The following is a 142,768-nucleotide window of genomic DNA, read 5'->3' on the forward strand; positions in this document are numbered from 1 at the left end:
TATAAGGGACAGAGGCACTGTGCCAGGTGGGAAAGTCCTCCCAAACCCCAGAATCCCTACGAAGGCTTGCACTTCTTTCACCTTCTTAGGGGTTAGACAGGCTTGCACCTTATCAATCATAGCTTATGGGATACTGTGGGTCTTGCCCAACTCAACGACTCCCAAAAACTTTACAGTGGTGCCTGGGCCTTGAGTTTTCTGTGGGTTTGCCACCCATCCTCTCCCTTACAGATGTTCCAGTAAAGTCTGCAGAAGGTCCTGCAGCAGAGGCAAGACTTCATATGTTAACATTATATCATCAATGTAACAGGCCATTTTTCTGATGTGGGAAGGAAGAACAGGGCCAGATCTTGGGCTACCATCCCATGACATACATGGGATGTCAGGTAGCCTTGGGGAAGCACTTGTTGCCCCTCCCACACGAAAGCAAATGGATCTTATGACTAGGTGGCCAGCGGTGTACTGAAAAAAGCACTTGCTAAGTCTAGTACAGCATGGTACATTCCTAGGACAGCAGCCAAGATATCTAAGACGGTGGCAACGTTGAGCACAGCCCCATGGGTGGGAGCATTACCTTGCTCAGTTCTCAGTGGTCCACGATCATCTGCCATGAGCCATCTGGCTTTTTTACCAGCCATACTAGGCTGTTGAGAGCACTAAGGGCAGGACATGAAATACCCAGTTCTTGGATGGTTTCTTTTATTTCCTTATGCCCCCAGGCAGTTAACATCGACAATTACCACTCTTCCCCAGGGGCAGTAGATTTACTGGTTCCCAGTTGGCATACCCCTCAGCACTGGTTTGATTACCCTAGCCTGGAGGCAGAATTCACTGACAGAGGTTTGCAGAGTTTGATTTTGTAGAATATCAGTGCCCAATCTGTTCTCTGGTATTGGAGACATAAAAACCTCATATTCTCGTGGGGGAGAACACGCAACTTGCAGTGTCAAAGGGACCTTTGCCCTCCATAACCATTGATGGCACTAAAGGGACCAGAAAACTTCAAAGGGTGACCATGTATTAGAGTACATTTGGCTCCAGTCAACCAGAACTGTCACCTTTTGTTTATTTCTGGGGGAGTCCGTGAATAGTGAACTCAACAGGATGCCTCCGATAGCCTCCAACGGCCCTCACCTGGAGGTGATCTTGGCCTGCATCCTATACCCGGGGCATGGTGGCAGGGGGCACCTTGAATAGGACTGTTATCCCTGAGGCCTCTGCTGGAGCAGGCAGGGCATTGGGGATGGTAGGGGCAGATGGGCAGGTCTGCACTGTTCAGGTTTTAAGGGTTTCCACAGGAGACCAACACTGTGTTTCAGGTGGGTCCTGGCAGCAATGAGGTCAAACCACATTTGCTTCCGCGTTACTTTTACGAGATTCTTTACAGCCGTTTGGGATAGCCTTTTGGGTTTTTGAGCTCCCTTTCTATCTTGGGTCTCTCCCGTAGCCCGTACCTGTTCCAAGGATTTGTCAGCTTCCCCCCAGATCAGCGGTGGATTGCCTAGCATCACAGATGTCTTGCCCACCAAGGGGCTCAGCATGGATATCAGTGTCCAAGCTGGGTGCTGGTGGCGGACTGGAGTATTTTAGCCTTCATTCCTGCAGTGAATGTGGCCTGATCGGGGCTTTCAAAAACAGGGGTGTGGTTGGTCTGTCTCATTCCCAGCTCCCTAAGAACTTATTGCACCTCCTCTATAGATTTCCAGGGTCCCACGTGCCTAGCGAGGCCCCGCTCATTGGGCCAAGCCTCCCCACAGGCTAGAATAATCCGACCTGTAACGGAGTGAGGACATACTGTGACCCCGCCCAGGGGACCACGCAGGCACCACCGAAGGGCAGGGTGTGTGGCTATGTTGCTCATTTTCTCTGTCTCTTACCCAGTCATGAAAATGCCACTGTTCCCACAGCTACACTAACTTTGCCTGTTTACTTTCCCTCCCTTTCGCTGGAACTTGGCAGCTATACCAATAAGCTCAGTGGGAGAAACTTTTCTCATCATGGACGTGTCCTGACTTGGGGGCTGCCCTGTTGACTGGGGTTGTCGCTGTGCTTTTGCTTTCCTTTCTATCGGGGTCCCATGGCACCTGTGTCTTAGGGGGCATTTCATCCGTTTCACTGTCAGTCACAGCATCCTCCCCTTCACTCTCCTCACTTTTCCAGGGATTCCAGCTCTTAGCCTCCCGATCAGCCTCTGTCACCAGCTCTCGGACCTTCATCCGTGGCAGGTTGCACCCTCCTAAGGTTTTAAAACCACACCTAAGGTCTCCAACCTCGCATCCTGCTCTCCACCATGCCTGCCTGCCCTGAGCTAGTCCTTCTCTAACCTCAGCTCTTCTTCCCGCTTTCTAACTCCAGCTTCAGCCTCTAGTTGGGCATCGATGGCCACCCAGCAGTCCAGCAGAAGCCTCCCGCCGTGCAGCCATTCGCTTCCTTCCAGCCCGCGGGGCGCCCTGCGCAGCCCCTCAAACCAGCGCGGGAAGCCAGCCGGCGCTCTCGGCTTCCCCAGACGCGCGCGGTGGTCCACGGGCATCTAAACCCAGGCTACCCCTCCCCACACGGAGGTCAACGGCCAACCTGGGATTTTCCCTACAGATGCCTCTTTCCCAAGATCCATTTCTTCGGTCTCCTGGCTGGTTCACCAACTGCGGAATCGCAAACTCCGGAGCTTCCCAGATGAAATCTAAAACTAGCCCCCATACCCAGAGGGCAAGGAGAAGCCAAAGAAAGAGGCAGCCCACTCCGGATTGGTAGGTGGCAGTTTTAACAAGCAAGGGAATTTACTTACAAGGCTTGACTTGGCGGCCGCAAGACAAGTAGCTGTCCGCCCCTGCCCGCCAGCATCTTAACAGTGTGTATAGAATCCTTAACGGGGTTTAGTCAGGTATGCATCTGAATAAGCTCAACACCACATTGTTCTCAAGCCTGCATCCTTGAAAACTGCTCCCACTGTGTGAAGAGTGGGTGAAATATACACTCAAAGGACAGGGGAGGGTGTGAAGAGCCTCCAATTGCCCTGGTCCAGCTATTGGGTCAACCAGCGGTCACAACCTCTCAGTGACCTCCTCCAACGCCAGATACATCATGTAAGTGAATGATACAGTATTTGTTTTGTGTGTGTCTGGCTTACTTCACTTAACATAATGTTTCCAAGTTTCATCCATGCTGTAGCATATGTTAGAATTTTATTCATTTTTAAAGCTGAATAATATTCTATTGTATGTATAGACCACATTTTGTTTGTCCACTCATCCATGGATGGACACTGGATTCCTTCCACCTTTGGCTGTTGTGAATAATGCAGCTATGCACTTGGGTGTCCCTGCTTCCAGGTCTTTGGGGTATATACCCAGAAATGGAATTGCACTACATGGTGGGTCACTGGGATCCCTTTCTCAGAGTTTATCTCAATTCCCCTGCGTCTTCAATCTTTGCTCAAAGCCTCCCAAGCAAAACCCCATCCTGGGATGCATGCTGCCTTCACTGTCCTTGCTGCAGGTGGCTGGGCTGCTGGAACAACTCGTACAGCCACACAGATTGGCTGGAGTACGGGGCCCACAACACTGCCCATCAATTCTTCCATTGCTCTAGAACTCCATAGCCCATCCCCGCAGTGGCTATTCCAAGCCTTTACCACACTCCTCCAGCCCCACACCATCCTGGGTTCTCTCCGCTCAACACCTTACTTCACCTCTTAAAGCAAGGTTCCCCAACCTCCTTCATTCACATTGCACCTTTGTGAGTTTTGCTCTAATCATTTACCCTGGAACTATCATTTAGTATGTCTCTTTAAATCATTTAATTTTTAATTATTTATTTATTGGCAATAACAGCTGGAAGGGTCCCAGTTGTGCTATACAAGATTTTTTTTTTTTTTTTTTGGCTGCGTTGGGTCTTTGTTGCTGCGCAGGCTTTTCTCTAGTTGCGGCGAGCAGGGGCTACTCTTCGTTGAGATGCACGGGCTTCTCATTGCAGTGGCTTCTCTTGTTGCGGAGCACGGGCTCTAGGCACATGGGCTTCAGTAGTTATAGTGCGTGGGCTCAACAGTTGTAGCTCGCGGGCCCCAGAGCGCAGGCTCAGTAGTTGTGGCACACGGGCTTTGTTGCTCCGCTGCATGTGGGATCTTCCCGGACCAGGGCTCGAACCCGTGTCCCCTGCATTGGCAGGCGGATTCTTAACCACTGTGCCACCAGAGAAGTTCCCAAGATATTTTTTCTATAACACAGCTATTCAAATTGTTCATTCAGACACCACTTACAATTATTACCATCAGTAAGTATACCGTAATTTGGAAAACTGTCTTCTGTGAATGAGATGAATGGCATTGAGAGCCTACCTGTTCACCCTCTACAAGCTTTCCTACATCCACACCCAGGAGATCCCACCATCTGGAATCTTAACTCCATCACCCCTTGTCCTATTAGGAAACTTGATCCATCAGGAGCCTCCTCTCTCCTCCCATATTTTGACCTCTTTCAGCTCTTCTGGTTCCCATCTCTTGTGCTAGGACTTCATCACCTGGCCCACTTAAGTCTTCACGCTCTTCTTTCATCACACCCTACCTCTCACTTCTTGCACAGAAACACTAAACTGCTTGAGTTTTTAGCACATATTGTTTTCTCTCACCTTCTTACCATTGCCCAGGGTCTTTTCTCGGTCTATAATTCCTTTCTCTACCTCCCCTCCTCATTTGAAAAAAAGATAAGAATCTATAGACTGAAAGAGGATAAGAGGTTTGATTTCTTTCTTTTTATGATCTCTACTTTTAAATGGACACAGCATATGGACAAGTAATATACGTTTGCTCAGTTTTACCACCATCCCTCATTCCCAGCCACCATTCTTTTATAAAACTCTATTGTAAAATTTTTAATATTTTTTCCATTCTTTACTCTGGCATCAAAAGACCTTGTGGATGTATAATACTGACAATAACCCTACCAAGTCCACAAGTTCAGCTCTGAGTACAAAGTAAAAGAAATGTGTCCAAAATGTCTTTTGCCACAATATAAAGTCACTCTCAACAGATATAACATATTTTTCTATGTAACATAAATTAAATCTTTAAACCATATCTTGTTGCTAAAATAAAAGTGCTCTCTAATTTTATCTAGATATCAGACAATATAAATATTTAGAAAGTTTGTTATACTTAATATAATGATCTTTCTATTACCAATTAATAATTATAGAATTACTGTATATAATATAATGCTTTTGATTTGTTCAAATTATTTGACCAAGGTAATCTTTCCTAAAAGACTTCAAATGGATGAATTTTGTCATCAAGATTTTTGTTCATGTTAATATTTGTAGGAAAAAAAAAATCTAAAGTCAAATTTTTAAAATAATTCGACAGTCTTTATAGGAAAAATACTCCCTTATAGAGAGAGACCTAAGCCTCTTGAAGATCTTACGAAATTTCTTCCTAAGTTTTATTTTTCCAAGGTCACAGGAGGAACAGAAATTTTAGTTTGCCACCTCAGTTTTCAAGTCTAATACCTGCAACTTTTTATTGCAACAGTAAAGCAGCAGAAATTACAAGAACTTTCTTTCTCACTACAGACTCCCCATAAATCCTACATTCCACTGGATTCTGGACAGTGGGTACTGGATGAGGCAAATTTCAAATGCCAGTTTTTTATAGAACATATCTACAAAAAGATTAATCCTTTTAATGTTGTTCATAGTTATCCTTGAAACCTGGTACGCTAGCAGTTAGAAAATATCCTATACTTTACGTTTCAAAGTTCTCAACCTATAAGAACATTTTTTGTTCTTTCACATATCTCACATCATTTCATCTCAACCATAATCTTGGTTGTGTGGCAAGTGCCCTCTTTTCTTATTCCACTTCCTTCTGAGAGAGAATTGCCTTAGTCTGCATTTGGGGAAGCCATATGCTTCAGGGGAAGCTGGGTAATTCTGCCTCTGCTGTGATAATGAGATTGCCTTTGTCAGTGACTGGTTTGCGAATGACAAAGAAATGTGAGGGCAAATCTCTGAGGGACCTCTAGAGAGGTTTTAAAGCACGCCAGGGGAACCCCTTCCTTTTCCTGCCTCTGGAAGCTGAAGCCACAGAGGAAGAAAGTGAGCCCATGAGAGGCTGTAGGCCGAAGGCCCAGGCATTAAAGGGAGTGGATGGGAGGAGACAGAGGGCAAAATACTTATAAACAATAGACAATATATATAAACGTAAAATAAATATATATAAAATATAGAAAAGTGTACAATGGCACGCTGACATAGATCCTTAATGCAACCGAAACTCCAAAGCAGTAGCACACCTCAACAAAAGAGAGACTGATGCAAAAATCATCAAGGAATGAACTACAACTACATGTATCCCCTCACCATGCATCCTCTCTTATCGACTCTCTTCAACCCCCCCAACTGTAGCAACTTTATCTAGTCTTGGGGCTGGGGCGTTACCTGGATCTGTCCAATACTCTTCTATGCCTCTTGTTTGTGTCACAGGGTTATTTATTATACTTGGGTCCTTCAGAGTTCTGATTTTTGACACTGATTTTCTTACAACTCAAAATCTTTTTTTCTTCAACTACTGTCCCTGCCATGAATGTCATATGTGCATTTGAGAACATGAAACTAAAATTGACTTTTTTTTTATTAGTCAAGACCCTTACTTGATAGTCCTGGCATTGCTGTTCCAATAAGCAGGCGCTGAGAACACTTAGTACTACCTTCCCTGCTGCCTGGCTAGAGAACGCATGGTATGACTCACAGGCAGATCAAGGAAAGAAGTATAGGTTAATATTTTAGGTTATCATCTCATTACACTAAGGAAAAGTTTGCAATTATTTTGATATCTTATTTCAAAATATGTATGGCAAAATGTAAGACATTTTCCTTTAACTTATCCTAAATAAGTGAAATAGAACGTTTATTGATGATGTATTGATGAACAGCAAACCTATTCGTGAAAACCCTGATTCATTTTTATTTTCAGTTTAATTTTGACATATTGTGAGGGTTCTTTGTTAAAGATATGATGTTAAGTTAAAACATTTCTTAAGTATATTTCCAATGGGACAACCTTATCCAACAAAAATCCAAAGTTCCAATTTGCCCAGCCAATTTGATGTAGTCCTGATGTGGAGGTAGATCAGGACTGCAACAGTATCACGGGCATCGGTCACAACCTTGGCTCTTTCTGCTGAAGAACATTTCCAGTTTGCACTGGGAGCTGAATATTTTGCTCTATATGGGAACAGCCCTACCCGGGCTGCCTGCATCCAGGGTTTCAATGCAGTTTAATCCAGTCCCTCCACACAGTGTCTTTTCCTATCAGGTTATTTTCTCCTATCCTGGATTTCAGAGCCAGGTGACCTAGGTCAGCTCAGCACAATAGTGCTTCCTTATATAAGAGCTTGATGGGAAAGAATAAAGTCTACAACTTGTCAACTCATTTCTGCTTGTAGCACTGCCAAATTTGGGGGCGAATTTCGCTTCTGTTTTGCTCTACAGGCCAATGAATGGTTGGGCCATCCTTGGGGCTCCCTTATTCGTTAGTCTTCTCCTCCCAGTCTGTCTGTCAAGTGAAGTTCTTTGTTCGAGACATAACACAGAAGGCACTGCCGTAAGATTACTCAGCCTGCTGTGACAGTCAGCTTGACCATTAGGGTCCCTGGAGCTGACCAAAGAACCATGATCAGAATCTTCATCCTTTTGGCTACTGTTGGAAAAAGCACTGATGTCATATTCCATACAGTTTATCGGCTGTGATTTACCACTGCCGGACAATGATTGTATTCATCGTTTAATTATTACATATAAAGCTGTCATGAACGTCTTTATAAAGAATTTTTTCTTCAGTTGAATTTTTGCCACGTGATAAATTCCCATAAATGAGATTATTAAAACTATTACAAATGATAATTATGACAATTGTATAGAAATAAAATTTAGGGTAAAACCTTTTTTAGGAAAAAAGAGAACACGACTTGCCTGAAAATTCGTGGCAACTCTGCGTGGAGTCAAGACCTGGGAGCAAAGTGTCAAAATGAAAATTGTATTAAGGTCATGAGATTAGGAGTGATTTTTTTTTCCAAAAATTTATAAAATGATGTTAAATTTTGCTGGAAATTTTTTAAAAGAGCACTGAAGTTTTCTAATTATAGGGGACATGAGTTTCTCATTGAAAAAGTATTTATTCTTATTCTCTAAAGAGTATGTGGGAAAAGAGTGGGTTTTCTTCAGAACATTACAGCTTTTAATGACATAGTCAAACTAAACTGGTATTGTTTGCTGGGGTTTCAATAGTTGAAAAGTATCTAAACAACAGTAACAACAACAAAAAGAATCTCAAAAAGTACCCTGTTTTTATTGTGCTGCTCTCTCTCATAAACATGCACATTTGGGGAGTTGTAATAATGACTGATCTACTAATTCAACATAATTGAATAATCATTTTTTCATATTTTAGTCTTCATTCATTCAGATTTGAATTTAGTTTACATCTTGTATGTAGATTCCAGAGGAAAGACAAAGCAAACAATGAGAAGGAAAAAACACTGAGGGTTGGGTGGATTTGCTTTGTGTGAACAAGTAATAAAACATTTCCTCTATCTGTAAAATTGTCTTAAAAGATGGAGAGTAGCATTGATGCATTCTAGTAGCTTACTTTAAATAAACATTTAAACTTAAGTCTTTATTCCTTTTGCTTCTAAGTATCATTATGTATCACTTTGTCCTTACTTGGACAATTAGGTGATCTCTAGCATTTAATAGGAAACTTTTGTTTTATGTCTAGAATGCCCACGTTCACTAAAGTAGATACTATTTTTAAAAATTAATGTGCCTCATTCATTTCATTCTGAAATCACAGTACAAAAGTGCTGTAGACTGCTGCTGTGAATGCTGGGTGGTTTTTTTTTTTTTTTGGAGGGGGGAGGTTGTGTGTTTTGGTTTTGGTTTGGTTTGGCTTTTTGCTTAAGATTTTATGCTGTATGGTGCGTGTGTGTGTGTGTGTGTGTGTGTGTGTGTGTGTGATTCCCACCTTGGTAAGGTTCAGCAGGGGAAATACAAGGAAAAAGAAGTTTCAAGAAGAAAGTTTCTATCAACTCATATTTGCCCATCTGGAAGAGAGTTTTGCAAATAGGTCACTCATTAAAAGTTTATATGGTAAATTCAGGAAGGCTCATCTCGGGGAGAACAAGCGTGAAGGTTTGATAGAGCGTTCTGGGTGGGCAGAAGCGTCTGCAGAAACCACAGCTTGCGTAAACCATTGCTCTTTCAAATACCCCTCTATAGAGCCCCTCCATGAACATTCAGCTACTCCTTACCCTTAAGTAAACACACTCAGGAATCAAAGGAAGACAAACTCGGCTACACAATTAAACAAACTATTCATTCCTCATGCCCCTTTTACAGATATGTGAATGCTAAAGAATGCTGGACCTGCAGGAGAAGAGGGATGTACAATAAATTACTTAAGGAATTAGCAGTACTTTTTATTTTCTTTACTTAAGAATGTCATCTTTTCCATTTTTAAAGATTTTCAAAAGTCACCCCCAACTCTGTGGCATAATCAACAACAATATACACTAGAGATGGAAACATCTAAGATCTTTTAAAGCATTTTTAATTTTTATGGACATGGGCAACTAAATAGACGATCTGCTTCTTTAGGAAAGCATAAAACACTTCTCCAGTAAAAGCTAAACATGATTCCTACCTCCAAGAATCTTGCTAGCTTTATTTCCCAGGTATTTTTAGAAAAATTTCAGTTTACGGGCTCCATTGTACCTCTAGACTCTTTAGTCTCATAATTCAAGGTCACTACTTCATAGTTCTCTGGGTAACCTTGTTCCTAGAATTCTCCTTCCAAGCTCCCATCACCAGGGCTCTGGCTCTTATACTTTCCACACAGCATCAAGTTCAGGGCTTAATAATCATAAGGCTTTATCTACTTCTATTAGCATTCTTGAGATACATTAAAATAAATAGCCAATGACTAAAATTGCTTGGATTTTTCTCCACTCTAAATGACTTATAAGATTACATACTTACTTGAACAGTCACATGAGAATTTCTTGACATTACTTTTCCTGGTTTAGATTTTTAGTAACTACACAATTGAAATCCCTGTTATATGACAAGAGATTTTTGAATGAAACCTGGACGTTTCACATTATGTTTTGAGACTGGATCTTAATGAATACCTTCTGTTTTAGAGGGCTTTCTCTGGCCAGGAAAAGGAGTTGCTGCCTTGTTACTGCAGGCAGAGTAGAAGCCCAGGTCTCCCACTCGGCCTGCACTGACACCCAAGGAGGGGGCCCCCTCATTACTGCTGAGGAGGGAAGGGTGTTCCAGCTCCTCACATGGTGTCCACTAACCCTGAGGAGGGGTGGCCTTGTTATCACTGGATGGCGAAAGTCCTGACTCCCCTCTAGGCCTCTTCTGACACTCAAGTGCAAGCTCCCTACTTGGCCTTCTCAGCCCAGTGGAGGGAGGGTGCCTCGTTACAGCCTGGCAAGCATGGAAGTCTAGGCTCCCCACTTTGTTGGTGAAGGTAGCAATGAAACCATGTTTATTTTCTGTGTGTTTGGCTGCAGCAGAGTGGCTATTGTCTAACAGTTTTCTGTCTTGTTAGGTTGGCCCTTTCCTGGTCCTTTTTAGAGAGATCAGAGTTTTGCTGGGGGCTGTTTGTGTCTGTGGCCTTTAGTGTTTCCGGGTTGCTGGCTTCTTTGGCTCAATGTCTGGGATATACAAAGCAAGGAAAACTCAGGGAACTCACCCCCATGTTGTCTCCTTGGTCCCAAGGTTCCTAGCTGGTCTGCCTTCTTCCCTCCACCTAGATACAAGTCTAGCAAAATATGTGCAAGATCTATTTGTGAAAAATTACAAAACTCTGACTAATGAAATCAAAGAAGAACTGAATAAATGGAGAGAGTTTCCATGTTCATGGATAGGTAGACTCAATATTATCAAGATGTCAGTTCTTCCCAACTAGATCTATATAGATTTAATGCAATCCTACCTAGGATAGACTTTCACATATTTGGTCAGAACTGTTTTGAAATCAAAATATTTGGGCTTTGAAGTTAAATGGAATTTGAGTGTAAATTGTGGTCATCTCATAATGGTACAGTTTCTTCAGATTTTGTTCTAGATAAAATAAAACTGGCTAAAAGATTTCAGCTGAGGATTCCAGCTTCTAGGAAGATGGAGTAAACATACTTTCCCTATTCCTCCCACTAAATACAACTAAAAATCCTGCTTTCACTACATCTGCATCAGAATTTTGCTACAAATTTTGATAACTTGTGTTTTCATTTTCATTTAATTCAAAATATTTTTAAATTTCTCCTGAGATTTCTTCTTTGACCCCCCCATGTGTTATTTAGACATGTGTTGTTTAATCTCTACATAGTTTAGGATTTTCCTGTTATCTTTCTGTTATTGATTTCTGGTTTAATTCCACTGTGGTCTGAGAACAAACATGGTATGATTTTTATCCTTTTAGATTTTTGAGGTGTACTTTGTGGCCCAGAATGTGGTCTATCTTGGTGAATGTTCCATGTGAACTTGAGAAGAATGTGTGTATTCTGCTGTTGTGGATGAAGTAGTCTATGATATCAATCATATCCAGTTGATTGGTGGTGGTGCTGAGTTCAGCTCTGTTCTTACTGATTTTCTGCCTGCTGGATCTGTCCAAAAATCCTGCCCTAAAAGACTTCAAATATAAGAATTCAGATAGTCTTGCGTTTGAGGCATGTGTATTGAAGACAGCTAATGGGACATCTAGTCAACAGCAGATCTAATGGGATGTATATTGTGAGTTTCTGAGGAACCCCAGATTTGGGCAGAATTGGGCAGAGGTACTCTCCCCAGGTAGTACTGGGCCGTGGCTGGCTTCCCTGGGCAGGGGCGGAGCAGAGCATCCCTGGAGAACAGAGCACAACTGGAACTCCTGTGAACCACTAGCTGCAGAGAGGAAGAAGACAAGTTGAGCAGAGCATACCCAGGTATTTACATTTCAAATTTACCCATGAAATAAATTATTCCCCTAGGGAAGAGCTAATAAAGAGGTGGAAGAGGTCAGGAGTTACACCAATTACATTCCTTCCACACAGATGAAACATCAAAAGTGGTGACCTCCCACCCCTTCCAAGAGTACACATTAAATCTTAAAAAACAAAAAAAACAAAAAAAAAAACCTCACAAACATGGAAGATATTAGCATTATTGGAAACATTTTCCCAGAATTTGAGGACCCAGAGATTTGCCACCTGTAGATGAATGGCTGAAGTTAATACACAGGATGAAGCTCACATGACAAGTAATTTCTCTTGCAGAATATTTTATATTCAGCCTTTACTCTTGCCTTCAGACAATGATAAACTAGGTTTGTGTTAGCCAAGAAATGGTGAGAGAGAGAGGAGGGGGAAAGGAAGAAAGGGCAGGAAGTCAGGGAGGTAAGAACAAAGAAGAGACAGGGGGAGGGAAAGGAAGGGAAGAGGTCATCACTGTTAACAAGGAGGTGTGAACAGTCCCAGGGTTTTTCTACCCAGAGTTGAGAGTGTGGTCAGTTTCAGAATCTGGACCCTGAGCAGGCAACAGGTGTCTATCTCTGTAGGGCTTCTTTATATCTTATTGCTTTAACTTTTCTCTGGTAAAAATTATTTTTGTCTGGGGAAGAGAATTTGGGGTGGGGAAAAATGTATTTCTGATTAATATTAAGGGGGAGCATGAGGCAGCACTCAAAGCCGCAGTAATCACTGCAAACCCACTATGGGGAGGCATCTGTGCAAGGCTTTCCTGGTGTGGAGAACCCGTGAAGCTCAGGGTCCTTCACCTCGCACGAGACCGGAGGGCAGAACCAGGGCAGGTGAGAGTGGAGACTGTGGGTTTTCTTTAGGTCCGTATGAGCAGCAGGGTCTTTACCTAGAACCCTCCTGACTCAAAAGAAGAATCAGACTTAGTTTCATTTCTAAAAATAAAAACCAAGATCACGCATTTGGGAGCTGGATCACTGTAAAGGGGAGTGCCTATTTCAGCTGGCCATTTCCATTTGTTGTTTTACCAAGCAGAGATTTGAAAATGGCACCTGCTTCCCCTGGCAAGGTTTTGTTGATGGACAGTGTGGGTAGCATTGAATGATCTTTGAGACAGTGGTTAAATTGTTGCTGTTGACATTTCCACTAAGCCCAGCTCTAGAAGCAATTGTTGAGAAGTTCGTCACTCTGTGGGGCTCCCAACTGGAAAATGAAGAGAATGAAGGGGCAGAGTAAAGCAGATGTAAACCCACTGCTTTCACACTGCTGTTGCAATGACTTGATTGACAATCAATAAACCAGGTGCAAGGAGCTTGGATGGTCAGTAACCCTGTGGGCATGCAAGACTTGTAACTTCTTTTTCACGTTGGTGGCTTCTGATGGCCTGAGCAGTTCTCCTGTCAATTTTGGGGAAACAGATAGTTATGCCTGTGTATCAGTTTGAATTGCTCTTAAGTATCAGTAGTAAAAAACTTGACTAATAACAACCAAGCAAATAATTTATTTTTCTCATTGAGCAAAAAGTTGGAAGGTAGGTAGGTCCAGGGCTGGTGCAATGCTCGATGATGTCAGGGAACCTCACGGCTCCTCCTTCCTTACCATTCTTCATACTTAGTCTACCAACTGTTGCCTCAATGGCACAAGATAGCTGCTTAAGCTCCAGATGTCACACCTGAGCCCAAGGCAGGAAAAATTTGGGAAAAGGAAAGGAGGGGCTTTAAATATCTGTTGCTTTAGCCAGAGAACCCTGGGACACAATTTTGGTACTGAAGCAAGGAAAATTAACTTTAAACCCAGAATCATTTTGTTCTCCTCTAAACCTACCCAGGCTGGTTATCCACATCAACCCCAACCCCCTTCCACCTAATAACCTGGTTCCACAGAATTTCTCACCAAAACAGCTGTAAGAGATCAGAAGACAGGACATTTAAATGCTGCAAATACCTGATCCTGGAGCAGCCCAGCTCCCAAAGGCCTTGAAGCCACAAGTCACCCTTCATCTAGAGACTAAAGGACCACGGAAATAAGCCTTGGTTTCTCAGGAATAAACTACATTCACAGGAAGAAATAATACTCTCCCCCGAGAGCTGCCTCCTGGAATACAGAGAAAAAGGCATGTTCTCTCCAACACTGTGCCCGGTAACATCTCACCTTGATGAAACTAGAAGTCATGCTGACATCACAGAACACAGGGCCATTCTAGTAAAATAATGTATGTGGAAAACATCTGTGAGAGTATATGATAGTTAACAGTGGTTACTTCTGGAGAGGGAGAGGGAGTTGGGAGATATGTGAAAAGGAGATATCACAATTGATTCCATATATTTCTTGTACTCGTATATTTGGAGAAGAGGGTGCTTATACTATTGCTGGCTTCTGAAGTTAGTAATATGTCAAGTGGTAAAGTGAATGGCTCCAACGACAGGTGGAGAATCTCGGACTTGATTTTTTAAAGGTGTAACTGTGTGCTGGGCACACTGGACTATGAAGTCACACTGGGCCTGGATCCTACCCTCAGCGGAAGTGGCCAGGCGTGACTGCAAATTACTCCGACCTAGAGTAGAAGAGGTTCAGGTGCAGTATCATGGGAACTGGAAAGAGAATTAGTTCCTTTTGAGAAGTAGCAAAGAAGGAAGGGCATCATGTAAGAGATGGTAAAATATGAAATGTTTAAACATACTTGCACACTTCCATCTTTTCAAGATCTAGTTCCAGTGTCACCTCTGCAGTGAAGGGTGCCCTGGTTCTCTCAGAGATCAATTACTCAGACCCATGATGTTTGTTCCTATCTATCTCACGTTAGCACCTTTTTCTGTTTATAAATCTGCTTCCATTAGACTCTGAGCTAAAGGGCAGAAAGCATCTTACATATCCAGGGACACACACAGATCCCGGCCCTAGCAGCTATGCCATCCATCCATTCATTCAATTTGTCAAGATCTGTGCTAGGTGCTGGGGAGGCAAGCAAAGCTGAATAAGATAAAATATCCACTGCTGGGGACAGAAACACAAAAATCAACAGTGACGGCGCAGTGTCATAAATGCCTTGACGGGAATCATAGAGGGGTCTAAGAACCAGGAGGACCAGAGTCAGGGCAGGACGATGAGAAAGGCTTCCCCAAAGAGAGAGAATTTAAGCTCGTTTTGAAGAAGTTGGGAAGAGGAATAAGGTAGGAGACGGATTTCATGTGGCGCCAACAGCGTCATCCCTTCAAGAACCATGAACCGGCACTCAAAAATATCTGACCCCAATTACCATCACGGTGGAGTCCAAGGGACTTAACTCCAGTCTACGTGTTTCCCTTTCAAAGTCATAGACAAAAGAATAAATAAATCCAAGACTAAGAACCCATCATTCATAAGAGAAAGCTGGTGAAGTAATTTATCCTAGAATCAGAAACCACCTGCCCACCAACCTATTTTCTGTTCACTTCCCAACCAGGATTTCAGTGCACTGGCTCCCTGAGCGAAAGCAATGAGTCACCAGTGATAGAGTGACAGCATCTCATCAACTCACAGCGGAACTCCGAGGGACTGGCCTGCAGGCTTCCGAGCTTCAGCCCGGAGACCGTGTGTGCACTTCCTCTGCCCCACCAGCTGGAGCGCTTCCACTCTTTGCATAACTGGGCCCCTTAAAATCAATGGTCATCTAGGCAACGGTCGCTTTCATTCCACTTGCCACAGAGGAGATACAGGGAGCCAGCACTCGATCAATGTGATGCTACTATAATCACCCTTTCCAAAGGGACTGGCAGATAAAATGCCCACGTCAGGCAAGGGCTTACTTCAGGTCCTGGAGGCATCTGCTAACACCAACTGGCAGCCCAGTCAGCACACACACTGAGCCGAAAGATGTAATAATAATGTCTACCTTTTTCTTTGGCATAAATCTCACCTAATCCTCAGGTACATATTGTGTTTCCCAACAGATGGGGAAACTGAGGTGTGTCGGTTAAGCAAATTGCCTGAGCTTGCATGAGAGCTGATATTTGAGTCCGGGGGTAATCTGGCTCCAAAACCCAGTCTTTCTGTTACACGAAGCCCCCTCTCTTAATCATCCACAGGTTCCTCAAGGACAGAGAAGGGACGAGACTAGTGGAAAAAATTATATTTTTTTGAGGCGAGAAAAATCGACTATATGGTAATTAATCCAATTCTGCTCGCTTTACGGGATTATGGAGAAAGTAACTGCCTTCTCAGCACAAGCAGTTCTGTTCTGTCCCAACGCTCCTACGCTGCCCTGCAGATACAGCCCTGCGGAGAGCCATGCTGTGTGTTTAAAGGCAGGAAGACCAGAAGGCTCTCAGTGAGAGAGGTCATGAAGCAAGAACTCCAGAAATGCTCATTAACCGTTTGAGATCTGTATTACGTGCCTTTTCCTTGCCCTGCGAAGTCTGACTTACGTGTTGATCCTAACACTTGTAACTTTCTATCACTTGTACACAAGGAGATAGATATAGAGGGAAACACATGATAAGAGAGGGATCACCGGGACTACTAGACCAAAATCCCACAACTTCAAACTATGGGAAGGAAATGTGCTGTCACGGGGCAGATGTATTGCACTGGAACCTCTGGAAATTGAGGCTGGGATGTTAATTTCCCCCAAATTCCCAGTTGACTATAATGCGCCGTATTGAATAACAATCACAGCTCTAGAGAGGTATTCAAAGAATCATTCAATCAAAATTTCATCTCTGGAGATCCTGTAGAATTAGAGAAATGTACGACCCAGCTGTCTCGTAAAAGTTCATAACTCTTCAGCTGAAAATGATATTTAAGGTGAGGGTTTCAGCCATTTTGGCGAGTTACTCAGTTTTTCTGGGTCTTTCCCACGTATACCTGTTATTAAACTTTTGTTTGATTTTATCCCGTTTGAAAAAAAAAAGGTTCATAAATCTCAGTGAACTGACGCTTTCCATAGTCTCATCATTTAAAAAATCTGGATTTAGGAAGTGATGTTTCACACTTTACTATATTAGGATGAGTGGTCACCAATGCTTGCTAGCAATTAAGGGTCTTTAGGTCTTCTCTCTGAATGAATAAAATGGGAATTAAAGGTTTACGGCCCAAATGCCATAGTTAGTCAAACCAAATCACTATGCAGGAATTTACATGGCTGAGAAAACTAAGTTTGATGGAAAAGAAATAACATATTTTCACACTAGGGATTTATGCACAAGTACAGTTCTTATACCTCTGAAGAGTTCATCTTTCCAACAAGGTTATTTGTTACTTTTCACATTCTGAGTCCTCCAGATTTCTTCTGAGCTTTGGGCAAACTTTTGTTGTACTTGCTGATCTCACTATGCTTCTGGTAAAGCTAAAAGAAGAAAAGAAACTGCTTTAAGGAAGGATGGCCTGTGGCCCTTCTCGCTGTCACTAAAGGTAAAGCACTGATTTAATTAAAACAAACACGAAGGAGTAGGAAAGTAATAAAGTGGGTTTGTTTGTTCTTTTTGTTTTGCAAGCTTGAGAGGAAAACCACCTCCAAGACTATGTGAACCAGTGTGTGATCTGGGCTTGCTATAACCTCAGCTGTTAAAGGGGCAATAACCCTATCTCTTCCCTATTTAGCTGTTAAATTTTTTTTTAATGGTTTCCATGAAAACGAAGTGGGTTTTTTAGAAGCAGGTAGCTTAATCTCTCAAAACAAAAACAAACAAAAAAAGAAAGCTAAGTTGAAAACATCAAGAAAGAAAAGTGAAAACAAGCAAACATGTTGAGTTCAAAATAAACATTTTCTTTTTAACTGCTTAACTTTTATGAAGTATGGAATGAGCTTTTTCTGTTTTTCTAAATAACTTTAGGGAAGGTTGCATTTTAGGTCATATGTCCCAAATAAGAATACACACCCGGGCTTCCCTGGTGGCGCAGTGGTTGAGAATCTGCCTGCCAATGCAGGGGACACGGGTTCGAGCCCTGGTCCGGGAAGATCCCACATGCCGCGGAGCAACTACGCCTGTGCTCCACAACTACTGAGCCTGTGCTCTAGAACCCGTGAGCCACAACTACTGAGCCTGCACGTCTGGGGCCTGTGCTCCGCAACAAGAGAGGCCGCGATAGTGAGAGGCCCGCGCACCGCGATGAAGAGTGGCCCCCGCTCGCCGCAACTAGAGAAAGCCCTCGCACAGAAACGAAGACCCAACACAGCCAAAAATAAATTAATTAATTAATTAATTAAAAAAAAAAAAAGAATACACACCCATAAGCAGGTCTGATCTATGGTGACGACTAATCTTTTGCAAAGTAGAAAGAAACATAAATTATCTTCATAAAGCTGATGCTTTTGCATTTATTAAAATGAAACTGCAATCTATCTCCCAACATACAAATTACTGTGACAAGTTAAATGATGTTCCCACACTCCAACCTAATTCCATGCCAGTTGTTTTCATGTAACGTAAGTTTGATCATATAAACATTTTGTGAGGCCAAGGTGGTGATAATAGATTGTATCAAACTGATTTTCAAAAACATGCATGACAGGTTCACATTTCCACATTTACTGAACTTTATTAACACATATAAAACATGTTTTATATATGGGCAAGGACATTCAATAATAAATGGCACATTATCATCTAACAGTTGAACTTTATCAAGAATGAGGTTTTAGAACATAATACACTAATATTTCATGACTATTTGAAGAATTAAATAGCAAACAATTAAAATAACAATTAACAGCAGTTTAAACGTACAAAAAGCTCACTGTTTACTATTTACCGTAAGCAGAATCACTCCAATACAACTTCTATTTAAAAAAAAAAAAAAAGGAAAAAAAATATAGTACTATGTGTGTTCTACAGGCCAAAAAAAACGGGTGTCTAGGCAGGGCTGACTAGGCGACTAGGTGACTCCTGCCCTAATACTGCAGTTCCTTCTCTCAAAGGGCAGTGGGTTTAGGCAGTCACTTCTCAGCACAGTGTACAGTTATACACAGGGTGATCATACAATTTCTCCTCCAAATTAGGACACTTATGAGAGAGGAGGCACTATATAAGGTGAGGAAATAGGAATAACCAGATCTGTTATGAGCAAACTCAGGATATATATGTCACTCTAGTTACACACAGTATCAGATGCACTATCATTACCTTTGTGCTTTTGGGGACAGTATAGACCAGTTGAAAAAAATTATATTAAATTAAGAAACCCTGAATTTTTCTCCAACTGGACTTTCTGAACTCCACTTTTCCTGTCATCAGAGGTTTTGCTGGAAATATTAGTGATTATTGTCTTAACAGGTTAAAATTTATGAACTTCAAAGGCATGGGATATAGCTTATAGACTCAATAAAAGGCTAGAGATTAGTATTTTTTTCTATTAAAAAGAGATTTTCATTTTAACCAACCATAATAGAATTTGTCTTTTCATTTTTAATTCCTAAGATGTATCCTGAACACACTATATAGAAAATGTATTTTTACCTTAAATTCAGTTTATTTCATAAAAACATAAAAATGGATTTTTCTGGCCATAACTAGCTTATTCAAACATAATAGAAATAATATATTTTTTGTAGTTAACTTCCGAGCTCCAGTTCACACTCATTCAAAAATTGTTTATAGATACCCTAACAAGGATTTTGATTTTCAATCTTTAAGGCAGAGTGCCAAGGCAATTAAGTATCTCCAAAACACAACAGCAGCTATTCTGTCCAAGCTCACAGGAAATGAAGGGAAGTATATAGGATCTGATAAATCCAGAAGAGAATGTTGTTTTTTAAAATAATATTCTGATTCTCCTGATTGGATGATGAGATTTAAGACTACCAATGAATTGTACCAATTAAAGAGGATCAGGTAACATCACACTTGAATCTTACAGATTTGGGGGGAAAAAAATCAAAACAAAAAGTGAAGTTTTGACATTGGGTCAACATCCACATGCAGAAACTAAGTATTAACGCCACAGAAACAAAAATAAAATTTTAATAAATTGACGTATGATAGATGATCTAGATATTTTAACTTACTATGTATCATAGCTTAATTTCATTAAAAACTATTACAAAGAACAAAGTACAGGTCTACAGGAAAATTAATGTGCAATAAAGAGATCTAGCACGAGTTCACATTTCTTCTAAGTAAATTTTAACTTTAATTAATTTCCAAATCAGGCAACTAAATCAAATATTTTGTTTCTTTACCCCAGGCTACTGTTTTACTTCAATGGGAGTAACAGGTACTTTAACCAACAATAAAAATTCTAGCAGGGGAGGAGAATAAATGAGGGAAAACAAGAAAATAGGAGGCTCAATTAGCAAAACAAAACATGTTTTATTTATCAAAGACAATGAAATAAATCAGAAAATACAGAGAAATACAAAAAAAGTTATAAAGCATAATAAATTTTATTTTTTTCAGAAATGGAAAAATGACCCTGAATAGTTTTAGATGTATCTTTTAGTAGTCAGTGTCTAATAATAAACAAGCAATCAATTTTATATGTTCTATATAGCTGTATCAACTGATTTTTAAGTTTAAAAGATAATTCCCATCATTTTTAATGTTGCATTTCAAAAGCAAAGATATAACTGAAGAGAAAACAGATGAGACATAAAATGATTTGTAAAATGTAGTAGCTTATGGATGTAAAATAGATTCCAGTTGTGATAATATTCACACACACTCTCGCAACACACTCACACCCCATATTCCACAGACACATTTCCATAACTTGAAAACAGATATTTCACATATCTCAATTCAGGAAATGATTTTTACAAGTTAATCCTACAACCGGAAAGCAAGAAGCTATTAAAAGCACAAGTTTTTATTTGCTAAATTAAACTAAACATCTAAAGGAAAAAATATTTCAATGATATTGAAAGATACTGTTTATTGACTTTTTAAAAGACAAAATGCAAATGAGAGTATCTTATTCAGAAAATTAATTTTCAAAAATGTCTTAAATGAAATAAATATAATATCTAATACAATCTCTTCCTGCAAGAATCTCTAAGATGAACAATGCTAAAACCAAGCTTCTCATTTGAGAAACCCTAAAACTGTCATGTCCCTTTAAAAAAAAAAAAAAAGATTTTCTTATAAAGGACATGTGGCATACCCACATTTTCTTAAAATTTGTCCTAAAACTATCTTTAACACCCAAATTTTCTATATATATTAAGTTCACTTAATTTAAAATTAATGAAGAGATAGCTAGACACAATTTCTAATAAAACAATGCAGAAAGTAATTTATGCATGGTTATTTACAGAAAGTTTTGCTAAATAATGATGTAAATATTGGTTCAACAATCTGACAAAGCCTAATAATCAGCACTGCAGATTTCAAAAAACTTTATATATAACAAAGGATGTTTCATGTGTAGAGTTACTAGATAAATCTAAGAGCCAGAAACTAAAGTATTTGACATGGTTAATAATTTCATTTTTATTACATTAAATGTCAGGTCAGAAGTCAATGGCATTTACATGCTGGAAGACTGTTTATCACTCAACTCTTTCAATTATATCAAACACTGATTAATCAAATGTGCCTGCACTTTACTGCTACAACTTTACGGTTTCTTTCAAGTATACTCAAATCTTTTAAATGGGCACATATGCAACTGTGCAAAACAAATGAAATATAAATATTTAAGAGAATGAACAGAAACGGCTTTTAAGCATAAACCACTCTGCCATTCAGTTTTGAAGCTCTACCTTTTCTTCACTAATTTGTCTTCTGTTTTTAGTAGTCTTCTATCTTATTAAAGTTGCAGGTTTACAGACGATCTGGAAATTTCACATTGATATAAGAAAGGAATGTCTGGTCGATGCAGTCTAGGGACAAAAAGAATTAGCCTTAAAATGTATTAAGTTGCAATTATCTAAACGACAGCATAATGAAAACCCATCTTATAGTAGTATTACATCAAGTATATAATATCCTTTTGGTAAGAATGACATAAGGTAGCATATATCAAAATATATTCTAAAGTTCAGGTTTCTAACCATCTAGAAAATATTTACATTATAGTTTAAACTCTTGAAAATGCAAACAAGGTAATCACACTGAATATTCACAGAATATCATTTAAATCAGTAAAATTACTTTGCCTTTTATCTTACAGGTAATACCGACAAACTCTTAACGTCACTGCTTGTAAAGACATTTTACCAGTTAAAGAGTAAATGTGACATCTTCTAGGGGGAAGAAGAAACCTTAGTGGAACATTTAAAGTGATATTTAAATATAATCCAGAAATGCAATTGTAATCATTTTTCTCTTTAGCAGAAATAAGTAAATCATGTTCGCTTACGTAAAACTCATATAAGCATAAAATTTAAGCAACCAAATCACAAACCATACAATTTATTTATACTTAAGTCATAGCAACTTGAAACATTTTGTACTTAAAGATACATCCAGAAGTTAAGTGTTTTAGTAGACATTTTGCTTATGCAGTTCAACTACTTTAAAAGTTCAAATCAATGAAGTGTATGATACTTGCTTTAAAAGTATCAATAGTATAGGAGTAGAGATATGAGGTCTCTTCATGTAAAGATCTACTAGCTGCACAATAAATAAATGCCTTTACTATAGACACAGCCTCCAGAAACTCACTGGATAACCAGTAAGACAACCTCTGCTCATTTCTTTATATTCCCATTTATTCAAGTTGCAGCCTTCGTTGTTGATACAAACTGGCACACATTAAGAAAATAGTAACAAAGCTCCTATTTTCTTCACACAACTTTTATTCATTGATTCAGTTTGTTAAGATCAGTGCATGGCAAATTGCTTTTCAATCACAGATTTGTTTTTTTGTTTGTTTGTTTTATCCACCAGATATCTATGTGAATTTCACACTGTTTTATGCAAAATGCCCATTCTCTCTGTGTAAGTGCTTTGTCATATTTTGTTTTCCAAGCTTTCAAATGCTGTGCTGGTGGTTACTTCATATACATCCTGTGGTCAAGCTTTAAAAAGAAATTTAAAAGCCTGATTTAAAGTTTCAGTTTACTCATAATACATTTTTAAAAATTAAAATGTATGAAATTCAATTTTAAAAATGGAAGTTATCTTAAAAGTTCACAACTTCTTAAATTTCAGTAAGTGACTGTTAACAGTATAAAAATCTATTAAATATGTTAAATTTGAGTAAACAAAACATGAGTACACATTAAGCATTTAATATGCATCTGGTGAATTTGAATACAAAAGGAATAAACAGTTAATATATTAATATTTCTTACCTCTATAATAAGAAGAAATATCTTGTTCTATGAGCAGCTGCCATGCTTTCAGACATGTTTCTGACTTTTAGATAATTAACAAATCCTCTGAAGAAAAGAAGCAGGCCTGAGAAGGTTGAAATAATACAGATATGTTATGTTCTTACACAGAAAGGGGACACAATAAATTTTAGATAGACAATTATAAACAAGATCCTCTTGGTCTAAGGAATTTAACATGTAGGATTACGGTCATTCCATTATATATTTTACATTATAATGACAACTCTATTGTAAGGAAATATAATAAAATTTTACTGCCACCCCCAAATTCTTTCAATTTGTTACACCTAGATGTATCTAAAGTAAAGTAAATCCAGCCATGAAAATCCAAAATTACACAAAAATACACACTTACTAAATTATTTCTTAAAAAGCAAAGCTACCTAATGCATTTAAATTGATTCAACTCATAGAAATCCCATTTTATACCAAACTTTTTAATTACTATAACTACTAAGCAAACTAAGACATATTTACTGATATAAAGTATTCAAGAGAGAACATATGCACGTAATTGCTAACAATTGTGGGATAAAACCAACAATAAGCCTGTCTAGCAAGATCAGGTGCCTGTCATCTGCAAGATCTGTATTTAGCGATATGTGCATTATGTAAATAATTTACTTATTAGCTATTATTTTCAAGTAATAATAAAAGACTAATTTATAATAAAAATTAACTTGAGAAAAATCAAGAAAGAAGACTTTGGAAGCAGCCACTCTAGTGATTTCTTAAATGATTTGAGATCTATCTTCTATCTATCTCAGTGTTCTCCTCTGTAAAACAGTATTTTTAAATAATAAACATTTACATTAATAATCATTTATAATAATCACAGGTATCTTTAGTAATCAATAAAACAAAGCCTGTGAAATGCTTCAAAGTTTCAGATGAAAAATATTAGCTAAGTATAAAAAGCATCACCATTATTAGTAGAGTTAAGTCTTTGATATACTTAAGCATACAATTCTAAGGGCAACATTTATTAACTCCAGTAAATTTTTAACTAGGTAATGGTGGGCGGGAGGGCGGGGACCAAAAGATATGTACGCATGCAACTTTCCTCACCAGGAGGAAGAGTCTGTCAATTTAAAATGTAAAGTCTCAACTGAAATTTGTAACCCAATTCTAAGACAATAATCGAAGCACTAAAATAAGAAGCATGGTTATAATAAATTAGAAAGGAAAGACAGAAGAGATATACAAATAATGACTTAAACAAGTGGTATAAGTTTCACCTAAATCTGATCCCATCTGCTTCCCATATCCTCTTTCTACTTGTGACTCCCACACTGAATTCTACCCTCATGCCCTTCCAGATGCTGTTCAAAGATAATGATATTGTGATCCAAACGTAAAAGTATTACTGAAAAATGTAAACCAAAATTATTTGTGAAATCCCTTCTTTTGTCTATGAAGCTGCTGATTCTAAGACATATTTTGTTCTGCTCAGGCATTTTCCAAAATAAGCCAATTCACATCTAGAAACCGATCACTCAGCAGCTATTGTTTCTCAGCATTCTACGATGTGCTCAACACTCTTCTGAGTATTATGTGAGAGCAACATTTTGATCATGAATTAAGTTTTCACATTCCCCTAAATGCCAGATTATGGCTCTGATATGGAACTGGGGCTGTCCTCTGCATTCTACTCTGTCTCAGTTGCCTTCCGAAGACTCCTCAATCCGCTAATAATATTTATAAGCAAGTATCTCATTCAGTGTGCTTAAATACCTAAAAGACTTCATCAATTTTTTCAGTTTTAAGGAAGAAACTCAATAATGAGCACAGAATCAGTGAGAAAACAATTAACAATACAAAAAACTGGCTAAACTTTTGTACAAGTCTGACTCCCCAACAAAATCACAACTTTAGAATAATTTCATTGTAATTATTAGAGAAACAATCTAGGATTTTTAGTGACCTTAACCGACCACTAAGATTTTGTTTCCCCAAAGATCCAAAAGATGCAACAGCAGGACTGAATAAAAACTCAAGGAGAACACTGCCACCTACTGAAATGCTATTTTCCGGTATCATTTATGTTACTAGAGAAATGTGGGCTCTTAAACCTAAATAGAAACAAAATGTATTCTTCATGTCAGTAAATAAACTTGAAATGTGGATTAAAGGTATAATGTGATTTTAAGATTAACTTAATTATCATATATCTAAAGAGGAAAACACAAGGGATCAAAAATCAGAAATCCATAAAATTCATCAATATTAATAAAAGACATGCCTTGTAAGAAGAAAACTCAACAGAAGTACTGTGATCATTAGGCATGAAGCCCTTCCTTATGCCTGACTGATTAATGATTAATGCAGGGTACACTTCAAAAGTGTAAAGAATGTTTCAATGATCCAAAAATAAAAGAATGAACAGAATATCCAACTATCCTCCTCTCAACACCTCCTACGATCATTAAAAGAAAATTATGCATGTATATTTTCCAAAATAAATGCTGAAGGCAACTATTTTTTAATCATTTTAGGATTTTCAAGTTTTGTAGGATTGACTTATCATTCAACCACTGATTCTGTAAATTGACAGGCTCTGAATTTTAAATCAGAAATCCAGAGTGCTACATAGAATTATCTGAATAGCCAAGATGATATAAGTGTTTGGATATGAGAATTTTACAACAGGAAAAATTTTTTCCACATAAATTACAAAACAGTATATTTACATCTCACATTTTTAGGAAACATCAAAGTTAAACTAAATGCAAATTAGTCATACTGAAATGCATTAAGAATAAACTTACCAAGTACAAGAAATATCCACCAAAGCCAATACTGTCCATTGAAATATCCAGTAAAATAATCAGAAAACTGTGGAATGAACATAAATATATTAACCGTATTTGTGTACCTAAATTTGAAAATCATAAGTCTTAGTTTCAGAATGATTTACCTCAAATAATCTTTAGCACTTAAAACAGCACAAAAAGAGAAACAGAAAAGAAAAAAAATCCTTAATGACATACACATATAATTATTTGAGAAAAAATAACAGCAAACAAACTTATGCAAAATATTTTAGGAACAAAAAATAGTTTCAAACTGCTTGTAAAGAAGAAAGATAAGTGCTATATATCTGAATCCAACATTTTCTCATTAAGGAGTTCACATGTCAGTTCTTTTTTCATAATCTCTCAAAGCCACAACTACCATCCCAAACACACTACAGCAACCTGCTGCTTTAGATATTAACACCAAAAGCCACATTAGTTTAATCTTATCAGATGGGGATGTTCTGCTGACCTCTAAAAAGAAGAGCTTTTGACCTTCTGTACACCCCCTACTGTTAATCACTGCCAAGAATACTAGGCACATAAAGACCCCCAACTCATTAGAGTCTTTTTATTTTCAAACTAGATGCTCCAGCATTCATTTCCCAACAGTGAGCTGAGAACAGCTAAATGAACCTTGAAGCGGCATTTCAACAGTTCCTATTAGTGGCCGTGGTAGACAGTTTATATTCTCTGTGAAGTGAGGACATGAACAGGCAGATGGAAGGCAGGGTTTGATGATACTGGACACAGGTATCTTTTCCTCGATTAGACTCGGGACATGATGATTTATTATCTTTGAAAAGTTTTCTTTTTAAATCAGTCTAATTTTCCTGCTTATTTAATCTACTCTGTTTCCATTGGTCTCTGAACCGAATCTGATTTAACTAAAAATGAGTTTGTTAAATGCAGATTTGTCCTCAGATGTATCTATCTCCAACTTTATAGGTAATTATTTCCAACTATTCATTGGTAATTTCCATAAAAGCTTAAAAATCTTACAGGTTTGGTAATAACAAAAATGCTTACAAATTGTAATGTTACTAGTGAGGAAGCATATCCACTAAAGGTTATCTACATCTGTTTTTAAAAGCTTTTAAATTATTCTCACAGGAAGTATTTACAATATATGAACCATGATCTAAGTTCTCAGCTTAGAGTTTTAGAAATTACAAAGATTAGAGATTTCAAAGTGCCATCATAGATGCAAATCCCACATACTCCTACACCTTTAAAATATGTACAATAAAGGGAGAACTAGAAAATTGTGGAAATATAGCTTGTAAAGTAGGAAAGCACTACACTACTTTTTAATCAAATGATTAATAATTAGAAATAAAAGGTTTTCATACAGGTTTTAGAGATTATAAGAACAAAAGGAATAAAGAACCAAAGCAATACATTTTTAACTTTCTAATTTTTAAATATATTTAAAAATACATATTTCTAATATTTAAAATATATTTAATACATAATATTACCCGACAAGAGGCAACCAGAAAAGAACAATGTCATTCTTCACCAAAAGTACTAACCTGCAGCTATTCTTTATTTATTCCCAAGTGAAGAATAGAATTACCTTCACTTTGAAGTCAAAGAGAAAAACTCACCATGTAAAAAGGATAAACTAATAAGCTTTGGGGCTCATTACTAAGTTATCAAGTGTTTCAAAATACTAAAAGTCATAGGGCTGAGCCAAGGTGTGTTTTTGGTTTTTTTTAAATAAGTAAATAACTCATGTTGACTGGTCAACCGCAGGCTGCAGAAATCAAATTTTGGAAAATAAATTAACCAACAATAAGAATTTACCTGATTTAAATTTGAAAAAAAAGAATTCATCTGATTTTATTTTATTAATATGACACCAGTATTTTATTGTTTACATACTGCCTACTTTCTAAAAGACTTGTCAGTTTTTAATAAAATATATATGCCTTTTAAAACAAATAATAGAAACATCAAAAGCCTTAGAAATAATATCAGAATCTTGGGCTAAAGATATTTACACTAAATATGAGGTTCACAGCAGCTCAGAAACAAAAAGAAAAGCAGCAGTTAATTTATAAATTGCTTATTATGTAATAAAAGGAAACACCAGGCTTTCAGGAGAAAACCTTTCTCTCAGCACTGAACTACAAGGGAAATTTATTGCCTTGAGCATTATAATAAAAGTCAAAGTACAGTGTTACAGAGGCAGTACAGAATTAGGAGAACAGGCACTGAACTGAAATCAAGCTAGATTTAAATCCACGTGCAAACTGTGGGACACTGAGCAAGTTATTAGACTTTTTATTCTTAGTTTCATCATCAGTAAAATGGCTGGCTTGTCTCCAGCATCACTGATACAGACAGGCTTAAAGAATATAGTGCCTGGAATGAATTATGCCTGGAACATAGTAAGTACTCACTGAATGGTGGCTATTGTTATTTTATAACAAAAGATTTTTAAAAATCCTTCTCTTATATCAATTCTCAATATACAATACAGGTATAATATTAACCTTAACTCAGTAAAGGTATTTTAAAAGGAAATTAAACAGTCCCGGTGATTAAACTTGACGCTCTTATATACCTTACAAAACTTTGAGAAACTCCAGTCTTTGAATTTAAGGTCCCCATCTTTATCACACTGACTGGAGTTGATTACTAGACAATCTAACCCCTTCTCAACCTGGGATTCTAAGAGAGAATTAGGCCCTAATATCCTAGAGGCAAAGGTTGCATATAATGCACTTATTTCTTTTTTATGAATGTAGAATGATACTAGCAATTCAATAACTTTAGGAGAATTGAGAAAATCAAATCATTTTCTGTGTTCTGTGACTTAGACAAGAAATCTCATTTGAATAATAGTAATTAATTCTATTACTAACATAACCAATGTTGGACATTACCTAGTTCTAACTCTTTTGAGATTTTCTAGCAATAACTTCTGCAAAGGCAGGGACTGTCTCTCTATCTCTGCATGCCCCATAACACCTAACAGATTTATGCTAATGGTGGGAACCCACTCTACATTTTTTAAATGAAATTAAAACAAGTAATTGCCAGGGGGGCAGTTCTTACAATGGCTCAGGTTTTAATCACCTTAGAAGAAGCCAGTCCACAGGTCCCACCAAGAATCAACTGTTTAATAACCAAATCCTATAATCTAGTCTGAACAGAGACAGGGTCTGAGAAGATTACTGAAACCCTGGGAAGTAATAAAATAAGTTTTAAAATAATGAAGAAACACATAAAATTCAAAGTTTTAATATTTTTTATAATGGGTAATTTTTTAATCTATTTGACAATGTAGGTGCATAATTGAAGTGTCTGAAGCACTTAATAAAAGCCGACATATTAGTATATGATTCTACTGCAAATTCCTCAGGAGGACTTGACTCATTCAACTAGAAATCAATGTTTAAATATATATGATTTGTAGAAAGTATATATTTTATTAGTTGTATATAGCATTTAAATGTGTGGGGAACTTTTAAGAAGAGTTATTAATTAACAAAGCCACTTTCCTAGCCTTACCTAAAGAAATCAGGAGAAAAGCTTTGTAAAAAGGAGCCAAAAGGGGCCTTCAAGAGGCAAAGGAAAAGAGCTGGGGGAAGATTATGTTAACAATACTACTGCCTGTACAATACGTACAAAAAATTATTCGGGGGCTAGAAAAGCTGTTGAGATAGGAGAAAGAAAAGGACTTCTTGTTATCTCCCTACATACTACCTTGTAAACGATACGAGATAGACAGAGGGTGATTTCCAGGAACAACAGGAAAATGAGAAGAAAGGCTTAGAAAGAATGTAAAGGAAAAAAAGATGAGTTCTCATAACCACCTCAAAGGCCTGTACTGTAATTTTTAGCTCTTAATGTTACCAAAAACGAAAAAAAGAAGAAGAAAAAGAAAAAAGAAACAGTGAGAAGACATTTAAGTCCATGATAATTTCACTAACCAATGGAAATTTTTATGTTTTAAAACTGATTTTAGGCAGACCTACGCTATATCACAATAGTGGCAGCCATGATTTACTGAGCACATATACTTGTGCAGCAACTGAGCAAGGTACTCTAAATGTGTCATGTTCATGCTTCACAAAAATACTGAATGGCAGCTATGATCAGCTTACCATGAAGAAACTAATGCTCAGAACAATTTAAAAACTTAAAGTTAGAACACTGATGTACAAAAAGATGAGATTCAAACTAAGATTTAGCTGATTTCAAAGTTCTTTCCACTTACTGAGACTTCCCTGGTGGTGCAGTGGTTAAGAATCCGCCTGCCAATGCAGGGGACGCGGGTTCGAGCCCTGGTCCGGGAAGATCCCACATGCCGCAGAGCAACTAAGCCCGTGCACCACAACTGCTGAGCCTGCTCTCTCTAGAGCCCGCGAGCCACAACTACTGAAGCCGGTGCGCCTAGAGCCCGTGTTCTGCCACAAGAGAAGCCACCGCAAGGAGAAGCCCGCGCACCGCAACTAGAGAAAGCCCTCAGGCAGCAACGAAGACACAACACAGCCAAAAATAAATTAACTAATTAATTAAAAACAAACAAACAAAAAGTTCTTTCCACATACTAACAAGCTCTCATATAATACAGTCATAAAATGTCCACACCACAGAGATCACTATGATAGTTAAGTATAGAAGTTAGAATGAGTCTCAAAATAATTGAGCTCATATACACAAAATGAACATTTGTGAACTACATAGGAAATTTTATGTATTTTAATTTTAGAGACAAAAGTGATAGAGGCTATCAAGACACTCACCCTGGGGAGGGGTAAGATGTGACAGGGTGAGAGAGTGGCATGGACATATATACACTACCAAATGTAAAATAGATAGCTAGTGGGAAGCAGCCGCATAGCACAGGGAGATCAGCTCGGTGCTTTGTGACCACCTAGAGGGGTGGGATAGGGAGGGTGGGAGGGAGGGAGACGCAAGAGGGAAGAGATATGGGGACATATGTATGTGTATAACTGATTCACTTTGTTATAAAGCAGAAACTAACACACCATTGTAAAGCAATTATACTCCAATAAAGATGTTTAAAAAAAAAAAAAAGACACTCACCCTGACAATGAGGATCCACTTGATCAAGGAAAGGCCAAATCCACAGATGGCGCCGTACCTTCCCGCTATGGTATTGGTGATACAGAAGGATAAACAAAATCCAAGCCAGTTGAAAATAAACGCCACTGAAAGCAAGAGAAATAATTCTTTAAAAGACCACACTTAGGAAACAAATCAACAGAGACATAATATAAACATCAATAATACTTCATGACTCAATGGAAATAGCAGTTCTTTCTCTTAATTCTGTACTAATTAAGTCTTCTTTAGAGACTATAGTTTACCTTTTGCAAATGTATTAGTTATTTACTATACATTAACAAGTGGGTAAGCTTGATTTCTTGTCAGTTTGGTCAACAAGAATCAATACCTTACAGCTTATTACCAAAAGGTGAAACTGCATTTTTTTTTCTTTTATACATACATTTGTTATTGAAACTGCATTTTTAAACCGGTTAAAAATTAGGTCACAATGTAGCTCCCATGTGATCCTACCCAAAAAGTCTAGTCTAAGCCATCATCAGCCAGCCAAATTAAAAAGCAATATTAAAGATGAGCCAAATAAATTATAAATTACTGTTCCCAGAGCAGATACTGTTCATTGCCTTCTCTTCTTACCTAACAAAACCTGTTGTTCCCCTTCCCAGGAACCCACCAACCTCTAGAGCCTGTATTTTTAGGAAAGGCTGGACCCCATACTTAGCCCCCAAAGGTGAGTCCTGTCTGGGAAAATCACAGAAGGCCCAAATCCCTTGCCAGTGAATTTTTTTTTAAATAGGACTTCTGAAAAACATTCTTAAAAACACAGCAAGGAGGGCTTCCCTGGTGGCGCAGTGGTTGAGAATCTGCCTGCCAATGCAGGGGACACGGGTTCAAGCCCTGGTCTGGGAAGATTCCCACATGCCGCGGAGCAATTGGGCCCGTGAGCCACAATTACTGAGCCTGCGCGTCTGGAGCCAGTGCTCCGCAACAAGAGAGGCCGCGACAGAGAGGCCCGCGCACCGCGATGAAGAGTGGTCCCCACTTGCCGCAACTAGAGAAAGCCCTCGCACAGAAACGAAGACCCAACACAGCCATAAATAAATAAATAAAAAATAAAACTACGTTAAAAAAAAAAAAAAAAAAGAGTGGAAGAGCCTCCTGGGATGCCAGTTCATTCTCTATGACTCCACACTTTCTTTAAAAAAACAAAAAACAAAAAAAACACAGCAAGGAGAGGGAAGATGGAATATAGGTAAAACAACAGTGGTTTTAAATTGATCATTGTTGAAGCTGGGTGATGGATACACACATGTTTATTACACTCTTGTCTAGTTTGAGAATTTCTACAACGAAAGTTTTTTAAAAAGAAAAGAAGAAAAGGTCCTCCTTCCACTGGGTATCACGTTTAACTGTAATACCTGGAACTGCTGCAGGGAGCCTGCTATCAGCCTGAGGATTCAACCATCACTCCAAATAGTGGGGGAGTGAAGAAAACCGAAGCAAAGCAAAGCAGAGCCACAGCACTGATACGGTCTGTGCCTGAGGTCTGCTCATCCAGGGACTTCTTGTTTTGTGAGATAATCTCCTAACTACTTAAAACAGTTGAGTAAGGGTTTTCTATTTCTCACAGCAGAAACCATTCTGACATAGGTCCTTGAGATATAATCAGAGTACCTTATTTACGTCCAAGATAGCAACATCACCAAAATAATAATAGTAATAATAATAAAACTAAAGATCAATTTGAACCTAAATCTTGTTCAGTGCCCAGCCTCTTACCCTAAATATCTCCAACCAAGCCTCAGGGAGAATAAAGCAAATTACCTAGAGAAATTCTAGTTTTTCAGAATTCTAAAGACAAAGAGGAAACATTTTAGGATAAGTTTAAATGAAATGGCTATTTCTTCGAAGTAATGCCCCTACTTCTGTAATTTCTTCCTTCCTAACACTTTCTAGTTGCAGCTTTTTTGATCACTTATGGGAAACTGTACTATATGGTGTGACAGTCAGAAAAATCAATTTGAAATAAGACACTCGTGTTTGAGTCACACCGTACTCACTCACTAGATATATGACCTTGGACTCACTGCTGACTTCTGTTGAGCCACAGTCCTCTGATCTTTAAGTACCTACTTCACAAGATTGATAAGAGGATTAAGTGAGAATGTAAAGAGCTTAAGCGTAGGACAGAACCTGGCACGTGGTGACTGCTAAAAAAACGCTAGCCGTCATCACTACCCATGCAAAATGATCTCTTCACATTACAGACTAGGTCCCATCTTTCCTGCAAAAAAAGTTCAAGAGACACTACTATAAATAAAGCTTGTTTACTCTCTACTGTACTGTACAACAGAGATAGGATATTTCCATCACTGTAGAATAATCTATTGCACATAGCCACTCTGTATCAAACTGGCTAATATTTGTGTTAGTTGTAGGGAAATCACATAACAAAAAATAATTTTATATCTATTTAAAGTAAAGAATTTATATTACCAAACAGCAGTAGAGATTCCCAACTGGTTGCTACCTATGTGTTAATGACAGGCTGAGATATTTCTCTCCTCAGCCCTTAGGGCGGGCAGGTGAGGTCTGGGGCAGAGGACAGACCGCCACCAGTCCTGAGCACCTCACTCCTTTATCTCAGTGTGCTATAAACATTCTATCATTTTGCCAGCATGTCATGTTGTTGAAACATAGGACGCACTGATGGAGAAAATCCAAAACAGCAAAACATTCCAAAAGTGTATTTTCACCTTTGAGTATGTGTAGGTTTAGCTTTGGGGAAAAAATAATTTAAACACTGTCCAATTTCTTCAAAATCAGATTTACCGATATCTATTATATGTATCATTGCACCCAAACGAGAAATAAGATTCAGAAGAACAAAAAAGTAGTTAATGAGCCACCATGTTTTCTTTATGCTCTCCGCCAGCGGTATGAATTCCTATAAATTGTGCTCATGTGATATAATTTGTTATAGATTGAACTCTGTCCCCTCAAAATTCATAGATTAAAGCCCTGACCTCCAGTGTGACTGTGTTTAGAGATAGTGCCTTTAGGCAGGTAGCTAAAATTAAATAAGGTTATAAGGGTGAAGCCCTAATACAATAGGATTGGTGTCCTTATAGGAAGAGGAATAGACACGAGAAAGCTCTCTCTCTCTGCACACACGTAGAGAAGAGGCCATGTGAGGACACCACAAGAAGACAGCCAACTGCAGGTCCAAAGAGAGCCTCACCAGAAACCAAACTTTCTGGAACCTTAATCTTGGATTTCTACCCTCCAGAACTGTGAGAAAATAAATTCTCATTGTTTAAGCCACCCAGACCGTGGTTTCTCGTTATGGCAGCCTGAACAGACAAATGCATAACTTAATCATCTTTAATTGGTTTAAGCACTAGGAAAACAGAGAAGTTGTGACTACTGAAGCATAAACAGATTCACTTTTTATGGCCCTTGGCCTATAAAACAGAAGTAAAGCTGAATAGGTCTTTAAGGTACAGAAAGAGCAAAGCATTCAATTCTGGATCCTCTGTGACATGTCTGTCTCAGTTGTCAAAAAAGAGCATTTAATAAATTGTACACTAAACCTTAAGTATGTAAAATCCATAAAAGAAATAATGTGTAGTAGAGGCAGGTGAACATATACATGCCTAAGAAAGAAGACAAGAACAGGACAAGTTAAGACTTAGAACAGTTGGGCTCCACACAAAGTCACAAGGCAAGTAAGAAGCATAGCTGGGACTGGAGTATCCAAGTCTTTTATGCCTATATCCAGTGATCTTTTTATTATATATACCTCCCACCTACCCAAGGAGGTTAGCAGAATAATCTAGAAAGCAATATTGTACACTGTAGTTTATCCATTAACTACTAAGGCTACACTTTAAAATTTTCAATAGCCACAAGATACTTACTAATAATAAAGGGGAAAAGAGTAACTTCATAGTGAAGAAAGCTGGCGGACACTACCTTAACCTGATGAGAGTTAACATCACTAGCAATAAGACATATCTAGATCACTGCTTCTAATTTGATGTACTGGAAAGAACACATCATTTCTGTGGTATTCTTGAGGGGGAAAAAGAAAAAAAGGAAAGAAATGCAAAACTTGAATCTAATCATGAGGAAACATGAGCTAAATCCAAATTGAAAGACATTCTACAAAATAACTGACCAGTATTCTTCAGAAGAATCCAAGTTGTTATGAAACAAAGAAAGACTAAGAAGCTGTTCCAGGTTGAGGCAGACTAAGGAAACACAGAAACTAATATAATGTGTAATCCTGAAACAGATGCTAGATCAAGAAAAGGACATCAGTGGGACAACTGGCAAAATTTGAATAAGGTCTACAAACTAGTTTGTAGTCTTTCGTAATGTTAATTTCCTAATGTTGATGATTGGACTGAAGTTACATACATTAACACTTGGAAAAGCTGGATGAAAGTTATATGGCAATTGTACTATTTTTGCAATGATTTCCTAAATTTAAAATTATTTCAAAATGAAAAGTTTAAAAAGTTTTAAATTAAAAAAATTTTGACACTTGCTTTGAAAATAAACAAATGAATATCATAAATGAATGAATACCAATATACTAACATTAAGCACTTATTAATTTTTTTATCACAGAAAAATCCTCATTATATATAAATGCACCAGGTTTCAAACACAGTAAGTTCCCAGACAAAGAATAATCGGTTTCACTATACTTGATTCTGAACGGCATAAAGGCAAATTCCTGTCTTATCCTCATGCAATTCTCTTTGTTTAAACTATCAGCCATTGAGAAAAACATGAAGCTAACAATTTATTAATTTTAAGACATTTCCACTAAATTATAAGCAATGAAATGACAAAATTATTTTTCTTATAAACAGAACAAATTCAATAAAATGTTCACAAATATTATGAGTTTCTTAAGGTGTAGTTATAATTCTTAGATGTCCCCCCTTTCTGGATTCACTTATAATATGTGACCTCATCTAAAAGCTATAGGAAAACAGAGCTTTACATGAACAGAATAAGTCATCAATGCATTGTTTTTCAATGTGTAGTGCCCAGATAACCCCTTTAAGAACTGTCACTTTTATGACTCATCCATGGTAGGTACTTGAAAGAATTTACTGAATAAAGATGCTCAATATCACTAATCGTTGGGGAAATGTAAATTAAACCACAAAGAGATACTACCACACAACTATTAGATTTCTAAAATTTTTAAAACTGTTAATACTAAATGCTGATGAGGATCAGAGCATTCACTGCTGGTAGGAATGCAGAACGGAACTGAAAGACAGTTTGGCAATTTCTTACAAATCAGAATTCACGTTTCAAAACACCTTTCTAATTCTTTTTAAAGTTACGTACAGGTAACTTAATATCTTTTTAATTATGTTTCCCTCAAGTCTAAAATGGGAATAATGCCGGTGATTAATTATTACTATAGCATGCTGACGTGAAGAGTCACACACAGTACGAAAGGCTAAACCTTAGAAAAGTTTTCTAAACAGAATCCATTACATTTTTAAGCATTAGAGTTCAAGGTCATTTCCACAGAATGTCAATTATCCAACGAACCAAACCTTAATTTCTAGCTTTTAACTAACATATAACTGACTTCTATTCCATTCTTTTAGAGACAAAATCTCTTAAAAGTATGCTCAGATACAAGCACATAAGGCACATATAAGGCATTTTTCAGTGACATTTCAAGGGATTAGGAGAAGCAAAACATTATCAGGGGATACACACATTTCGTTCTTTACATTTTCTGAACATGGGCAAGCAATTACCTTACCAAATTTACGCGTAAACTTTTTTTAGGGTTACATGTGGTAAGAGACTGAATTGTAGACACTGAAAACAGAGAAGGAAAGAATTAAACCAACAAAAGGTTTTAATTGAAATATTCTTATTGATAATCGCTGCAGTTTTATTTGCACAACTTGTATAACCTGAAATGCTTAAATTATAAACCACGTTAAAGAAAATCTATTTCCAGACCTTAGAAATAGACAATAGAACAGAACCTAGACAATAGCTACTGGATAGTTTAGAGTTTGGAATATAGCAAGTTGCAATTTGTAGAATAGCCACTAGATGGTAGTGACTACAAATAAATCTATGCTCATTAAAGCAAATAAACTGAAGTACTGGCCCACAGCCTACCCAAAGAAATGTTATCAGGAAATGAAGGTGAAAAATAATTTATAATCTTACTCTTATAATACTGGTGCAGTATTTGTAGAATAGGAAGCATAAAGATATAAACTGTAGAAACATAATTTAGTAAAAATTAATAAAAGGCAGGTAATTTACATTAATATATTAAATGTAAATATTTATATTCATATTAATTAATGTACCACCAGTGGCCAAAAATAAGGTCAACCAAGTGCCTAGGTTACTGTGCACTTACAACACTGGTGTATCAGTGAAATGTTGTCAGATCTAAAAAATAAAGATTGATAAGAAGATAGCATGGTTAAGTGAAATACAGAAATGGAGAGATAATAACTAAGCTCTGAGTCAAGTAATTAGATGGTGTCAAATAACATGTTTTTATTCCTAAGAAACAGGTATTTATACTAACTACAAATAACCACAATAAATTTAAATTCTTTCTTTTTCCAATGAAGATTTCTTAAAAGACATAACCATGAAAGGAATTAATGTTTACGCTACTCTTTTTGTAAAGAAAATATGTGGGAAGCCTGTTATTAATGTAAAGGGTTACCAGGTTGAACTTAAACTAAGAAAAAAATTAAAGTTCACTAGACTAACAGTACAAAACAGAGTTATCTGTAGCCAAAGTGTTCATTTCCTTTTCATCATACTTAACCTTAACATCATATCTAACTACAAATTATAACTAAAACCACAAGACATAAATATTGCATATACATTAGCTGATTGCCGACCTGAATATAATTTAGTAAATCTGAAGAGAAAAATGTAACTGCCTGCCCATCCACCCACGCATTTCTGAGCGGTTTAACTACTTCTATTCTTCAGTAAATGAAATGAAATAAAGAAAGGAAGCAAGAACCATTTCAAAATGCACGAAAAGGTAAGGGAATTTTCAGACTCAAAAGTAACTCAACTTAGGAAGTATGTATTTTCTATTTTGTCTATTATTAAAGTTGAATGTGGTACTTTACATAGGTAAAACATTCTTCAGTTCTATCATCAAAATTAACTCCACAGCTGAAATAAATTAAGTCAGCATTCTATCAAAGAAGGTATGAAAGCTTGGTCATTGAACCAGGTTGAGGGCAGAAATTAACCCTATCATAATCTAATAAATGTACTTAGTTGAATACTGGATTTCCAAAAATTATTTTATCAATTTAAACAGTTTGAGTGTCATAATATTATTTACTGAATGTACTATGTGCCATTCCTGAGATAGAAACTGAAATAATGAAGGCTATAATGAATTCTTTCCACAAGTAGCTTAAGTCTACTTTATAAAGTCAAATGTTAAATTAAGAATGTTGCAAAAGGTTAAAAATTTACGGTTTCTGGTCTTCTAATTACTCGCCATTCCGCACAAATAAGACAAACCTTCATACTCCTGTGTCTCAAATCACATTGTTCCAGTTCCCCAGAATATCTCCTTTTCCAACCCTTCCTCCTGTTTAAAGACACTCAAGTGGAAGTCCTCTGCTCCAAAAGCAGAATTTATCATTTCATTATACACGCTCCTATAGCCCCAAATGGACATGCAGCATTTCACATATAAAAACATATTTAGCTTTAAATATGCTTATACATATATATCTCTATACAGTCAGCACCTAGCATAATAACTGCAACACAAAGTTACCTGATAAGTGTTTAACAAATTCTAGGATTTGTATCATGTGATCACAGTTAGTTAAATGTCAGGAGCAATTTACATTTTAAACAAGGTAAGACACACACTGACAGTATCTGCCTTCCCTCACTGTCTATGTTACTTTAAATACATACACAACCAATATATGCAAAAAAATAGTTTGGAAATAGTTTCAGTTTTCACTTACTGAAAAACGCCAGCATGAAAATCCCATCATTACCCACTCTGAGCTGGTCTGCATCACTGAAGTCATCTCTTGTTGGACACTCTTCCTCTTGAATCTGTAAAACATAAACTATTAGAATAGCTCACTAAACTGCTGATAATTACAACTTTATTATCTTAAGTGTAAAGATAAAAATTTAAATAAAATCTAATGTCCTCAATGTATTGTATAGGCAAAATGAGATAATGAGTACAGTATCTGATACATAATAAGTACTCAAAAAACATTAGCAAGTATTAATTTTTCATGGACACCCCTGAAAAGAGTAACTTTAAAAGTAAACACAAAAAAGATAAAAATTGAATAACATCGAATTAATGAAAATGACATCACAAAAGATCGATGTGACACTGCTGCATCACTGTCAAATGGAAGGAGGATTTTTCATCATCAGTGGTGAACTCTAAATTGGTACAAACTCTATGGTTGGCAATTTGGCAATATTCATCAAAAATGAAAACGTATGCATCCTTTGACACAGTAATTCCAGCTCATGAAATATAAGAAATTATGTATTACAGATAGTTCACTGCAGCAATGTTAAAAAGGGCAAAAAATTAGACACAATCTAAATGCCCATCAATAGTGGGCAACTGTCAGGAGATAATTCTCTGTGAGTCTTTCATGTTTCTACATGTCTCCCAGGTAGAGGCATTGGCTACCTTTTTCCTTTATTATCTTTTCAAGGATGTTTATATAGTAGATGGCTCTGGGAGAGAGAAATAGTATCTCTCTCCAGAGCAGAGATGTAGGCACGCTTATCGGCCATTAGAAAATACTGGGTTCCCCTGAACTCAGGGTTCCACACTGCGAGCAGAGGCATCGCTCGGCCCCCTCTGAGTTGCCCTGCAGGACCTGAGGCTCAGGAAACTGCCGTGGGAAAATGCTAATACCCTGGCTACTGCTACTGCTGCGAATAATAAAGCTTCTGTCTCTGACCCAGCAGTTCTGTGTCTTCTGGGAGCATCCACAAAACTGTGACAAGCTAATCAGTTAGCTTACAAGTAGGCTAAAATCTCAGACCGTTTATAATTCTTGAGATTAATGAAACAAATTATTGTATATCTAAAACAATGAAATTCAAAAAGCAATGTAAAGATTTAGAAATAAAGTATAATCTCCAAAATATATTAAGTGAAAATCATTTATATAGTACAATACTTCTGTGTACAAAAATAATACACAAACACATTCCTGTAGTTGCTTATAAATGTCGAGAAACTTCTCTGAAAGCACGTAAAAAGTCTGTTATCACTAATTGCCTCCAATATTCAACAAATGTTGATAGCATACCCATTCTACATAAGACTTTGCTTCCTGGTACTTGGGATATATGAATGTACGTAAAACAAAGATGCTTGCCTTTCTGAGGCCTATAACAAAGATGCTTGCCTTTCTGAGTGAGGGGAGCCAGATAATAAATAAGTTACTTATACAAAAGGTATAAATGCTCTGCAAAAAAAACAAAAAAAAGTAAGGAAAGGATGTTTAGGAAAAAAAAAATGGAAGGATGTTTAGAATGTTTAGTAAGGGCTACAGTTTTCAATATGGTGGTCGCATAAGCCTCATTAAGGTGACACTGAGCAAAGAATTTAAAGGAGAGGTAAGAGAGTCAGCCATGCAGACGTCTCATAGAGGAGTGTTTTAGGCAGAGGGATAAGCCAGTGCCAAGTTCCTAAGAGAGAATCAGACCTGGCATGTTACAGAAATAGCAAGGAGGCTAACATGGTTGAAACCACAGTGAATAAGAGAGAAAACAGGAAGAAATAAAGCCAGAGTCCACTAAAGGACCCTGGATTTTACTGAGTGAACTGGGAGGTCTTACAGAGTTTTGATCAAATGATTGACATGACCTGATTTACAAACTCACTATCTCCATGCTACATATACATAACCTCAGTTGGGTGTTAATTTTCAATTTTGTGTTAGTACACACAGAGGCTCAGAGAAGCTCAGTGCCTTGCCCAAGATCACATAATTAGTTAGGTCAAGGCAAGACTTAAATCCAGGATACCAATGTTCTTTCCATGCAGTCATGGTAGTCTCACTACATATACTGCTTTTCTGAAAGAAAAAGACTTTCAAAACCATATTGCTCATTATTTAGGCAAAAAGATCCCTTAAACTCTGCAATCATATATCCTTATGGTCTTATGGTCAATTTAATAATTGGCAATGATTAAATACATATTAATGAATTTTTATATCATTTCAAGCTAATTCAAGAAATAAACATTAAAGCACAGTAGAAGGCCAAAAAAACACTGTCAATATGATGGCAAGAATATAAAATTTCATACTCTTTTTGAAACACCAGTCCAAGAGATTTTATCATAGGACATCATTTTTTTTTCTTTTTTTAAAAATTTATTTATTTATTTATTTATTTTTGGCTGCATTGGGTCTTTGTTGCTGTGCGCGGGCTTTTCTCTAGTTGCGGCGAGCAGGGCTACTCTTTGTTGCGGTGCGCGGGCTTCTCATTGGGTGGCTTCTCTTGTTGCAGAGCACGGGCTCTAGGTGCGCAGGCTTCAGTAGTTGTGGCACTCGGGCTCAGTAGTTGTGACTCGTGGGCTCTAGAGCACAGGCTCAGGAGTTGTGGCGCACAGGCTTAGTTGCTCCATGGCATGTGGGATCTTCCTGGACCGGGGCTCAAACCCGTGTCTCCTGCACTGGCAGGCAGACTCCCAACCACTGTGCCACCAGGGAAGCCCAGGACATAATTTTTAAAAAGATAGAAGACATATGCACAAAGATGTCCTTTACAACATTAACACTGGAAAACACAAACACTCTTGAAAAGAATCTAATTGTTCACTAGAGAGGAATGGCCACTATATTATAGTATATTGATTCCATGGAATTTCACTCAACCATTAACATAACAGAAAAATATTTACATAAAATGCTTAAAAAATAAAAGATAGTAGCTATGCAATAATTTCAATTACATTAAACATTGACTTATAAACCCTAAAATTGGTTAAAAAAAAAAAATTAAAATGAAGAGTTGTAATAGGACAACAGTTGTATTTTTCTTTCTGATTTCCCACATTGGCTAATTTAAAGAAAGCATTCATTAACTTAATTAACTGTTATTTATTAAACACCAAGGATGTGCCAGATAATAGCTAGGTGCTAGAAATGTAAACACAAGGTCGTCCTGGAGTTGTTCACAATTTATCAAGTGCTAGCTTTTACATCAAAAGACAAGTTACTGACACACAATTTTAAACAAGGTACAAAAAAATGAACCCTATCCACTATATATGGTCATAATATGAGACTAAGTGACAAGCCATGTTCTAAAAGTTTTATCACGTGAATCATGTGAAACAAATATTTTTCAGAGAAATATTAAAAATGGGCAATACACTTCAGTAAATCAATGAGTCATCACATAATCATACCTGCAACCCTACTCATGAGAAATAAGAAATAGTAGAAAACAGTATTGTTTCCAAGTCTCCAGGCTACCTACATTCCCCCAATGAGACTGGATTTAAGAAATAAACTTTCAGCTCATCCAGCTGAGATTCATTTACAACTGAATGTACTCAAGTGCTAATCAGACCAGTTTTTTATCTGAATCAGGTATAGAAATCCATACTGAATGATACTTTGCAGAAAGAGGGTGCTGGAGCACTGGGATAGAAACTGACGAATTTGAAAGATTTTTTTTACAAGGACCTAAGTTATAAGTTAGTCTCTTTGTACAACTCTGTTTTTGCTTTCCATAAAATTTTCCACAATTCTCACAAGCTAGAGTTACAATGGTATCGGAAATGGGTAAAAACAGAAAACTTTTCTTTATGGACATATTCCAGTTCAGGCTGGGAATCACATTACTTTCTAAAAACAAGACACTGGAAATGATGAAGGGTATTTAATAGTAACACTTCAGAGTTTTCTTTCCAAAAGGTTTAATCACCTTCATGCTTACTTCAAAGCACAGAGAACAAGACTTAATGCTTCCTACTTTCTCTTTAGAGTTCTATCCAACTGTGTAGAAGTTAGGGCAATAGAGGACCCAAGGTCCTAAGCATCCTTTAAGGACCTTTACCATTTCCAAAGTCCCTAGGAAAACACTCCCTGAGAAAAGGAGTTACTGTCCTACTTCACTGAGAGTGTGTGCATGTAAATATAAATGCATGTACAAACACACATGCACTAATAAAAACTCCACACCTTAATAGATCTATCCTCCTTCTCTATAGTTCTCCCCTCCCAACATCAAAAATCCTTATTGACTGAGCTATATTTATGCCACGGTCTTAACAGAAACTTACTTCCCCCTCAGAAGGAAAAGAAATCAATAATAGGGGCTTCCCTGGTGGTGCAGTGGTTAAGAATCCGCCTGCCAATGCAGGAGACACGGGTTCGAGCCCTGGTCCGGGAAGATCCCACATGCCGCGGAGCCACTAAGCCCGTGTGCCACAACTACTGAACCTGAGCTCTAGAGCCCGCGAGCCACAACTACTGAGCCCGTGTGCCACAACTACTGAAACCCACACATCTAGAGCCCGTGCTCCGCAACAAGAGAAGCCGGCGCACCGCAATGAAGAGTGGCCCCCGCTCGCCACAACTAGGGAGAAGCCCACGTGCAGCAACAAAGACCCAACACAGCCAAAAGTAAAACAATTAATTAATTAATTAATTTTTAAAAAATCAATAATAAATTTGAGGTTTACTATCTTTACTTATGTGCCCAAAACTATTTATGATGACGTTTAACTCTGTGTGTGTTGGAGGATGCGAGTGGGAGCAGGTCTGAAGAGGGTTGTGGCTGATGAAAGAAACCTGTCCAGGAAAAATGCTTACCCATCAAATAATCTACGCGCTGGGCTCTGGCCTGATGGCAGCAGGACAAGAATGCTATACATACAAGCACCTTCTTCTCCCTTTTCCCCTCACCTAATTCTAGCTTTCCTGTGTCATGTGATATTTCTGTGTCTTTTTCCTGAACAAAATGGGGTTAACCCAGAATTTGACATCTCTAAAGACTAAAGCAAGAAATAAAGGTAACAAACTCTAGTCCTGCTTGCAGCCACATTAAAATGTAAATAATTTCTACCTTTTACCTGACTGAAGAATAGCATACATACATCTCATTGATTCTCCATTACTGAGACAGCCACTCCTTTTACCAGAACAGGAAATAACACACATGTATATCACTGACTCTATTACTAAGACAGGGAGATGAGGGAGAAAAAAGGGCGGTGGACTCTTTGACCATCATTCTCAAATTCTAGGGTGGCATGTGTTCAAAGGACAAAAAAAAAAAAAAAAAAAAAAGTGAATTGACAAACATAATTTTGTAGGCCTGGTAACTTCTTTCTTTGTGTCTTTAACCTACCTTGAGTTCATTCATAGAGTCACGAAACTGGCTATGCTAATATATAAAAAATGAAGTTGAGACACAGATGTAGAGAACAAACGTATGGACACCAAGGGGGGAAAACTGCGGTGGGGTGGGGATGGTGGTGTGCTGAATTGGGCGATTGGGATTGACATGTATACAGTGATGTGTGTAAAATTGATGACTGATTAAAAAAAAAAAATGAATAGAAAAAAACGATCTATAATTATAGTTATGGACCAGAGAATCTAAACTATATACGAAGGGAAATAAGGACACTAAAGACACTTCATTGACAGTGAAGAGGTCAATGGGGTGGGGGTAACTTGAATGAGGGAGTTGGAAGTATGGGGGGGGGAAGGTTAGTGCATGAGATGCCTGAAATCAAGACTTAGGAAATGATAAATTATTGGTAAAGATTCCACCTAGGATGACCACAAGCGAAGACAGGGTGCAGGAGAAGACCAACAGAAATCGAAATCGAAATGAGAAGGTCAAGGAATGCAGAAGGTAAATTTAAATAGGAGAGTGCCAAAAAATGATGACACAAATAAGTAGTAGTAAATACTAACAAAACTACAAGCACAAAGAACTATTTTTGATATTACTGAATATACATATCAATGAACACAAATAATATTCTCAGAAGGAAATGGTAACATTGTCTTACTCTTTGAGATGTTTCTGCTGCTGCAGCTGCCATTGCAGCCGCTTTGGCCTTCTCAGCTTCATCATACGTAGGAAGAGAGGTAGCAACACTGTAAGGAGGTGGCACAGGATAAAACTCACTGTAAACGTCTGTATCTGAAGAAAAGGATTTTTAAAAAAGATAACCATTAAAACAAACTAATATTATGTTTATAGCCAGAACGTAATTTAATAAGTTACAGAATGCCACTAAAGACTATCACTGCTATTTGTAGTCCTATGTTATAAGCTATATAACATATAAATTACTACTACATCGTATATATTATTTTAGTCCTATATTTATTATCAAGAGAAAGAACTGATAAATATCATCTAACGGCTGATATACCAAACAAGAACATCAAGAATGAGACTCTGAAAATGTGGGCAACACAAGGAGGTAAGAAACTCACCATATATGAGCATCCTCTATGTTCCTACTGCTATGCTCAAAGACTTTATTTGCCCATAATCTCACAGCCAAAAAGTAAAACTATCAGGAATAATGGTAACAAACACTGAAACAGCACTAGCCATTTACTATAACACTGCTAAATACATTAACCTTAGCAACTCTGAGGTTCAGTTAAGTGATTTGCCCAGTATCACACAATCAAGAAGTGGCAGAAGCCAGGGATTTCCTGACTCCAAATACTTTATTATTTATTATTATTTATTATTTATTTATTCTCATATTTACTTGATAATATATAAGACATTAATTTTTCTACACAGGTCAATTTTAACAACTCCTAAGAAAACTCAGTATTTCTCTTTGCTAAAAGATTGATGATTTTTAACTCTTTTTTTACTCTTGTCCCTTCTCCCATTTTCCCCCCATCTACCTAGTTCTTTAGGTTTCCTTTTTTAGAAGAATTTCTCCCTCCCCAATTTTTAAGCTATTTTTGAAATATGATCTCCAGAACTATATTACAATATTAAATATAGACTGCTAATTTTTTTTAAAAACTGCATCATTTATTGCCAACTTTGGTATAAGTAAAATCATACACACAGGTCAATCAATTGATTAGACTTATGCTAGAATCACTGACATAAAAAACAGGTAGATTCTAAAAGTAGTACATACCACAATGTTTGACATCACCTCTGTGGTCTCCTCTATCATAACTACAGCATTTTTACGTCTTCTACATTGTTTACAATTTTACCTATCTTTATCAGATTTTCTTGCATTTTCCACATGAAAAAACACTGCACTCCAGCAATATTTTTCCTGTTGTGTTTTAATGTACATAGGTTTTAAAATAAGTATTTTTAATGCTATCAATAAGAGCTAAGGATCTGAAGTTAGGCAATTTTCAATCTAATAACAGGAAGTGGTTAGTGGGAGTATAATACTGAATGTTATCCACCAAAAGTCACAAGAGTCATAAATTCTTAGAAAAGACTTATCATTGGGATGTAAAAACACCATACACCGTCAGGTAAATAGATTTCTTTAATTCTGAAGACTAGAGTAGAAGCAAAATTTAAGTAAAAACCATGATTATGAATTTAAGCAATAACATTAAAACTATACATTTTTAAAACTGGAACAATGGCATATATTATCCAAGGACATTAAAAATAGATATGTAAGTTTCTGAAAAGTTTTAAAACCCAAGATAGAAAAAATATCTCCACCAATAACAAGTGAAAGTTGGGAAGGAGCACCTTTAATTTTCACTTGTTAATTTTACTTACTTTTCTTCTACCCTTTAAGGCAGTGGTTGGTTCTCAACCACAGAATTTAAAGTCTGGGGAGCTCCAATCCCAGCTCCTCTTCTTAGAAGTTATGTGACCTCAAGCAAATCACTTAAGCACTGTGAAGTTCCACTTTCTCATCCATAAAACTGACCCAGCGAGGCTATTACTGGCTATTATGGGATGAAACAGAAGAGTATTCAAGAGGACTCTGTACACTGTGAAGCAATATGCAAATGTCACCTTTTATAACTCATGTTGCTCAGATCTACAAAAGCAGCCATAAAGCGACCTACTGAAGAACATAATCTCCACAGAAAACTGGTACTGCCCATGCCTATAATATAACAACACTGACTAAGAAGCTGAAGAAAAATAATATCAACAGTTTTCATTAAACAGAAACCCAAAATTCTAGAATTACTCAGTTCTTGTGCTCAATTATAGTCAGGAATGGCCTTTTAGCACAGGTGAAAAAATTAAAAAGACCAGAAATCACAGAGGAGACTGTGAGAATAACTGAACTTCTAGGTACCAGGCTCCACTTGTTTCACAGTTGAAATTTATCTAACCTTTAAAAATGTCATGCTACATTATCAAAACTATTCCAGATCATAGAAAAATGAGAAGCTTCGCAATTCACTTTATGTTGCTTCCATAATATTAATACCCAAACCAAAAAGACAGCACATAAAGTTTTAAGTCACACTAATAAAGCCGCAAAAACTCTAAATAAAATATTAACAAATTTAAATCCAGGAAAGATTAGAACATGATGACAAAAAGAATTTATTCTAAGAATATAGGGATGGATTAGCTTAAAGAAGAAATCTGTTAATAATACATTTCATTACAACAAAAATTGAAGGAGAAAACCCATGTAATTTTACAATAAGGTACCAAAAAGATGACTCCCAGGTTTCTGGCCTGCTGGAGCCATTTACTGAAATGGGGAAGACTGTCAAAGGAGAAGCTCTGGTGGTAGAGGGAAGAGGCTGTACACAGTTGTGGTGGCGATACTCCTTGAAACTCTTCCCATGAAGAGGTGGAGACTAATTCCTCAATAATCTTTAATAGAGACTAAGTGACTCACTTCTAACAGCCGGAATGTGGCAGATGTGACACTGTGACTTTTGAGGCAATGTCACAGATTCCATTTGGCTTTCTCTCAGAATGCTTGTTCTTAGAAGCCAGCCTCCATTCAGTGAAGAGCCCAGGCCACAACAAGAGGCCACAAACAGTTGTTCTGGCCAACAGCCTCAGCTGAGGCCCTAGGATCAGCCAGCAAACGTGTGAGTAAGGAAGCCTGCAATTACCTCCAGTCCCAGAGTCACCATCAGACACAATCACATGAGACCCTGGAAGAGAACTTCATAATGGAGCCCAGTTCCCCCCAGACCATGAGAATTAACAAGAATAAATGGTTGTTATTTTACTCCATTAGGTTTGATGTAGTCTGTTAAACAGCAATAGCAACAGTAGCCACAACAAAGGGACTGCAATTTCACTCTCAGCATCTTCCATCATAGAATGATTAACTTAGCATTACTGGGAAACAAACTGTGACCAGAGAAATAGATGAGGGTAGTTCTTGAGAATGACCTGCAAGGATGAGAGGAACAGTAGCAAGCAGTAATCACTGCCTTGTATTCAGGAAATATTACCATGTGTGGGGGGACATTATGTGTACGCTTCACCTCCATTCACATGTACTTACCACATTCTCACTCACATTCATCATTAATAATACCTTGTTTATGACTATATAAGTAAACACACACACATATGGGTACGTTTATATATTCATGTGTGTATGCATCATATGTGTGCATGAATATATATGTATATATGGTTATTTCTTCCAAAAGTTATATGGCTAGTCCACTGGGAAGGGATTCTAGTAAGCATAAGAAAGTTTAACAAGCTACACTTTTAAATTAATTTTTAAAACAATGAGACAGGTAATCTATGAAATATTTTATAAACTATCTTTAGAAAAACCTTTTTTAAAAAAAATCATAAAACTGAAGAAGCCCATTAACAGACTTGATAATTACACAAAACCATACTGGTAAAAACAAAACAAAAAATCGAGCTATTAAAAACATTACTAGTTGTTTCATACTGAAAACAACAATACCTGAAGTTGTAGGTACTTCCACAGTAACACTGCTGTAAGGTGGAGGAGAAGAGTCAGTCTCAAGTCCAGATGCTGAAGGAGCAGCCTGCACATGCTGTGGTGTTGGGTTTGAAGTTGACGGCTGCTCTACAGCAGATGATTCTGAATTATCCTCTTCATTGTGAAGCTAAGAGAACAAAGGAAAATGAAAACATTAATGTGCATCAAATTAAAAAAAAAAAAATTTTAAAGATCGTTTCAGGCAAAGAATCATTTTTTAGCTAAAAACAAGGTAAAATAGCATTTAAAAAGATGAACAAAATCTTTAAGAGACATAATCAGTCATTAAGAAGTTTAGAATTTTTATAGTTTCTTTACAATAAGGATGAAGTTCAAATTGTTAGGATTTATAGAGGAAAAAAGTCATGATTACAAATAGATTCAAGTTCTCTCAGTCCTACAATAAATATTGTCTACCACGTATCAATCACCGTGTACTGCAAAGAAAACTCCTAACACAACCACAATACCATATCTATTACACTAGCATCTAAAATAACTGGAAATGTAAAATGTATTAATGAAACAGAATAACAATATATATACATTCCAAAAATGTAGAATACTGTGAGAAGGTTTTCCCAAGTACCAAAAGAATTACTAATAAAGCAAAATAAGTCAGTGTGCACATAAAATTCTGAAAAACGTCCATTACAACAAATTTATTGAAAGTTCAATAAATGCTAGATAATATATTGAGATCTCTATCACTTAACTCATTCAATCCTCACAACAAGCCTGTAAGATAGAGACTATTAGACTGTTATCCCCATCTGACAGATTAAAAGAAAAAAAGAAAAAAAAACCAAACCAAACCAAACCAAAACCACCCCAGACGTGTAGAGACTTAGAGTAACTTGCCAAACATCACAACAGCTAGGAAGGGTAAAGCCACGAATCACACCCAAGCAGTAGGGCTGCACACCTCTTACTTCATTTATATGGAAGGAAGGAAGGAAGGAAGGAAGGAAGGGAGGGAGGGAGGAAGGAAGGAAGGAAGGAAGGAAGGAAGGAAGGAAGGAAGGAAGGAAGGAAGGAAGGAAGGAAGGAAGGAAGGAAGGAAGGAAGGAAGGAAGGAAGGAAAGGAGGGAGGGAGGGAGGGAGGGAAAGAAATTTTGTCACAGAGCAAATCTGTGTGTTGTGATATAATGCATTTTTGGATTTTAGAAAGAATAGGTGAATTATTACTCCACTTTCTAGGAGCTTTGATAAACTTATTTTCTCTGTACCTCAGTGTCTCCATAGGTAAGTTCTGAATGCAACCAAAATCCTCAAAGAATTGTAAAATAATATTTGAAAATCATCTAGCATAATGCCTCACACACAGAAGGCATTTAACAAATACTAGTTCCACCCTTCTTCCCTTTTATTTAATATACTTTATTTTATAAACTCAAAAACAGAAATTATGTGGTACTCTGTCAGTCCAATAAGTAGTCACTCACTCACCTCTAAAGAACTTTTCTAAATATGCCAAGTAAAACAGGAGGTCAATTTACTTCACTGCTGTTTGCATGTGTCTTGGTAAGCGATCACGCTAGCAAAACACTTTTGGGGGTTCATAAAGGTATTATAACTTTTAACAAAACAGTATAAACAAACCTAAAATCATCTCAAGTTTAAGAAGACAACTTTTTCCATAACACTACGGACAAAAAATGTTGCCTGCCATTCCAGTAAACAATGAATGTTGCCCACCATCAAATCATCAGCCACTGCAGCCAACCCCACACAGTGCACCCTGAGGGGAACTCAGGATGGAGAAAAACAGGATACTGGCCCTAGATAGTTAAGAAGCATATCTAAAGAACAATTTCAATAAGCCCAGACTCTTGCCTCTCCGCATACATAGAAAAGCCCTGAAATCATTAACTTAAGATGTCTGTTTTGTGTGATCAGCAGTAATCTTCTCATGTCCTACTACTTCCCCCTACCACCCCAGCAAAAACTCCAGTGTATCCCTGTCCTCTTTGCAACAGCACCTCAGAGCTTATCTGAGAGGCTGTCTCCTGGGCTATAATCCTCAGTACGGTCCTCAAATAAAACATGTCGCAATTTTTAGGTGATGCGTTTTTCTTCCGTCGACAGCACCAAAGTTTATACAATGACATCCACTCACAGAAACTGAATTCTAAGGTCAAATAAGCATACAGTCAACTCTGTATGAGCTTTTACATTTATTTACTTGCAGCACTTTTCCAAGTAGGCACTAAACGAGCACCCTCTTGACCAGCAGCACTCTGCCCTGGTGTCACAGAGCAGCGCCCATGTTTCCCATTACAAGGCACCCAGGAGCATTCCCAGTGCAGTCATCTTTGGCCACACTTCTGGGAGCAAAAATGTCAGATGAACAAGTTAAGGCAAATAAAGTACAGATAAGTACTTAGTATATACTTAGTAATTTAGAATATACTAGTATATTTAGTATATATAGTAATTAGTATTACTAAACAAATAATAATGAAGGTGTCAAAAAAGAGGAAGCCACTTTTCCATATTTACTATCAATACCGCAAATGTAGATGGAATGTACTGAAGAGAAAATCCTACGTGACAAACAACTCTCCTCTAGTTCCTCACAAGAAACACCCCTACCACATCAAATATACAAATATGCTCCCCAGAATGACCAACTCTCTTCTTAAACCTGTCAAAATATATTCAAATAACTACAATAAAAAGAATAACTACAGATACTTTTACATATGATCTCAGAAGTAAAGCTTTGGAACTTATAAAACACACCAATTTATTTCAACTGCCTTACCTAACACCTCCAGTTTTGTTTTTACAAAATTATAATATAGGGGACTTCCCTGACAGTCCAGTGGTTAAGACTCCGTGCTCCCAACACAGGGGTACGGGTTCGATCCCTGGTCAGGGAACTAAGATCGGGCATGCCACACAGCACAGCCAAAACATATATATATATATATTACAGTGAACAGTTGCTCTGTGTTAACAGTAAAACCCAATAACTCAGTCAACAATCTCTACCCACTGTAGCATAGAACTTCCAATTTACTTTAAATGCAACACTGTATTTTGATATCTTTGGTGTCTCCATAAATTAACTGACTGTGTGATGAGACAAAATTATTTTTAAGGAAGCACAAGAAAAATTTTAATATAAAAATTTTTCTGCCATTTGAGGCACTACCCCCTCCCCTTTAGTGTGCATTGTGCATCTGCACTATACGTTAACTAGATCCCCTTAGAAGACGCAGGAATGCCTGCTCACTCAAAAAAATTAATTTCCATCTGGTGCCAGCAAGGTAACTCCTTAGGAGATAACATTCCTTTCTCAATTCTGTAACGAGTCACAGTGACCCCACTACTCACCTTGTTGGAGTATGTAAACTGTCAATATGTTACTTTGTCTCAAAAACTTATATAACTGTGCTTTGACCTCTAACCGGCAACAGCCCTAGGAGCTTTCTGAAAGACTGTCTCCCGGTTATAATCCTCAGACTGGCTCCAATAAAAATTTCCATTTTGTTCTTAGATTGACTATTGTTTAATTTTTTCGACATTTGATTGCCTTTTAACTAAGTTCTTACAAGGGTTCAAATTAAGTTACATGTTTATCAAATTAGACAATGCCAATTTGTAGAAATTTTTCCTTAATCATGCTGCTATGTTGTTAAATGGTTCTATTTTACATTCTATAACAATTACTTAAACAGCAAAAAAAAAAGGGGGGCGGGGAGGAGTGGGGTGGGACCTACATATATTCAGTAATGAACCAGGCTCTGTGTCCCATCCACACATCACCTCAAAAGTTATCTTCCCAGGGAATTGCCTGGCGGTTTCACTGCAGCGGGAGCAGGGTTCCATCCCTGGTCGGGGAACTAGGATCCCAAAAGCCAAAAAAAAAAAAAAGAAAGTTATCCTCCCAGCTTGTCCTATCTACGAGCCTCCTGGAAAAAAATGTGGGCAATAGCATGTGAAAATTAAAATATCTTTCATCTAGTGACCAGGGTGATGAAAAGTTGCACACTAAACCATAGTTTTTTAGTCCGAAGGGTAAAAGGATGACAAGAGGGCTTTGTTAAATGTATCTAGCTATCTCTAGTTTTTATAGATGTATATTAAGTATTTTTAATGATAAGGAAACTGTAATCATTATGATTAGCTAGCTGGAGGTCTAGCCTTCCTGTATATAAACTATAGTTTCTTTTACTTTAATTGGCGTGTTTCCTATACATATCCCTTTATTCTATTTTAAGGTGATAAAATATTAATGTAATAACTAGAAACTTTATTTTTGAGAAGCTAGAGATCTCACTGAATGTTTTCTAAACATACCAAGATGGGAATTACGGACGTGCAATCAAGTGTTGTTTAGTGAACAGTGCCCTGTACCAGGGCCTGGTAGGTTAGCCAGTTGTATGGTCTTTTTTTCACCTTTCTTCTCATTTCTTTTCTCTTCTTTTCTGTTTCAATTTGGGCACAGAAATTGAACTACAGGGCAGAACTGTAAGATTTTGGGGAAATAAAAAACGAGCTATCTCTAAAGTTGTTTTTTTAAAAAAGTTTCTAAAGAACTAATATATGTTGTATACTGCCATATTCTGACTACATTTATTACCAAAGGGCAAAACTGGGGAGAAGAGTTAGTAGTTGCAAGGAGATAAATTTTAGCTCAATAAAAAAAGTTAAAAATTTTTAGTTAGAACTTTTTAATTTTGCTTTTCTGTGGGGCAACAAATCCTTTCAGGCAGATTTTGGATGACTATCTGGCAAGGCTGTTTTATAACTAGGATGACCATATAGCTGTTTTCCCCAGGACAGTCCCACTTTACACCTGTTGTGTCACAGCCCCATTCAATTTAGCATTTTCTCCACCCCGTTCATTCTCAAAAAAATTGTACGGTCGGTCAACTGACATATAATGGGATTCTTGCCCTTTGTACAAAATCAGTAGATGACAAAGGTTCCTTCTGACTCTAAGATAACACGATTCTAGAAAAAAACCTCTGGTAGCCTCTATCATTCAATGTTGCCTTATCTAACACCTGATTTAGAGAAGCAAACAGATATGTGTAGCAGTAAAATCAATCTGTAGAGTCAAGTTACTCATTTTAGTCACCCAAGAAGAAAGTAAGCTACCTTATCTATGCTCCTAGGGATAAGGTGCTAAGAAATTTCTACAAACAGCCCAAGTGTTAAAACCAATAGCTCAGAAGATAGAGTTCCACAAAACAGTGCTGCTTAGCAAAGGGAGCTAGATTTTCTACCAACAACACTGAATTACAGCAGTCGTCCTCATACACACACATACCATTAAGCAAATGAACAGGATCTTCTTAATTTGAGGTTTACTCCCCACCAAATTTTTTCCACTAAACTTTTGCTGTCTCTGGATACCTTTCTTCTAATGAGAACTAGCCTATGATAAAGCAATGATTAGCAAATGATTCGAAAATGATACAAATGATTAGGAAAGAGTGCATAAGCAACAAGTAAACATTAAAGGAAAAATATTTACCGTGCCTAATTTTCAGCTTCTTCTTTTGAAAGTACAGAAGTTTGGTTACAGTTTTATATTTCATAATATAATACAGGCATATTTCTGCTGGCAAAAACCTTTCTTGTTAGTATGAGAGAATATCATTATTTCATGGTGTTCTACAAAGAGCACAGTGGGCTTCAGATGCTCTGTCACCTGAACAAGTCTGCAAAACAACTGTTAAAAACCAAGTATCATCAGATATTTTATCAAGACACAACGAAGTGTCTTTTAAACAAAAAGGATTCTTACTTCATTTTTAAACTGTTACTGTCTGCTCATGATATGCCAACTGAAAGAAAGGTGTAAAAGACTATGTACAGTATAACTGAGTTTTTTTAAATAATAAGAGAGAGATAAACACAACACTGTAGATCAACTATACTTCAATAAAACTTTCTTTTAAAAAAGCTATTTCCTACAAATTCCAAAAAAAATAAATAAATAAGAGATTATTTGTGTAGTACATATATAGGCAATCAAAATTTCTGGAAGGATACACTAGAAACAGCAAAGAGCTGCAGGTGGGGAAGAGATTTCATCATTCTCTACTATTTGATTTTTCACCCTAAACATAAATCACTTTGAATTTTTAAATTTTTAATAAATAAAACCAAAATGCAAAAGTCCTCTAATTTCTGGTTTGGCATGTCTCACAGGCAACAATGTTAAGGTAAACACTATATCCTATGATAAAAAAGCTTTTTCCACATAAAATGTAATATCATTATAATAGCTTCCCTGGGTTTATGTATATACAACTTTCTATTAAAAATGACACAATCTGAAACTGTAACCACAGGAAAAATATATGTGAAGAACGCAAATGAGGAACTGTATCTGTTTTTTTAAAGGAAAAATTGAGAGGGATAATTAATGGGGCAACAAAGTGATTAAAGAACAGAAGACCAAATTTATATTGGCACACTAGACAGTTCTTCTGAGCTTCTGACCTAGATATGCACTCATTAATTCATTTCTTAAAACAACATTAAACATAGTCACATAGTAAAAAGGGTCTCTAGGCTCTTTATGTACAATTCTTTTCCTCCCATACTGCACTGCCTAGTTGACTTCTACACACAGTTCAGGTCTTAGCTTAAAATCAAGTTCTCGGACTTCCCTGGTGGCGCAGTGATTAAGAATCTGCCTGTCAACGCAGGGGACACAGGTTCGAGCCCTGGTCTGGGAAGATCCCACAGGCCACGGAGCAACTAAGCCTGTGCACCACAACTACTGAGCCTGAGCTCTAGAGCCCGCGAGCCACAACTACTGAGCCCGTGTGCCACAACTACTGAAATCCGCACGTCTAGAGCCCGAGCTCCGCAACAAGAGAAGCCCCCGCTCGCCGCGACTAGAGAAAGCCCGCGCAGCAACGAAGACCCAACGCAGACATACATACATACATACATTTTTTTTAAAAAATCAAGTTCTCAAGAAAATCTTGCCTATCTCTCAAAAGTAGATTAGGATACAATCTTAAAGCACCCTGTTCTTTAGCACACTTATTACAATAGCAATTATTTATGTGACCATTCATTTACAATCTGTTTTCCCAGCTAAAGTAAGAGCTCTACAAAACTGGAGGTTATGTCTGTCTTGTTGAACACTACAAAAATAAGCTCCAAAGTATTTGGAATCAACTTTGGTTAAAATTAAAAGAACATGCAATATAGGTCACCAGTCACAACAGTATAAAATGGAAAGACTGGAGAAATAACCTAGCTATAACCCAAGTACTTTGAAGTCTCTAACAGCTAGTTATTTCCTTAGTAAGTTAAAGGAGAAAGAGTTAGAGTATATTTACGTCCCAATGACCTCCAAGGAACAAAGAAACCAAACAGATGGGATAAAGATCTTATATAAATTGCTATTTTCAGAAGAATTCAGCCTCCAGTTAAATTCCTTTTTATATGCTAAAACTGCAATGTAAATCGGCTAGATCCTAAGATTCTCTCTTTGAATACAAAGTGCTCTATATGGTACACTCATTAGTCGTGTTCATAGTCCTTTAATTAAATGACAAATACTTGATCTTATTCTTAAATGTTTATATCAACAGAAAGATTCACTTTTCAAAATTCTATTTAGCTTACTCAGATCTTACCTAAGAAAATACATATTTACAAATCTGCCCTCTAATTATGCCTCTTTAGCAATAGGTCAATAAGATCTTAACACAGATTATCATAGTCCAAGGGAAAAAATGAGAGAAAAGAAAAAAAAGAAAGGAGAAAAAAATATTTGAGTGCTGGGCTGGCAGTTTCTCATACTTTCGTTCATCTAAGGCTGTCTGTCTACAGGGCACTGCTCCCTGTCAGCCCCCATTTACCTCCTCGGTCTCCCCCTAATTTCTCAATCTAGCACACATGAATTGAGCATGAAAAGACCATCATGTATGCCATAACTGTTTATATATTTCATCATAGGAAGATGTTCTGCTTCAGTCTCACCTTTCGTGGTTTTATACCAAAATATGTGTGTTGCATAACATATTTTACGTTTACTTTTAAAAGACTGCATTCTTCAAATCTGGCCAGTACTTGGGTTTTTGTCCTCTACAACTCAAGCAGCTTTTTGAGGTGTATTTATTGATGATTACGCTGTGGTCTTAAGCAATTAAGTTATCTGTGGCAGACATGTGATTGTCTCCCTCAAATCCCGTCCATCCCTCTTTCATTACAGATTCACAGTACTGTGGGTGGGACTGCACCCACCCTGCTATCTACGCTGGTCAGGATCATTTTCTCCTTTGGCACTGCAACTGCTTCCCAGCCAGCCTGGCCCTCCTCCTGGGCTGGGTGCCTATGTCAAAGGCGGGCAATAAAATAAGCTAAGACTGTCCACTTAGAGGACATAGAACACTGCTGTGGAAATAATGATACAGAGCAATTCCAGGGTTTAAGATTTCCTTAATTGGTTTGGGGACCATAATTTAGAAACCCCAATGGAGAAGGTGCCCCCACGCATTTTTTATAAGCAGAAGAAAATTTTAATGATAATGTTTGAATCTACAAAACTATTCAAACCCTGAGTTTTCAAAATAGCTCAATGTTCTGATTTTTATAAGCTAACATACTGGTATTTGTAAAGAAATAAATGTTCCCTGCCATTCCAGTTCTACAAGGATAAAGCCATTAGCTACTGCCGTGGCCCAGGGACAGCGCACCCTGAGGGGGAATTCAGGATGGTGAAAAACAGGAAACATTCTGTGCTTTGGATATACTGGCCCTTAGATAGTTAAGATGTGTATCTAAGAAAACATTTCAAATGACCTCAGATTCTTGCATCTTCCCATACACAGAAAAGCACCAAAATCATTCACTTCAGATGTCTTCTTTGTGCTTAGCAGTAATCTTTTTATCTTGACTACATGGTTTTCCCAGCAAACAAAGTTCACAGGCATCCTGGCTCCTCCCTTACCTCTTCGGAGCAGTTCCTCGGAGCTGAGAGGCTAGCTCTCAGGCTATAGTCCTCAGTAAGGTCCCTGAATAAAACTGAACTCACAACATTTATGTCGTGTGTGTTTATTTCAGTCAACATATCCTATCCAACATAAGCAATGATAAATATAATGACAATGGCAACTTGTAACGAAAGGTTCTTTTCTGTTTCCATAATCAAATCAAATAAGAACCCTTTGACAGATTCTCCAGAAAGTTTTTTACCTGCATGCACCAAAATAAGTCAGGAAAGGTCATAACTGGTAAAGTTTAAAAAGCAAAATTGGCTGAAGAGTATACTTCATAATAGAGAAGTGAATCTCAGATATTAAAGTATAGTAATAATATTAAAATAAGCCCCCTTCTAGCAATCAAAATCTGAACATTCAAGAGGTTTTAAAAGCAAAACTATTCAGGCACCAGAATAAAAAACAAGAACTAGTAAACTCTAATTGCAACCATCTCCTTCCAGGAAACTATCAGTTCCAAGTTTGTGCTGTACTTCATGAGGCCCTAGAAGCTTAGAGACCCTTTAATTAGATCTGGGAATATTATTACCTTCCTAGTCAGATCATATGCATGTGAAATTTAGGAAGTATGCTTTATTCATCGTGGTATCCCCTAAAACAGGTAGCAGAGTTTAGGACACAGAATAAGCTTCACATTAAATATGCAGTCCCCTAAGCCTCCCAGGGTTTTTCTTCTACCAAAAGGCAAGGGACAGCTTGGTCAAGTAATGGATGCACTGAACATCTCAAGATCAATAATCACAACTCATATATTCTATGATTCCCATGGTGTTTTTACACATAGTAGAAACCTAAAATATTTAATCATTCAACTTTTGCAGGCAATCACCGTAACTTAGTAAGTAAATATTTGTCCCCCAAAGCTTACTGAATTAAACTAACGGTGTTTTCCAAAAACCACAGATAACTGAATTAATACATGCTAAAGAAGAATATAAATTCCATCCCCACATCACCCAAGTTTTTAGAGTAACTACTCTAGAGACATTCTTACCACAGCTAGACAAGACAGTCAATAGTAAAGAAAGTCACAAAAATCACAAAGAGCTGTCCCCTCCTATCACAAAATCAAAGAGCTGGCAAGTCTAGGTCAATGCATAAACTACCTGAGACTCTTTACACACTGAAGAAAGAAGCATCAGTGACTTTGAGCACAGAACAGTAATAAATGTTCATACAAAGGACTTTTATCCGTCAAAAAGTAGTTTACTATTAAAGAATATAGATACAAAAACCAAAAACAGGTCACAACAGGGGTAACCTTTTGATATAAGTTAATAATAATGAAGACTCTAGGAAAAACAGATTTTATTAGACAAAAGAAATGAAACAACAGCACACAGGAAGAACATAAATTATTAATTTAAAAAGTAAATATTTCTAATAATTAAAGAAGCAAAAACGGTGTGTTAGAAGCCGAACTACTGCTAGTAAGAATGTATATTCATTCAACCACCTTGAAGAGCAATTTGGCAATTCCTAGTAAGGCTGAAGGTGTGTAGGACCCAATAATTCCACTTGCAAACGTCAATACTAGAAAACACTTGCACATAAAGAGGCACATACAAGAATGCTCATGGTAGTACTATTTGCAATAGCGAGACACTGATAACAACTGTCTGGTCAGCACAAAATGAATAAATATTATTCCACGATTGCAACACAATTCATTTTAAACTTATGAATTAGACCTACATGAGTCATCATAGATAAATCTTTAAAACACGGTAAGTGAATAAAGCAAGCTGAAAAAGTATAAAATAGTAAAATACTGTAACAAATACATGCTAACGTCTGTTCTCTCCACAGTGGATATAGAACTATCTTTTACATCATTTTCTATACTTTCCTTTACGCTTGAAATGTTTCATAGTTTTAATATTTACATTTTAAAAAAAAAAGCTGGCTAGCCAAGTTGTCTTCCACGTATAAAGTATACATAGCATCCATGAGTCCTCGGGAAAAACTACTCCATGATGAAAACCAGGCAATCAGAAAATTAAGCAAATAAAAAGTAAATAAGGAAAAAAGCAATGAGAAAAGATATGGTGGTTAGCACTGAGTCTTTTCAAAGACAGAACTAATGCTAAACATTGAGCTAAAGACTAAATAAATAGCCGCTGGCAAACAGACAGCAAACCTGAAAAAGCAAAAATATAAGCAACATAAAAATCAGGAACTGGGGAAAGAAAGCATGAGAGAAAGTATTAGTACCACTCACCTCATCTTTCATAGCAGGGATTTAATCTCTAATATCTAAAATCAAAACATGAGGTCTTAAAAATTACTCCAATTTCTTACTGATTTTTATACTCTTAATTTTAGTGAAATCCTACAGAACCTAACAACTCTGTGGTAAAGAAAGCTTTATCTAGAATTCAGCAGTTCTTTAAGGATTTTTTCCTTGCTGTTAAATTCAAACAAAATCGTATTTTGTATTCTCATTAAAAAAAATAGAATAGTGGGACTTCCCTGGCAGTCCAGTGGTTAAGACTCCACGCTTCCACTGCAGGGGGCATGGGCTCAATCCCTGGTCTGGGATCTGATCCCGTATGCCATGTAGTGCAGACAAAAAAAAAAAAGAGAGAGAGAAAAAAAAACGAGTATTATCCCTTTCTTATTATATTATTCCTGTCCATAAGCACAAATGGAAATGTGTTCACCAAATGTCAACATAATTTATTTCTGGTTGGTAAGATTTGGGTGCCTAGATTGCTTCTTTTTGTACTTACACTGCCTGTATTTAAAAAAATAAGTATATACCACTTTTTATAAAAATATACTTTAGCCTAGTAATTCTCATTTTAAGACTACATCCAAAGAAACTAATCAGAAGCTTAAAATAGGATTTCTTTGTAAAGCTGTTCATCATAGTGTTATAAAAATGGAAAACTGGAAACAATCTATTCATCCAAAATAAAATAAACACACTGTATCAATATAATAGAATCCTATACAGCCATTTAAGATGGTGTTTCCAAAGGATACTTAATGAAATAGGAAATGCTCATGATACAGTGTTAAAGAAGTAACAAAATTGTGTGTGTGTGTAAATCATATATTATTCATATTATTTTAAATAAGATGAACTGTTAGCAGTTTCAAAATGACTGTTAACAGACAAATGGGTAGCATGGGTGCTTGAAAACTGTATTTTGTTGGGGTTTTTTTTTAACTTTTCTGTATTTTTTCTAAGTTCTCTAGAACAGAGATGAAAGAAAGTACGAAACAATCTTTTTTTGTTCTTAATGTAGGACATGTGATAAAGAGATTTCCATCTATGTTTATAGGAATAAGTTTCTACAAGTTAGAAAACTGATATTTATAAAATTGCTCAATGACACTAAAAATGAAAGAAAATCACCACAGACTTTATATCCATTCAATAACCTTTTATAATCATTCTTGTCTTTACAAGAAAAGAAAGGTACATAAACCCAGATAGATGATGCTTGTTATTTTCCATCAACCAGTTAACAGTACTAACACATAAAGTAATACCAGCATGTAACCATTTGAGTGTGATGATATTCTAGTGAAACCCATTTGGAGGTCAAAATGATTCATAAAGGCTTTTTCTTTGTCTCTTTCCCACCTATAACAAGAGTTTTCTTCATGGTGCCCTTCTGTCTTAACTAGTTGTTAATCACATTATATATGTGTCTACATAATCTATTTTCACAGTCAGTAATATTATCTATTCCTTAGAACTTCAATGAGGATGGCACACCAACATTGTGAGCAACACACCACCAATGTTCCAACTGCTTTATTCTATGCCCAGCTGATAAAAAACCTCCACAAACTTTCCACAAACAACTCTGAGAAAATGCTCATTAAGCACTCAGCAGAGCAGCAGTAAGCTACTGTGGCAGTAACTGTTGTATCGGTCACCATTCTTCCACTGCAGCCCTACATATAAAGCATAGACAGTGCTTCCTCTATCCAAACTAAACTTCAGAAAGCAGATACATTCACATTATCTAACTGCTATATGGTAGGAAAGTGCAAAAATGATAGGGACTTGTCACAAGGACATACGAGCAGAGAGTCAAACCTGGGATGATGTGAGCCTCAAAATGATGATAGTATGAGATTATAATCAATAGAATAAAATTAAAATCCATGAATTCATACTAATATAAATGAATAAATAAACTGGAGGCTACAGGAGTTCTTCCTTATAGAATCCTACATAATAAATGCAGAAGAAATGACAGAATTAGGAAATCACCATTTGACAACCATCGTTATAACCCTTTCAGGTAATCATAAACAGTGAGTTCTAAAACCAATGGGTGAAAGTATAATTTTTTAAAGGACCTTTGTGGGGTATACTATAAAATAACTGATATGAATCTTTCCAAAACATTAATATAATCCATGACAAATAAGATTAAAGAATTGTTCCAGATTAAGGGAGACAAAAAGACACTAACTAAGCACAATAGCTAATCATGGACTAGATCCTAATCTAAAAATAAGTTTTTTCTTTTGCTATAAAAGACACTAGTAGGGAAACTGGTAAAATATGTTTATAGATTACAGTATTGCATAAATGTCATTGATTTTGATAACTGCACAATAGTTTGTAAAAGTATGTCGTTTTTAGAAAATATACACTGAAATATTTAGATGTAAAGGGATAACATGTCTGCCACTCATTTTCAAATGCTTCAGAAAAAAATATAGCGTATGTGTATATATACACATATAAACAAAGAAAATATCACAAAGCATATGTGATAAAACGTCAACATTTGAGGAAACTGGGTGAATGGTGTACAGGAAATCTTTGTACTATTTTTTCCACACTTTTCTGTAAGTCTAAAATTAAAATTATTTTAAAATAAAGTTAAAAAAACAAAATGCTATATGGCAAGAAAATAGAAAAAAAATGTTGTATTAACAAACAGATTAACTTAAAACTCTACAATCCCAGCTTCTAACTTCCACTCTATCACTAGAGACCTATATGATCATTAAAACCCTCTACACCTTCAGTCAGTTTACAGAATGATTTCTCTACATTCAGTCAAAATCCTAGTTTCCCTGGATGGCACTATGTCCCTCAAAAGCCTCTCAAACGCGAAATGTTAATCCTCACACCATCCCCCCTTATCTGGAAACAAGAAGACAAAGAGAATGTTCTTGGATACAGCCAATGCTAGATCAAGAGACGTTCTTGAAATTCACACTGTCTATACAGCCTGCCAGACTTTCTCTCATCCTGTTCTTAGTATTTACAAGGTCTAAATCATTCCCCAGTGAGTAAAACTTACAAGCCAGCCACCTACCTCCAATATCATCTCCTCTACCTTAATTCCTACTATAATACAAGACAGCTAAACCAACTTAACACTTCAGCTATGAAACAGGAAGCAATAATATGCGAAGTTGAATGGTCTAGTAACTCCATCGGTTCTCTACTTCTCTGACCTGAGAGTCATCTAGAACTGCTTCTACTAGAAACTATTAGATTTCTACCTCTTAATTCCTGGTCACAACCTCCTGGCCTTTTTCACTCCTTTACTTCCACTAAGTCTATTCGTTGGGCCCCCCATTTGCTGCCACCTGGTTTACTTTCTATCCTACGTAGCCTGGACTATAAAGTGAAAAACTTGCATGACACTCACCCTCAATTTCCTAGTTCATATCCTCTGCCACAGCTACCCCACCGACACCCAATTTGGGATGAGTCTAACTGTCTACTATCTCCTGGTAGAAGGAGAGAAGCAAATCCCGTAACTGTATACACGGGCGCCAAGTACAAATTTAGTTTCCAATTCCAGCAGGGCCATTAGAACTAGTCATCACCATGGCAGGCGCTTCAGCTCCACCACTCTTCTAGCCCCCGCTTCCAACCATGGAACTCTCAGTCCAAATCTTTGCCTCCTACTTCTCAGAGGAAAACAGGATTTCAAGCAAAAACTCCTTCAGTTTCTCTCCCCTGGAGCTCTAAATTTAGCGTACGGCTTCCATTTATATTCTTCACTCCTAAATGCCAGATAACTGTACAGAGAAGATCCTGCCTCCCAAAGGATTATTTGTTTGTTTTTTCTTTATGATATGTCTCTCCTTTCTTTTCTCCACTAACTTCTTTCTCTCTGCCCACATGTATACTTTATTCACACCATACTTAGAAAAAACCTGCCCCCAGCTAAAATTTAAATTTTTATCTTGTGCTTTTTGAACTATTTCCATCTCGTCCTTCTTTTCCTTCAATGACAAACATCCTAGAAGAAGAAAAAAAAAAAATCTGTGCACTTCTAATTCCCATTTCCTACCCAATCCATTACCATCTGGCTTTCACTCAAACAGCTCTTACTAAGAAAAATGACCTTCTTTCTAATTGTTAGATCCAAAAACCTATTCATCCTATCAAAAATCTTGAATACAGTCATCCCCAGATATCCTGGTATTTATTCCAGGACCCTCCATTCCCACCCTGCAGATACTGAAGGCCCAAAGGTGCTCAGATCCCTATATAATAATGTGGCATAGTACAGTCTGTCCTCCATATCCACAGATTTCAGAACCCAAGAATGCAGAGGGTATGGTGTATATTCAACACAGTTGAGTGTAGTTCTAACTGGTTTTTCTTTAGCTGCCAGCGAAGTATTCCCTCTGGTTTTCCTCCTACTTTTTTTTTTTTTTTAAGATTTATTTTATTATTTATTTATTTAATTTATTTTTGGCTGCGTCAGGTCGTAGTTGCAGCACACGGGATCTTCGTTGCAGTGCGCGGGCTTCTCTCTAGTTGTGGCGTGAGGGTTTTCTCTCTCTAGTGGCGTGCGGGCTCCAGAGCGTGTGGGCTCTGTAGTTTGTGGCACGCAGGCTCTCTAGTTGAGGCACGCAAGCTCAGTAGTTGTGGCGCGCAGGCTTAGTTGTCCCGTGGCATGGGGGATCTTAGTTCCCTGACCAGGAACCAAAACCGCGTCCCCTACATTGTAAGGAGAATTCTTTACCACTGGACCACCAAGGAAGTCCCTGGTTTTCCTCCTACTTTTGACTATTCATTGTTTCTTTTGTAGGGGTCCTTACTTTCCTCTGCCAACTTTAAAGAGTCTTAGCAAAAACTGAATCCAGAGCTGTGGGTACTGCCTCTTACACAGAGAGTAGACTGAAGCTCCAGTCTGTGTCATTAATTAGTTTGATTTAGTTTCATTTCCAAGGGCATAAGGCAACCAATCCCATGTAATACTGTTAAAGTTACTATCATAAGCATTCATTTGTCATTTAAAAAATTACTATAGTGTACTGTCTAGTTTGATTTCACATTCTTTTAGATAATCAAGTAGTTGCTAAATGAACAGAAGATAGTTTGATGCCAAAAAATCTAAATTTAAGTTATAGATATACCACCTCCTGTATAACCCTGACTGAGTCTTCGAGCCTCATCTTCTTTCTGCGATTCATTCATTTTCATTCAGTCAGCCGGTTATCAGTCGCTCAACCAAATGCCTAATACAGTGTGGGTGCAGGAAATAGGTGCAAATCCCAACCCATCAGTCCCTAGAACTTCTAAATTCTAACAACTAGGAGTTCTGAGGCAAGGGCATAATACAGTACGACTAGAGCAGCAACAGGGGGAATAAAGAAAATAAAAGTTTGCATATTGTATCACAGGTAAACCAGGGAGCCAACACCAGCAAGGACCAGGCCTGAAATACCAACTTTCTTCAGAGTTAGTTTTGTCCTTTCCTCAGCAAACACAGAGTCGCTAAGAACAGAATCCTCAAGCAAAACTAAATACAGTAATATCAGTTACCAAGACATGCTGTTGTTGATTAGTCACCCAGGAAGCACAGAAAATGCCAAGATGCCATTGGCGGCAATAGGTAAAGGGTTCATCCATCAAAGTGTTACATGCCAAAGCAAACCCTCAAAAATTGGCTGATAAAAGTAAATACATAATCTGAATAATTTCATAATATCAAAAGCTAAGTACACATACAAATACGCACACACTCTCTCTCTCTCAAAAAGTTGACATTTATGTGCCCCTAAACTGATTTCTTTATTTCTGTATAAATACTTATTCTCATGTTACAATGATCACTATAATGCCATATTTCTAAAGGTACTTATCAATAAAAAAAAGAAAAAAAACACTGTTACACCAAGATTTTCCACAACACTTGACACGACTGACATTTTCTAGTAAAAATTTACACACACGTGAATTCATTACTGCATGGATTTGCACTAGGAGCGAAGATGCACAAGACAAAAATATAACTTGTGCCTTTGAAGAAACCAGAGCGAAAATACTATCCAGAGGGAAACTGGATAGGTGGTTCTTTATGGTACTCAAATTCCAACTGTCAGCAAACCCATCTCAGCACACATAATAAAACGAATTTACCAAATACTTTTGGAGGGGGAGAAACTCTGGTAAACTAAGTTTTTAACTTTACCTTTTGAAAGATTGGATTTTCCTTTAAAGAGAAGCCTTAAATGTTTTAGCATACTAAAACACTGATAAATGTTAGTATGCTTAATGTTTTAGCATACTAAACATTGATAAAGGCAGACTTAAAAATATTTTATTATATACTACAGTAATTTTGCTTTTAATTAATAAGTCAGTGAAAAGCACTATGTAGGAATAGATCATGTACCAATAAGCAAACTAACAAAATACTGGCACGAACAGTTCTGAGACTATCCTCAACCACCTACGTTGGACTAAGGATATGAAGCATACTGGTTAAGTACAAAGGCTTCGGAATCAACTTTTTAAGACTCAAATCTAGACTCCAGCACTTAACCAACTCTGTGACCTGCTTGGACCTCATTTTTATCATCTACAAAATGGAGTCTATTTTCTGACAGGGCTTTCACAAGGATTACAAAAAATAACACCTGTAAGTACTTAGAATAATGCCTGACATAGTAAAGGCCCAATAAATGTTACTTTAAAAAAACAAAAAGACAGCTTTTCATACACTTAATTCTCACAATAGTTCTATGAGGGAAGTACCTATACTATCCTTACTTTATAGATGAGGAAGCTATGGCAGAGAGAGGTTCAGTAATCAGCCCAAGGTTACAGTGCTTGTAAGTGAGAAGCCAAGATTTGAAACTACCAGGCTCATCCTATACCATCCTTGCTCTTCATGTCTGGCATCGCCGTCAATAAAAGAAAGTTAACTATAATGAAAGTTCTGTTTCCCAGGATCTTTTAACTCAGCTGACATGTTTACAAGTAATAGAATAAATTTGTCCTCCAAGCTTTGCTGCATAACCTTAAGCAGAACCTCCCTCAGGCAGTCTTCTGTAAAATGAGATGGTTGAAGAAAATGATCACTAACTACTTCCACAATATCTGGAAACAATTTATTTTCCTTTTTCCATAAGTAAACCAAATAACCTACTCATGGTTAACTATCTGGCAAATGCAAGTCACCAGTCAGATGAGGAATTATGTAAAACTACCAGAATTCATCTAAACAGGTTTCTCGGCACTATTCTAAAAGCAAAGTACGTACCCTAATTATGGACATGCAGAATATCAACACTGTATGGGCTGGGCAACATATTGTTACTTTTACATAAGAGAACTCTGGAAAACTGTTCACTTTATAAATATATCAGTAACCACATGGATACACTTGAAATCATTCAGAAACGGCATTCATTTATTTCTTCAGTAAGTAATTACAAGGCACTATATAACGGGCCCAGAACTACACTGTATACTATTATAAACAAGACAGACCTAAGCCCTACCTCCCATTGAGTCCACAAAATACATACCATGGAAGAAGGACTATGATAGGGATGAGTGCACAGTGTTAAAAGAATACACTGAACTTGGTAAAAAAGGGAGGAAATGCAGACGGTGAGGGAAGGTTTTCTGGAGAAAAGAACATCTGAACAGATTTGAATAAAGAATAGAAATTCATCCTGGAGGAAGCAGAACGAAAAGAAAAGAGGGCAATCATATGTTCAAAAGCCAGAAGAGTCAGAAGGCAAGGGAGAGCATGGTCTGGAGTGGCGCCTGGAGAGGAGCAGGGAAAAGAGAACAAAAGTATTACAGTTCAAAACACCGCACGTGTGCAGGGCAGTAACAAAGTAAGCAAGGTGAGGTTAGCAGAGGCTCATGTTGTTCTCTAAGGTTACAAACAAAAACTTAAAAGGGTCTCAAGTGTTATTTCAAGCGTTAATCCTTCCCCTTGTGGGAAAATCACACAAAAAGTCATGCTGATATAAATGAATGCTCTACCCAAACAAGAACAAATGTTCTCTAAAAACTATTGCATTTCTTCAGTCTAACATCCAACAGGCTACAAGTCCCACGAGCCTCAAAATTAGTAAAGAAGTAAAACTATCCAGTTTATTTCCTTACTCTCAAAGCCTCTGCCAAATAGCACAATTTCTTTACATAATGTAACGGGTAAGTCTGGAGAAACATCATAGACAAACTAAACCACAGCACATTTCTAAACTTTTAAAATACTAAATTGCTGATATTCAAATCTTAAAAGTCAAAACCTTGAAATAATCTGATAGTAAATCTTAGACTACTTGCAGTATTTCCCAACTTGCACTTGGCATGTCTTTAACAAGAATTTTACCTACACCTTAATTCCAGCTAAGTGATCAAACTTTTGGAAGAAACCATAACAACAACACGGCTTGAAAACAGAGGATGATTTATAACCACATGGTAGATAGGCGAGCCTTAATTACAAGGACCTTTTGAGTAAATTTACTTTTAATAAGGTCAGCAGAATGTATTCCATAGTTATTTAAATTTAAGTCAGGCCTACACATGTAGACTATGTATACAATTCTAAAATAATATATTATTAATACATATATAATCAGACAGTGTTTTAGCATGTAGGTGTGACATTAAGGAAAGAATAAAAAGAAAATAGTCTCTAAGTAGTCAATATAAAGCAGATGAGAAAAATCAAAGCAGTACCCACAACTCCACAGTCAATGAAGGTACTAAGCAGGACCACTGCACATGGCTTCATGGGTTCCTTACTGAACAACCCTATGGGGCCAATCATATATCACAAACAACTTGAGAGAGCCCAAGTCTCAGTAGCAAAAAAAAAAAAGAATTCTTATAAAAATATGTGTGTGTGTGTGTGTGTGTGTGTGTGTGTGTGTGTGTGTGGAGAGAGAGGGAGAGGGAGAAGGGGAGAAGGAAGGAGGAGAGACAGAGACACTAAGCAACATACGTTAAGCTGTAAGGTAATGCAAAACACACACGTGCACACACACACACACACACACACACACAATCTGAGAGAGCCCAAGTCTCAGTAGCAAAAAAAAAAAAGAATTCTTATAAAAATGTGTGTGTGTGTGTGTGTGTGTGTGTGTGTGTGGAGAGAGAGGGAGAGGGAGAAGGGGAGAAGGAAGGAGGAGAGACAGAGACACTAAGCAACATACGTTAAGCTGTAAGGTAATGCAAAACATGCACGTGCACACACACACACACAATCTGAGAGAGCCCAAGTCTCAGTAGCAAAAAAAAAAAAGAATTCTTATAAAAATAAGAGAATAAAATAACATAAGCAAGGTTTTGAGTCTATGGAATTGCTCTTGAGCTAGCACCACTCATTCAGTCATTCTTATCAAATACTTCCTAAGTGCCTACCATATGCCAGATACTGGAACATATAGCAGTGAACAAAACATACCTGTCCTCATGAAGCTTACACTCAGGGGAAAGAAGGAGGTAGGAATTAAACAGGTAAAATACTTGAAAATATCAGGTGGTGATAAGTACCATGGAAAAAAATGAAGCAGGAAATGGGGCTAGGGAGTACTGTGAAGGGGGTATTGTGATTTTAAATGGCCTCAATGAGGTGACCACTCCAACAGAATGAAGATTCCATCAGACATGAGAAACTTGTCTTTGCTGTTCTCATCGGAAATTTTATACTCTAACTGGGGTCTCCACACCAATTCTAGTGATAGACCAAGTGCCTGCCTGATTACCAGGTACAAAAAGTAAGTGATGCAAAACAACCTTTACCACGTTCCTAAGGGTTTATTTCAAGACTGAGTGAAACAAAAATTTGTCAGAAGCATCCTGCAACAGGCCCAAACTTAAGGCCTTTATGAGGTGCATTCCTCTTTCATCTACACCAGGGGTGGGCAAATTACAGCTAGCAGGCCAAATCCAGCCCACCATCTGTTTCTGTAAATGAAGTTTTATTAGAACACAGCCATGTTAACTTGTTTACATATTAAGTATGGATACTTTTGCACTAAAGCAGCAGATCTGGCACGCAGCTGTGACACAGACCACATGACCTGGAAAGCCTAAAATATTTACTATCTGGTCCTTTACCGGAAAGTTTGCTGACCCCTGGTCTAGATCATCACCACCACCACTACCACCGTCATAGTGAGATTCCTTTCAGGGCCCTCTTCACGAACACATGACCAGTGCAGTCACACGGAACCTTGCTGCAGGAGGGCCTCATGCTTGAGGTTTAATGCTCTATGGTCACCTTTAAATTCTTAATAATTTTATCTTTGAATCCAAGTTTTATAAGTGAACTCCAATGGGACAAAAGAGCATGTGCCAGGGACTTGGTGCCTCAGCTCACAGGCAGTCTGCCTCCCCAGGAAAGATTCTCAGTCAGCTGAACGCCCTGGCTCAGCTCAACTCACCACCTCATGACTAGGAGTACGGCAAGGTGGTAGCTATCCCCATCCCAGGCTGGCGTCACCATGATACATTCACGAGCAAAGCAGTATCTAGCAAGTCCTGGCATGGAGGCTGCAATCCCTTGGGGGTGCTGTGGGCTAAGACAGCAGGCCCGTCGGAAGTGGAGACTGGCTTTCCTACCCAAGGCCAGGACCCCACGTTTTCACCTGGCAATGCACCTTGCAAGGTATGTAACCGGACTTGACTGCTTTCAACAAAACTTACAAACGAGAGTTCCATTCTTCTATCAAATCTAGCATAAAATTGATTTCTTTGTTTTGTCCCATTCCACTGAGCCATCCCCCTTCACCTTGTTCTAGGCACACAGTTCTCTTATGTCTTAAACCAACAAGCTCATTTGCTCCATGGGCCCTTATCACACCTGAAATACTCATCAGCTAGAACATTTCCATCAAGTCTTGGCCTGAGTGTCACACCTGCAGAGTGGACAGAGTTCCCTAATAATCCTGATTCCAATCCACTGAGGAGTCAAACCCACTGGTGTGGCATACCATCTCCAAAGAGGCCACCATCAATTTTTTGCCTCCATGTATGTGCACTGCCTCTCCTTCATTGGGAAATGGAGTTTATTTCCCCTCCTTATGAACCTGGGCTGGATTTATGGCTGCTTTAACCAACAGAATGCAGCAGAAATGACATTCTGGAGTTCTAAGCTGAAGCCTTAAGAGGAATGGCAGCTTCCTCTTCCTTCTGTGATGTGAAAGGCCAAGGTCACACTGAGAGGGCACATGAAGAGGACTCACAGAGGAGAACTGAAATGATCAACATTCAACAGTGCCAGCTGAGCTTCCAGTCAACAGTCATCAGCAACTGCTAGCGAAGGGAATGAGTCATCTTGGAGGTTCCAAGCCAATCAAGCCCCCAAATGGTTGGAGCCCCAGCTAACATCACGTGGAACAGAAGAACCGCTCTGCTGATCAGAGCCAAACCAAGGAATCTTGAAACATAATAAAATGCTTGTGTTTTGCGTAGTTTGTTACAAAGCAATATAAAACTAAAACACCAAGATTTGAATACCAGATCCATCACACCTAGATCCACACACATGCCTGTATATATTTAACCTCTTTATGTCTCATTTTTTTCATCTGCAAAATGAAGATCATAACATTATCTACTTCACAGAATTGTTCTAAGGAATAAATATGCTCATGTGTGTAAAGCACATAGCAGAGTTCTCAGCATATTCCTGACATAATGCAAGAAGATATTATTATTCTATTATTGCTATTTTATTATTGATAAAATGTATTATTTATACCATCATCCTGCTTTACCTTCTTTAAACCATCTATTACTATCTGAAATTATGCTCACTTATTTATCTGCCTCCCCTCCACCAAAGTATGAGCCATGAGACGAGAACTTAACTGTCTTGTTCACCAGCACCTAAAACAGAATTTGACTGACAGAGATACTTTATAAATTAATATTGAATAAATGAGTTATAGGACCTCAGTTTCACAGTTAATCAATAATGATATCTAAAAACTGCTCCCATACCTTATCTTAAATATAAATCTGACAAGAGACATTCAAAACACAAGATACACACATAAACTATCTATAATATGTTATTTTCAGGATATAATTCCAATGCATTTACTTGTTACTGCACAAATACTACACCATTATTGGATCATGTACTGCTCAAATATGCCTAAGTGATGGCTAGCATCTGACTCAGCACTGTTCAGGTGTTCTAAAGTAGCTTACTCGTTTGTATATTTTTTTTTAAATGAACTGTACTCAATCAAACTAATGACACACTCTCAGTTACTATTGCTACATGCACAGAAACAGCCAGAGGAACTTCCACCTGGGGTCCATTCAAAACCAAATTACCCTGGCAACACAAATTAACATAATACTAATCTTCAAGCTATGGAAACTTGGTTTTAAACACATCTGAGAGTGAATTTCCTCAGTTACAGTATTTTAAAAGTTTAAAATCTATATTAAAGATGAAATAAAAATCAGACATTCACAGAACCCTGAAGCACCTCTGAGGAAAAGCAGCAGTCTAGAAGGTACACAAAGATACACAAAAACACAATTCAGTATAACAAGTTCTCTAATACCGTGATTCTCAACTTTTCCTCTGCCGTGATGTAGAGATGACAGATGCAAGAAACTCATCCTGCCTCCCTCTTCCAATTATAATTTCGTAGGAGTTTTTACATCTAGGAACAGGATTTCATAAGGCAAACAAACCACAGGGGTGTGGTACAGAACTTTAGATGAGAAATAAACACATGTAAAGTCAGGGAAGTAAGTAAGAGAGAAGACATTATGGGTGAAGGTAATAATAAGTATGTCCTGCTGAACTCCATCAGTGCATAAAAATTAAGGCGGGCAGGGGGGCGGGGAGGAGGGGGGCGGGATTGCTAAGATGTGGCATTGTATAGGTATGGAAAGGTCCATTCAAGGAACTTGTATGTTAAGAACAGAAATTTATACTTCAAAATCCAATAAGCCTGGGCTTCCCTGGTGGCGCAGTGGTTAAGAATCTGCCTGCCAATGCAGGAGACACGGGTTCAAGCCCTGGTCCGGGAAGATCCCACATGCCACGGAGCAACTAAGCCTGTGAGCCACAACTACTGAAGCCCGTGCACCTAGAGCCCGTGCTCTGCAACAAAAGAAGCCACCGCAATGAGAGGCCCGCGCACCACAACGAAGAGTAGCCTCCGCTCGCCACAACTAGAGAAAGCCCGCGCGCAGCAACAAAGACCCAACACAGCCAAAAATAAATAAATTTATTAAAAAAGAAAAAAAAAATCCAATAAGCCCACCAGAATGGCTAAAATTAAAAAGTCTGAAACACCAAACTTTTGGCAAGGTGGTGAGGCAGCCAAAGCTTCCATACATTGTTGGTCTAAGTGTAAAATGGTACACTTGGAAATGGTACACAGACTTGGAAAAAAGTCTGGTGGTTTCTCATAAAATTAAGCATACGCCTACCCTATTACCCAGTAATTCCACCAAAGAGAAATGAAAACGTACGCCCACAAAAAGATGTGCACAAGAATATTCCTAACCACTTTGTCCGTAATAGCCAAAAACCGGAAACAACCCAAATGTCTATCAACAGAGCAATGGATAAACAAACTGTCCTATATTTGTACAATTTATACAATGAAATACTATTCAACAATAAGAAGGGATGCACTACTGATACACACAATAACAGGATCAATCTCCTAAACTTCTTGCAGAGTGAAAGCAGCTTTGTAGACTATATGCTGTATGATTCTAGAATAGGCAAAGCTCATTCGAAGTGACAAACAAAAACAAAACAGTATAACGATCACCTGGTGGGTAGGAATGAACAGGGAAGGGTCATGAGTGAACTTTCTAGGGTGACAGTAACGTTCTATCCCAGTGGTCAGGAAACTTTCTCTGTAAAGGGCAGAATAGCAAATATTTCAGGCTTTCTGGGCTCTGCCTCAAATACCCAATTCTGCCACTGTAAATGAATGGCATGGTTGTGCTACCATAAGACTTTATTTACAAAACAAGAGTTAGAATGTAGTTTGTTGATCCCTGCACTATATTTCAAAAGTGGTTTGGGTTACACAGATGTAAAACTCATCTAATTGGCCATGGAAGATTTGTTCATTTCACTATATGTCAATTTTATCCTCAAGGAAAAAAACCATAAAGAAATATTGAACTCTAGGCTAATGATAAGCATGTGGTTTGCAGTGAGGTACACTGATATCTGCAACTTATTCTGAAAGCTCAAAAAATAAGATGGATTGACAGATATACAATAACACAAATGCAACAAAATGTTGGGAATTGTAGACCCTACAACTGGTATATGGTATATGGAAGTTAACTGTGCAATTCTTTCAACTTTTGTATATATTTGAAAGTTTTTTGTTTTGTTTTGTTTTTGGCTACGTTGTGCGGCTTGTGGGATCTTAATTCCCAGAACAGGGATCAAACCCGTGCTCCCTGTGGTGGAAGTGCAGAGTCCTAACCACTGGACCACCAGTGAATTCCCCAAAAGTTTTAATGTTAAAGCGGGGGGGGGGGGGATATTCAGTAAGAGGCCACTGAAGATTTTTAAGCAAAGAAATGAAAATCAAATTTATATTCTACAAATACAATTTATGCAGCGCAAACAATACGCAGAAGGATGGTCAGATGAAGGAAGAAAGCACTAAGCAAGCTATTACAATAGTCCATGCCATAGAAAGTATCAACATTTGAGGAGTAAGTACAAAGTGAGTTCATGCAGAGAAGGAAAGTCAGGGGAGTAAAGAGCAGAAAGCTCCTTCATTTCAGGAATGAGGAAGGAGTTTCAAAAAGAAAGTTCACAATGTCAACATAAAGGAACTTAAGCAAGAAGAGAACTGAAAAGTACCTATTAGATTAAGCAACTGGACCCTGATGATGTAAAAGAGGTGTGGTAAGAATGTAAACCAGATAAAGGATATTGATAAGTTCAAAGGAAACAAACAAGTGATGATCAAAGGAATCTAGCTGGGCCTAAAGAGGAAGGCAAAACTAGAGAGCAACGTAAAGTAAAAGACTGAAATACTTCTTTAAAATGGAAAACAAAAGTCAACGACTGCACCTAAAAATCACCATATATTATCTCATCCAGAAAATGTACTCTTGGGTAAGGCAGCCTGCTATGGGCCTGAGTGTCCCTGCACATTCTTGCTGAGTGTGAAAGAAGGTCAAGGTTACCACAGTACTTAACTGCCTCTCAGGGAGACGTGAACTAGCTTGTTTGCTCTTTGCTAAAAAAAAAAAAAAGGGCTAGACCCTGGGTCCTGAGTTCCTTAGCTGTGATCTACTCTGTGCTTCCATCTAGACCCATCACCCTCATGGGACCTGGTTACAAGGAAAACCAGCACAAATATGCTGACGTTCATGAGTCTGCAGGGCTGTGAGTAATAATGTCATTTGTTTCTGACCTGGGAGTCTCCTGTTTTTCTGCCAGCAACCATGAAACATTAACAGACTATCAGCTTGTAAACACGGTAAAATCAGATCTTAAGACTTTTCACTGCTCTTGACATGGGACAACAAAGAACTAGTTGATATTCACGTTGCTAAATAAAACAAGAGACAAAAACACAGTCACCAGCAAAAACTGAAATATATACACTATTTTATAGTTTATTTACCTTAACATTATTCATAATATTTATCATGTACCAGTCTCTACACTATATTTTTTACTTATACTACATTATATAATTCTCATAATAATCCTAATGAGGTAGGTACTAATATGAGGAAACTGAGGCTTCAAGATGCTAGGTAACTAAGCCAAGGGCTCACAAATTGTCATCAGCACAACCTAAATATAAGCCCAGATAACTTTAAAAGATGTGAGGGTTTTTGTTAACTATTAATAGTCAACCTCCTTCCCAGCTGATTTATCAAGAGCAACTCTAATTCATATATAAGAGCAAAGTATCTATATCATCACAGTATGGATAGTTCATTATTTTTATAGAAAACTAACATTTTGGAAATGTTAATATAATCAAAGTTTTCTCTAAAAATCTGTGGTCAAGGTTTAGGAAGAGCTAGGTTAAACAAATCCAAATCACTGTCTTTACGGCAGAAGCTCTCATGGTTTAAATATGCAAATGTACGTCTTTATATGCTAATATATATTATAAATCTTCTAAGACCATCTATTATCATCATTCTGAATGATACAGTTTGGGAAACTACTGCTACAATCCACAGTGCCAATTTCACTTATACACAGAATACCTCTGAAAGCTTAGTAGTCAGCTTGGTGGTTCACATACACAAATCCTTTAAAATGGAGAACATCAAAGTTAGAATGTGGCGTAACAGCTCCAAGCCAAGTCACCTACTTCATAGTTTGGCAACACTGCCCATTTCCTACCAGACAAAATTGAATTTCCCACCAGACAAATCTGAATTTCCCATAACACAATGGAACTACCTGGCTTTTTCTGAAATTAGAAGGGTAACAAGTCAAGGCTTTTTGTATTTGTAGCTCTGTACATTGTTATCACTTAACAAAATTTGGACACTTTTAACAATGGAGGAGAGATCACAGAAAAAGTAGTTTCCACATAAAGCTTGTGAATTGGTTAATGGTAGTAAGTCATTCTGATGGTCCTAGGCATCACCGTTAACTTACCAATACGGAAAGCTAAAATTTAACTCTATGAATAAGTGGAAAATTAATATCATATACCATTTCACTGCCAAGCATGTTTTCCTATCTCCTACTTAGTCAGCTCTAAACATTCAACAACTGAACCTGTTTATTGCTCCATTGTTATTAACCATTCCAGAGTTTTTTAAACAAACCAAAACTGAGCTAAAGTCAGCCACACAGCAGTTGTGTTCATTACACAAGCCAGAGCTGTAAGCTGTAGATTGGTCCCTAGCTTACTGCAAACCAACTCAGATGCCTTTTTTTTCCTTTTGCCCTCTGCTCTGAAGGAAGGCCTCCACCCATTCAAAGTCTATGTAGGACACATCTCCAGTAGTTTGGGGTGGAGGGGGGGCATATACCTAGGTAAAGTTACTCATCAGGCCATTCTCAACAAAACCAAGAGTTATTCTAGACAGATGAAATTACCATGTAATTACACAGGAATTGGAATCAAAATCTGAATGTAAACTGTACTAAGATTTTCAAACACTTCACCTTACAAGGAAAACAAATTGATGTCCTACCTACTTTAAGCAAGAAGTATCTTTGGAAGGACAGATTTTTGCCCTCTGCTCTGAAGGAATGCCTCCACCCATCCAAAGTCTCTGTGGGACACATCTCCAGTTTTGGGGGGGCGGGGGGGAAGGCAATAAAATATGATACTGTCGGGACTTCCCTGGTGGCGCAGTGGTTAAGAATCCGCCTGCCAATGCAGGGGACAAGGGTTCGAGCCCTGGTCCGGGAAGATCCCACATGCTGCGGAGCAACTAAGCCGGTGAGCCACAGCTACTGAGCCCGCGCTTTAGAGCCGGTGAGCCACAACTACTGAAGCCCACGCGCCTAGAGCCCACGCTCTGCAACAAGAGAAGCCACTGCAATGAGAAGCCCGCGCACCGCAACAAAGAGCCCCGCTCGCCGCAACTAGAGAAAGCCTGCATGCAGGAACGAAGACCCAACACAGCCAAAAATAAATAAATAAATTTATTAAAAAAAGAAAAAAAATGATACTGTCCACTTATTTTGAAAGGAGTTGTAGAGAAAAAGAAAATATCTTAACGCTGACAGCAATTTCCAACATTTTGGTGTTAGGAATTCTTAAAAGTAATAATCATAACTACTGAAAGCAAATGTGACACTATAATAAATTACTTTAAGGCACAAATACATCAATTAAAAATGTTTTGAGCAGTGATTTGTATACGTGAACATGGTGGATTCTGATAAGCAAAACCCCCAAAGAGAAAGAATTCGAATCAGTTAACACCATTAAGGGAAACAAATAGCAACAGGAAAGAAAACAGATTAAAGAAATCCCACTGGTAAATGCAATAGGTATTCAATATTTACCTATTGCATTTTATTTTTACTAACATCTGCAAAAATCGGAATGCCTTAAAAAAAAAAAAAAACCACCAAATATGTATACACTAACAACTTGAAAAATGCCTTCCCAAACTGGCAGCAACATTTTCCAAATCATTCCAAAAATACTGATAAATTTTCACAGAATTCAGAATATATATCATTTGGAGATTTTACCGGATGTAAACTAGATGAAGTGGAAGCCTCCTGAGCTTTTATCTTAAAAAAAAATGCAAAATTACATACACTGGGATTTCATCTTTCAGTAGCCTTTGCATTTGTCAAGATACACTTAATAGAAATTCTTTACTTCACAACTAAGTCTCTCCTGTGCAAATAGATCTGAAACATGAAATCTGCACTAACATATCTATATTTGTAAATTTCACAAACAGTACTATTAATTGCATCATCGGTGCTCCATATTAACGTTTTTCTCCTCTCCCTCAGTAAATAGGTTTAACTAAATTTCCACCTCAAAGTTTACAGAATAACATGCTACCTAGCTGCAACGAAACAGTCAACTACTGCTGAGTCCATTTTTTAAATAAGGTTTACGTAGGAATCTCCAATGACACCACCAGAATTAAAATCAGAGAAAAAAAATATTTGAAAATTTGACACGGAAAACATAGAGGGGCACTTTTCACTCATTACAATATACAAAGGTTTATACGGTTAAGCTGGAAAACCTTGCATTTAAAGAAAAATTTTCAAACAAGATTAGCATTTTTTTAGTAAAACTTCCTGTTTCCCCTCCTACCAAAAAAAAAAAAAAAAGTAATAGAAATAGAATAGAATAGAATGCAATCACTTTTAATTCTAACAAAACAGAAAAGGACAAAATGACAAGGTTAACTAGAATTGAGAAACAAGTTCAGCCCCACGACTATGCTCTACAGCTGCCCGATTTTTAAGTCCACATTTTTTTTTTTACCAAATCCACTTCCCACCCTACGTAGGGCTTACACCTGCCTCCTCCCCACCCACTCCATCTATGACGGCGACCACCTTCCCAGCAGGTATGTGAAATCATTTCCAGTATACAATCCACAGGAATATCTCTGAAGTGACTGAGTCAGGGCAGAACGAAATGATCGAGAAAGTGAGACATAAAACAGATACAAGTTTTAAAGGGAGGGGTAGGGGTGTCTAACAGCGGAGGGATGGGGACCTCGAAGGAGACTGGGGTCTGGAAAGAAAGGTCTCAAAGGAGCCACAGGCAGGCTCCATCCGAGAGGTGTGAAGGAAGCAAGGTCCTGCCAGAAGAGGCAAAAAATAGATTAGCCAGCACGTCCACTCCGCGAATAACCCGAGGAAAGGGACTCTGGGGGCCACGGCGTGGGGCAATCCCGGGGTCCTCGGCGGCGCAGGAGGCCCGGGCTGGGGCCAGAAACTCACCACCTGGTAGCGGCCAGTCCCCGGCTGGTGATGATCCATCCTGCCCGGCTCGGGATCCGGCTTCCGAGCGGGCGAGTGCCCTCGGCGCTCAGCCCCCTCGGTCACCCGGGTCGACGACGTCGTCGCCGCAGCGACCCTTCCGCCTCTGTTTCTGCCGCCGCGGTCGCCCAGCCGGACCACCTCACTTCCCGTCACGGCCGCAGAAGCCGCCGAAACCTCCGCGTCGGCCGCAGCTCTGGGCCGAAGCTCCGGGGCGCCGCGCGCGCTACTGAGCATGCTCGGGATGGTCGCGCATGCTCGCTGGGTCCTCCGCAGTCCCATCCGCGTCGCGAGTTGGGGGGGCCGGTTTAGCTGGGTGGGAGGAGGTGGAAAAGTCAGGCAAGTCCCAGGGAGCAATCTAGGTTGTCAGCCTGTCCGGAGTGGGCGGTGGCAAAAGGATCAGGGGAAAAAATATCACCGTCCTTGATTGGTCTTTCCGTTTGGACGGGTTTCGCGCAGGCACAGTCACAGCGCACAGACACAGATGTCGAGGAGAGCGGGGACGCATTCCTAGAACACCTGAGGACAGGTCACCCTGTTTCCCAACACTTCCTCGTATTACTCACCCAGCCTAGGACAAGGCACAGAGATCCGTCTCTAGGACCTTCCTAAAACTCTTATTCAGAATCATTAGTGAGCTAAGGGATGTCTTGTTAGCTTGTTTTGTTTGTTCCCTTCTTGGTAGTAAGAGATTAAGAATCCAACAGGGACTCTTCAGCCATACTCATGTATCTCGCCAAGGAAAGAGGCCTCTAGCCTCTAGAGCACTAGGTTGCTGGAAGGATGTAAGAAAATAATGAAACAATATAGGACTCTTTTGTGGTCATATTCATATCAATAATTCCAAAGGGTTTAACAGTAAGGAATCACTCCGTGTGCAACATTGTCAGTCGATCTCAGTATCCGGTTAACCACACGTGACCTACTATGTGTGAGTATTTCCCACGAGGTGCAAAGCATGTTTCTCTAGCAAGTAGAAGAGTATGATGGGGCAGAGTACTCTTTAACCCAAAGACCTGCTTTCTATACCCTGAAAACTATGATCCCACGTGACCTGGCTCAGCTCTCTTTTTTACTTAACTTCCCTCCTGAATCGCCAAAGGAGATTCCTGGAATGAAGAAGGCTACTGGATGGGCCTGATCACCTAGTTAAAATAGCAAAAATACAATAAAGAGAGAAACTCATTGAGAGATCAGCTGAAAAAATGTAAGCCTTCCTCTGATTGCTTTATTCAAAGAGGTGAGCAGTTCTTCGTATTTTTGCCGTCTTGACACATTTGGTGGTTAGAGAGTATTAATTAATAGGCTAACAATAAGAGGCAATGATATTGTCATACTTAAATGTCTTTAAACTTTCTTTAGGTCTAACTTAATGTGTTTTAGACTCTAAGATAATAAACATGACATTTCATTGTGTTACTGTACAAGAGCTCACTCTCACAATTTCACCCCAGATGGTATCACCTTTCAATGATCAAAACAACCACCAGTTCAGCAAAATGAAATTAGATTCCTACACCATTTATGGTCTATATGGTTCATTTAGAACTTAATTTTATATGCAGTTGCACTTTCATTAATCATTTATATGTCCACTTGTTTTTCAAATAGACTGCTGCTCAGGACAGAGGCCATTTTTTACACCTAGCACACCCGGAACAGTAATGGGAACATAACAGTGAAAACCAACTTCCTGACAAAAAGCAAACATCCTAAATCTTGTTAGAGTAACAGATTCTTCCAATTTTACTCTCCTCCCAAGTTTTGTGAACGTTTTGCTAATCTAGAGAGGTGACAAAATTCAACAGGAAAGGGGTTCTTCAGTGAAGAGGAGGAAGAGAAAGAGGGGAAAGAGAAGTAGAATAACAGCTGATACGTATTGAGCCCTTCCGAAGCCAGGAACTGCATGTGTTATATCATTTCATCCTCACAACAGTTCCATGATGTAGGCACGATTGTAATCCCGGTTTAACAAATCAGGAAACTAAGGCACCAAGAGCCACTTGTCCAAAGCGAAATCACTCGTAAGTGGTGACAGACTCCAGAGCCCCCACTATATTAGGCACCATGGTATAATACACCCTTAAAATGAACAAAGAAACAAACAAAACAAGTCTTGTCTCTTTCTGTCCACCACTACTGTGAAACTTCTGCAGAAGACCAAAAAAAAAACAAAAAAATAGTGATGCATCACAAAGAGCCAGTCTCACTTCCTTAAATGCCACCTCCTTGATCTGTATGAAATAAGAGATTCTCATTGTTCTCTAAAGAGCCATTCTGAGCTCCTTTTGCCCATTTCGCCACGAAGCCAGTGTGACCTGTAATGGGCCATCACAAGCAGAGGCCCTGAGTTGTCCCACTAGGAGCAACTTTTTTGGGAAGATATGGGGGTAATGATATTCTTATCATTTTAGAGGCCTTAAGCAACATTAGAGATGTTGATACTTAATCTTTTGGTGGTGACAATTTGATATTTAATCTTTTTTTTGGTGGTGACAAGTCTAGTTACCTAAGGAATTGATGGTGGTCTACCACTATAAACTCAGGTGGGATTTTAGAATTAGAGTACACTTCACTAACACCTCTTGTTCTGGCCTAATCAATATTCATCTCCAAATACACAGCCACCAAAAATTTAACTAGTGCCACACTGCAGTGTGACAGACATGGAGATCAGATGGCTGGATTCCCTGTCATGAAAGCACACTCTGCCTAGCGCCATCCAGCTGTTAGTTTTGTTGATGTTTCCTTCGGCTTGGCTTTCTACCTTGAGGTCATGCTGTCTTCAGGGTGGCACCCTGCTGTTTACTAAACAAGGCAGTGGTCTAGCCCCACTTTTGCCTGACATTGGACCCCTTTAAGGGGCAATCTCTGCTTCAGAGTTCCCTGCTGAACTAGCTGAGATTTTGTCAGCTCTGCAGTATGTTGTGACAGCTCTCCTTGCCCAATCCTTTTTGCTCTCACAGATGTTAACTCTCCAATAAAGCTCCTGCACTCATAACTTCATATCAGCATCTGCTTCCTCAAGAGCCCAACCTAGACAAGTACTAATATTGTCGACTGAAAGAAAAACGCACAACGTTGTTGTGAGTTAAGTTTTACTCAGGGACCTTTCTGAGGACTGCAGCTCTGAGACAGCTTCTCAGATAGCTCTGAGGAACTGCTCTGAAGAGGTAAGGGAGGGGCCAGGATATCTATGAACATTTTTTTGCTGGGACAAACATGTAGTCAAGCATAAAAAGATGACTGCTAATCACAAAGAACAGATATCTCAAGTTAAAATGACTTCAGTGCTTATCTACGTATGAGAAGATGCAAGAATCTGGGGTCCTTTGAAATTTTTCCTTAGATGTGCATCTTAACTATCTAAGGGCCAGTATATCCAAAGCACAGAATGTTTTCTGCTTTTCTCCATCCTGAATCCCCCTCAGGGCACACTGTCAGAAGACAACTGCTGTGCCTGATGGCTTGATCCTTGTAGTAGAACTGAAATGTTGGCAGGCAACTCTTTTTTTTATAAGATATAAAGTGATAGAACATGATTATCAAAATTATGTTAAATGACTACAACTGCCCTTTCACATAATTGATGTTTCATATCCAGAATAACCCTCATTACCCTCCATTGTTACCATTTTCTCATGTGGACATAATGTATCTACAGCCTTCCTGTGAAGAATGACTTTGATTTTGTTCTTTAGAATGATGCTGTCAGGCCAAGTCACAGGGACCCCTTTGCCTGGACATACTTCCCTGGGAATCCCTCTTACCTTCCCAGAAGCAGAGGCATTCCCTCCAGAGGTAAACCAATTTCTTATCCTCCCTATCCTCCTCTTACCTCTAACCAGGTATGCTAAACTGTGTATACATGTGTAGGATTTTTGTTGAGATTCCCACCAGTTAAAGAGCAGGAGACATGCCACTGCTTGCAGATGACCATCTACACTGGCCTAAATCACAGGGAGGCAAATGCTCCACATTTTCCTTACTTCTTCAGTGATTTTTAGTTTTTATATCGCTTCCTCTACAACATAGAACATACAACATAGAACTACTCCTCAAGTAGCTACTGATGGTTAGTGTGACCGTAGGTCCTAATAGTTCGTTGCATTTGGAATATGTATGATTTTGTATATTTATCTAGAGAATGATCAAAAAGAGGTAAAATCACATTCTCTATCTGAAGATTTCTATCTCTACCTAATAAAAATTCACTAGCCATTATTTTCTGTATATTAAATTCTAAAGTAGATTTTAGAAAATACAAGAAACTATTGTCATTTTAGTAAATGAAAATAAGTATAATTATTACTGCAGTTTTATCTCTGTTACCATGTATGTGGATTTTTTTAAGCAGTTTGTAGGCTCGAACCTCAATTTAGCTTCACATGGTGTTCCTTATTTAACTGGTTCTGAGATTCCTGTCATCTGTTCAGCTCTATAATTTTAGAGAGGAAGTCTTGTAAAGCGAGCAACTTGACAATCAGGTATCTACTTCCTTCGTCTCTTTATTCTCCTCCAGTATGTTGAAAGACTCTTATTTTCTTTTTTTTTTTTAATTTATTTTATTTATTTATTTATTTATTTATTATTTTTGGCTGTGTTGGGTCTTCATTGCTGCGCGCGGGCTTTCTCTAGTTGCGGCGAGCGGGGGCTACTCTTCGTTGCATGGGCTCTCATTGCGGTGGCTTCTCTTGTTGCGGAGCACGGGCTCTAGGTGCACGGGCTTCAGTAGTTGTGGCACACGGGCTCAGTAGTTGTGGCGCGCAGGCTTAGTTGCTCCGCGGCATGTGGGATCTTCCCAGACCAGGGCCCGAACCCGTGTCCCCTGCATTGGCGGGCGGATTCCTAACCACTGAGCCACCAGGGAAGCCCCATAGCTAATGTTCTTTATCAGTCAGAGTTCAACCAGAGACAGACCAAGAGCAGATAGATATGAAGAGATTGATTGCAAGGAGTTGGCTTACGCTGTTGTGGGAACCTGCTAGGCAAGTCCAAAATCCGTAACTCAGGCTACTGGAACTCTGGAAGCTGCTGTCAACAGGCAGAACTTCTTCCTCCTCAGAGAAGCCTCAATTCTGCTCTTAAGGCCTTTCAGTAGATTGAATCAAGCCCACCCAGATTATCGAGGCTAATCCCCTTTACCTAAAATCAACTTATTTTGGACTTCAATCATATCTCTAAGATACCTTCACATCATGCTTAGATTAGTGTTTGATTAAATAATTGAGACTATAGCCTAACCAAGTTGAAAAAAAAAACTGACTACCACATGTTTATTTAAATGCTACAAGCGGAAATTGTCTCTGTATAATAAAGGATGTGGGGGGGGGGTGGGAGAACAGAAGAGAGAAAAGGAGGAAGTACCAGAGAGTTAGCTTAGAGAATTAAAATAAATTTTCATGTTAAGTTATTTCCTATCAGCTTTATTTTGTGTAAGTACTGTCGTGTATAGAGGCACCACCAGGCAACAATTAGAAAAGGTTTGAATTTCGATAAGCTACAATATTTTTATTTAGCATTTTCATTTTTCCTTTGTTTGGTCATGAGCAACAAATGTGAGCAAATCAACAGCCATTTTTCCTTAAGGATTACATATTTTAAATTGGGCTAAGTTATAAGTTATTAAAATGGTCTTTGCTTTACCTTGAATATGGAAGGCTGTTCTTTGACCATACTAAAGCAGGACATTTTTGTGTTGTTATTTGTTTCCTTTTTTTCTCTGAAAGCCTGATAATCACTTTTGTCACAGAAGAGCAGGGCTGGCACTGAGTATATTGCCTATTATGACAGGTTTCTCTTGACTAGTGTGCGATCATCGTGTAAGAAGACAAACACTATAAGTGTGTGGGAGCTGTGGGAGAGTAAAAAATACTAGGAAAGAAAAATGTCTCCTACGTATCAAGGTGTTCTTAACATGTTAAAGATCATGTGCTTGCTTTCTTCATAAGAGGAACCAGGCCTTATTTGTTAAACAGCCTGCTGTCAGTATGCTGCTTCACCATTAACAACATAATACAACATTAACAAGAGGGTCGCCATATAACAAAGTTGCCTGATTTCAATACTGAGGATAAAGGGCATTCAACATCTGAAGGGACAAAATGATGACAGTAATTAGACAGAGTGACTTACCAGATGCTGCCTTTCTAGAACTAGGAAAAAATTCATAGCCATTACCTGGCCTTAAGATTCAAATCGAAGAAAAAAACTAAGGGCCTAACAGAGCCAAAGTAAGCCAAGATAATGAAAAAAAGGGGGGGGGGGAGGGGTGGAATTCCCTTTATATCTGGAAGTTATGTCCTAAAATAAATAAAATATTTATAATGTATCCCACTTCACCTGTCAATAATACGTAAAGTTCCCATGAAATATCTGTAAATTCTGCTTATAGAGAATGATCACTGAGAAATCTGGCATTTTTTCCCCAGTAAGGGTAAAGACATCAAGCTCAAATCTTCTTTATCTAGCGTCTTAGTCTGTTTGGGTTGCTATGACAGAATACCACAGATAAGGTGGTTTATAAACAATAAAAATTTATTTCTCACAGTTCTGGGGGCTGGAAGTCCAAAATCAGAGTGCAGCAGGATCTTGTTCTAGTGAGGGCCCCCTTCTAGGTTTCAGACTGCTGACTTCTCATTGTATTCCCACAGGGCAGCAGGGGCAGTGAGGGATCTCTCTAGGGACTCTTTTATAGGGGCGTTAATCCCATTCATGAGGGCTCCACCTCTGGACCTAATCACGTCCCAAAGACCCACCTCTTAATACCATCAACTTGGGCATTAGATTTTCAACATTTGAATTTGGGTGGGACACAAACGTTCACACCATACCATCCAGATACTGACTTTTAAAAAGAAAAGCATCAATGTTACAAAAACACACACATACACATAAATACAGCACATAGAGTAGAAAATCAAGTTTGGTTTATTTTTGGTTTGAATGGGGCAGATGATTTGGCTCACTATAGGCCCCTGAAATTTCTTTAGAATCCAATTGTTTGGAAAAGAGGGAAATGTTTGTTTTCATGGAGCCATAAAACCTTAGCATTTGAAGGGACCTTCCAGATCACCCACACTTCATCTTGAAAACAAGGAGACTGAGGCTCAGAGCGGTGAATGCAGCCTTAGAGTGCTGTCTGCGAAACTGCCACTCCACTTTCAGCTTGGTTCAAATGCAGTAACTCATAAAACAATCCAAAATACTCCATTGACTGTTCCCACCATATCCAGCGAGAAATAGCCATCCAAAACAGTACAAATAAAAATCAAAAATTTAGAACTCTGACACATCAAGAGCTCAACATGTGGGACTTATCTGATGGTGCAGTGGTTAAGAATCCACCTGCCAATACAGGAGACACAGATTCAAGCTTTGGTCCAGGAAGATCCCACATGCCGCGGAGCAACTAAGCCCGTGCACCACAACTACTGAGCCTGCGCTTTAGAGCCTGTGAACCACAACTACTGAGCCCACGTGCCACACCTACTGAGCCTGCTCCCTAGAGCCCGCGTGCTGCAACTACTGAAGCCCTCGCACCTAGAGCCCGTGCTCCGCAACAAGAGAAGCCACCGCAGTGAGAAGCCTGCGCACCACAACGGAGACCCAAAGCAGCCAAAAAAAAAAAAAGGAACTCAACATGTCAAAATTTCTTTGGAAGAAATATTGTAGTCAAATGTATTGCCACCAAAAAGGATTAATTCTGAAATAGTTGCTAATTCTCTCAGGGGTTGCTGCTTTGGAACAAGTAAAATATCTTCTTTTTAAAATACAATAAATGGACCCTCCAAAAATAGTCTTTGAAAGCTGAGTAGATACCTAACATTAGGTGTATGCATGCAAGCTTAAACACCAAACAATCCCAACCCCATACATACATACACGTCCATTCATATAAGGTTGGGATATAAAATGACCTAAACACGTAAAGTTAGCCCCTGACCATGGGATTTTACCGTGATTCCTGAGACAATACAGCAGCACATACATACAGTAGCCCCTAGTTACACGTGACCATTTAAATTCAAATTAATACTATTAAAAATTTAGTTCCTCAGTGACACTAGCCACAAGTGTTTAGTGGCTACCGTGTTGGACAGTGCTGATAAAGGACATTTGCATCATCACTAAAAGTTCCATTGGACATCATTCCTCAAACAAAGATTCTCTTACTATTCACCTTAATCGCCTTCATTTACTTCCTGAATTATCCACATAATTTTCTAATAGCTTTTGTCCCAACTATGCCATATCTTAGCAATGAGGCTCCTGAGTAAGTCACTGAACCTGCTGAGCTGGTTTACTCATCTTTAATATCAGATCCTTATCTGTCTCACAGGTTGTATTGAAGTTCAAAGGAAATGTAACCATACAAATAAAAAGGGTAATTGTTTCTGAAGACCCTTTTCCTTTCTTTCATTTTCCAGTGACTGCCAGAAAAAAAGTGATGTTTAATAACTTTTACACTTAAAATGCGGAATAAATATTACAATATAGGGAAGATAGAGACTACCTAAAAGAACACAGAAGCTGGTTAGGCCTCCCAACTAGGCCACATCTTGTTTTTTCTAGGCCAAGTGACTGGACTTATGCTCTATGTGAGTCATCATAAAATAAGTAATAGCTCCAATCTGTGTAACCATAGAAAGTACATCAGTTGTTGTTATCCAGGAATAAAACTATTCCATAGTATATTTGTCAGCCATTGTAATTATCGTAATAATGGCTAACATTTGTTGAAAGCTGCCGCCATTTTTGCTAAGTGCTTCGTATATATCTCACTATATTTCACAGCAAACATATGCCGTAAGTGCTATTGTTATTACCATTTTACATATCAGGAAACTGAGACTTAGAATCTTAAGGAATTTACCAGAGGTCACAAATCAGTGAAGGAAAGGGGATTTGCTGGGTTGGGTTTTATTTCACTTTTAACAATTTTTTTATTGAAATAAACATACATACAGAAAAGTAAAATTCCTAAATGTACAGCACAAAGATTTTCCATAAACTGAACCTATGCTACCAGTACACATTAAGAAATGGGGTATTTCCAGAACCCCAGAAAACCCCTTGGCCCACTTTCTGTCTCTACTCCCATACAAAGGGTAACCATAATCTAGACTTTTAATACTTGTATATAAACGTTTGACTTTATCTACATGGAATAATACTCTGTGTACCCTTTTGAGTCTGATTCTTTTGATTAACTTTATGTTTGTAAGACTTATTCATACCATTGAGTGTAGTTGTAATTAATTCATTTCATTGTTGTATAGTATTCCATTGTGTGAATATACCATACTTTATTTACCTGTTTTACTGAATAAATACAGCTGATAGACATTCAGGTTGTTTCCAGTTTGGGATTTGTATTAGTTTCCTAGGGCTGTGGTAACAAAGTACCACAAACTGAGAGGCTTGAGCAGCAAAAATTTATTTTCTCACAGTTTTGGAGGCTAGAAGTCAAAGACCAAATGCAGGATTGTTTCTTTGGAGGGATGTGAGGACTAATGCATTCCATGCTTCTCCCCTAGCTTCTGGTGGCTTACTGGCAATCTTCATTGTTCCCTGGCTTATAGAAGCATTACCCCAATCTTCCTCATCTTTACATGGCATTCTACCTGTGTGCATGTCTGTGCAAAAATTTCCCCTTTCTGGAAGGTCTTTAGACATATTAGATTAGGGTCCCCTCCTATTTCTGTATAATCTCATCTTAACTTATTTTTTTATAAATTTATTTATTTTATTTACTTATTTTTGCCTGTGTTGGGTCTTTGTTGCTGTGCGTGGGTTTTCTCTAGTTGCAGTGAGCGGGGGTTGCTCTTCATTCCAATGTGCGGGCTTCTCACCGCGGTGGCTTCTCTTGTTGTGGAGCACGGGCTCTAGGCCTGCAGACTTCAGTAGTTGTGGCTCGTGGGCCCTAGAGCACAGGCTCAGTAGTTGTGGCGCATGGGCTTAGTTGCTCCGCTGCATGTGGATCTTCCCAGACCAGGGCTCGAACCCCTGTCCCCTGCATTGGCAGGCGGATTCTTAACCACTGTGCCACCAGGGAAGCCCCTAACCTCATCTTAACTTATAACATCTACAATAACTGTATTTCCAAATAAGGACACAGTCTGAGGTATTGGGGGTTAGGACTTCAACATATGAATTGGAGGGGGGGACATAATTCAACCCATCACAGGGTTATTATGAACAGTACTGCAAAGAATATTTTTGCACATATTTTGGTCAACATATGTACTCATTTCTGATGTGAGTATTCCTACAACTGGATATGCTGGATTATACAGTATGTGTATGTTCAGCTTTAGTAGATACTGGCAACCCATCCACCTATGGTCACCCAATCTATGACAAAGGAGGCCAGAATATACAATGGAGCAAAGACAGCCTCTTCAATAAGTGGTGCTGGGAAAACTGGACAGCTACATGTAAAAGAATGAAATTAGAACACTACCTAACAAACACCATACACAAAAATAAACTCAAAATGGATTAAAGACCTAATTGTAAGGCCAGACACTATAAAACTCTTAGAGGAAAATACAGGCAGAACACTCTTTGACATAAATCACAGCAAGATCTTTTTTGACCCACCTCCTAGAGGAATGAGAATAAAAACAAAAATAAACAAATGGGACCTAATGAAACTTAAAAGCTTTTGCACAGCAAAGGAAACCATGAACGAGACAAAAAGACAACCCTCAGAATGGGAGAAAATATTTGCAAAAAAAGCAACTGACAAAGGATTGATCTCCAAAATATACAAACAGCTCATGCAGCTCGATATCAAAAAAACAAACAACCCAATCCAAAAAATGGGCAGAAGACCTAAATAGACATTTCTCCAAAGAAGACATACAGATGGCCAACAAACACATGAAAAAATGCTCCCCATCACTAATTATTAGAGAAATGCAAATCAAAACTACAATGAGATATCATCTCACACTGGTCAGAATGGCCATTATCACAAAACCTACAAACAATAAATGCTGGAGAGAGTGTGGAGAAAAGGGAACCCTCTTGCACTGTTGTTGGGAATGTAAATTGATACAGCCACTATGGAGAACAGTATGGAGGTTCCTTAAAAAACTAAAAATAGAATTACCATATGACCCAGCAATCCCACTACTGGGCATATACCCAGAGAAAACCATAATTCAAAAAGATACATGTACCCCAATGTTCATTGCAGCACTATTTACAATAGCCAGGACATGGAAACAACCTAAATGTCCACCAACAGAGGAATGGCTAAAGAGGACGTGGTACATATATACAATGGAATATTACTCAGCCATTAAAAAGAACGTAATTCGGTCATTTGTAGAGACATGGATGGACCTCGAGACTGTCATACAGAGTAAAGTAAGTCAGAAAAAGGAAAAACAAATATCGTATATTAATGCATATATGTGGAATCTGAAAACACTGGTATAGATGATTTATTTACAAAGCAGAAATAGAGACACAGATGTAGAGAACAAACGTATGGATACGAAGGGGGAAGGGGGGGTGGGATGAACTGGGAGATTGGGATTGACATATATATGCTATTGATACTATGCATAAAAGAGATAACTTATAAGAACCTACTGTATAGCACAGGGAACTCTACTCAGTGCTCTGTGGTGACCTAAATGGGAAGGAAATCCAAAAAAGAGGGGATATATGTATACGTATAGCTGATTCACTTTGCTCTGCAGTAGAAACTAACACCGCATTGTAAAGCAGCTATACTCCAATAAAAATTTTTTTAAAAAAGTAGATACTGCCAGACGGTTTTGCAAAATGGTTATACCAGTTCCACTCCTCTTATCAACGTATGAGAATTTCAGTTGCAAAACAACCTCACAAACATTTGGCATCTTCTGTCTTTTTTATTTCAGCCATTACAATGGGACTATAGTGCCATCTCATTGTGATTTCAGTTTAGCTTTTCCTGAAGATTAATAAAGTTGAACTCCTTTTCGTATCTTTATTGACCATCTGGAGATCATCTCTGCTCATCTGTTCATTTACTTATTTCTTTATTGAATTGCCTGCGTTTGTTTCGGGTTTGCAGCAACTCATTTTTCTGGGAATAATTGGTCCTTTGTCATATTTACAGATATGGATATCCTTTTTCACTCTTCTTGGCGTTAAGAACGAGGCTTCAGGCAAGTGGACAGATATAGGTGATCTGCCTCACTTTCTGCCTCCTTCTCTTATGCATGTGTTTAAAACACCAAAGGTGGGGACAGGGGGAATCATACTCTAAAATAGGGTCAGGAGGAATAAATTGGTGCAAAACTATCCATCATCATCTGGTCTATTTGAATATATTTTCATATCTGATCTTTAGTTTCAGGGAGTGAGAGCGAGCATGTTTGTCTCTGTGAGTGTCAGGCTGCCATCTCTCTGTCTATTCCTTTCAATGCTCCCTTCAAAAGGCTTTAGCCGTTTGGCCTGCTCACCTCTCTTTTTTACAGCTTTTTGTACTTCCCCTGCCTTCAGGCTGGCTGTGGAGGATAAGATGTGTCTACTTTCAGTACCTAACATGGGACCTTGCATAAAGTAGGCCCTCATTATTGATTTATTGACTATAACTGATTGAAGTCTTCATTTCATTGCTATGTAATAGATACATAGCATCCATTCTTAGGATGCTGTCTTATTTTTTAAAGAATTTTTTATATCAACAAGGAAATATGCCAAAAGGTAACCAAAATATCATACTTTGTAAATGAGGTTTAGGAAATATCTAATAGTTCTCTATGAAATTTTCCCTCATTTATCCTAAATATAAATAGAACTAGGTCTGACCACTTAAATGGCATCTCACTAATGATCTCCTTCCCACTTTCATTTATTATTATAGGTAGAGTCTTCTATGATCCTCAACCTTGTATTTGTTCTATAATGGGCTAGAACTCTGCTAAAGAGTTTTCATGAGTTACCTTTTATTGTGGTAAAATATATATAACGTAAAATTTACCATTTAACTCTTTTTAACTGTACATTTCAGTGGCATTAATACAGTCATACATTGTTGTGCTACCATCACCACCATTTATTTCCAGAACTTCTTCATAATCCCAGACTGAAACTCCCTACCCATTAAACTTTAACTTCCCTTTCCCCTCTCCCCCTAGCATCTAGCAACCATCATTCTACTTTCTGTCTCTATGAATTTGACTATTCTGAGTACCTCATACAGGTGGAATGTACAATATTTGTCCTTTTGTGCCTGACTTATTACATTTAGCATAATTTCCTCAGGTTCATCTGTGTTGTAGTACATGTCAGAATTTCATTCCTTTTTTAAGGCTGAATAATATTTCGTTATATGTTATATGTATATACCACACTTTGTTTATCCATTCATCCGTCAATGGATATTTGGGTTGTTTTCACCTGGGTTCTTTTATTTAATCTTCACAATTACTACCCCTGGCAGACCTGAATTTGAAAGCTGGCTCTGTCACTTATATAGCAACTGACCTTGGCCATGTTGAATTTTCTCTTTGCATATCAATTTTCTCATTTGTAAAATGGAAATGAAATTACCCAGCTCACTGGAGTGGAGTAAAGATTTAATAAGATAACAGAATACCTCGTGTAGTGCCTGCCAGATAGTCAGTGTTCAGTAAATGGCAGCTGGTAGCATAATGATTCATGTTGATAGTAAGCAATTCAAAAGTCTGTTCCATACATTTCAGGAGAAGTCCAGACTAGTGTGTGCAATGTAGTCCCTGCTTTATGGAAAAGTCAGCTTAGGTCGTATACATATGTCATATGCAAAAGGTATTTTTGGTTTGTAAAGTACTCAGATCAATGAAGGAAGACAAAAATCATTTGTGAAACATGTACTTTTTATTCCACCCACAATCTATTTGCCAGCCTTAGAGAGGTTAAAATGTCAGTTCAAAGAGTTCAGTCTTAAGGACTACCAATGACTTGTTTCTTCAGGGAAAAAAATATTTCATTTTGTTTATCAGACAAATAAGTAAAATCATATCTTTAAGGAATATGGACTTGATAACTTATTAGAAATAAAAGTATCTTCAGAGTCAACTAAGTCATTCTCAGAGTGAGCATCTGGGAAAATAAATAGGCAAAATTTTCAGAAGAATTTTTTTTTTTTTTTAAAGAAATTCACGTTCTTTTATTTATTTATTTATTTATTTATTTATTTATGACTGTGTTGAGTCTTCGCTTCTGTGCGAGGGCTTCCTCCAGCTGCGGCAAGCGGGGACCACTCTTCATCGCGGTGCGCGGGCCTCTCACCATCGCGGCCTCTCTTGTTGCAGAGCGCAGGCTCAGTAATTGTGGCTCACGGGCCCAGTTGCTCCGCGGCATGTGGGATCCTCCCAGACCAGGGCTCGAACCCGTGTCCCCTGCATTGGCAGGCAGACTCTCAACCACTGCGCCACCAGGGAAGCCCGTTCAGGAGAATTTTTAATAAACTTTCATAACAATCTCAATTTAGAGTTCCTCTAATACCAAATATAAACATTAACCAAAAAGAAATTTTAAATATGCTTTATAATTTCAATAACTAAAGTTTTTTCATAAACATTTTTCTTTTTTTAAGATTTATTTATTATTTATTTTTATTTATTTATTATTTTATTTACTTTTTGGCTGCGTTGGGTCTTAGTTGTGGCACGCAGGATCTTCACTGAGGATTGCAGAATCTTTCATTGCGGTGCGCAGGCTTCTCTAGTTGTGGCACGTAGGCTCCAGGGTGCGTGGGCTCTGTAGGTTATGGCACACAGGCTCTTTAGTTGAGGCACATGAGCTCAGTAGTTGTGGCGCATGGGCTTAGTTGCCCCGCGCCATGTGGGATCTTAGTTCCCTGACCAGGGATCAAACCCGCGTCCCCTGCATTGTAAGGCAGATTCTTTACCGCTGGACCACCAGGGAAGTCCCATAAACATTTTTCTTATTATAGAAAATTTGAACATATAAAAAAGATAGACAAGATATTTACTTCCGGTCTTTTTTCCTAAGCATAGTTTTTTACAGGGGCAAGGAGAAATAAACACAGTGAATGATTCTCTGTATTCAATTTTATATCCTTTTTCACTTAACCTTATAATGCAATACGTTACATAGGATTTTTCCAAAGTGATGAGAACTCTTTATGAACACATTTTAACAACTAATGAATCATTCTTTCTTAATCCTTTTCTAGGCAAATTATTTCTGGAGAGGAACTATAGCAAAGCAATTAAGAATGTGAACTTAAGCCAAATTTCTGGGTTCAAATCCCAATCCCACAAGTTGCTGGCATCAACCTGAGTAAGTTACTTCTTCACCAAAAAAAAAAAAAAAAAAAAGGAACTATTAATAGTGTCCCTACCTGCTAGGTTTGGTATAAGGATTAAATGTGTTAATCTTTAACACATTGAATACATAGAAAATTATTAGGTACATATAAAATGCCATAATAGTGCCTCACATTTGCTAAGGATTCTATAAATGTTACCTATTATTAGCTATTAAAAATCCTTGGTATGGTACACTAAAAACTATAATTGTAAAACAAGATAGATGTAATTGACTAAATTTAAAATACGTAACATTATTTGTAGATAACTTATAATGCTTTCTCAGTTTAAATTTTAACATCATCTATAAAGTATTTCAGATCAAGTATTATTAGACTTCTAATCCTCAATTTTTAATTTATGGACTAACTTTGTGATTGTTTTTCACTTGTCAAAGGCATATACATCTTCACTGACAAATATAATTTGTCAGATCTTCTAATGAAAAGCACTTAAAAATATGAGTGAAAATCAATAAAATTAAAATTTTTATTCCCCAGTTGCACTAGCCACTTGGTCATACCAGCCAGCTCAATAGCTGTATGTATAGTGGCTACTATATTGGAAAAAACTGATATAGAAATTTACATCATTGCAGAAAGTTCTGTTGAACAGAGCTGTATTATGTCTTTTGACAAAAGTAGCATGTTTACATTATGTATCAATTTATGAGTAATGTGTTTTTGCCCCAATTTTATTCAATTAATTATGCAAATTTTAGTAATTAAAAATTTTTTCTAATATTATAAAAGTTTAATATCATTTGAGAACTGCGCAATCATCTATGGTAAATATCAAATGCAAGAAAAGCAATATGTGAGTGTGATATACATGTTTTATTTCACTTTTTTCTTTTCTGCATTAATTGAAAGGCTACACTCACCATACTTAACAAATATTATCTTTTAAAATACTTAATTTACTACATTAAACACAGCTTAAAATTTTTTTCTTATAATGAAAAATGACAATCTCCTCAGAAGTAGAGAGACTAATATAACAAACCTCCCCAGATCCATCACCCAGTTTCAACAATTATCAATTGATGACCTATCTTTTTTCATCTATAACCTACCTGCTCTTACCCTCCATCCTCTACTGGATCACTTTGGAGCAAATCTCAGACATTATTTCATTTTTTCTGTAAACATTTTAATAGGTATCTTTAAAAGATAAGAACTCTTTTTGTTTATTTGTAATATTTTTTGTTTTTATTTTTTCAGTTTTATTGATATAATTGACCTCCAGCACCGTATGAGTTTAAGGTGTACAGTTTAATGACTTGACTTACATATATTGTGAAATGATTACCACGATAAGTAAGAACTCTTTTTTAAACATAATCATAGTAACCATTATCACAGCTAAAAACAAATAAACCTAACAGTAATTTTTAATATATTCAAATATAGTCATTAAACAAAAACAGACCAAAAAAGGCCAGTCACTTTTTCTGACTGAAAGCAAATTTCGAGGTTAGGAAGTACATGTGATATTGTCATCAGTTCAAGGTCACTGATCATTTGGTGTCAGAAACACTATGGATCAATATTCAGGAAATGAGAGCAGTATGTCTTATCTGTTATTTGCTAACAACAACAAAAAAGCTTCATGCACAAACTCAAAACTAACCAGTAGAAACAAAAGTAGGCTATCCAATTATTCAAAATAGGCCAAATCATCCTAATAATAAAAACAAGTTACTACCTCACACCAATTAGGATAGCTACCATCAAAAAAACAGAAAATAAGTGTTGGTGAGGACATGAAGAAATTGGAACCCTTCTCCACTGTTGGTGAAAATGTAAAATGGTACAGCCGTTGTGGAAAGTAGCATGACATTTCTTAAAAAAATTAAAAATAGAGCTACCCTATGATCTAGCAATTCTACCTCTGGGTATATACTCAAAAGAATTGAAAGCAGAGCCTCAAAAAGATGTTTGCACATCCACGTTCATTGCAGCACTATTCAAGATAGCTAAAACATGGAAGCAACCCAAGTGTCCATGAACGAATGAAATGGATAAGCAAAATGTGGTATATACGTACAATGAAATGTTATTCAGACTTAAAAAGAAAGGAAATTCTGACGTATGCTACAACCTGAGTAAACACCACAGACACTGTGCTAAGTGAAATAAGCCAGTCACAAAAAGGCAAATACTGTATGATTTCACTTATATAGGGTACTTAAAGTAGTCAAAATCATAGTGACAGAAAGTAGAATGGTGGTTGCCAGGGCCTGGGGGAAGTTACAGAGTTAAGTTTTGCAAGATGAAAAGAATTCTGGAGGTGAGTGGTAGTGATGATTGCACAATAATCTGAATGGACTCAATACCACTGAACTATACACTTTAAAATGATTAAGCCAGTAAATTTTATGTTACGTGTAGTTTACCACAATAAAAAAGATTGGAAAAACACAACGCACTGTACTATGCTCTTTGTAACAGAAGACAAACTGTGCATAAAGGGTGAAACAAAATAGATTAATAAATATTTTGCACATGTGTTTGCAAATATACCATACACAAATACAGGAGTGATTCCTGTATATCTTGAAGAGGACAATATTATTCACATAGGAACTCATTTTTGCTCAGAGTTTTTATAATTTCTATATAATGTGGAGAAAATAATAGTAAAAATGTACAGAAAACGTAAAAAGTTGATGATAAATGCTTGCACAGGTAGAAGGAAATAAGTTGTTTGACTCAGCTAAAACATCCGACTTATTGGCCAGAAATAAGAGACAGAAAATGGATTGTGAAACATTCAACCTGTTTGGCACAGAGATTCAGATACAGGGATGAATAGACAAGACATACTATCATTCAAATTGAGGTTACTAGTTGGATTTACTGGATGCATTGAGAAATTTGGTAGCCACTCTAGGATTTTATAATAAAGAGAAAGATAAACAAAGGAAAGGTCAAAGAATTAAGAGTACAGGAAAAACAAAACAAAATAAAACAGGGAACATAGCTGAATACAGACTTAGTTGGTTCTGATAAGATGTATGTGTAAATTGGAATTACATTTATTTTTTATTTACTTATTTTTTTACAGTATTTCTGTTAATTAATTAATTTATTTTTTAACATCTTTATTGGAGTATAATTGCTTTACAATGTTGTGTTAGTTTCTGCTGTATAACAAGGTGAATCAGCTATATGCAAACGTACATCCCCTCCCTCTTGCGTCTCCCTCCCAACCTCCTTATCCCACACCTCTAGGTGGTCGCAAAGCACTGAGCTGATCTCCCTGTGCTATGCAGCTGCTTCCCACTAGCTATCTATTTGGTAGTGTGTATATGTCAATGCTACTCTCTCACTTCGCCCCAGCTTACCCTTCCCCCTCCCTGTGTCCTCAAGCCCATTCTCTACTTCTGCGTCTTTTTTTTCTTTTTTTTTAATTTTTGAATTTTACTTTATTTATTTTTTTATACAGCAGGTTCTTATTAGTTATCCATTTTATACATGTTAGTGTATATATGTCAATCCCAATATCCCAATTTATCACACCACCCCCCCATCGCTTTCCCCCATTGGTGTCCACACGTTTGTTCTCTACATCTGTGTCTCTATTTCTGCCCTGCAAACTGGTTCATCTGTACCATTTTTCTAGGTTCCACATATATGCGTTAATATACGATACTTGTTTTTCTCTTTCTGACTTACTTCACTCTGTATGACAGTCTCTAGATCCATCCACGTCTCTACAAAGGACCCAATTTTGTTCCTTTTTATGGCTGAGTAATATTCCATTGCATATATGTACCACATTTTCTTTAGCCATTTCTCTGTCGATGGGCATTTAGGTTGTTTCCATGACCTGGCTATTGTAAACAGTGCTACAATGAACATTGGGGTACATGTGTCTTTTTGAATTATGGTTTTCTCAGGGTATATACCCAGTAGTGGGACGGCTGGGTCACATGGTAGTTCTATTTTTAGTTTTTTAAGAAACCTCCATATTGTTCTCCATAGTGGCTGTATCAATTTACATTCCTACCAACAGTGCAAGAGGGTTCCCTTTTCTCCACACCCTCTCCAGCATTTGTTGTTTGTAGATTTTCTGATGATGCCCGTTCTAACAGGTGTGAGGTGATACCTTATTGTAGTTTTGACTTGTACTTCTCTAATAATTAGTGATGTTGAGCATCTTTTCATGTGCTTCTTGGCCATCTGTATGTCTTCTTTGGAGAAATGTCTATTTAGGTCTACTGCTCATTTTTTGATTGGGTTGTTTGGTTTTTTTGATATTGAGCTGCATGAGCTGCTTGTAAATTTTGGAGATTAATCCTTTGTCAGTTGCTTCATTTGCAAATATTTTCTCCCATTCTGAGGGTTGTCTTTTCGTCTTGTTTATGGTTTCCTTTGCTGCGCAAAAGCTTTTAAGTTGCATTAGGTCCCATTTGTTTATTTTTGTTTTTATTTCCATTTTTCTAGGAGGTGGGTCAAAAAAGATCTTGCTGTGATTTATGTCATGGAGTATTCTTCCTATGTTTTCCTCTAAGAGTTTTATAGTGTCTGGCCTTATATTTAGGTCTTTAATCCATTTTGAGTTTATTTTTGTGTATGGTGTTAGGGAGTGTTCTAATTTCATTCTTTTACATGTAGCTGTCCAGTTTTCCCAGCACCACTTATTGAAGAGGCTGTCTTTGCTCCATTGTATATTCTTGCCTCCTTTGTCATAGATTAGGTGACCATAGGTGTGTGGGTTTATCTCTGGGCTTTCTATCCTATTCCATTGACCTATATTTCTGTTTTTGTGCCAGTACCATACTGTCTTGATTACTGTAGCTTTGTAGTATCATCTGAAATCAGGGAGCCTGATTCCTCCAGCTCCGTTTTTCTTTCTCAAGACTGCTTTGGCTATTCAGGGTCTTTCGTATCTCCATGCACATTTTAAGATTTTTTGTTCTAGTTCTGTAAAAAATGCCATTGGTAATTTGATACGGATTGCAGTGAATCTGTAGATTGCTTGGGGTAGTATAGTCATTTTTACAATATTGATTCTTCCAATCCAAGAACATGGTATATCTCTCCATCTGTTGGTATCATCTTTAATTTCTTTCATTAGTGTCTCATAGTTTTCTGCATACAGGTCTTTTGTCTCCCTAGGTAGGTTTATTCCTAGGTATTTTATTCTTTTTGTTGCAGTGGTAAATGGGAGTGTTTCCTTAATTTCTCTTTCAGATTTTTCTTCATTAGTGTATAAGAATGCAAGAGATTTCTGTGCATTAATTTTGTATCCTGCAACTTTACCAAATTCATTGATTAGCTCTAGTAGTTTTCTGGTGGCATTTTTAAGATTCTCTATGTATAGTATCGTGTCATCTGCAAACAGTGACAGTTTTACTTCTTCTTTTCCAACTTGTATTCCTTTTATTTCTTTTTCTTCCCTGATTGCTGTGGCTAGGACTTACAAAACTATGTTGAATAATAGTGGCAAGAGAGGACATCCTTGTCTTGTTCCAGATCTTAGAGGAAATGCTTTCAGTTTTTCACCGTTGAGAATGATGTTTGCTGTGGGTTTGTCATATATGGCCTTTATTATGTTGAGGTAGGTTCCCTCTATGCCTACTTTCTGGAGAGTTTTTATCATAAATGGGTGTTGAATTTTGTCAAAAGCTTTTTCCGCATCTATTGAGATGATCATATGGTTTTTATTCTTCAGTTTGTTAATATGATGTATCACATTGATTGATTTGTGTATCTTGAAGAATCCTTGCATCCCTGGGATAAATCCCATTTGATCATGGTGTATGATCCTTTTAATGTGTTGCTGGATTCTGTTTGCTAGTATTTTGTTGAGGATTTTTGCATCTATATTCATCAGTGATATTGGTCTGTAACTTTCTTATTTTGTAGTATCTTTGTCAGGTTTTGGTATTAGGGTGATGGTGGCCTCATAGAATGAGTTTGGGAGTGTTCCTTCCTCTGCAATTTTTTGGAAGAGTTTGAGAAGGATGGGTGTTAGCACTTCTCCAAATATTTGATAGAATTCACCTGAGAAGCCATCTGGTCCTGGACTTTTGTTTGTTGGAAGATTTTTAATCACAGTTTCAATTTCATTACTTGTGATTGGTCTGTTCATATTTTCTATTTTTTCCTGGTTCAGTCTTGGAAGGTTATACTTTTCTAAGAATTTGTCCATTTCTTCCAGGTTGTCTTGGCATAGAGTTGCTTGTAGTAGTCTCTTAGGATGCTTTGTATTTCTGCGGTGTCTGTTGTAAATTCTCCTTTTTCATTTCTAATTTTATTGATTTGAGTCCTCTCCCTCTTTTTCTTGATGAGTCTGGCTAATGGTTTATCAATTTTATTTATCTTCTCAAAGAACCAGCTTTTAGTTTTATTGATCTTTGCTATTGTTTTCTTTATTTCTATTTCATTTATTTCTGCTCTGATCTTTATGGTTTCTCTCCTTCTACTAACTTTGGGTTTTGTTTGTTCTCCTTTCTCTAGTTCCTTTAGGTGTAAGGTTAGATTGTTTATTTGAGATTTTTCTTGTTTCTTGAGGTAGGCTTGTATTACTATAAACTTCCCTCTTAGAACTGCTTTTGCTGCATCCTTCTGCTGTTTGCCCTCTGGTGCATGAGGCTATCTAAGAGGCTTGTGCAAGTTTCCTGATGGGAAGGACTGGTGGTGGGTAGAGCTGACTGTTGCTCTGGTGGGCAGAGCTCAGTAAAACTTTAATCCACTTGACTGTTGATGGGTGGGGCTGGGTTCCCTCCCTGTTGGTTGTTTGGCCTGAGGTGACCCAACACTGGAGCCTACCCGGCTGTTTGGTGGGGCTAATGGTGGACTCTGGGAGAGCTCACGCCAAGGAGTACTTCCCAGCACTTCTGCTGCCAGTGTCCTTGTCCTCATGGTGAGCCACAGCCACCACCCGCCTCTGCAGGAGACCCTCCAACACTAGCAGGTAGGTCTGGTTCAGTCTCCTATGGGGTCACTGCTCCTCCCCTGGGTCTCTATGCGCACACTACTTTGTGTGTGCCCTCCAAGAGTGGAGTCTCTGTTTTCCCCAGTCCTGTCGAAGTCCTGCAATCAAATCCCGCTAGCCTTCAAAGTCTGACTCTCTAGGAATTCCTCCTCCTGTTGCCAGACCCCCAGGTTGGGAAGCCTGATGTGGGGCTCAGAACCTTCACTCCAGTGGGTGAACTTCTGTGGTATAAGTGTTCTCCACTTTGTGAGTCACCCACCCAGCAGTTATGGGATTTGATTTTACTGTGATTGCGACCCTCCTACCGTCTCATTGTGGCTTCTCCTTTGTCTGTGGATGTGGGGTATCTTTTTTGGTGAGTTCCAGTGTCTTCCTGTCGATGATTGTTCAGCAGTTAGTTGTGATTCCAGTGCTCTTGCAAGAGAGAGTGAGAGCACGTCCTTCTACTCTGCCATCTTGAACCAATCTGAGTTACATTTAATATTTTAACTTTTTAAAATCTGCAGGCATTTATAAAATAGACTATAAGAACTCTGAGATCCTGTCCACATCTAAGTTTAATATTCTGAGTTTCAGTTGCCTTTTGAAATTTTAATTTGCATTTTTACTCTTCTTATCTGGGAAATAAGTTGTAGCTTTTTAATATTTTGTAATTCAATCCTTCAGGAGTTCATCCAGGCATTCTTTCTTTTATGGAGTACCTACAACAATATTTTATGACACTGTGGTGTATAGTGAGTACACAAAAAAGAATCAGATACCTTGACTGCCCTCAAGAAGGTCACTGTCCGTATAGCAAGGGTAGAGAGGTGTACAGGTAATTCCTTTATCTTTAAGATAAGGATAAGGAGGAGTGAGGTTAAGAAGTGGGTGTTTCAAGTAGGAGGAATTTTGAAAGTGCACAAGTAAAACCTGGGAAACGAGAATGCACAGTGCCTGAAGAAATTGCAGTTAATTAAGTATTCTTGGGGAAAAGGGTGGTGAGTGTTTGGGCGGCACAGTTAGGAGAGACCACATAATTAAGGACTCTATTTGGCATGCCAAGGAGCGTGGATTTTATCCTGAAGGCAAGGGTAAGTCAGATGAGGACTCCAGTTAGGAATGTGACAAGATAAAATATGAATTTACAATTAATCTGAGGATCAGGTAGAAGTGTGTTCAGACAATTAGAGGCATGTAGGGCAACTGGAAGAGACTTACAGTAATTCTGGCAGGAGTTATGCTCCCCTGGACCAAAGAGGGGACAGTGGGCTCTCAGAGGCAGGGATAAAGCCCAGAGATATTGAGGAGGTGGAATTGTCTAAATGTGGTGAGGGTCCCACCCCAGGAAATTGGGTGGTCTGGAGAAGGAGCTCGAGGCAGATAGTTTAATAAAATTTTCCGGGTAATGCTCTTGCTTTGTCAGGTGTGAAACCCACCAGTGTAGATTGCTTCTCAAAGAGCTTGAGTGTCAAAGAAAAGAGGAGAGAGAGGATGGCAGTAGAGGGCCAAGGGGCACCTTTGTTTAAAGATCAGAGCTATGACTGTTCACATGCCAAAGAAAATGAACCAGCGGGGAGGGAGAAGCTGGAGGAGCCGAGATCATAGAATTTATCCTGCAGGGAAATGACTCTCAGTGGGAGCAGGATCTCAGTTCTGAGATAGGAACTAAAAAGGTAAGTATAGAAATGTAGACACAGACAGTTGGAAAGAGAGGGAAAGGGACAAGGTTGAGGGAATTCTACCTTCTATCCTTCCACCACCACTGCCCCCCCGCCCCCGCCACCCCCCCCCCCGGCAAACCCATCCATCCCAAGCAGGTGATGAGAGGGGGCTGGTGAGAGAAAGATAAAAAAAAGATCAAGAGCCCTGTTCAGGGAAGAAATTGTGTGTTTGTACTGGTACCAATGGGCACACTTTGTTATTTTCTTCCTACACGGTTGCTAGATTTAGCAAATAAAAATACGACACCCAGCTAAATTTGAATTTCAGACAAACAACGGATAACTTTTTGGTATGTCTCATGCAGTATTTGTGACACACTTAAACTGTTTAAAGTTTATTCTCAGTACTAAGTTTATACATACTTTTAAAAATTATTCATTAGTTTTATAAAATTCAAATTTAACTGGGCATTCTGTGTATTACATGGCAACCCTATACTAGAACTTGAAAAATCGGACGTGAGGCTTATGACCTAATACTTAAAGTTAAGGCTGAAGTTTACTAGGAAAGTCCTCTTCATTTATTCTTATTCTGTTTGTAAGCATGACACACTGTCAGCAGCAGACAGGGCCAGAAACACATGCTTATAACATGGCAACAACTAGAAGCAAGACTGATAAGCATGTGACTGCTGAGCTGTTTCTTTCCTACCTGCTCCTGTCCCATTTCCAGAAGCACCCTCCTTCACCTCTGGCTCTGGGAATCAGTGTTTCCTAACAGTAAATCATCTGTTAGGTTTCTGTTATCCAAGTCTGGAAAAATTTAATCATTTCTCTTATACTACCCTAAACCATCTACCCTGATATTAGCTAAAAGTAGGGTAACAAACTGTCCTGGTTTGCCCAGAACTGAAGGTTCCCAGGACTTAGGATTTTCAGTTTTTGGGTTTTTTTAAAAAAATTATTTTATTTATTTATTTTATTTTTGGCTGCGTTGAGTCTTCATTGCTATGTGCGGGCTTTCTGTAGTTGGTGGCGAGCTGGGGCTACTCTTCATTGCGGTGCGTGGGCTTCTCATTGCGGTGGCTTCTCCTGTTGCAGAGCACAGGCTCTAGGCGTGCGGGCTTCAGTAGTTGTGGCACACGGGCTCAGTAGTTGTGGCACACGGGCCTCATTGCTCTGCGGCATGTGGGACCTTCCCAGACCGAGGCTCAAACCCGCATCCCCTGCATTGGCAGGTGGATTCTTAACCACTGCGCCACCAGGGAAGTCACTGCCACTTTTCATTTCATCCTGTTTTTGTTTTTGTTTTTTAGGGATGCTATGTTTAGGGGGAGGTTAGGAATGCACAGAGATGTTTATATTTGGGCATCAGGTTGGGAAGAGATGGTTGGCAGCCTTCTTTGGAGAAATATGAGGAACTAATACATTAACACACTTTCTAGGATCACTAGGAATGATGTAGGATCAGAATTCTTACTTCTCAAAATGGCTTCAGGACTGCCCTTGTTTAGTCTATAGAACAACATTTTTTTAATTCAGATACAACTCAAATATGTGGATTAGGTTACAGTAGGTATTAGATAATCTAATTGACCAAGAATGCTTTCTAACAAGACTATTTTCTTATTTTGAGCTTATTATATTAAGCTCTCACCAATACCAAAAGATCAATTTAAACTTCATTTTGTCTTCTAATTTTCTGGATACAGGATTATTTAAGTTCAGAAGTAACTCAGACTGCTTCAGAGATGTTAGGTATTTGCTCAACTTTCTATTTTGATACTATGCACAGTAATAATTGAGGTCCACAAACTTTATCACACAGAATTATTTCCCTCAGCTTCCTTCTTATTTATGACTCTTTCTCTTATCTAGGCTAAACTTACACTTTGTAGTTCTCTTCATTTTTTGTTTGTTTGTTTGTTTTTGTCTTTACTAAAAGACCAATCAAGTAGCCAAAATCTATGCACCTTATCTAGCTGTCAAATTAGCTTCAGATTTGTCTCTTTCTCTCTCTTTTGTTTCCCCCGAAAAGGATCCAACTGTATTAACTTCCCATTAGGAAGTTCTACAACAATTTGGGCGGGGACAAATATCACAGCCTCACCCTTCCCTGCAGCTGGTTAGCCAACATTTCTATACAGGCGGAATTGCATTTAATATGAAAACAGGAGCAACTGGAATGTTGTTTAAGAAGAATAAGGTAGAAGCAATGCAGCTCTTTGAAGGCAATGGAAGCTGGTACGTACTGATTATACAGACACAGACTTTAGGCCTGTCTCTGGCAGTGGCTGAGCCATTTCCTCTCTCTCAGAGAGTCACTGCCCTGAGTCACTGCCTAGCTGTTGCTGGGTGCTTGTTTTCTAAGTAGTCACACACTCCACCCTCACTTCCCCACGCACAGAGTGCTGGGGAATTGCCCCAATTTTCAGCTCTGCTGAGGTGGTTTGTGACTCATCCTCTTTTCTCTTTCATGACCTTTTAAAGCAACAGGAATAACCCCTATTTTTATTTTATTTTATTTTATTTTTTAGTCATTTCTCTTGTAGGCCTCTTACTTATTTGAAAACAGGTATAATGAAGTCTAAAATCAATAACTATGTTTTGCATACCATTTATATAAAATTGGCTTTCTATTCTGCTTCCTAGATAAAATATTTTCTTTCCATTGGGGGGGAAAAAGGGCAGGAGGATCTTATTTCCTATGGGACAGTGGACTATATTTCCCATTAAATGCTCTCAGTAATTGTCCTAAATAAGGTATAGAACTGCAATCCTAGGCATTCTATGTAGGTTCTGTTTATTCATAACTTTACATACAAGATCTCTCCTCAAATGACAAGGATTGCCAGCGCAAGCAAAATTGCAGCATTTGATTTTTGCATTATGCTGCAATGTCAAGTAATTTTTTAAAAAAAATCTTAACTCCAGTATCTTTGTTTTATTTTATTGTTATAATTTAAAACTGTTATCATAACTAAATATCCTCACCTTTAATAAAACCTCCTTACCAATATTTTATGTTAGAGTTCTTGGCATGCTTATTAGCCTTCTAACCTCCCATAAAGTGGAGAAACCCTTGTGGATGGGCTATGGAAGATGTCTTTGTGTATGTACTTAACTCCCATCACTAGCCCTGGAGCCAACTGGATTAGAGAATTTTAAGCAGCCCAACTTTGTTGGAACATAAGGTGTGAAGGTGGGAATAGCAGGAGATGATGTAGGAGAGATATAGTGTTAAAGAGCTTAAATTTTGTTATTTTAGAGTTTGTGGTAGGTCTGGAGAGAAAGGCTGGGCATAATCTAATTTTAGGAAGTCTAAAATCTAATTTAGATCAATTCTCCTAAATTTAAGAAATTATATATTTCAAAAAATTTAGAGAAAAAAAGTATAAGGTTCCTATATAGTTCAAGAAGGTTTAAAACTCCAGAAATACATTTCTCACTATATAATTCAAATGGCACTAGTAATCACATTGAGAAATGTTATTGGTTAGTATATTTGTGAGTGGGTGAAGGAGGAGATATCAAAAGAAACAATGAGATTCACACTGAATTTTTTTGTAATCTCACATTTAAATTTATGTGTATAGATATTTATTTTTATATATAAAATTTTTGTATATAAATTTGTATATATGTGATATTACACACACACAGATGCATGTGTGTATGTCTATGTAGTGGAAATAAAAAGCATATAACTATGGACAATGTCAAATGATAGAAATATGCCTAAAGAATAAACTGAGATTATTTTTAAGTACCATACATAGCGAGCTATTTCTTTTTTTCCTTTCTGTTTGCTTCCCTTCCTCCCACCCTTCCCTTCTTCCTTCTTTTTTTGGTTATATAAGAAGAAAGAAAGAGAGAGAGAGAGAAAGGAAGGAAGAAAAGACAGAGAGAGAGAGAGAAAGGAAGGAAAGAAGGAAAGGATGAAGGGAGAAAGAGAAAGAAAGGAGAAGACCAAGTTCTGGCTCCAGGGGCTGGCACCTGCATGTGGTGGGTCCCAGCCAGGTCGGCCAAGCCTCATGCATGTTTGCAGGTTGGTCATTGCTGCCCAGTGCTGATGAGGCATGATTGTAGTGCCACTGTACACGAACAAGCCCTAGTCATTTTTATATAACCTATGGACCAGGTAGCAAGATGGTGTCTATGACAGAGAAAAAACTGTACCTAGAACCTGGATGAGACACATGTAATATAGTTTGCTTAAGACAGTTTTAGAAACCATATAATTTAATTATCCTGGAGTTTCAGGTGAGCATGATTTAAGTAAGAAGAGCAGCAGCAAATCTAGGTTTTATGAGGTCTGAAAGGTATTCAGTTTGTGAGAAGGGCCCTATTTAAGACAAAATAAAAACTGAGAAATTCAAAATTTCTATGGTCTTTCCCGAGGCCTTGGGAAGGACGCATGCAAGCAAGGGACCCTAAAGCTTAAGCTTTAATCTGCCTTTGCTTCAATACGGGACTTTCTTTGATGTGGCAGGACCTTACCCTGGACAATCACAAAACCATTTCCACCACCCAAACACATGTACTTTGCAGCACTCAAAAAGCCACATTCTCTGCCCACCTGAGCCAAAGAACATGGAAAAATGATTTGAGTGACAATTTTCTCAATTCTCCCCAATGGTTACATAACTAGAACTACTCTAGATGCATAGGAGAGAAGTTAATTCGTTGCATACAAGGGATGCCTTAGTGCAATTATGGCCTAATTCGCTCCGGGAACTAGTTGAGAAAGACTACACTAGCTTCATATCTTCTGGTGTTCTTTGCTGCAAATGTATCACTGGAAGCTACACAATAAAACGTGTACGGTATATTTGTCAGAGTGAGCACTTCTACTACTCTTTAAAGCCAGTTTCTACAAGACTGAGTCAGCACTTTAGATTATGATCCCAGAAAATGCTTACTCAGAGTGGACACGTCTAGGCAGATATGATCCTCTGGTTATCATTGGACTAATTTAAATCATTAGGGCCAAGAGGCAAAGATGAGGTCATAAACAGGAAGTGAGGACAAACATCAGGAACGATGGTGGTGAGAAAGAGGTATCAAGTCTAAACACGGAGGAAATGTTGCAACCCTGTTCTTAACTGGGGCTAACCACATGATACAAACACAAGCTTGACAGGATGGGTCCAAAGTGAGAACCGATGGTGTACTAACAATATAAAGAAAGCCTACTTCTCATTTTCTATGCTGTTCTAATATTTTCTCTCAAGGGAGAACAATTTTTTGGTGGACAATCATGAAATGAATATTAGTAAAAACATAGAAACCTACGATTAAAGAAGAGGTTGCAAAGAACGTGTCAATAATCTACATGAGATGAAGTCTCCTAACTTAGGTAAATTCCATGTCAGTTGTGGGATATAAAGTATAGTTACATATTAGCTATGTCTATGAGGAGGAGGCATCTAGAGGGATTCTCAGAAAAGGCAATGCTTGAGATGAATCTCAGAGATGAACAGAACATTACAGGTGGACAAGGCAGGGTAAGGAAGGCTAAGTAGTGTGAAAAAGAACTTGCACGGGGTTGGGGGCTTCCCTGGTGGCGCAGTGGTTGGGAATCCGCCTGCCAATGCAGGGGACACAGGTACGAGCCCTGGTCCGGGAAGATCGCACATGCCACGGAGCAACTAAACCCGTGCGCCACGACTACTAAGCCTGCGCTCTACAGCCTGTGCTCTGTAACAAGAGAAGCCACTGCAATGAGAAGCCCGCGCACCGCAACGAAGAGTAGCCCCTGCTCGCTGCAACTAGAGAAAGCCTGCACGCAGCAATGAAGACCCAACACAGCCAAAAATAAATAAATAAAATAAATAAATTTATAAAAGAAAAAAAAAGAACTTGTACGGGTATCAGTGATGCTTCAGGGGCTGTGAAAGATGGATTCAGAGCAGGAGTAAAACAAAGATTATACAACATTCAAAAGAGGTAAGAAGATTATGCTACAAATTTCTAAAATGGTTGATCCCAAGGAGGATTTTAAATTGGATTACTAAAGAATGCTTCATGTCCTTCTAGCTTCCAGCATGGATTAACTTGAAAAGATCAATACATCCTAACCTCGCCTCTCCAAATCCCACACATACCATTCATTACTGGCAGTAGAGGAATGTGTCTGAGTGCTTAAAAGAGGGGGAGAGGAGGAAAGGGGGCATTGGCTGAGGGGCTGCAATGAAAGTTAGTATAACATAACCCTGGGGATTAAAGCAGGCAATGGAAGGCTATGCAATAGGAGATGTTAAGGCCAGATGATTGAGGAAAGCCAAAGAAAAAAAATGTGCCAAGTTTCAAAAATGTGAGGAAAAAAGTTACAGGAATTGAAGGCAGAATATGATGCCAAAAATATGAATCTCAGGATAATAATAGCAAGTGCCAACAGTCTGGCATTAAATCAGAGGAAAGGGAGAAAAATAGGAGAAGACAGGAAGTAAGTCCTGAGTGGTTGCCCTAAAACATTGGTTTGTTTGTTTGTGGTTTTTTTTTAACATCTTTATTAGAGTATAATTGCTTTATAATGGTGTGTCAGTTTCTGCTTTATAACAAAGTGAATCAGTTACACATATACATATGTCCCCATATCTAAAACATTGGTTTTTAAATTGTGAAGCACCAGATGAGCATCACATGAGAATCTGTTAGAAATGCAGATCCCCAGGCCCTGCCCAAGACCTACCGAATCAGCAGCTCTGACTGGGACCCAGCAATCTGTGTTTTAACAAGCCCATCAGGTGATTCTGGCACAGCTAAAGTTTCAGAAACACTTCCCTAGAATATCAGCTAGAGTTTGCAGCTTGCTTTAATGGGAGTAGGGAACTCAGTTTAACTCCGAGGGCCAGTTTCTATCTTGATTGTTATATGCTAAAGGTTTTTATTTTTAAAAAGCTACCCCAGGGCTTCCCTGGTGGCGCAGTGGTTGAGAATCCGCCTGCCAATGCAGGGGACACGGGTTCGAGCCCTGGTCTGGGAAGATCCCACATGCCGCGGAGCAACTAAGCCCGTGAGCCACAACTACTGAGCCTGCACGTCTGGAGCCTGTGCTCCGCAGCAAGAGAGGCCGCGATAGTGAGAGGCCCGCGCACCGCGATGAAGAGTGGCCCCCACTTGCCACAACGAGAGAAAGCCCTCGCACAGAAGCGAAGACCCAACACAGCCAAAAATAAAAAAAAATAAAAAAATAAAAAAAGCTACCCCAAATTTTTGCATTGTGTTTAGATTTCAGGGATCAGTCACAAATTGTTTTGTTAAAAAGGTCTGCTGCGGAGAAGAATGTCATTTTTTTCTAACCACGGAGAGTTACAATGAGCTTTTTATAGCACTTAAAATAAAAGACCTAAAAAAGAGAAAACTTAGTGAACTTGCTGCTGATTCATTTGTACCAACTGATAAAATTTATGAACCATCATCAATTTTCACTCTAGCTATTATATCATGACTTTAGGCAATTATTTACAACAATGCTTCACAAAACTTTAACACTTACTCAAGCACAAAGGTTCCTATTGTGTATTTCATAATAGATAAAATCAGGTTCCATAGCACATCCTCTTCTTTTTGGGGACAGGAGCTTAGAGAACAGAAAGTACACTGTAAAACAAAATGTAATCTGATTTAGGACATTTATTCCTATCCTAGTAAATCCAGTGAGCAAAAGACAATTTACTTAATGAAAAAATAAATGATTTTCTTCTCAAAGGGTTTATGAGTCAGGGTCCAGTCAGGAGACAGAAACCAAACCAATTATTTAAACAGGAAAAGAATTGTTAGATAGTAGAAGGTGGTCATCTACCAAAATGAGTAAAAGGAGTCCAGAAATGTCAGGTGCAAAAAAACCCAAAAAACAGCTACAATTTGTAGGCTGTGAATACAGACAATAAAGGAACTAAGTACAGTACCAAGAGAAGGCTTCCCCTACCCCGACCCCTACCCCAGACTAAGATTTGGACCTCTTCAGAGAGACAGCAGCTACCATAGTAACACAGCCTGCCAGTAGCCCAAGAAGTTGCCAGAGTATAAACTGGCACAGGTCTGTGGAAGAAGCCCACCATTGCTGGAGGAAGTGGTGAGTGGGCTGGAAGTGATACACCATTTGTCAGACGGTGAAGGCAGGCCAGAGCTGTTCAGGCATCCGGTAGGGAGATCATGGCCTCAAGATATGATTGGAGCTCCTCTGCATAGTAGACTACTAATTTCCTGCTCTGAATAATCGTATCTAAGGACTGGAATCTGGAAGGGAAGTGTCTTACTGAGGCCTAGAGGGTCACACCAGTGCCCCCTACTGGCAAGTCTAATATTCCCTTAATGCATCTCAAAGAACTTCCTGGGTTCCAGACATACTATTCTTTGCCTCTATGTGTGGTAGCAACCCAACTTCCCCTTAGTAATTGGGATCAGTTATACTAGCCAGTAGAGTAACTTTTTTTCCTGTCACCTTCAAATGACAAGGTGGTAATCTTATCTTCCAATTCGACAGAACCATTATTTTGTCTTCTGGTGGAAGCATTCCCTCCTGAGAACTAAGACCTTCAAACCAGTGGAGCTCAAAACTGCTAGGACAGGAAGCAAAGATTCTATAAGTGGGTTGCTAGGCACAGTAGTAAGAGAAGCCACTGCTACTTCTACCCCTTGATTCCTACTACCATATATTAGGGGTAGAGAGTACCATACAAGTCTCTGACTCAAAGTGTATAAATGTATTCTGTAAGACAGACTCCTTGGCTTCAGGGTATTTTTTTCTCCCAAACTGGAACTGTAATCGAGTTTTTACATTTACTAATCAATTAGGCCAACTGCTTCTAAGTCTCTGGCTTCATACATTTTTCTAAAAGAGAGGACTTTTATGTTTGTTTTTAGAGTAGATAGTGAAAATGGCTTAGATCTAGTGTGATGTGAACCATAGTGGAATATATGACAAATGGAAAATGATATACTTATGAACCATTTAGGGAAATACAGATTGAATGGATGGCTTGGATTAGAAAACAGTGGAACACACATTCCCAAAAGATTCACAGGTCAATGTCACCTGAGAGGGACATGTCTAGTGTATCAATACAGAAGAGTATTCTTGGCCCAGTAATGTATCACATTGTGATAAATGGCATGGATCATGATATGATTGATGCTGAGGGCACACGCTTCAAATCTATGATAAAATAAAATTAGAAGGGATATAGAATAAATTGAATGAGTTAGGATATTAAAATCCTTAGACCTTAAATTTGGGACTTAATTTAACAAGATTAAATTTAACATAGAATCAATACAAATACTAATAAGCTCTTATGGAGTTATACAACTTGATACTAAAGTTCATATAAAAAAACAAACAGGCAAGAGTAGCCAGGAGAACACTGAAAAAGGGAACACTACCAGGGAACTAGCCCTACCAGGTATTAAAACATAGTAAATATAAATCCTCCATAATTAAAATAGTGTGGTACTGGCACATGAATAGACAAATAGGCCAGTGGAATATAATAGACTAGCTAGAGTTAGATCCAAATAATTATGGAAATTTAGTACATGAGAAAGGTGACTATACAAATCACTGTGTTAAAGACAGACTTTTTAGTACATGGTGCTGTGACAACTGGGTAGCCATTTGTAGAAAGGTAAAATTAGATTAATATCTCACACCATACACAAAAATAAACTCCAAATGGATTAAGTATCTACACGTAAATTTAAAAAAATCATACAAGTAGTAAAGGAAAAACAGATGAATTCCTCCTCAACCTCCATGTAATGAAAGACTTTCTAATCATGACTCAAAATCCAGAAGCAATAAGAAAATAATAAATTTGACTACATAATAAATTAAAAAATTTTGCACGACAAGAAAACCATAGGACTTCCCTGGTGGCGCAGTGGTTAAGAATCCGCCTGCCAGTGCAGGGGACACGGGTTCGAGCCTTGGTCCAGGCAGATTCCACATGCCGTGGAGCAACTAAGCCCGTGCGCCACAACTACTGAACCTACACTCTAGAGCCCACAAGCCACAACTACTGAGCCTGCGTGCTACAGCTACTGAAGCCCATGCACCTAGAGCCCATGCTCGACAAGAAAGAGAAGCCACTGCAACGAGAAGCCCACGCACCTCAACAAAGGGTAGCCCCCATTTGCCGCAACTAGAGAAGGCCCGCACGCAGCAACAAAGACCCAACGCGGCCAAAAATAAATAAATAAATTTATTAGAGAAAGAAAACCATAAACAAAGTCAAAGTATAATTGACAAATTGGGAGAAATGTTGATGATACATAATACAAAGTGTTAATAATCTTAATATGCAACTACTCTTAAAATTGAGGGACAGTAGCAAAAGCAGTGCTTACTAGGATATTTATGGCATTAAATATTTATATTAGAAAGGAAGAAAAGTCTCAGATCAATAATGTAAGTTTTCAATTCAGGAACTAGCAAAAGAAGAGAAAAAATAAAACCAAAGCAAGAAGAATGAAGGAAATAATAAACATTAGAGCAGAAATCAATCAAATTGAAAACAGAAAAACAATACAGAAAGTCAATGAAAAAAACAGCTGGTTCTTTGGGAAAAAAAAAGTAAAATTGATAAACCTCTAGCAAGACTGACAAAAAAGAGAGAGAGTGGCACAAAATACTAATTCAGGAATAAAAGAGGGGATATCACTACAGATCCCACAGCCAATAAAAGGATAATAAGCGAATATGATGAACAACTCTATGCGCACAAATTTAATAACTCTTATGCACATAAGATGAAAAGAACAATTCCTTGAAAACATGAAGAAATCTTTTCCTTCTTTCCATTTTCCCAGGATATTATAACATTATCTTCTGATGATCCCAACCTATTCTGGTTAAAAAAAGCCAGAATTCCAAAGTACAGTTTAACATTTTATTTTTTACAAGGCAGAAGTTCCTCCATATGAATAAAATGGATTTAATTATAGTTAGAACAAAGAAAAGTAGTCCTGCTGAAAAACACCCCCAGGTTTTTCCTCACTTAACTGACGTTCAAAGTAATTTTATAATTTAGTTTGTATGGTGAAAGGCAATATAATTATCTTGTTTATGAAACACAACACATGATGACGTATTGCAATTCCAAATGCCTGCTTCAAACATTGTTAAATGTTCCCTTTAGAAAAAGTATATCAATGAAAAGGCCCATATTTATTTTCATCAGTGAGTTCTATATTCTATTTATATGAGTTCTGTATTCTATATTCTATTTATATAGAACTAGAGCTTTATATTCTAGTTTGGGAAATGGAAACAATTTATCTCATCAGCTTCATTAATAGTTGCTTCTGCTCAGATGGAATGTTAATATAGCTTATGACAACTACTAAATTTTAATTAGTACACATAATTTTCCAAACAAATGGCTAGAAAAAGAGTGATTCTATAATTCATAACTCTTATTTTAAAATAATTTAAGTACTTATTTTTGCTTTCTCTTAGTATATAAACTAGAATTATAAATTTATAAGACCGATATAAAGGAGTGTTATAGGCTGAATGGTGTCCCTCCCCAAATTCTTATGTTGAAGTCCTAACCTCCAGTACCATAGAATATTTGGAGATAGTGCCTTTCAAAGAGGTCATTAAGATACAATGAGGTCATATGGGTGGGCACTGATCCAACATGACTGGTGTCCTTATAAGAAGAGATTAGGGGCTTCCCTGGTGGCGCAGTGGTTAAGAATCCGCCTGCCAATGCAGGGGATACAGGTTCAAGCCCTGGTCCGGGAAGATCCCACATGCCACAGAGCAACTAAGCCCGTGCGCCAAAACTACTGAGCCCGTGCTCTAGAGTCCGCGAGCCACAACTACTGAAGCCCGTGCGCCTAGAGCTCGTGCTCCACAACAAGAGAAGCCACCGCAATGAGAAGCCTGCGCACCGCACTGAAGAGTAGCCCCCGCTGGCCGCAACTAGAGAAAGCCCACGTGCAGCAACAAAGACACGATGCGGCCAAAAATAAATAAATTAATTTAAAAAAAAAAAAAAAGAAGAGATTAGTACATAGACATAGTAACAGAGGAAAGACCATGTGAGGACACAGTGGGAAGGTGGATATCTGCAAGGCACGGAGAGGGGCCTCCGAAGAAACCAAACTGGCTGACAACTTGATCTTGGGCTTCCTAGCCTCCAGAACCGTGAGAAATAAATTTCTGTTGTTTAAGCCACTGAGTCCGTGTTACTTTGTTATGACAGCCCTAGCAAATGGATGCAAGGATATTCAATATTTTTTCCCACGTGTTGAAAAATGTCGTTTTACTGAGCTCTGACCGCCACAGCAACAGTCAGCTCTACCCACCACCAGAGCCTACCATCAAGCCTCTTAGATAGCCTCAACCACCAGAGGGCAGAGAGCAGAAGCAAGAAAAACTACAATCCCGCAGCCTGCGGACCAAAAACCACAGTTACAGAAAGATAGAGAAGATGAAAAGGCAGAGGGCTATATACCAGATGAAGGAACAAGAAAAAAACCCAGAAAAACAACTAAATGAAGTGGAGATAGGCAACCTTCCAGAGAAAGAATTCAGAATAATGATAGTGAAGATGATCCAGGACCTCGGAATAAGAATGGAGGCAAAGATTGAGAAGATGCAAGAAATGATTAACAAAGACCTAGAAGAATTAAAGAACAAACAAACAGAGATGACCAATACAATAACTGAAATGAAAACTACACTAGAAGGAATCAATAGCAGAATAACTGAGGCAGGAGAACGGATAAGTGACCTGGAAGACAGAATGGTGGAATTCACTGCGGCGGAACAGACTAAAGAAAAAAGAATGAAAAGAAATGAAGACAGCCTAAGAGACCTCTGGGACAACATTAAACGCAACAACATTCGCATTATAGGGGTCCCAGAAGGAGAAGAGAGAGAGAAAGGACCAGAGAAAATATTTGAAGAGATTATAGTCGAAAACTTCCCTAACATGGGAAAGGAGATAGCCACCCAAGTCCAGGAAGCGCAGAGAGTCCCATACAGAATAAACCCAAGGAGAAACACGCCGAGACACATAGTAATCAAAGTGGCAAAAATTAAAGACAAAGAAAAATTATTGAAAGCAGCAAGGGAAAAACGACAAATAACATACAAGGGAACTCCCATAAGGTTAACAGCTGATTTCTCAGCAGAAACTCTGCAAGCCAGAAGGGAGTGGCATGATATACTTAAAGTGATGAAAGGGAAGAACCTACAACCAAGATTACTCTACCCGGCAAGGATCTCATTTAGATTTGATGGAGAAATCAAAAGCTTTACAGACAAGCAAAAGCTAAGAGAATTCAGCACCACCAAACCAGCTCTACAACAAATGCTAAAGGAACTTCTCTAAGTGGGAAACACAAGAGAAGAAAAGGACCTACAAAAACAAACCCAAAACAATTAAGAAAATGGTCATAGGAACATACATATCGATAATTACCTTAAACGTGAATGGATTAAACGCCCCAACCAAAAGACATAGACTGGCTGAATGGATACAAAAACAGGACCCATATATATGCTGTCTACAAGAGACCCACTTTAGACCTAGGGACACATACAGACTGAAAGTTAGGGGATGGAAAAAGATATTCCATGCAAATGGAAATCAAAAGAAAGCTGGAGTAGCTATACTCATATCAGATAAAATAGACTTTAAAATAAAGAATGTTACAAGAGACAAGGAAGGACACTACATAATGATCCAGGGATCAATCCAAGAAGAAGATATAACAATTATAAATATATATGCACCCAACATAGGAGCACCTCAATACATAAGGCAACTGCTAACAGCTATAAAAGAGGAAATCGACAGTAACACAATAATAGTGGGGGACTTTAACACTTCACTTACACCAATGGACAGATCATCCAAAATGAAAATAAATAAGGAAACAGAAGCTTTAAATGACACAATAGACCAGATAGATTTAATTGATATATATAGGACATTCCATCCAAAAACAGCAGATTACACATTCTTCTCAAGTGCGCACGGAACATTCTCCAGGATAGATCACATCTTGGGTCACAAATCAAGCCTCAGTAAATTTAAGAAAATTGAAATCATACCAAGCATCTTTTCTGACCACAACGTTATGAGATTAGAAATGAATTACAGGGAAAAAAACGTAAAAAAGACAAACACATGGAGGCTAAACAATACGTTACTAAATAACCAAAAGATCACTGAAGAAATCAAAGAGGAAATAAAAAAATACCTAGAGACAAATGACAATGAAAACACGACGACCCAAAACCTATGGGATGCAGCAAAAGCGGTTCTAAGAGGGAAGATTATAGCTATACAAGCCTACCTAAAGAAACAAGAAAAATCTCAAGTAAACAATCTAACCTTACACCTAAAGAAACTAGAGAAAGAAGAACAAACAAAACCCAAAGTTAGCAGAAGGAAAGAAATCATAAAGATCAGAGCAGAAATAAATGAGATAGAAACAAAGAAAACAATAGCAAAGATCAATAAAACTAAAAGTTGGTTCTTTGAGAAGATAAACAAAATTGATAAGCCATTAGCCAGACTCATCAAGAAAAAGAGGGAGAGGACTCAAATCAATAAAATCAGAAATGAAAAAGGAGAAGTTACAACGGACACCACAGAAATACAAAGCATCCTAAGAGACTACTACAAGCAACTCTATGCCAATAAAATGGACAAACTGGAAGAAATGGACAAATTCTTAGAAAGGTATAACCTTCCAAGACTGACTCAGGAAGAAACAGAAAATATGAACAGACCAATCACAAGTAATGAAATTGAAACTGTGATTAAAAATCTTCCAACAAACAAAAGTCCAGGACCAGATGGCTTCACAGGTGAATTCTATCAAACATTTAGAGAAGAGCTAACACCCATCCTTCTCAAACTCTTCCAAAATATAGCAGAGGGAGGAACACTCCCAAACTCATTCTATGAGGCCACCATCACCCTGATAACAAAACCAGACAAAGACACTACAAAAAAAGAAAATTACAGACCAATATCACTGATGAATATAGATGCAAAAATCCTCAACAAAATACTAGCAAACAGAATCCAACAACACATTAAAAGGATCATACACCACGATCAAGTGGGATTTATCCCAGGGATGCAAGGATTCTTCAATATACGCAAATCAATCAATGTGATACACCATATTAACAAACTGAAGAATAAAAACCATATGATCATCTCAATAGATGCAGAAAAAGCTTTTGACAAAATTCAACACCCATTTATGATAAAAACTCTCCAGAAAGTGGGCATAGAGGGAACCTACCTCAACATAATAAAGGCCATATATGACAAACCCACAGCAAACATCATTCTCAATGGTGAAAAACTGAAAGCATTTCCTCTAAGATCAGGAACGAGACAAGGATGTCCACTCTCACCACTATTATTCAACATAGTTCTGGAAGTCCTAGCCACGGCAATCAGAGAAGAAAAAGAAATAAAAGGAATACAAATTGGAAAAGAGGAAGTAAAACTGTCACTGTTTGTGGATGACATGATACTATACATAGAGAATCCTAAAACTGCCACCAGAAAACTGCTAGAGCTAATTAATGAATATGGTAAAGTTGCAGGATACAAAATTAATGCACAGAAATCTCTTGCATTCCTATACACTAATGATGAAAAATCTGAAAGAGAAATTATGGAAACACTCCCATTTACCATTGCAACAAAAAGAATAAAATACCTAGGAATAAACCTACCTAGGGAGACAAAAGACCTGTATGCAGAAAACTATAAGACACTGATGAAAGAAATTAAAGATGATACCAACAGATGGAGAGATATACCATGTTCTTGGATTGGAAGAATCAACATTGTGAAAATGAGTATACTACCCAAAGCAATCTACAGATTCAATGCAATCCCTATCAAATTACCAATGGCATTTTTTACGGAGCTAGAACAAATCATCTTAAAATTTGTATGGAGACACAAAAGACCACGAATAGCCAAAGCAGTCTTGAGGCAAAAAAATGGAGCTGGAGGAATCAGACTCCCTGACTTCAGACTATACTACAAAGCTACAGTAATCAAGACAATATGGTACTGGCACAAAAACAGAAACATAGATCAATGGAACAAGATAGAAAGCCCAGAGATTAACCCACGCACCTATGGTCAACTAATCTATGACAAAGGAGGCAAAGATATACAATGGAGAAAAGACAGTCTCTTCAATAAGTGGTGCTGGGAAAACTGGACAGCTACATGTAAAAGAATGAAATTAGAATACTCCCTAACACCATACACAAAAATAAACTCAAAATGGATTAGAGACCTAAATATAAGACTGGACACTATAAAACTCTTAGAGGAAAACATAGGAAGGACACTCTTTGACATAAATCACAGCAAGATCTTTTTTGATCCACCTCCTAGAGTAATGGAAATAAAAACAAAAATAAACAAGTGGGACCTAATGAAACTTCAAAGCTTTTGCACAGCAAAGGAAACCATAAACAAGACGAAAAGACAACCCTCAGAATGGGAGAAAATATTTGCAAATGAATCAACGGACAAAGGATTAATCTCCAAAATATATAAACAGCTCATTCAGCTCAATATCAAAGAAACAAACACCCCAATCCAAAAATGGGCAGAAGACCTAAATAGACATTTCTCCAAAGAAGACATACAGACGGCCACGAAGCACATGAAAAGCTGCTCAACATCACTAATTATTAGAGAAATGCAAATCAAAACTACAATGAGGTATCACCTCACTCCTGTTAGAATGGGGATCATCAGAAAATCTACAAACAACAAATGCTGGAGAGGGTGTGGAGAAAAGGGAACCCTCTTGCACTGTTGGTGGGAATGTAAATTGATACAGCCACTGTGGAGAACAATATGGAGGTTCCTTAAAAAACTAAAAATAGAATTACCATATGACCCAGCAATCCCACTACTGGGCATATACCCAGAGAAAACCGTAATTCAAAAAGACACATGTACCCGAATGTTCATTGCAGCACTATTTACAATAGCCAGGTCATGGAAGCAACCTAAATGCCCATCAACAGACGAATGGATAAAGAAGATGTGGTACATATATACAATGGAATATTACTCAGCCATAAAAAGGAACGAAATTGAGTCATTTGTTGAGACGTGGATGGATCTAGAGACTGTCATACAGAGTGAAGTAAGTCAGAAAGAGAAAAACAAATATCATATATTAATGCATGTATGTGGAACCTAGAAAAATGGTACAGATGAGCCAGTTTGCAGGGCAGAAGTTGAGACACAGATGTAGAGAATGGACATATGGACACCAAGGGGGGAAAACTGTGGTGAGGTGGGGATGGTGGTGTGCTGAATTGGGCGATTGGGATTGGCATGTATACACTGATATGTATAAAATTGATGCCTAATAAGAACCTGCAGTATAAAAAAACAAACAAAACAACTAATACTAAACTTTCATTGGGTTATTTGTATGGAAATATGTTAATATAAATGTTTCAGACATTACATGAAATTCCTAAAAATCTTATATTTGTATTTGTATGGAAATATGTATGGAAATATGTTAATATAAACGTTTCAGACATTACATGAAATTTCTAAAAAAAAAAAAAAAAAAAAAGAAAAATGTCTGCAGTATGCTAGGCTCCGTGGGGAATACAAACATTTTAAGAAACAGTTGTTTCACTCAAGAAGTTTAGAATATTCAGACTTAAGTGGGTTGAAGACTGTGGCAGATCTTATATTCTGTAATAAGCAGAAAGATATATATATATATACATATATACATTCTCTTATAGCCTTTAAAAGTAAACAGAACACTGAGTTTTCTCTTCATGATGGCTAAAACAAATCCTACAGTGTTTTTTTTTTGTACTGTAATATATAAAGTCCCATAATAACATGTAAATGCAGTTTAATCATGGACAAATTATTAACGAAAAGCATTTTTTTCTGCTCAACTGCACTTTCACAAGAAGTACAAGAGCAAATAGTAACCTTTACACTACATTTGACTAAGAATGTATTTAGGATCTCCAAACAGGTGCTCATTAACACTGAATACCCACCGAAAGATAACAATCTGAGGCCAGGGGACTGACACCTAGAGCTGAGTAGAGACAGGGTGCATGCACCAATGGCACTAGAATCCAAACAGTGGTATCTGGGATTTTACTCTTCTTACAAAACAGGAGCTACTCTTGTATTTGTGATTGTTCCGAGGAGTAATTACAGGACATTTCTTTCCAGTAAAAAGTTTCAAAACTTACACACTGCTTTTTTCACTGAAAAAAAAAACAAAAACTGTGCTATTAGTTAAAAGAAGATATGTTGATAAATGAGTGTTGTCTGTTCTCTGTGGTTTGGTACAAGCTGTATAATCCATTCCCATCCCACACAACTACATTACTCAACTCTCTCACTGAATAATTGAAAGTTAGCCTTGCATTTAGGCACTTACTGCATTGTCTTCTCATACATTCTTAATACTGTATTGCTAATAAGTTGATAATGTACCCCGTTGGATTAGAAATAAATAATCAAAGGCGCTGAACTCTGGGAATATGAGCTGTCAGCTTTCCTTTCCTCACTAATATTGAGTTCATTACTTTGATCACTTGGGCCAGTGGTTAGGGTTAAGGATAGCTCATACTCTGCCGAACACTGAATAAGTATTTGGGGGAAGCTCCTTCTGGAAATGAATTAATTTTATCAGAAAGGGGCAGAGGCAAATTCACAGACAGACATGTTCATAGTACTTGCTAGGAAAGATTTTCAACACATAGTTATTGCTGAAAACTATATGAAGCTTTCTTAGGCTTGGTCTATAACTTTTATGATTAATATTAAACAGATTAATTCCATTCATTCATTCATTCATTCAGTCAGTCCACAGAGATTTGCTGAATGCCTACTATAAGATGCTATCTTATGTCAAGTTCCCTAGAAGCAAAGCCTGAGATGGAGATTCTCGTTGAAATGATTAGTTGAGAGAGTGATCTCAGGAGAATGGGGGTGAGAGAGGCCGGTTAGTACAGGGGATAAAAGCTTAGCAGGGATGTAATCTCACCGGGATGCTAGCTTCAGTCCAGTCTCATGGGAAATTCTTTTCTCATCTTGAGGGAAGGGAGCCAGCTTTCGTGCCTCCGGTCAGTCAATTATTTGATGGGGGCTCTATCCCTCAGGGTGTGGCTACTCCAGTCTCCCGTTCCGCTGAAGGGAAAGAGCAGTTCTCCTGCGTTGGGGACAGCTGTGAGTTGCTAACAAGAGATACTCATAAGTGCTAGGGGATGGACAGACCAGCCAGATCAAGCAGGGTGGGCACTAAAATAGTCCAGCAGATACGGTCCTGACTTGTTAAATTTTTAAATTTTTGAAAATTTAGAGGTAGAAAGTACCTTAGAGATTACATAACAAATTACCACTCATTTTCCATATAAGGAGAACCGAGGTTCAAAGACAGTCTTAGAAGCCCCCGATTTGGCATAATACGGATTAAAGCACAAGTCCGACTTCCAGCAGTTTAACTTTTATTATATCCCAATTCCTAATTCCAGAAATTTTTCTTTTGATTAGTATATAGGTAGTAGAAAACTTACCTCTAATCTTTTTCTTTCAGAGAGCAAAAGGACTTGATAACATATTTTGGGACAAAATTAATTTTGTAATGGGAAAGAATTAACTGCTCAAGGTCAAATTACTGGACTTCTCCTTCTTGCAATGAGTTTAAGAAGAATTCAACATCTAAATTTAGATGAGAACAAAAAAATAAAAAGGCAGCCCCAAACTGGAGATAAGAATAAGAGACAAAAGATCAATTTCTTCCTATCACAAGTGATGAGGCAGAAAAACCCCAGGCTGGAATAATGCCTAGAAATGAAAAGCAAAAAGAGATGCCTCATCACCGGATTTTTTTTTTTTTTTAACAGAGCTAAGTATTTTGATCACATTTTATGAGGAAGAATCTTGAAAGAAACTGAGAGTTAGGATTCTATTTTTGAGTCTTTAGACTTGACATAGACAAAACCAGGAATTTTCCTTTTCTCTTAAAACATCTTGGCTTTATAGATATATTTATGCTGTCTTTAGGAGTTATGTAACTGTACCAAACAGTCAAAATGTGACGATTATAAATTCCATTTACTGTATCTGTTTATATCAGGAGTTCTTAACCTGGAATCCTTGGATGCCCAAACTGTCCATGGATAGAATTCAGTGGGTAGTTGAACTTGATGGGTAAAAACATTTACATCTTTATTTTCAGCAATATTTAACTGACATTTAGAAAGTCCTGCAAGTATGAATGTTGGCAAAAATCTTAGTCTCTGTGACCTTATAAACCAGTAGGAATCACAGAGACTTTCACATCACAGTGAAGTTGTTGAATATATCTCAAAATACCACTTCCGCTCATCACTCCCTCAAAAGTACTGCAGTGTTAGCTCTCAGCCTCCCTGTCTACAGACACCCTTGCAGTGGAGCTGGCCAAATGCAGAGCAACTCTGGGCCTCCATATGGTGAAGCTATATAACCTCATAATAGAAATTTAACTCAAATAGCTTTAGAGATTTTTGATATTCCTTGAGAGAATCTATCCATTCCTCGTTAAGCAAGCTATGGAAACTTTAATTAAATTTAGGATAGTATGTTTTTGAGAATCTGGATTGTCAACACTTGAAGCCAAAAAACAAAAAGTGGAGGTCAACTGGATGTCATACGACATGTATATTGCTCTGTCAAAGAAAGTTTATCATTCTTATTCATGTTAAGTAACAACAGCCTTCACACTAAGAGTTGTAAAGAATAAAATTTCAATTTGAGTTGCCTATATTTAAAATCTATTGTTATTTAGTGTATCTTTTAAAGCTCATATATTTTTATAGTACAAAAATAATATTAAAATTTTTTCAATATTTTGAAATATTGAAAAATTTTTAAATATTGAAAAAATTTTCAACACTTTTTCAATGATTTTCTTTGTAACCCTATATATTTAAAACATTTATTTTCGTTTAATTAAAAAAATATTTATTGAAACATAACAAGCCAGCCGTTGCTAGGGACAACATGATGAGTATCTCTATCTCATATAGAACAGCAATAAATTTTTAACATGCATAACTTATTTAGTACTAATACAAATGTCCACATAACCACAAAGATGAAAATCAATCAATCTACATTTATTTTCAAACGCTGTTGTCCCTTGAGTTGCTCTTAAGCTCACCTAGGTTCTTAATATCAGGGCAGCTTTAATGGTCCTACTTGGCTACACACTGGCACTTATTCATGCCTAGTTAGACACAGAGTAACATATCAGATTAAAGGGGGAATGGATTTTACAATTTAAAAATGCAAACTATATAAGAAGTGCTGACTACATTTGAATTTAAAAACATTATTATCAGTAGGAATCCATAGGCTTTATCAGACTGCCAAAGGGGTCCATGTTATAAAAGAAGGTTAAGAACCTTTGATTTAGGTGCAAGTTGTTATTTATGCAAATCATGACACTGAAGGGTTGCTCTCACTGGCCTTTGCTTCTGTGTTCTGATTTAAATCATTTTTATTATTTCCTTAACTCATATTTCTTCCTATTTTTTACCTTTAATGAGATATATTTCACATACCATAAAATTGCTCATTTCAGGTGTATAATTCAGTCATGCAATTAGTAGCTTTATTGAGTCAGTTTTAGAACATTTTCGTCCCCCTAATAAGATCACTCATGGTTATTGATGGTCCTTAGATCATTATTAGGTGTATTGAAATTGTATCTCACCTCCTCCTCATTGATTATAGTGTTTTTTAGATTATAAGAATTCACCTATAATGAAAGTCCTGTGACTATGTTAACACAGTGTGGCATGACTGGTATACATTTTAGAAACAGGTTTAATGAAAAGATATTCATTCTAATTAATTCAGGCAGTCGTCATCAATAGTTGCTAACACTGGCGTGTAAATTTTTGAGGAGTATTAAGGTAGTTACATAATCTCAAAGTATGTTTCCATAAAGCATTTATTAATTATAAGAGATAACATAATAATGCTACAGTGGAGAAACATGACAGATACCACCTTAGCCAAATGATCAATGTTAACTTCAACCATAATGGGACAAATAAACAGCACATGCCTCCTAATGTGGTGCACCAAGAGGAGCACAGCCTCATTTCTATGATATTCCTACCAAAAGTGCATAACTTGAATCTAATCATGAGAAAACATCAGACAAACCCTAATTTGAAGGACACGCTACAAAATCCTTGTCCTGTACTCTTCAAAAATATCTGCTTCATAAAATACAAAGAACATCTCGGGACTTCCATGCTGAAGGAAAGTAAAAAGATATGACAACTGAATGTGATGCATGATCTTAAATTTCTTTTGCTATAATTGACATTACTGGACAATTAGTGAAATCTGAATAAGGGCTGTATAGTAAATAATAGTGTTATATCAGTATTAATTTCCTAATTTTGAAAATTGTACTGTGGCTATATAAGATGTTCTTGGTTTTAGGAAATACACATTGAAGTATATAGCAGGAAAGAAGCATTGTATCTGAAACTTACTCTTAAAGGATTCAGAGGTCTGTGTGTTGGGGGTATTGGTGTGGGTATGTGCAAGCATGCTTGGATGCACGCGTGCACACACATGAGAGAGAGAGAGAGAATGAAGAAGGTTGTGAGTACAATAAAAGTTAACATTTGAGGAATCTGGGTGGCGTGTATTCCAGAATTCTCTGTACTATTTTTGAAACTTTTCTATAAGTATGATATTATGTTAAAAGAAAACAAAATAAAAAACCTTTCTAAGTGTACTCACTGTCATACCAAATACTGAGAGTTCTGATACCCCAATTTATACTCCACTCAGTTATTTTTAGCTACTGGCAAATTTTCTCCATAGATTTTTCACTGTGCCCTATTTGCTTTTTTCATTTGAGTATTCGTGCTGTCCTCTTTTGTTTATTATTTCCCTAGGGCAGATGACGCTAAGCTGCAAACATATGGCCATTTTCATTTTCTGCCAATCACTTACCAACAAATGCCCCTAAAGACCAATAGCTGTGATAAACTAAAATAGGGTGTGGAAGTGTGGAGTCATATATTTTGCAAGTCAGCAGCTTTGGCTGGCTGCTGATTCAATTCGTGAACTTGGGAAAAAACCCATCATTCCTTTGTGCCTTATTCTCCTCATAATCTTTTTCATTATGGAGTTTTGAAAGGATTAATTTATGATTGTACATCACTTTGAATCTCCATGATTTAGGTAGTAAGGGAGTTACCACAATTAAATATTCCTATAAATAGCATACTTATGAAAATCTTCTCCTTGGTATTTTCATAGTCGCTTTAGAATTATAAAAGCTTTTCATAATGCTCAAAATATTACCAGCCTTGGCTTGTGGTAAACTTTCACGCTATAGACATTGTTTTATTGAATATTATTGAAGACAATAGGAATTATGCAAGGGATTTATAGATTACCATTGTTTTGCCTATTTTGTCTTTTCATTTCTAGACTGGAAGTGCATAAATTAATTTTTTCCCTTCAAGGTTTTTGCCCTCTGCACAAGGTCTGCTGTATTTGCTTGCGTGGTACCCAATCACCTTTTTGCTGGAATTGAGTTTAATTTAGGGAAACATGCCTCCTCCAACTCAGTTCATATGGTTTAGTTGGGACTGACCCAGGAGGATGGGGTCCTTGATGCAGATCTGGCCAATCAGAGAGCACTTGCCCTGTCTACAATGATTGTAGGAATAGGCAAGTGATATCAAGGACCATGAGTCCCTCTTATGACTCATTCTAAAATTATTAAGAAACGGGTGATCTCCTTCATCTGGGATTGCTTAACTGAGAAAATGTAAGCTTAGTCTTTCTAGTAGCTATCTTGTCATTATGAGGGGAGAGCACATCTAAGCCTGTTTCCAATCCAGATAAAAGCAAAGGTGAGAGGTAAAAGGAAGTAAAGTTTCCCAAAGATCATTTGAATACCTAGATTGGGTATGCCTGTACAGAGATAACAGTTTGCTAATCTGGGTCAATGCATTTTTTTTTTTTTTTTTTTTTGCCTTAAGTTGGTTGAGAGAGCTCCAACAAAATTATTTTGTACATGTGGCAGAGACAGCTGGCTGCTTATTCAATATCCACTTTCCTCTTTATCCTTAGTAACATAATCTCAATTTTATTCAGGGTACCAATTGTCCTAGCTTTAAAAAAAAGTACTTCCCAGCCTCCTTTATAGGTAGGAATGACCATGTAACTGGTCAAAGAGATATAGGCAGAAGTCATGGGCTGGGATTTATTAGAAGACTCTTATTAACAGAAAGCTTGGATGAGTTTTTCTGCTCCTCGCCCTTCTACTTATTCCTTCCTGAAATAACATATGACAGTTGCAATTCTAGTGGCCATCTTGTGCCCTGGAGGATGGAAACCATATATTAAGAAAGGATTCCTGTTGTCGTTGTAGAACTTCGTACCAGTGTGGATAGCCCACTTTTGTGTTTCTTACATATAAAAGAATAAACTCTTAGGTATTTAAGCCATTGTAGTCAGGTTTTTATTGCCAGTAGCTGACAAAGTTCCTACTTGATATAATACAACTCTGCAATTGAACATCAGTGGTACGTCAGGAGATGCTTGAATTTATTTTCTGTGAAATGAAGAGAAATGAGACGAGTATTTTTGCTTAAAGTTACAGGTAATTCTCTTTATTTTTGCATCATTTATGAATTTTAGGTGACAAGCAACTAATAATACTGGCTGCTACTTCTTCAACCTCTTTTCTGATCCTTTCTATACAACGAAGAAAATTTTAGATGGGTCAAATGTGGTAGTTCAGAGTCACAAAGCTCGCCACTATGAGCTTGTAGATGTTCTCATTTTTTTGGCCTTCTCCATTCTTATGATTATTGTCCCATTTCAGGACATCATCAGTCTGTTACTTGGGGCTTCCTGCATCCAATCTTTTGTTCGCTAAGCCCAATTCTCTGCACTAGCATCAACGTTATCATTCAAATATACATCATGATTTTAAAAACTGCTTAAAAAACAAAGACCTAAATGAGCTGGAGAGTGACAAAAATCAGGTAGAAGCTGGAGAGAAGTCAGAACTTGAAGGAAGTGGTAACAGGTTATTTTATCAGGTGATTTTTAACAGGCAGTCTCCAGTGAAGGAGCTAAAACTTGGATGGAAACCCACAGTCATACTGGCTTAAAGAAACAAGAAACAAAGCACCAAGTTTAGGGTGGTCACTGCAGCTGGAAAGAAAGAGAAAAAAATCTCTTAAAGGAGAGATCCAGAAAGGGAGAGTTCCAAATTCTCTGCTCAGATCTTAGTTGAAACCTGAACTCTACTTGCACATGACAGATTAAAGGGGCCCAGATAAGGCCAAAAGATTTGAACAGAAATTTAGCTGCTGCCCCTTATAGGGAAGACAGATTTTGGAGTGTGAGTCCAGCTATGTTAACTACATATTAAAACACAAACAAACAAGCAAACACCACTATTAGAAAACTAGGAATAGAGAGAAAATTCTTCAACTTGATAAGGAACTTGATAAAGAACCTACAGCTAATATGGTGAGAAAGTTAAAGCTTTCTTGATTACATCAGATACCAGGCAAGGATATCCCTCCCCACCACTGCTTTTCAACATCATACTGGAAATCCTAGCTAATGTAGTAAGACAAGAAAAGGAAATAAAAGTTATACAGATTGGAAAGGAAGAAATAAAACTGTTGTTGCTTGCAGATGACATGATTGTCCATGTAGAAAACCCAAACGAATCAACAACAACAAAAAAACCTGTAATTAATAAGCTATTATATCAAGGTTGCAGGATACAAAGTTAATATACAAAAGTCAATTGCCTATATACTGGCAATGAACAAGTGGAATTTGAAATTAAAAACACATTATCATTTACATTAGCATCACCCTTAATGAAATACTTATGTATAAATCTAACGAAGTAGGTACAAGAGCTATATAAGGAAAACTCCAAACTCTGAGGAAAGACATAAAGAAGAACAACATGAATAGAGAGGTATTCAATATTCATGAGTAGGAAAACTCAACATAATCAAAATGTCAGTTCTTCCCACTTTCATCTATAGATTCAATGCAATCCCAATCAAAATCTCAGAAAGTTATTTTGTGATTCTAACGTTTATATAGAATAAGCCCCAAAATAACCAACTCAACACTGAAAAAAAATGAACAAAGTTGGAGAACTGACACTACCTGATATGCTTCGAGACTTACTATAAAATTACAGTAATCAAGACAGTGTGGTATTGGGACTTCCCTGGCGGTCCAGTGGTTAGGACTCTGCACTTCCACTGCAGGGGGCTCGGGTTCGATCCCTGGTCAGGGAACTAAGACCCCACATGCCTCGTGGCCAATAAAATAAATAAATAAAAGATAAACAAGTAGGGACTTCCCTGGTGGTCCAGTGGTTAAGACTCTGGGGGTTCAATCCCTGGTCGGGGAACTAAGATCCTGCATGCCGCCAGTGTGACAAAAAAAAAAAAAAAAGAGTAAATGGTAAATTAAAAAAAAAAAAAAAGACAGTGTGGTAGTGGAACAGAACAGAGAGCTCAGAAATAGACCCACATAAATATAGTCAACTGATCTTTTTTTTTAATTGATGAAATTGACATACATTATATTAGTTTCAGGTGATTCAATCTTTGTATTGTGAAATTATCACCACAATTAGTCTAGCTGACATCCATCACCATACATAGTCACAAAAGTTCTTTTTTCTTATGATGAGAACTTTTACCATGCACTTCCTTAGCAACTCCCAAACATGTAATACAGTATTACATCTATACATTACATCCACATGACTTATTTACTTTATAACTGGAAGTTTGTACCTTTCTGCATGCCAAATAAATACTGTAAGTCCAAAGACAACAAAGTGGTGACACACATCACAAAGGGTTAATTTCCCTAATAAAGAGAGAGAGCCTACAAAATTAATAAGAAAAGGACTGACAACTCAAAAGAAAACGAGCAAAGGATTATGAACACTAAGTTCATGGAAAGGAAATACAAATAACTCCGACAGTGATAGCTCACTCATAATAAGAGAAATGTACAATACATCTGCAACTAGATACATTTTTCATCTATTAGATTGGCAAAATTCAAAAGCTTGGTAACACTCAGTTGGCAACACTATAACAAAATGGCTCCATTGCTCCTGAGGGAATATAAATTGGTATAACCTTCATGATGTCAATATCCATCAATATTACACACTCACATGTCCTTTTACCTAGCAATCCCACTTTTGGGACTTTATCCTTCAGACATAATTTTCACATGTATAACATGGCACATCTATACAAGATTATTATTGAAGAATTATTTGCAATAGAAAAAGACTGAAAACAACTCAAAAGTTTATCAACTGGGGACAGGTAAATAAATTGTGATATATTCTTAAAATGCACTTGCTATCCACTATACAAATGTCGAAGAAAAAAAGGAGTAAGTTTTCTACAATAGATATATGGAAAGATTTCCAAGATATATTAATAATAAAAGCAAGATGCAGAATAGGGCGTATGATATGGTGCTTTTTGCATAAGAAAAAAAATAGATTAGAATGAGACACATATATATCTGTATATTCATAAAGAAATTCTGGAAGGATACATAAGAAATTAATAATGAATGTTTATCCATGAATGTGAAGGGGCTGAGCATTGAGCTGAGGGAAACATGTTTATATTATGTTTTATTACATATGCAAGAATTACATTTAAAATGTGTCATATTTCAAAGAATAAAACCCAAAAGATTGGGGAGGTGGCCAAAAGGGGATAGTGCTAATACCAACCTGGTTCCTTTGCTGGGAACTCTTGTTATCTTGTTCTGTATTTATCTAGCGCCATATTTAGAAAAGATTAAATCGAAACTGTGAAATTAAAAAAAAATACAATTGATAAGCCTCTATCCATATTGGTCAAGAAAAATAGAGAAAAATAAATAAATAAATAAAATGTGTCATATTTTACCTATCATATTTTATATTTGCAACTGGAAGGTTTTCATTTTAGTTCAGTCTACCTTACCAGAACCATAAATCTTGGTAAGAAAAAAATTTTTTTTAAGTAAAGGCTATTGGAAAAATAAATGGACAGAATTAATTTTAATTGCCTGCCATTTCTAAGTAAAATAAATGATAATGATATCTTTTTTTGTTCGGGAATATATTTATTATTTTAACAAGAAATAGGATATTCTTTTTAGTAATACATTTATATTATTTAAATAATAACTACATCATTTTTCAGAATCCAGCAGCTTTTAAAAGAGAAAATAAGTTTCTTTAGTTAAGCAAAACAAAAATGTTTGAGCTCCCTCTGCTGGCTCTGTAGTAGCATATCAGAGTAAATTTTGGTTTTATTTAGAAACAAACTTGCACATGATTAATGCCATTAATTCATTTGCCAATATTTAAGAGAGTAATTCTAAACTGTGTTTTCCAAAATTTTATAAATGTTAAGTTCTGCTAATATGTCACTAATATTGCCAAGTAAAATGAGCATTTCAATACAAATCTTAAAACGTTATTCAGTATGTGCCTTTAATACATCCTTAAATATGATACCACATAATTGGGTTGTACAGGAATGAATTCTACATACACCACAATACGTAAAGGAGAATTTTAGTTTTTAAATTTATTATGGCTTTCAAGCTACAGTAATCATAAAACCTACCTGTTGGGTTAGTATATTAACATTTAATTGATTTAAAATATCATATGCATATTTTGAAGTTAGAAGGAATATAAAATATTTGCATAGTTAAACAATGATTAACATGACAATTTAGAGTAACTGTAACTATTGTTTTGTTCTTTGTCATGATAGCATAATCTATGATTATGATGTGCCGTGCAAAACTACTAGCTACTTCTCTTCTCTTTTTATTTCTATATTCCAGATCATTGATTAGTGTCTCAGTGGTGACCATCTTATCCTTCTATTTATCTACTAAATTATTTGATTATTTTCTGTTTTACTTAAATTTCTTTAAGGATGCCTTTAAAAAGCAATTCAGGTTTTCATCTTTCTGTTTTATCAGTTGTATTTTCCAGTTGTTTGTTCTACTGACATTCCTCTTTCAAACTACTCATGCTTCTTACATAAGATGTTTTTGTTGGTTGGTTCATGGGTTCAATTCCGATTGTTGAAATATTGGGAATTCCCCATGTGGTGGAAGATAAAGGTGTTTCTAGTCAATGGTGTGCTGGAGTCAGCTGTTAGCAGCTTATGAAACGTGATTGTTAATTTTTCAAGAATTTTGCAAGCTAGTTGTTAAAAACAGCTTCTATTAAAAATGAAATTATCTAAACTTAAAATAACATTAACTCTATTAAAAAGGCAAAAAAGTACTCAAAACTCATTTCCTAATTATTCTACTTTATTATTATTTATGCTACTCAGGTTATTTACATCTATTGTATCTGTAGAGTGAAAATACTGTATAATGGTGTGTTATTGCAAATTTCTTTCCAAGTCTGCATTCAGTGATATCATGTCAGTAACTTGAAATTGGCTATGGTGGGAGCATTTGGAAATGGCCAGTGCTGTAGAGCTGGGCTTGATTTATTGTTTTGTTGATAGTCTAGATGTAAGAAAGTGATGCAGAAAATGTTACACATATAAGCACTTGGCAAAAATCAACTAAAACGTTTTGTGAGAACCAATTTGTTGTATGGAATTTATAATAAAGAGTATTGTATATTTCATTATTTGTAAATTGTGTGCTACACACCTTTTATATCAGTACAACTTATATACATACATATGTATCTATACATTTTGATTTCTAGAAAGGCAGTTGATAAACATTGACCAACATATCATTAAAGTCTCTATCCCCAAAGGTAGTATAGGCAGGCAAACAGCCAATTCTCTGCTGAGGCTGCTGAAGGAATCACCGATGTGGTATTCACCCAGCCTCAAGGGTAGTGCCATGGCTTTAAAATACGTCCACAAATTCTTTCATACATCTCATTTCTAAAGGCGAGTACTAATTCCTTCCCCCTTGAATGTGGGCTGTACTTGACTCTAATGAATAAAATGTGGTGAAAGTGAAAGTATTAGACTTCCAAGGCTAATTCATAAAAGATATTGTGGTTTCCTAGTTGCTCTCTCTTGGATTGCTTGCTTTGGGGGATGCCAGCTGCAATGTCATGAGGCACAAACAAACATCCTCATGAAGAGGCCCACGTGGTGTGGAACTAAGGACTCCTGCCAACAGCTATTTTGGAAGAAGATTCTCTAGCCCCAGGCAAGGCTTCAAAGACTGTGGCCCCAGCAGACATCTTTACTGCAACTTCATGAGAGACCCTGATCCAGAACCTCTCAGCTAAGCAGCTCTCATAGATCATTATTGTTTCTTCAATTCCCGGTAAGTCTTTCACAATGATAATTTCCACTGGTTTTGTTTGGGCTATACGGGTGCTTGTGTGTTTTACTTGTGATTTGAATTTGCCTTTTGGACATACAGTTCCCAAATTAACTTAAATTAATATCCATCTTCTGGAAAATTACATGCAAATAAGGTAATTATTGAAGAAAAAGAATCAGAATTTGATTCCTGTTAAAGTGTTATCTGTGATTACATGCCCTGTCCTCCAATTTACGTTGGTAGTAAATCCCTCTTCCTTGGTGAAGAGATAGGCATAGACTCAAGCTCCATCGGTTAGCTTCTCTATCCTGATCATTTGTATCTTGAACAGAGAAGCCCAGGGTAGGTGGTTGCTATTGTGTCATTGGAATGCAGGAGCACTCTATAGAAAAAGTCCATGAAGGAACAAACATTGGCTGCTCTGATTCTTAGAGGTGTGCTGGTTCCTGTTGCCTAGGAGGCTTGCTGCTCAGCACTCTTTGATGCCATAAGTTACCTTAATTTCATTCAAAACATGAATCTCCTTTTATAAAAGTAAATCAGCTATGAATATTGGCTGAATGAATGATAGAATGAAAGTTAGAGCTGTGTCATAAGAAAAATACATGTTGACAGAGACCACAAGCCTCAGCATGTGTTTGTTGGGCTTTGTGTCAGTTAGTGTTCACTACATAACTAACCACCTCAAATTAATGGCTTAAAAGCATTTATTATTTCTCATCACTCTGTGAGTTGCTGGGACATTATAGTTTGGGCTGGCTGGGCAGAAGCTGAGTGGTTTAGGATGGTCTTTCTCACATGTCTGGTGGTTCGCAGCCTGGATCTAGTTGGGACTTCTTCACATGGTGGTCTGGGGTTCTCAGGGTTCAAAAGGATGTGCAAGTACTTTTCAAGTTGTTGACTTGTATCACATTTATCTCAGCATATTTGCTTTAATCTCATTTAGTCAAAGCAAATCACATGGCCAAGTCCAAAATTGCTGTGGGAGGAAACTGTGAAAGTGGATATGGAAAGTGTGAACAAATTGCAGGGCCATTACTGTAGTAATTTACCATGGGTTTGAAAATATGAGTAGAGATAGCCTTTAAACTCCTTTGACCTTCTAGCTCCTTAAAATACAAGACAAACCCCAAAAACCTTTGTTAATTCTTTTTTAAACCAGTTCATTTTATTTTTTCCCCTTTCTCTGGGAGAATGACAAATATCAAAGAAAGGCCATTAAAAAAAACAACAAACAATCTCTCTTGTGACTAATGTTTCACTTTCTGGTACCCTGAGAGATAGATAAGTGTCAGTTTCCATCATGAGCACAATACCATCACAATTACTATATAGAACAGCCCCCCCACCACCAATGATAAATGACAATTAAAAAAAATGTATTATCTTCTTATTCCCATTTCAGAAATGAAAAAATTAATGTGCAGAAAGTTTAAATAACTTGTCCAAGATAAATCAAGGCATCAGGATTCAGACCCTGCTGGCCTAACTACAGCTTAGGCTCTCATTGGCCACACGCCTACCATTGCCCCTGGTAGGGACAAACACAGGGCCAAAGGAACAGGTCAATCTTAGGTTAAGTTAACCAGTTAATACAATTAATCCACGAGCATACTCTACAGAAAAAAATAACAATAAATAATTTCCTTCATCTCCAGAATGTACAGTTAGGGCTCACTAGCTGCTGCCATTACCTTTTCCCTGACGCTGTGAAGAAGTGGAATGCCATACCCAAAATGAACAAAGATCATCACTTGTCCAGAGACAACGAAGATTTCTCTGTGCCCACAGCTCCTAATGAGGCTACCTGTCATTAGTCAAATAAGAAAATCACTAGGTTGGTAACAGAAAGGTCAACACTAACACATCTGCTAGCTGTCTAATGAGCCCATGTCCCAGAAAATCTGAGGGAAGCTCCATTGCCCAAGGGGGATCAGAATTTTATGTCTTAGTTTTTTGGACTATTTCTTGCTGTCCAAGGAGTAACACTGGGTTACTATTTTACTGGACACTATTTAATCGATACTAGTAAATCCCAATGATGTATGCAAAGAGGGGTGGGTCTGATACAGAATGCGTGTGGATTAAGGTCCAACAAGTCCCCTCCTCTTGGTCCCACCACTGCTCTTCCCTCTCCTGACTACTAGCTCTCCATGGCATTTGACTGCCTGCTGTATTTGGAATATTCTGCACTTTCACAAGCTAAAAGAACACAGACTTCTTGGGGCTGTATGGCAGAACAGGCTCTGGAATCGGACAAACCAGGTTGAAATCTTGGCTCTACCAGCTCCGACTGTGTGACCTGCCCAAACTCCTGAGTCCTCTGAGCCTCAGTTCTCTCATCTATACAGTTGGGTCATGAACGATACCTACCTTATGGGATTGACGTAAAGAATAAATGCGTGTCAGCTCCCAGAACTCCATAAATAAAAGCTACTATTCAAGAATCTGGATTGATTGAAAGCGGTGACATAAGAATATCTCTAAGCAGCACTTTTCCCCTAAAGGTCTCTTTGCTTAACCCACTTCTGGACCTTCTCTTTTGTAATTGCCTCCAGCATGAGTACCTTTGGTAATGACGTATCTCTTTCCTTTGGGGATGCATTATGACCAGAACTGTTTTTCAGAGCCAACAGTGGTACTGAGAAGAGGAGCATCCTTTTAGTCAAATGTGAGGGGTGACTGTGAAGTCCAAATCTGGTCCCAATACACAAGTCTATCAGCTGTCACCACTCCCCATCCTATGCATTCAGAGTTCCTCAAACCTCACCATTCCGCAAGTGAGCAGAGACTTTCCTGCTCCCAGGGCTTCTCACAGGGCTCCTCCTCCGAATAGAATGGCACAGCCTTGTCTCTTTGACCCATTCAGAAATATCCTACTTATCCACCACACCAGCCCACTCAACCCTTCTGTAAAGCTTCTTCTCTGCCAGGGAGGCACAATGGCACAGCGGTTAAGAACAAAGATGTAAGAGCCCAATAACAGGGCTCAAGAGAAGCATCAGAAAAGGTGGTGATGTGCACGGACCACAAAGCCAGGCTGCCTGGGTCTGAATCCTGCCTCTACAACGTGGTCATGAGCTCTGTGATCTTAGATGAGTTACTTTATGTCCCCATGTCTCAGTTTCCTCAATAGTTAAATAAGATAAAGAATGGTGGTTACTTCAAAAGTCTATTTTGGAGATGAGATAAAGCACCTAGAATAGTACCCACCAAATGTTTGTCTAATAAAGTCCTCAATCTATCACTTCTTAGCTGGGTGACCTTCAACGGTTTATTTAACCTTTCTGTATCTCAATTTCTTGACTTTAAAATGAGGATAAGAAAAATAGCACCAATTTCATAGGATTGTTGAGGATTAAATAAAATAATATATGTAACTTGCCTAGTACATAATTGTATATAGAGCTTTGCATATGGCAGGATTTCAACAAAATGGTAGTTTAAAAAAAAACTTAGTTATTTTTCCTGAACTCTGTAATGCCTTACTCATATATCTATTACAGCACATATCAGATTATATTGTAATAGCCTAGACTGGGAACTCCTTGAGGACAGGAAGTTTGTCATTTTTCTTCTGATAAAGGGAAAACCAGTTCAGCTGGCAACTAGGATGTGAGGGGGGAACTGAAAATTGAAACAGAAACCACAACTTGCAAAACTATATAATGAGTCACAAAATAGAAAAACTGTACAAAACCATGATATACAAGACAAACTAAGTTCAGACCCATAACAACACCTCATGGCATTCTAAATAAGACAACAGACAAACTAACCTAACAATAACTCCACACAAAGGCATGTCTTCTAAAGATAAGACTGCTGATTGTTCCAACAACTTCCTAGTTTACGAATTCTGACCTATCTCTGCCAAGGCCATCCAATGACTAACTACAGTCCTGCAAACTCTGTAGATAATCTTCCTTAACTTCCACCTGTTAAAATGTTGAACTCTCCATTATGTGTGCACCTCCTTGCTGCAGCAAGCTAATAAACCTTTGTTTGAAAAAAAAAAAATACTACGTATTGTATGTTGGACACTGGGAATAAAACCGTGAATGGAAAAAAGCTTTTGCCTTCAAGGAACCTAATCTATTAATGTGGTAATAGACAAATATTAACAATACAGTGTGATATAATTATAAGCAAGGTAAGCACTGTGAACACTTGGCTTAGTCAGGGAAGTCCTTCTGGAGGAAGTGATTTTTAGGATAAATCCTGAAGGGTGATTAGGAGTTAGGTAAAGAATAGGGTTGGGCATGGTAAACATTCTAAACAGCAAGGGCTCCTTGTGCGAAGAACAGAATAAAGGACAGCATGCTTGGAATAGAATAAAGGACAGCTAGGAATAGATTAAGGACTTTATAGGCCCCATGCATCAAAAATATTGCTATGTTCTTCCATTTGAAATTCAAAATAAAAATTAACGCTAATTATAAAACACATGCAGGGAAAAAGGCACACAAGGCCCAGGGCGCCACCTCCAGGCACTTGGAGGAAGGAGGGTCGGTGCAGAGCCGGAAGAGCACGCAGCCAGGCGGGGGGTCGTGGCTCCTACAAAGGCGCAGAGAATGTCAGTAAGAGGATACTCTGTGGCTGAGACCGCTGGTAAGAGGCTTCTGGCACTTATAATATCAGAGCCGTGTGGCTGACAGGGTCTTGGTGCTCCGGCCGGGTGTCAGGCCTGTGCCTCTGAGGTGGGAGAGCTGAGTTCAGGACGTTGGTCCACCAAAGACCTCCTGGCTCTGTGTAATATCAAACAGCGAAAGCTCTCCCAGAGATCTCCATCTCAACACTAAGACCCAGCTCCACTCGACGACCAGCAAGCTACACTGCTGGACGCCCTATGCCAAACAACTAGCAAGACAGAAACTCAACCCCACCTATTAGCAGAGAGGCTGCCTAAGATCATACTAAGTTCACAGACACCTCAAAACACACCAACGGACGCAGCCCTGCCCACGAGAAAGACAAGATCCAGCCTCATCCACCAGAACACAGGCACCAGTCCCCTCCACCAGGAAGGCTACCCAACCCACTGAACCAACCTTAGCCACTGGGGGTAGACACCAAAAACAACGGGAACTATGAACCTGCAGCCAGCAAAAAGGAGACCCCAAACTCAGTAAGTTAAGCAAAATGGGAAGACAGAGAAATATGCAACAGATGAAGGAGCAAGGTAAAAACCCACCAGACCAAACAGATGAAGAGGAAATAGGCAGTCTACCTGAAAAAGAATTCAGAGTAATGATAGTAAAGATGATCCAAAATCTTGGAAATAGAATGGAGAAAATAGAAGAAATGTTTAACAAGGACCTAGAAGAACTAAAGAGCAAACAAACAATGATGAACAACACAATAAATGAAATTAAAAATTCTCTAGAAGGAATCAAAAGCAGAATAACTGAGGCAGAAGAACGGATAAGTGACCTGGAAGATAAAACAGTGGAAATGACTACCACAGAGCAGAATAAAGAAAAAAGAATGAAAAGAATTAAGGACAGTCTCAGAGACCTCTGGGACAACATTAAATGCACCAACATTCGAATTATAGGGGCCCCAGAAGAAGAAGAGAAAAAGAAAGGGACTGAGAAAATATTTGAAGAGATTAAAGTTGAAAACTTCCCTAACAAGGGAAAGGAAATAGTCAATCAAGTCCAGGAAATGCAGAGAGTTCCATACAGGATAAATCCAAGGAGAAGCATGCCAAGACACATATTAATCAACCTATCAAAAATTAAATACAAAGAAAAAATATTAACAGCAGCAAGGGAAAAGCAACAAATAACATACAAGGGAATCCCCATAATGTTAACAGCTGATCTTTCAGCAGAAACTCTGCAAGCCAGAAGGGAGTGGCAGGACATATTTAAAGTGATGAAAGGGAAGAAACTACAACCAAGATTACTCTACAGCAAGGATCTCATTCAGATTCGACGGAGAAATTAAAATCTTTACAGACAAGCAAAAGCTAAGAGAATTCAGCACCACCAAACCAGCTTTACAACAAATGTTAAAGGAACTTCTCTAGGCAGGAAACACAAGAGAAGGAAAAAACCTACAATAATAAACCCAAAACAATTAAGAAAATGGTAATACGAACATATATATTGATAACCACCTTAAATGTAAAAGGATTAAATGCTCCAGCCAAAAAGACACAGACTGGCTGAATGGATACAAAAACAAGACCCTTATATATGCTGTCTACAAGAGACCCACTTCAGACCTAGGGACACATACAGACTGAAAGTGAGGGGATGGAAAAAGATATTCCATGCAAATGGAAATCACAAGAAAGCTGGAGTAGCAATTCTCATATCAGACAAAATAGACTTTAAAATAAAGACTATTACAAGAGACAAAGAAGGACACCACATAATGATCAAGGGATCAATCCAAGAAGAAGATATAACAATTGTAAATATTTATGCACCCAACAGAGGAACAGCTCAATACATAAGGCAAATGCTAACAGCCATAAAAGGGCAAATCGACAGTAACACAATCATAGTAGGGGACTTTAACACCCCACTTTCACCAATGGACAGATCATCCAAAATGAAAATAAATAAGGAAACACAGCTTTAAATGATACATTAAACAAGATGGACTTAATTGATATTTATAGGACATTCCATCCAAAAACAACAGAATACACTTTCTTCTCAAGTGCTCATGGAACATTCTCCAGGATAGATCATATCTTGGGTCACAAATCAAGCCTTGGTAAATTTAAGAAAATTGAAATCATACCAAGTATCTTTTCCGACCACAACGCTATGAGACTAGATATCAATTACAGGAAAAAATCTGTAAAAAATACAAACACATGGAGGCTAAACAATACACTACTTGATAACCAAGAGATCACTGAAGAAATCAAAGAGGAAATCAAAAAATACCTAGAAACAAATGACAATGAAAAAATGACTACCCAAAACCTATGCGATGCAGCAAAAGCAGTTCTAAGTGGGAAGTTTATAGCAATACAATCCTACCCCAAGAAACAAGAAACATCTCAAATAAACAACCTAACCTGACACCTAAAGCAATTAGAAAAAGAAGAACAAAAAAACCCCCAAAGTTAGCAGAAGGCAAGAAATCATAAAGATCAGATCACAAATAAATGAAAAAGAAATGAGGGAAACAATAGCAAAGATCAATAAAACTAAAAGCTGGTTCTTTGAGAAGATAAACAAAATTGATAAACCATTAGCCAGACTCATCAAGAAAAAAAGGGAGAAGACTCAAATCAATAGAACTAGAAATTAAAAAGGAGAAATAACAACTGACACTGCAGAAATACAAAAGACCATGAGAGATTACTACAAGCAACTATATGCCAATAAAATGGACAACCTGGAAGAAATGGACAAATTCTTAGAAAAGCACAACCTTCTGAGACTGAACCAGGAAGAAATACAAAACATAAACAGACCAATCACAAGCACTGAAATTGAGACTGTGCTAAAAATCTTCCAACAAACAAAAGCCCAGGACCAGATGGTTTCACAGGTGAATTCTATCAAATATTTGGAGAAGAACTAACACCTATCCTTCTCAAACTCTTCCAAAATATAGCAGAGGGAGGAACACTCCCAAACTCATTCTATGAGGCCACCATCACCCTGATACCAAAACCAGACAAAGATGTCACAAAGAAGGAAAACTACAGGCCAATATCACTGATGAACATAGATGCAAAAATCCTCAACAAAACACTAGCAAACAGAATCCAACAGCATATTAAAAGGATCATACACCATGATCAGGTGGGGTTTATCCCAGAAATGCAAGGATTCTTCAATATATGCAAATCAATCAATGTGATACACCATATTAACAAATTGAAGGAGAAAAACCATATGATCATCTCAATAGATGCAGAAAAAACTTTCAACAAAATTCAACACCCATTTATGATAAAAACTCTCCAGAAAGTAGGTGTAGAGGGAACCTACCTCAACATAATAAAGGCCATATATGACAAACCCACAGCCAACATCGTTCTCAATGGTGAAAAACTTAAACTATTTCCTCTAAGATCAGGAACAAGACGAGGTTGTCCACTCTCACCACTATTATTCAACATAGTTTTGGAAGTTTTAGTCACAGCAATCAGAGAAGAAAAAGAAATAAAAGGAATCCAAATTGGAAAAGAAGAAGTAAAGCTGTCACTGTTTGCAGACAACATGATACTATACATAGAGAATCCTAAAGATGCTACCAGAAAACTACTACAGTTAATCAATGAATTTGGTAAAGTAGCAGGATACAAAAATTAATGCACAGAAATCTCTTGCATTCCTAAACACTAATGGTGAAAAATCTGACACAGAAATTAAGGAAACGCTCCCATTTACCATTGCAACAGAAAGAATAAAATACCTAGGAATAAACCTACCTAAGGAGACAAACGACCTGTATACAGAAAACTATAAGACACTGATGAAAGAAATTAAAGATGATACAAACAGATGGAGAGATATACCATGTGCTTGGATTGGAAGAATCAACATTGTGAAAATGACTATACTACCCCAAGCAATCTACAGAATCAGTGCAATCCCTATCAAACTACCAATGGCATTTTTCACAGAACTAGAACAAAAAATTTCACAATTT

The 142,768-nt window shown here is 37.7% G+C and overlaps 1 protein-coding gene across 1 annotated transcript; it reads right to left on the reverse strand.

Moving 5' to 3' along the window:
* Window positions 1–20,279: 20,279 nt before the first annotated feature.
* On the reverse strand, window positions 20,280–80,151 carry NDFIP2 (Nedd4 family interacting protein 2). The gene is made up of 8 exons (XM_082434888.1): window positions 79,736–80,151; window positions 49,078–49,243; window positions 45,211–45,344; window positions 39,143–39,236; window positions 31,128–31,252; window positions 26,037–26,103; window positions 23,227–23,332; window positions 20,280–21,810 (listed from the first exon to the last, which is right to left on the reverse strand). Exons 1-7 carry the CDS (start codon window positions 80,054–80,056, stop codon window positions 23,229–23,231), a joined length of 1,011 nt encoding a protein of 336 aa, XP_082291014.1. The 5' UTR covers window positions 80,057–80,151; the 3' UTR covers window positions 20,280–21,810; window positions 23,227–23,228.
* Between the last annotated feature and the right edge of the window lie 62,617 nt (window positions 80,152–142,768).

The sequence above is a fragment of the Balaenoptera physalus genome, assembly GCF_965194825.1.
Source record: "Balaenoptera physalus genome assembly, chromosome: 18".
Lineage (NCBI taxonomy): Eukaryota > Metazoa > Chordata > Mammalia > Artiodactyla > Balaenopteridae > Balaenoptera > Balaenoptera physalus.

Bases quoted from the DNA above. Each gene is read 5' to 3' on its own strand.
- NDFIP2 (XM_082434888.1), bottom strand. From the start codon at position 80,056: ATGGGACTGCGGAGGACCCAGCGAGCATGCGCGACCATCCCGAGCATG. The intron at 49,244-79,735 runs GTGAGTTTCTGG...TTGTTCTCTTAG, and splicing joins GGACTGGCCGCTACCAGGTG to CTTCACAATGAAGAGGATAA. The intron at 39,237-45,210 runs GTAAGACAATGT...TATGTTTTACAG, and splicing joins CAGCAGAAACATCTCAAAGA to ATTCAAGAGGAAGAGTGTCC.